The following is a 120646-nucleotide window of genomic DNA, read 5'->3' as shown; positions in this document are numbered from 1 at the left end:
TGTAATTGTCCTCGACTATTTAAAGCCACAGGCGGCATTTGTTCAAACATTGGAAAGTATTTAGATACCAATAACTTCATTCATTGCTACCAGGATGAACACAAGACGCTTACCATCCCGGAACGCAGAGTCGTATACAGTTCAACATGAAATGAAGACCACATACTATACCATAGTGTTAACACACAAGAGCGACCAGTAGCAGTGGAATGATGTGATCACAACCACGACATCCATTTATTGGAACATTTGTGATAAGGTAAAAAGAAAAGAAAAAAGAAAAAAACTTAATTTACATATTCTGGAACATTTTCTTCAGGTTGGTAAAGTAAATATGATAGAAGTTAACAGTACAGTACATCATACCATCTCGTACACTTGTTTGATTCTATTTTATTTTTACCATCTGGTCACACTAATTCGAACTTGGGTGTCAATAGGATCATGATGAAGACGAAACCTCCTTCAGAGTAGATAGAATCTTTTACCATCTCGGACACTACATAAGACAGTGCCCGTATGCTTCACATTGGGCATTAGTTTGATGAAGGTGACAGTGTAGTCATGGAAACGTCACACTCTTTAATATCATATTGGTAGTGTCATTAATTTCTATCAAACTTGTGTCAGTAATTTCTATCAAACTTAAAATTAGCTAACATGTTTTGTCTTCTAGCTGAAAATATGAGCTAAAATTCTTTGCCCAGACAACACTAAAATGCTAAAATATCATTAAATATCATTCCATTCCGATGGACTTTAGATGAACAATTGATATAGAGCCCTTGAGAGTCAATCGATATAGCTCCAGTAAAAAATCTAGTACACTTGTACAGAAATATCACTTTTAATGCGACAAACATACACGTTTTATTGAAACTGAGCTGGATACATAATCACAAATAAAAACAAGGACATCATCCGATTTTCGAAACAGAAATATTACTAAATATTATAATATTCCGATATGTGCAGCAATATTTTTCAAATCTCCGAGAAGATTGTTTTTCACGATTTAGTTACTATTTTCCAGTTATTATGTGACTGAATCATTTTCGAGAGGAGGTGGATCTCTATGATTTTACAAGTCATAGCCTGCTGCCTTCAATTCGCTGTAATTGACGAATACCGACCGTTTGGTAGATATGTTCTTTATCTTATAGATACATTCATACAGCGCATTATAGAGATCTTTCCAGCGCGAATCCTTAGTGGGGTCCAGATTCAAATGATTAGTTGCGTATGCAAAGCCGATCTTGTGAGTAGGATCTGCCATCGCGGATTGTCCTCCCAGTCCGCCATGTCCAAAGGAATACACAGGCTGAAAAGGTAAGGACATCGTTATTGAACAACATTATGAATTTCCTTAACTCTTGTTCGAATATTCACAATTACACACAAAAGTTCAACACAAGTTCACTTGTAGTTAAAAACAAAGTTTTGACATAACAGAAACATGTCGATTGAGTTTGCTTTTAAGTTGTACGGAAGATTATATACCAAATCATTTTTCAAACAACATCCTAAGTATTAAAAGCTAATAGCAGGTAAACTGATAAAAACATCGGCGAATCGAGAGGAATTACTTACTGGTTGACCATCGTCAGCAGCCGCTATAACCATGGTTCCAAGACTAAACATCAAATCTAGTCCATATACTGTTTCTTTGCCATAGGACTTGGGCACCAGTTGTCTTTGAATAGCCTCCTCTGACAACAGCCTCTTGCCGTTATGAACTCCCCCATTAGCTAGGATACCATGGAATTTAGCGAGGGAGGCAGCTGTCCCGTGTCCGAAGACTGACCCAACGGGCACTTCTCTTATATATGGATTGTTAATCATCTGTACGCATAAAACATAATCATTTTGTTCTGTTGGTGATTACGTATAATGATTGAAATGTAAGTATATCACAACCGGTATGAAGTAGGCTTTAATTCCTGACGTTTCGGTGATTAAAGACCATCAAATGCCCAATGAAGCGTAACTGTTAGTCATATACCTAGCGTTTTGTATGATATATATTTATGTTTTTGATATTTTTTTAAGGCTCTTATTGTTAACTTCCGACTGATAGAGCATGTTAAACAGATTTAAAAAGAACAATAAAGTCAACCTTTATGGACATGTGATAGGACCAATATCGTGTAACCCTAACTATATAATAAATACCTGTAACCCTAACTATATAATAAATACCTGTAACCCTAACTATATAATGTATACCTGTAACCCTGACTATATAATGTATACCTGTAACCCTGACTATATAATGTATACCTGTCTGTGACCCTAACTATATAATGTATACCTGTCTGTGACCCTAACTATATAATGTATACCTGTAACCCTAACTATATAATGTATACCTGTCTGTGACCCTAACTATATAATATATACCTGTCTGTGACCCTAACTATATAATATATACCTGTACATCTGTGACCCTAACTATATAATATATACATGTCTGTGACCCTAACTATATAATGTATACCTGTCTGTGACCCTAACTATATAATGTATACCTGTCTGTGACCCTAACTATATAATATATACCTGTACATCTGTGACCCTAACTATATAATATATACCTGTCTGTGACCCTAACTATATAATATATACCTGTACATCTGTGACCCTAACTATATAATATATACATGTCTGTGACCCTAACTATATAATGTATACCTGTCTGTGACCCTAACTATATAATGTATACCTGTACATCTGTGACCCTAACTATATAATGTATACCTGTCTGTGACCCTAACTATATAATGTATACCTGTCTGTGACCCTAACTATATAATATATACCTGTACATCTGTGACCCTAACTATATAATGTATACCTGTCTGTGACCCTAACTATATAATTATATACCTGTCTGTGACCCTAACTATATAATGTATACCTGTCTGTGACCCTAACTATATAATATATACCTGTCTGTGACCCTAGCTATATAATGTATACCTGTCTGTGACCCTAACTATATAATATATACCTGTCTGTGACCCTAACTATATAATGTATACCTGTCTGTGACCCTAACTATATAATATATATACCTGTCTGTGACCCTAACTATATAATATATACCTGTCTGTGACCCTAACTATATAATATATACCTGTACATCTGTGACGGTCGAATTGACAATCTTAAACAATTCCGGATCCCCTGTCATTTGCTTCATGACTTCTTGCATGTCAAACTTCATCATGGTGACACGAGGAGCCCTGTAATATAGTTCCTTGGGGAGTCCAATGTAAAATTCAACATCTGGAAAGCACGTACACATTTAAATATGATCATTTAAGTGAGATAATCTTGAATTATTCGTGGGTTTCCGTATGGATTTCCTTAAAAAATCATCCAAAATTAATGATGTTTAAGATTAATGAATGAATACTTGTTAAAACTTCAGAGTATACATTGTACATAGCTATTTGAAGTTTTGTCAGAACTCAGAAGTCAGAACCCCTCAATGTTATCGCTGTACTTTAATATTTGTTGCATTTCGTCATTTCTTACCAGTATGAGAGAAGTGTGTGGAGTTTTTAACTTTAAAATCAATACTGTCTGGTAAAAAATAAGAATTGAACAGTATTCTCTTGAAACCTCAAATACTTTCTTTCCTAACATGTAATCATTCACATTCAATAAAATCCTTCCCTAATTTCTACATCAAGGAAACATTCTATCAACATAAAAACCGCATGCTTACAAATGACATCAATCTTATTCACTTATAGTATTTTAGAACAAGAAAGACACGATGTACAAGTATCACTTAACGTTTTCACCCGGACACGTTTATGCGATTTCACTACTGTATATGAAAATTATGTTGGGCTCATCATGTTGCATCAAATTAAAGAACGGGATCAGTTAGATGATCATAATGCCTCAAAATATTTGTAAATTATGGTCATTGATGCAGATGTTTTAATAAAAAACAATGTCTTTCCCCTAAAAATCAACAGATAAGACAAAAATTAAAACGAAATCGCAATTCTAACTCAGGATAGATAAAAATGAGAGCTAAAATGAACGATATATATTATTGTAGCATAATCTACACATTTGCATGGAGACCATTGCATATTCCGGAAGGGGAAGCGTCTTCTACGTCATCCGTGACAGCCGCAATGCAAATCTAGGTCAAATCCGGTAAAGTCACATTCTCAAAATAACAAGTAGGATGGTTACAAGCATCGAACACTTCTGGCACAAGGAGCTAGAATCCCCGAATAGATCATACTATTATCCATTTAACTTCTCCATGGTTAGATCATACTATTATCTATTTAACTTCTCCATGGTTAGATCATACTATTATCCATTTAACTTCTCCATGGTCTTCATTAACATGTATCTCTCATTACCTTTTGTTGTTTTCGTCAGTGACATTTGATAAAAAAAAAATGTCATTGGAGAAAACATTGCTAATTCCAAACCTATTCTCCTAAAGTTTCGATCGATTTACTGTGCGTTATTAGGAAACCTGATTGGGGATGCTTCAAATGACCAGAAAGACGAGGTATACTGCTTCCAAGCAGTAGTAAGCTTTATCATAGGTATAACTACATATGAAAAAAAGACAGGCTAACAGGACGGAAAGTCGAACCAGTCGTCCCACGCCTGACAGGCAGAGCACTAACAAAGGGCAGTATTTCTCGGTCATGGGACAGAATCTAAAGCCTTCGTTAACTCAACTCCAAAAGTGAGGAAGTGTGAAGGGAAACTTTAGACAGAGGAACGTTGTGTAGAAAGAAGAGGAACAAATAAGATCCCCCTTAGTCGCCTCTTCATGCATTCAGGGCAGCAGACACCATTCTTACGCCCTAACAGTACGGCAACATAACATTTGTATTATGGACACTTCAGGAGACAGACATAGAGTTGTAATTTTACATTTTCTTTTTCATACTGAGGGCTATTTTAACCAAAAATGATCAAATGTCACTTTTCAAACGATTACAAGGTTATATTAAAGGCATGAAGAAATGTCGAAACCTCACCGAACGGTTTGGCCATCTCCTCATGGAAGTATTGGGAGAGACTACGTCCCTCCGGATCCACCCTCTTCACAATTTGGTCCAAATATAGGGCGAATGTAAACGGGTGGTAGCCATGCTTTGTTCCTGATAAAAAGACAATCCGAACAGTCTCCAATTGAAATCACGATTTAATTCATCTTCACTAATGTAGTTATAGATAATACATATTACTGTAGTGTTATTTTTTATATTTCATTAACCCGCTCTTTCAAATGTATAATGTGTGTTTTTTCTGACCTATTTTCGTTAAATGATATATTCTTCCAATTATTTCAAAATATGATTCTGGAGGAGTTTAGTAGAAACTAGTACGTACCTGGTTCCCACAAGGGTTTCTGTTTGGCTAAGATTTCTCCAAACTTCTTGGGGTCATCAAGCATCAGTCTTATAGGAAAAGGCTCTTCATTCCCGCTTAGACCAGCCTTCACCACACCAATACAGGATACAGACAACATGTTAGAATGAACCAACCAATAAAAAGTGTTGTCCAGGACAATATAATCAACAATATCAATACCACACACTTGTACAATTAACATGAATCGTATACAACTCTGCCTATTTATGTTAAAATATAGAATTGTCGTCTCAAATAATAACTAATTGCTATTTTTAATTAATTTTGTATCTCAATATCACTAATTTGATATTTTAAAAAGGCATGTTTTATTTTGCGTAATAATTGCCTCACAATTCTTACATTTAATGCATTATTGTCTTTAGGGAATCGTTTCTAACAATTTAAACCGCTATTCTGTAAACGTATATTTTATTAGATCTCTCATTTTCACGCTTTTGCACAGGATTGCAGCATTGTGCTATTTTCGCGCTAGTTACGCTTTCTAGGCCCGGTTGTTCAAAAGGTGATTAGCTTAATCACTTGATTAGTGAAAATCTCATTTCTCCTTTATTTCGAAACCATTGTGTGTGTGTATTCCTTAAATTGGGCAGGTAGGGAATAACTGAATATTGCTTCAGAATTTTCATAAAATGTTGTCAAGATCTTTGTGCCAGAAATTATTTATCTAGGATATAAACATTGTTTTAAAACTAATTAGCCTAATTGATATACGATCACCTTTCGATCAACTCTGCCCCATATACTACATATCTACATAACAAACAATGCGGGTATTCTCTATTTGATATTGAACTAAAAATGACACCAAAAGAAGTACGTGTTTCATTAAGTGGATGTTTTGTGTAATTCTAATATTGTAAGTTAATAAAAGACAATCTTAACCTTGTTGGTGATGTAAGTTTCCAGAGTTATATCCTCCTTGCCGTTCTGACCAAACTCTGGCCAATATGTGGCTATCTTTTCTTTGTAGTCTAGAAGTCCTCTATAAAACAAGACAGGTATATCTTATTGTGAAGGTCTCCAAATGTTCGAACATTAAAATTGTCGATAGAAGTCAGGCATCTTTAATTATCTAATTACAAATTAGGAGGTTTCAGTCAATGTTTTAAAATGCCTACTCTATTGTTGGAAATATTTAGTAACTGATTACATTGTGATACAGGTGCAAATATCCATCAACCATTGATGCAATCAAGATTTAACTTGACAAAAAGTTTTAGTATTATTGTTTCTGTTTTGAAAAAAAAATCGTTTTTCTGACTTTCAGTTGATCAATACATCAGTTGATCAATACATATAAAGAAGGGTTGCTCACTCACACTTTTAAAGCAAAGAAGCACAAAATCATATTGAAACAAAAAAATATATTTTCATTTCATTGAACAATGCTGGGAGTTAAGAGGTTAAAAAAACACCTGTCCACAGGCCGTGCTATATCGAGGACTGAAAGAATAGCTATAATACCTGTCAACAAGGTGTGCTATAACGATGTTTGAGGGAATAGCTATAATACCTGTCTACAAGGTGTGTTATAATGAGGACTGAAGGAGTAGCTATAATACCTGTCAAGAAGTTGTGTAATATAACTGTCCACAAGTTGTGCTATAACGATGGTTGAGGGAATAGCTATAATACCTGTCCACAAGGTGTGCTATAACGATGGTTGAGGGAATAGCTATGATACCTGTCAACAAGGTGTGCTATAACGATGGCTGAGGGAATAGCTATAATACCTGTCCACAAGTTGTGCTGTAACGATGGTTGAGGGAATAGCTATAATACCTATCAACAAGGTGTGTTATAACGATGGTTGAGGGAATAGCTATAATACCTGTCAACAAGGTGTGCTATAACGATGGCTGAGGGAATAGCTATAATACCTGTCCACAAGGTGTGCTGTAACGATGGTTGAGAGCATAGCTATAATACCTATCAACAAGGTGTGTTATAACGATGGTTGAGGGAATAGCTATAATACCTGTCAACAAGGTGTGCTATAACGACGGTTGAGGGAATAGCTATACTACCTGTCCACAAGTTGTGCTGTAACGATGGTTGAGGGAATAGCTATAATACCTGTCCACAAGGTGTGTTATAACGATGGTTGAGGGAATAGCTATAACACCTGTCAACAAGGTGTGCTATAACGATGGTTGAGGGAATAGCTATAATACCTGTCAACAAGGTGTGCTATTACGATGGTTGAGGGAATAGCTATAATACCTGTCAACAAGGTGTGCTATCACGATAGTTGAGGGAATAGCTATAATACCTGTCAACAAGGTGTGTTATAACGATGGTTGAGGGAATAGCTATAATACCTGTCCACAAGTTGTGCTATAACGATGGTTGAGGGAATAGCTATAATACCTGTCCACAAGGTGTGCTATAACGATGGTTGAGGGAATAGCTATAATACCTGTCAACAAGGTGTGCTATAACGATGGCTGAGGGAATAGCTATAATACCTGTCCACAAGTTGTGCTGTAACGATGGTTGAGGGCATAGCTATAATACCTGTCAACAAGGTGTGTTATAACGATGGTTGAGGGAATAGCTATAATACCTGTCAACAAGGTGTGCTATAACGATGGTTGAGGGAATAGCTATACTACCTGTCCACAAGTTGTGCTGTAACGATGGTTGAGGGAATAGCTATAATACCTGTCCACAAGGTGTGTTATAACGATGGTTGAGGGAATAGCTATAATACCTGTCAACAAGGTGTGCTATAATGAGGGCTAAAGGAATAGCTATAATACCTGTCAACAAGGTGTGCTATTACGATGGTTGAGGGAATAGCTATAATACCTGTCAACAAGGTGTGCTATCACGATGGTTGAGGGAATAGCTATAATACCTGTCAACAAGGTGTGTTATAACGATGGTTGAGGGAATAGCTATAATACCTGTCAACAAGGTGTGCTATAACGATGGTGAGGGATTAGCTATAATACCTGTCTACAAGGTGTGCTATAACGATGGCTGAAGGACTCTTTGTAGAAGAGTAGAAACACGGCATGGTATCCTCTCTCCATTTCCATCCTGATTCCTTGTCAACCCAGCCTCCCCACAAGTTTACCACCAACTCTCCTTCATAGTAAACAGCTACCGAACTTCCTTCATCAGAACCATTCTCTAAATTGGCTCTGAAAATATCTTATAGCTTCATTAGCATGTATTTTTCTATCCTTTAATAGGTGACGACAAATTGTTATCGATTTGAAACATAACTAGATAACTTCCCCGAAGACACTAATGAAAAATATATACAAACATTTCCTCGACGATTTAATATTGGTTTGAGTTTCTCAAATAGTTAGGGTATACATGTAAAACTATTCAAATAGTGTTTATTGCGTTGATATTTTGGTTTAAGGATCAAATCTGCATTAAGTTCAGGTTAAAATGACAAGATAGCCTCATTAACATGCATTGTTATCATTTATTTCCTCAAACAATCAACTACTGGATATGTGTTTAATTAATAAGCGAGTTTCGTTTCATTGGCTATTAAGAATGACTATCTCCAGCGTTCAATCTTACCACTCCAGGTAATGCGTCGTCAGACCTACGTGGTAGATAACAACAGTATCTTTCATTAACGTGCCCATGTTTCTAGACGGGGTTAGATTTATCGTTATTGATCTAACAGCTAGATGATATTTTTTATTTAAGGGCACTGATTATGTCCATCGACCTTCCGATGTGCTAGCACAGAAATGTTTATACAATTAAACAACTCCATAGGCGGTAGGTCTTAGTTGTTAACAAATGCAAATTCAGATCGAAAGGAGTAGGTCAATTATCGGAATGTTCACCACTTGGTGATTCAGTGTAGTGGAACCTCGTTACCTCGATCTCACTGGGGCCAGGAAAAACAACTTCGAGATATCACGAGCATTCGAGTTTACCTTATATACTTTATAAAATTATATGTTATAGGAGCTGAATTTTCGTTCGAGTTTAACAGGATCTTTGATATAACAAAATTCATTTAAGGTAAAAGAGTTGGATGTAGCTATATTCAAATATCCATAATAAAGTACCATAACTAGTCTAATATCAGGGGATTTTTACCAAGATTTTTCATTTCAAATGTGATTGATGAACAGGTATAGGATTCCTCCAAATACCTTGAATTCCTAATATGGAAGGCATTAGGTGACGTTTAGAGTCAAATGAGTGTTATTCACTGATTGACACATCTGCTATGCGATAATGAGGAAAGTGTGATGTTCAAAGAAAGTATATATACTGAATACTGAAATATTCCAAACAAACAGAATAGCAACTCTGTTTTATTTTCTTGAAATTTAATTATGTATTGCTAAATAAAATGAACACAATAGAACGAGTTAAACACATCAAAAGAAATCTACATTATATGTATATTTCACGTAAACATAGTTCAACATTTCAGTTACATTTATCAGAGCATATATGTTATCTGGGTATGCACACCGTCAAAAGTGTCTACATGAATTTCCTTATTCAAATTGTAAAATAGAGAACTTCATTATTTTTAAACATATCAAATTTTGTATACCTGAACACGTCTCTGACTTTCTCAAAACCATCTTTGACGAATCCGTCAACGTAAGGCGGTACTGATGTGACGTCAGTCATCTTTAGCCCTCGGTAGATAACTGATACGCCGAACACTAGTCGCGTGCATGTTTACTGATAATATGTATCAACTATGGACTATGAACATTTTATCAGGCAAATCCCTGATTATGCATTTAATGTCCATTTACCTTGGGCTGAAACAACACACCGGAGGAAATCGTCTTTAACCTCATTACTATGTTTTTGTTTTGAACAAACATCATGAATTAATAGTGCACATGCCACATGTATTATCGATAATACGAGTACAGCAAACTCCACATAATTATAACGAGGTCGAGTGAACTATTAAAATTTCTCTCGTTATAGCCGATTCTCGTTATAGACGATTGAACCCAACATTTCAGGGGAGACAACCCCCCAACTGACACGGTGTTGCAGAAATTACGCGTACACGTTAGTCGGGAAGCTATGCATAACTTATGTTTTAATTCACTCAAGCACATTCTAATACTGATAACTATATGTCAACCATAGAGACAGTAACATGTACGTCGTGTGGGACAGTCCGATGACATAGATTAGTGAAGCTGTCGACTTTTATACAGCATACAACTAAGCTGTATCATTCCATTTCTACATAGCCAAACCCCTGCATTCCCTTCCTTTTGTTTACATGTGTCAGCTGATTTGATATTTAAGGGTTTGTTCTCATTATCACGTTTTCTGTGTCAGATACCGACTACTGACGGCAACATTAACAATACAAGGTTCGAGCGATGCATGTTGATTGAGACCATGGGGACGTTTAATGGTCAACGCCATAATCTTATTCCACATGTGATATGAAGGCAAACGTGTTTGATGCTTGTTTGTATTCCAAGAGGTTTTGTTGTCAAAACCCTAACTCATATTTGAGATTTGATTTTTTTTTAAAATCTATTTTGGTTTAATCATGGATAAATTGATGTGTCGGTATTCTTTCTTGGTTTTGAAATCAAACTGCAGACGACTATTCTCAAACCATCTGTATGATGAATTTTATTTTTTATATGGGGTGTAATGAGAACATAAAAACATTCTGGTCTTAACCCTTGTAAGATGTTGATGCTTCCATGCTCAAATATACATATCCTTTTTTGTGTATTACATTGGTATGCATCTCATTGATAACGTTTGTACAGAGACGTATATATACCTGATATACAAGTTTGTATCAGTATATAGATCTGATTATTAAAATATTGAAAGTATGAGTCCATAAAGAGAAAATATACTGTAAATATAAAAACGAATATCCCGATGGTGCAGCATACAAAGGTTTGTTTGCCATGTGTCATCCGCTCACTATTCCAGGTAATTATACAACTTTACCTTATATTGTGTCTTATTTACTACACCACGGACAAATGTATACTTTCTGAAAAAGTTAATGCTTGCAAAAATACAAACCAGGTTACTTTCTTTGTTAAAATATTCAATGGATAAGTCGAAGGTTTATTATGGACATACACATAATGAATGGAAAATGACCTGTTTTACAATTTAAGGGATGGTAACATTGCTGTTTTATTAATGTAAACAGACAATATACACGTAGTTTACGATTAACTTACGTTGGTTAAGGATAATATAACAATGTGTTTAAATGATTAAGACTAAACATCAGTATTGAATTGAAACTTTATTATGTTTGCAAGTTCTGAGCTTCTTTCAATTGGCTGTAATTCTGTAAGAGTGTCCTTTTGGCTGATATATTCTTTATCTTGTAGACACATTCATACAGGACATCATAAAGGGTCTTCCATCGATTATCTTCCGTCAAATCTGGGTTTAGATGATTGGTCGCGTATGCAAAGCCGATCTTGTGGGTAGGATCTGCTATGGCCATTTGTCCTCCATGTCCGACATGTCCAAAGGAAAATACAGGCTGAAAAGTTAAGGAATGGTTATTAAACAAATAATGAACTAAATGAGTGTCGCATTGGTAAATATTTACGCATCCTATCTTATAAAAACGTGCATCGTGTGCATGTCCCCACCCAGTTGGTAAAGCAAAATTTACTTTAGTTTAAAATAGTTTGTTTTAAAGTATTATTATTATAGATAACTGATATAACTAACTTCTGTTAGGCGGACTTAACACTCCGACACTAGTGTTATTTTCATGTATTTAAGGAAAAAAATGCATTGCCTTAAGAGCCGTCACAACATTTAAAATATAAAATGGTTGATAAAACATTGCACCGAGAAAAAGAGACTACATAAACATGGTTGAATTATTACAGATAATGACAATACTTACTAGTTTATCATCGTCCGCCGAAGCTAGTACCATGGTACCAAGACTAAACATGAAGTCGAAGCCATAGACCACATCTTTTCCACAGGACTTGGGCACCAGCTGTCTTTGAATAGCCTCCTCTGACAACAGTCTCTTGCCGTTATGAACTCCCCCATTAGCTAGGATACCATGGAATTTAGCGAGGGAGGCAGCAGTCCCGTGTCCCAACGCTGACCCCAATGGAACCTCTCTTATATATGGGTTATTAGTATGCTGCCCATACACAACATAAAAACCAAATTACAATATTATATTTTGAACATTTTTTTCTTTTATGGTAGTTTTGGAGGGTGAATCATATGTAAACGAACATTTAACCATGTACAATGCGTTGACAAGGGATGAAATTGTATTTAAGTATATCAAATGATAATTTTTTTTCTGAATGTCTTTGCTATGCTTAAAATTTATTTTGGTCGTTTTAGATTTTAAAATTGATTCTGAAAAGTTTTTTTTATCAAATGTAAAGTTATAACTTGTGATTACAGTAATTCTCATAATTGGGCACATCAAGGCCGAGTATTGCCCAATATCAGGTTGACCTGGCCAAATTTATGATGTACGAGTGTATTTGACCAGCATTGCAATATTTTAAGGTCCACCGAATACTTACCGACATATCTGTGACAGTCATATTGACTATGTTTGTTAATTCCGGATCACCTCCATGCATCCGTTTTCTGATCTCTTCCTCATCTACGTTTCCTATCATGGCAACACGAGGAGCTCTGTAGAACAGCTCCTTGGGGAGCCCGATATAAAATTCGATATCTGTAATACATGTTTATACATTTGTTATGATTAAGTATGCAGATCGAATCGTCAATTTTATAATGTAGCGTTCTTCAGCACGGTGATCCTACCAGGTATTTCATTTGGTCATATCAAGTATTCTGCTAAGGTATAATAATTAGAGTGTAATTAACACCAACGTTACATTAACATGAACTGTCAATACCCCGATGTCCGATCAAGAGCGGCACACATCAACTTCATGTTTTATTATATATTTCATTCACAACTTATCTACAAAACACAATTCAACATTCCGATGACTCAATGAAATAACGTTGTTTTAAGGAGTTCTTATCGCTAGCAATTGGCGATAGTTGATAGTATTGATGTATTATGGAATGTTAAATTGGAAATGTCGAAACCTCACCGAACGGTTTGGCCATCTCCTCATGGAAGTATTGGGAGAGGCTACGCCCCTTCGGATCCACCCTCTTCACAATTTGGTCCAAATACATAGCGAATGTAAATGGGTGGTAGCCATGCTTTGTTCCTGTTGAAAAATATCAGTATTACATCGTAACAACTTCATAATAAATAAAGTATCTATTTCCATCGATACATACGTATCTTTTTAGTAGTATTGATTTCTTGATCAGTTAATTAATGTTTTATGTCTTATTTTTCTCTCTCTTAGTTTCTGTCTGTTATTAAGCTTTGGTTCTTCTAGTGTTAAGATTGCATCATTTATTTATGTAAAAGAACTCCTCGGAAACAAATGGATATTGTTTTTCATATATCTTTTTACAAATACTACCATAAAATACCTAAGATAAAAAAACTAAATTGTTCTTCTTTGCATTCGATAAACATAATGAACTTAGATTATAAATACTAGTATAACCCACACTGTTATATTATAAATGGAAAATCCAACAAAGACCGTGTTGACCTGCTAACACACCTGGTTCCCATAGCGGCCTCTGTTTAGCTAATATGTCTTCAAACTTCCGGGGATCATCCAGCATTAGCCGTAAAGAAAATGGTTCTTCATTTCCGCTTAGTCCAGCCTTCGTCAAATACAGGGAAAATGATAACAATAAAAAACGGTCTCCTGCAAATACATCGTCTCCAACAAACATTGTATTTGATTATATGTGTTACTTTATGTAAAAATTTAATTTAGCTGAATCATACCTTATTACTGATGTAAGTTTCCAGAGTTATGTCCCCCTTGCCGTTCTGTGCAAATTCTGGCCAATATTTTGATATCTTTTCCTTATAGTCTAGAAGTCCTCTGAACAAAACAGAAGATAATGGCCATATTGTAAATATTTTAAGTTTGAAAAAAATATTACATCGATAGTATCGTTAATATTAAATAACATATCATTTACATAACCTAATTTAAGTGTAGCAATTTGAAGCAGTAATGGGTATGCTATTATGCATTTCCATTGACCATTTCATATAAAACTTATAAAATCAGCATTGAATACAAATAAAGTCGGTATAAAAAGGTAGGCTCACTACATGCTTTGGCGCCAAATGGGTTGAGGAGACGTGTTTAAAAGCGAGGCTGATTTGTCAATGCTAAACTATTGATTATCTATTTACTGTGCTATTGAAACCGAATCTTGTTGTCCTTCGTAATAGTTATAATACCTGTCAACAAGGTGTGCTATCACGATGGTTGAGGGAGTAGCTATAATACCTGTCCACAAGGTGTGCTGTAACGATGGTTGAGGGAATAGCCATAATACCTGTCAACAAGTTGTGTTATAACGATGGTTGATGGAATAGCTATAATACCTGTCAACAAGGTGTGTTATAACGATGGTTGAGGGAATAGCTATACTACCTGTCAACAAGGTGTGCTATAACGATGGTTGAGGGAATAGCTATACTACCTGTCAACAAGGTGTGCTATCACGATGGTTGAGAGAGTAGCTATAATACCTGTTTACAAGGTGTGCTATCACGACGGTTGAGGGAATAGCCATAATACCTGTCAACAAGTTGTGTTATAACGATGGTTGATGGAATAGCTATAATACATGTCAACAAGGTGTGTTATAACGATGGTTGATGGAATAGCCATAATACCTGTCAACAAGGTGTGCTATCACGATGGTTGAGGGAATAGCTATACTACCTGTCAACAAGGTGTGCTATTACGATGGCTGAAGGACTCTTTGTAGAAGAGTAGAAACACGGCATGGTATCCTCTCTCCATTTCCATCCTGATTCCTTGTCAACCCAGCCTCCCCACAAGTTTACCACCAACTCTCCTTCATAGTAAACAGCTACCGAACTTCCTTCATCAGAACCATTCTCCAAATTGGATCTGAAAACAGTATAAAATGAAAAATCATTTCTCTTATCAATCAGTAGAAATTAAACCAAGAAGATTTTTTTTAAAGTGTTCTCCTGTAACGATCAAAATGTAAAAGAGACTATTTTACAAATGACATTTGTTGAAACTTCAACTGCTGTTTTATCGATACCGATGTATGGCACCGTCCTGAATCTGACTAGCTCAGATTTAGCATTAGTCAATATCAATATAAAGATTTATCATTTATGTTTTGTAATTATAGTATCAATTTAAATGACATGCATCAAATGCTCGAGTTAAATGGTTGAAGGCTTTTATGTTATATTAGCCACGAGAGCTACACATATGTATGTTCGTGTGTGGACGACATCCGTGTATAGGTATGGGTAATGAATAACTTATTCAGACGACTGTTACGTTGTATTTGTGTCACTAGACATTGTCATCTAAATGTCTTATAGCAAGTTATATAACGGTAGATCTATGTTTCCCAAGATTAACACGGACAAACATGTACCTATATTGAAATATGCCCCCGGATGTTTACCGTGTGGTTAAGTGGCAATGATGTAATCGCTTCATACTGAGAAGGTATAGATAACCACAGCGAAGATTTATATACAGACCCATCCTGAGATTGGACGTATAGGTCAATAAATCGTACTGTTCATCACACAGGAGATGATTGTGTTCAAAATTTTGATATTTAAAATGGATTGGACGGTTATATACAGAACACTTATCAACAAGATATGTTTTTGTTTAATACATAAAGGCACAGAATATCATTATTTATTCTCGTTTATGTATTATGTATTTTATATTAATTTTCTGGTGGTCGATGACATCGCATTATGATTTGGTGACGTCATAATTGATCAACTGTCTGGTCCGAAAAAATGGAGAGTATAATATATAACCATTTCCGGACCTTTCAAGATGCACCCTATATACATCTTAAATAAAATTAACTACGAATATCATTAAAAACTTTCGTCTGTTTATAAAGATACTCTTACTTTGAAGATTAAATAAGCTTTTTTTTTAAAATAGAGTTGCCTTAATGTAGGTGACGTTCCAGGGTGAGGAAATCCCACCTAAACTCAAACAACTTTTTCTGTAAGCATTAATTCACTGATGGAACTAAATTCAATAGTTCAATGATTAAATAGCTCACAACTTTTAAATAAGAAATAAGACTTAGTAAAACGTACGGCTTATTTTCAAGACTTTCGAGTTTGATAGATATATATGGTATTACTAATTCATACAGAACAGCGTTAAAACAATCGATTTGATAAGTTACGCTGAACCAAGCTAAACGCATTTTATCTTGATTGCACAAATATTTATATTAATCCTCCATAAAATTAATATACCCGTAACTGACTTCCCCAAAACCGTCGTTGACGAATCCGGCTCTGGTGAAACGTCAGTGATTTGGTGTCCTCGGTAGGTAAGGTAATCGACACATCGAATCCTAGCTGTGTGTATTCTTATCTTAAACTGATCATAATTACTCTTTGTCGGAAATGTTAAAGCTTTAATATCTACATACCTGAACGCGTCTCTGACTCTCTCAAAACCATCTTTGACGAATCCGTCTATGTAGGGCGTTTGTGGTGTAACGTCAGTCATTGTGTGTCTTCAGTAAGGTATTGATGTCACGCACTAGCTGTGCCTTTCTTAATCTATAGTCGCCTACAACTTTGGTTATACAACTTTTCCCCGCTAATGACTACGCTTACTTCGTGTGATTATGTACAAACACCCGACTGTGTTTAAATGACAGCTATCTATGCACTGACAAGTGTCTTTATATCTACATACAATCACATTATATAACAGGCATATTGCCTTAAATCTTTTTTTTTTTTTTTTTGATAAAAACACATTTTATTCATATTACACATAATACATGTATATACAATACGTGTCCTCTCGCAGGAGGGCTTTCACTCATTCATTCATATTTTTCTACTTTCACTCGTCATCCTTACAATCAGCATATTTTCACTTTTTCTCGTTTTATGGATATTTACATTTTGTTTATTTATTAATTTTTTTTATAACAATAATGAAATAGAAATCTATATAGATAACAATAATAATCAGTAAAGAAAGGAATTGGTAGATTAATCTCACTATCTCGGAACACCTTGGATGTGTTGTCATAGAATGAAATCCGAGGTGTTCCGACTGCTCAGCGTGATATCGTGGCCATGCACATGTGTTTCTCGAGGATGCCGTATCATGGCGAAGGCTAGAATTGGTATGTATTACTATTTTATTTTGTTTTTTTTATTTGTTATTGCGATAAATATGCCATATATTTTTTGAAACAAGAAGTTAAACTTCGTTACCTTTAATGTACCGTAGACTACGGCGTAGTGGTTTCGTCTGCTCAACCACGGACCAGAACACGTGTTTCATTTATCGACCTAATTACGTATGCTTTCGTTTAAAGAAATATATCAATGTATATATTTGGTTATATAGTATATACATAATTATACTTATTATTTTAGCTTTGTTTATTGCTATTACTTGTAAAATATTGTGGTTATTACTTGTAAAATATTGTGAGGAATGTTCCTCCAATATGATATACGGTTCAGGTTCCCCTTGAGGGCCCCTCTGTACTAGGTATAGGGTCAGAGGTCAGGTATCTGTGTATATTTCTGTGATGTTGTCTATTGAATGTCTTGTTAAATTTATGTGTATTGTTTTATAGATTTTGGGGCGGAGTATTTTGAAGAGGAATTTCCCTTTTAAGAAGAGGAAGTAACTAGATCCTTGGAGAAGTGGGGTATTTTTGAAGAGGAATATCTGTTTTGTGTGTCTTTCTATAGAAGGGGAAGTACATCTTGGAAGATTTTACAACTGATTTTTCTGTATTTGTTTTCTTCAATTGTCATTTGTATGTCTTGTTTAAGAATGTTAATAATATTAATTTGTTTTGTTTTTGCTTCACTGATGTAGTAACTTTTGTATATACTGTATCCAATTACTGTTAGCAGGTGGTTTATTTCATTATATTTGGGGTATTCTATTTTATATCCAATAACCAAGTTTTTTAATGTTAGCATATCTTTTTTATAACCAAGGGTTTCAAATATTTGTTTTAATCTGTTTGAGAGAACTTGTAAATATTCACATTTTATGAAGTAGTGTTCGTAGTCTTCCTTTACCTTGCAGTAGTTACAGTTCGGTGATTTACTAATTTTCCATTTATGTAATATTTCCCTCGTTGGTATAATTTTATTTAAGAATTTCCATTTAAATTCTTTCAGTTTATTATTTTGTAAATGTTTGAATATGAATTCATTTGAACATTTCACTGTAATACTTATGTCGCTCAAATTTAGCTTGTTTTCCCAGTATAAGTGAGCTATTGGTTTTTCTGACTTCATGCTGACAATATGTTTGTAAATTTTTTGATTTGTGCATTTTTCAATTTTGATAGGTTCTTGTTTTGGGAATTTCAACATAAGTTGATTTTTTATTCTGGCTGTAAAGTTCTGTAGATCTACATCACTCTCTTCTATTTTCCTTAGCCATATTTTTGGTATAGCTTTTTTAAACATCGATATCTCTGATAGCCAGTTGCATTTTCTAATGAGTTTTCGATATATATTGTTTTCATCTAAGTTGTTATTGTTTTGTAATAGGTCTTTTATTGTAATTATACCGGAGTCTATCCAGTTTTTGAATAGGAGGGTTTTGCCCTTAAACTTTATATATTTATTTCCCCATATAATTTGTGCAAGTATTTCATTGTATTTTTTGGGTTCATCTGATTTTTTAAATTTTATCCATGTTGATAAAATTTCATAATAGAATGGAGATATATTTTCGCTGTTAGGGAGATTTTTTAAATTGTCTAAATTCATTTTACATATGAGATAGTTTGAACCAAACTTATTTATCTCAAATTGTGGAATAACTTTCCATAGTGCTTTATCTTCGGTTTCCAGTTTTTTAAGCCAATTAATTCTCACTGTGTCAATATGTGATCTTATGTCTATGGAGTTCAGACCACCTTCTATGTATGGTTTAATCATTGTGTTTCTTTTTACTTTCTCTGTCTTTCCTTCCCAAATGTAATTATATATTATCTTTTCAACTTGTTTTATCGTGTTTTGGTCTATATGCAGCATAGATATTAAAAATGTTAGTTGAGGTAAGAGTAAGGATTTAACTATTTGTACCCTTCCGATCATGGTTAGCTTTCTCCTTTTCCAGTTATTTATAATTTTTTTCATTTTTTCTATTTTCTCATTCCAATTCATTTCTAACATTTTTTTGTGATTAAGGCAGAAGTGTACCCCTAGTGCTTTAATGATTTCATCTGTCCATGTGATGTCTTCAAATTCATCTTCAATCTTTGTTTGACTTCCTAGTCTTAAACCTTTAGTTTTTTCTCTGTTTAAAATTAATCCTGAGAGTGAACCAAATGTTTCTATTATGTTTAAGGCTTTTTTAATATCTTGTTTTGATTTTAGAAATAATGTAGTATCATCGGCTAGCTGCGATATCTTGAATGGACGTTGTTGATTGTTCTTTATGGATAAGCCTAATATATTTTGATCACTCCTAATTCTTGTAGCCATGATTTCTGCCACTATAACGAACAGTAATGCTGATGCTGGACATCCTTGTCGGATACCTCTAGATATTTTGACTGGTTCGGATATCCAACCATTATTACTGATTACACAGTTTATGTTATTATATAGTATTTTAATCCAGTTTATAAAGTGTTGGTTAAAGCCAAATTTGGAGAGTGTTTGGTAAAGAAATTCTAATTCAACTGTGTCAAACGCTTTCGCGAAGTCTAAAAATAATATTGCTGCATTTATTTTATGCTTTTCTGTGTAGTTGAGTATATCCTTGATTTGTCTAATGTTGTAACCTATATATCTTCCTTTAATGAATCCATTTTGATCTGAATTTATTATTTTTGGGAGAGTTGTCTTTAATCGCTGAGCTAAGCATTTTGCTAGAATTTTATAATCTATGTTTAGGAGCGCGATAGGTCGCCAGTTTTTTAAGTTTAGTGGATCGCCTTTTTTGTATAGTAGTGATAACACGCCTTGTCTTTGTGAAGCTGTTAGTTTCTTTTTCTGGTAGCTTTCGTTAAAACTTTTTAATAGCATGGTTTCTATGTACGGCCAGAATTCTTTGTAGAATTCAACAGTTAGACCATCAATACCCGGTGACTTATTTAACTTCATATGACTGATTGCTTCTTTAATTTCTTTATTAGTGATTAGTCCATCACATGATTGGCTTTCTTTTTCGTCTAATTCTTTTTCGATTTTTGTTTGTTGTATATAGGAAGATATTTGTTGTGGGTCAGCTTTGTTTGTTGTATATAACTTTTTGTAGTATTCTCGTATTCTATTGAGTATATCATCCTGTTTACTTAGCATGAGTCCTTCTTCATTGTTAATTTTTGTTATTGATTTTTTAATTTGTCTATTTTTTTCTAGAGAGAGGAAATATTTGGTATTCTTTTCTCCTTTTTCTAACCAATTGGCTCTTGATCTGACTTGCGCGCCGTATGCTTGTTTACTGTATATATTTTCTAATTTAGCCTCCATTTCATTTATTTCATCATTTTTTTCATTGCCTGATTGTTCATATAGATTTTTAAGTGAGTGCTCAATTTCTTGTATTGTACTTTTTGTTTCTTTGGCTTTTCTTTTACTGAAAGCTATTGATTCTTCTTTAATTTCTATTTTACACATTTCCCATGCTGTGTTAGCCTCTATGATTTTATTTTCTACTTTTTCATCGTACATTTTTATGACTTTTCTTATTAAATTTTTGTATTCTTCACAGTTCAGGAGACTTTTGTTGAATTTCCAGTAACCTGGTCCTCTGTCTGGATTAGAGTTATCTAGGATTAGCGATACAGCTAGGTGATCAGTAGATTTGATCATGGCAGGACGAATATCTGCTTTTATTAGTTTTGTAGTTATCTCCCTTGATACTAAAAAGTAATCAATTCTACTAGCTTCCTTTTTGGAGTGTTTTCTTCTCCATGTATATTGTTCTTTTTTAGGGTTTTTTATTCTCCATATATCTATTAGTTTTAATTCCTTTTTAAGTATTTTAAGACTATGTACACACTTTTCTATTTTTTTTACTGATTTTCTATCAATGTTTTCTTGAATATCATTCCAGTCACCTCCCATTATAATGGCACCTTGATGGAATCTATCTATTTCATTTCTTATTTTCTTGTAAAAACTATTTCTTTGATATTTGTCGTTTGGTGCATAAACATTGATAATGGTAAATATGTTTTCATGTATTTTAAGGTTGATCATTATACATCGCCCGTTTTCATCAGACCATGTATTAAGAATATCATGATTAGAATTTTTTTTTATTAAGATTGAAACGCCTCTGCTTTGGCTCGTGCCATAGTTATGTACCAAGTCTCCCTGCCATTCTGTGTTAATATATTTGATGATTTGTTTTGTAAAATGTGTTTCTTGTATGCAAATTATACTAGCTTTTTGTTCTTTTACCCATTGATAAAATCTGTTCCTTTTTTGTTTTTCCCTTAGACCCTGTGTGTTTAGGGTTATGCAGTGTATTGTGTTTGTCATGTTGCAGATTATTTTATTTGTTTTATTGTTTTTGTACTAAATATTGTGCAAGTATATAAAGTCATATCCAATTTCATATAAATATGATATTTGGGAGGTAAACTTATTATTTTGCATCTATATACATGTGTACATTTATACATATAATAGTATATCATATAATGTTGAATATTTCTTAACGTAATTATTACTACTTTGCGTATATATATTTGTGTACATTTATACATATAATTGTAAATCATACAATATTGGATGATTCTTAATATACATTCATACATATAATATAACTTGCCGTAATGTATATATCTATATATTGATAGGCATGTTTTCAGTGAATTATATTTATCTTTACATATATGGTTTAGGTTACCTAATATTTGGTTAAGTATTACACATATGCTATATGTATTCATAAAAGGGTAAATTACACATCTTTTTTCAAACATTTCTCTATAATATTGACTATATATTTGAAAATGTATCTTTGTTATAATATTACGCAATTGCAAGTGCATTACTTAGTAGTTCTGTTCAAGGAAATATAAACATATACATGTACAATGTATACACATCTATATTTACATCTTTTGAACATTTCATGCATTAATAAATGTTTTTTGAACTTACATTTTCGATGTCTTCGTTTTGTATTAATTACTTTGTATTTCATCGATATATTTGATACTTTTAGATCTGGGAAATAAAAGGATACAAGTTCCATAAAGTCACTAATTTCCACAGATCTACATATGTATTGCAAAATATTTTTACTAGTTTTGTTTATCGTCTTTGGATTTTTTCTTAGCTTTTCCTCCAGCCTCCAACATTTCGGTCGGAGTTGGTGGTGTACGTATTTCAGCAGTCATCTGACTGGATTTTCGAGACGGAGTTGTATTTCCGTTTCTTCCTTGTTTCAGAAACTTTTCTATGGTGTTTGTTATATTGTCAGTATCTCTCTTAGTGTCTCTTTTGTGCGCCTTCTGTTTATTTTTCTTTCTCTGTGTTTGTTTACTTGTGGTTTGTGACACTTCGGAATGCTCTTGTACAGCCGATGCTGAAGTTTTTAGCTCTGAAACTGTATCTTTAGTATCTTCATCGCATGAAGTTTCATCTGAACTTGAAGAGGCGTTTTCTGACAAGTCTTCATCTTCATTTAGAGTTGATGATTCTTCATCAGACCACCCTTGTTTGCATTCTGACCTAATATGGCCCGATTTGTTACATTGTCTACATCTAACGTCATTTGTACAGTTTTTAGCCATATGCCCTGGTTCAAGGCACTTTGTGCATTTGCTATTTGGATTTGGCTGGCCTCTGTAAAATAGCACTGCCTTGTATCTTCCTACTTCCATTAATGGAGGCAGGTGGGACACAAACTTTTTGACAACAGCTATTCTATCACCAGTCTCACAGTTTGTAAGTCTGCCTTCCACTCGAAGTTTCTCACGGTAGAAGCTCATTATCTCAATGTCTCTCCTAATTAGGGCACGTTTGATTTGCCCATCGTCCGCTGACAATGGGACGTTTTTTATTCTAATTACAACGTTATCTTCGTCATATGTGTTTCTAGGATTGGTATTGTAGACGGGTAACTTCTTACCTCTCAGTGAAAATCCTTCAGTGAGGATTGTCGATCGACTTTTCTCATTGTCTGTATATATCGTGTTATTCATTGGAAGATTTTGATACGTTAACATCAGATACTGAAAAAAGTTTTGCAACTGATACAAATATTTTGTATCTTGTATTTTTCAATTTGAATGTATGTATCTTCATGAACATTTTGAAACATGAAAGCATAGCTTATAAGTCTGCTACTTACGCTTTATTATCGGCGACGTTGGAGACCGTGATTTTGTCTACCAAATATTGAATCTACCAACTTGTACATTAAACTAAAACGTTCTACACAATACAGTATACCAATACAGTATACCATTACAGTATACCATTACAGTATACCATTACAGTATACCATTACAGTATACCAATACAGTATACCATTACAGTATACCATTACAGTATACCATTACAGTATACCATTACAGTATACCATTAAATTACAAATACTTAGTTACGATCCGTTGCTTTCGTTCAAGGATGTTTCGATACTAAAACAAACATGAAGTTACAATATCGGACATGAACATTAACATCGATCGCAATTTTTTCGAAAAGGCAAACTTGCAACCAAAATTAAGAAGAAGAAAAATGAATGAGACTTTGGAGAAAATCAAACCACTATTGTAGATTTCGCTGTGCACATGAAAGATTTCTGCGAAAGATCGGGTGAAAAGGTCGATTATAAAAATTGCCTTGCTGGGTTTATCCGAAGAGAAACGTTACAATCAATCATATGCAAAGAACCTTTCAATCAGATTTGGTTCCGTAGCCATTTTCTAGGGTACCAATTGGACTTGGTTCATGAATAGGATACTTTTTGTGCCAGTGCCACAAGCGGATGCGAATACAGATCACGTTGGTACTGACGTTGCAGTGAACCGTTGATGATTGATTACTTTAAAACAATGTCCGTATGCTCGCACAAAATTCACATCATACCGTCATGGCAGAATATACCAGAGAATGGGTAAAACGAAATCATTCCACATTTGATTCAGTCAGAGTGGATAAAAATCCATTAAGTTAATAATTCCTGCAATAATTAGCAGCTTAAAATCCAAAAGAAAACCAAAACATCAATCCTATAATTACTATTAAGTCAGGGCTTGTCGTATTTTTACGCCAGAAGTAATAAAATGGAATTTGAATTTTGGAGAATTCCAAAGTACTTATGATTATTATTAATGAATCTCGTCTGTCAGTACATCTAGCTTTTTTCACTCTTTACTATTCAGCATTCCAAAATTAAGGAACGACATTTTGTAAGGAGAGCTATCTTTTCCGAGAAAGGCGAACAACATTTTAAGTGCATGGTTATGGACTATGTCAGAGCATGTTTCGTTTATACGGGATTAAGGTACATACAAAGAAACATCAAGTATGAAACCTATTGCGTTTCTGGTCTTTGTCCTGTTGACAATATCGTCCAGATTTTTGGCAAACCAACGTAAATAAACTGGCCCTCTCCTGGTTCACTTTTGTTTTTGTTTTCATACGATTAAATTGTAGAGCTTAACAGTGCAGGTAAAAGTGACCTTGCGTTAACTTTCAATTTCACCTACAGGTATATCGATGAGGTGTTTAAATTCAAATAACAAAAGCTTAATTGACCATATCGATCGGACATACAATGTAGAATTTGGAATAGACAAAATGGTACTACAGACTCGTCAACATCGGCCGCTTACCTCAACCTTTATATTCCTGTAGCCAGCAGGGACAGTTACAACTAAGCTGTATAATATGCGTGATGATATGCATTTCCCCATTGTTAATTTATTATTTCTATTTGGTATCACGCCTGCTTACCCTACATTACATACAAGTTCTGGAGAGTTAGGTATTGAGGAATACCATGGAGAGGCTTTCGGACGATATTATGATGTCATTGGGGAATATTTTCCTTGTACGATATGAATTTAGATGAGGATTTAACTTAGGGCTGGTATCACTCTATCAGGTTCATATAACAACGTATTGACCCAGACAGAAGTTCATGTTTGATCAATTCTGATATGTTAGTATCCATATTTGTATATTATAAAGATGAGTGTCTTCTTAAAAAACTAGTCACGATTTGATTTACCTCGCTACCTCAAAAAAATTATATATATATATATATATTGATGATTTAAATAATAATTAGCCTTATATCGAAAGACTACTGATGGTTTAAATGATAATGAGTGACCTTGAGAAAATATTGACGATTAGAATTACAACGAGCGTGATCACGAGAAACTATTTAAATCATATCTTTATAGAGAAAGTTATTTTCCAAAAATTCCAGAAAAAATATCATGAGCATAAATTAAAATTGACATGAAATGTATATCACTTTGACGGTAATCAGTCAATAAGGCTGATGCTTTTAGTTTAATCAGTAAAGCAGCAATACTGAACTCTACGAAATAAGAACTTATCATTCACTCAGGTATAATTTTACCACGACAAATCACAAGAATACCGAATATAACTTGAAATTTATTAAACGAGAAAATAATTTGACGAGGAAGATATCATAATATATATTCGGAAGAATAAACGTCTTTATTAATAGAAATAAACACTTGATGTGTAGCTTTTCTTATCTTCATTTAGTTCAGAATGACATTTGATTTAATTAAATCTATATGTCTATACATTTGCATAGAATGGCAACATTATTGTTTTTGTGAGTCCTGTGCTGCTTTCAATTGGTCGTAGGATTCACAGAGTGTCCTTTTGGCGGAAATGTTCTTTATCTTATAGACACATTCGTACAGAGCGTTACTGAGATCATTCCAGCGAGATTCCTCCTTTATGTCCGGGTTCAAATAATTGGTTGTGTATGCAAAGCCGATCTTGTGGGTAGGATCTGCAATGGCCATTTGTCCTCCGAATCCGCCGTGTCCAAATGAATGCACAGGCTTAGAAAAATAAAACAATAACGATATTGAAGTAGGGGAATATGTTTTATCTTAAGCATGTTGTTTAATTAGAATTGTTTTGTGTGTGACATTTGTTTATTGAGTTTGAACTCGGAGTCTCTACATGGCTTTTCGCTTGTCATCCTTTCAACTACGCCAAAACAGACAGCTTTTCCTACCTCAATTTAAACAATATCTAAGCACTGTATAATTCATATTGCCAGTTAAACACGCCTGATTAAGGAAGATATCAACTAGCCAAGATTGTTTTTTCCTATGTATTTTATGATTGATTAATTAACTTACTGTCTTTCAAATAAATATGACCACAGTGTTTTCATTTAATACCGATATATACACTGTTCATCTTTCTTTGTGTAAAATATGAAGTTGACCATAATATCAAAGCCCTCATTCAATTGTACATGTATAAACCTGATTGATGTTTTTACTCTTGTTAATTTTTCATTATATTATGTTTACAAAGCAATCTTTGGACAAAAAAGAACATGATAAATTCATCCAACATCGATGAAAATATTTTCCCGGCGGATTGAATGGAATTTACTTACTGGTTGACCATCGTCCACTGACGCAAACACCATGGTTCCAAGACTAAACATAAACTCTATACCATACACTGCATCTTTTCCACAGGACTTGGGAACCAGTTGTCTTTGAATAGCCTCCTCTGACAACAGTCTCTTGCCGTTATGAACTCCCCCATTAGCTAGGATACCATGGAATTTAGCGAGGGAGGCAGCCGTCCCGTGCCCCATGGCTGATCCATTCGGAATTTCTCTTATATATGGATTGTTAATCATCTGTAAGTACAAAACAAGAAAAAATCGTTTATAACTTGATATAAATCATATAATCACTGTTATATGTTTATAAGACTATTTCATTATGTGTGTATGTAGGATAGGGCTATTCCACCCTATCGATCACAAAATGTGGCAAAACCCTCGGCACCACATTTTGTGACCTCTCGGGTGGAATATCCCTATCCTACATACACATATCCCTTACGTTTTCTCTCATATCACTACCAAATTTCTAGCAAAAGTGTCCCTCAGCCATCCATTTTCTTCATTTTTTTTTTAAATTTATTCATTTGACGTTTTTACAAAAAATACGCAATTTTGGCAAACTAAGTTTGCACACAAACTTCATTCCTTTTATGGTTAAGTGATGAACGAATGAATAATTCGCCGATAAAAATTGCCGTAACCTGGCCGACTTTTGACGTGGCCGTGATCAAATTGTCAACATTCGAGAAAAAGAAGTTCTATCAACAATACTTTGAAAAAACTAACGATGAAATGAGGTTTCCAATTTTACATATAATTTGATTTGCACCTCGACAGATATGATCATTTTACGGAACAGTAACGGAGTCACATTTCCGCTCAGATAAAATATCTCATCGTTTAACCGTGTAGCCCTATCGGTTTATTGCTGGTATGCTATATATTTATCTTCAGAATGTATGTATTTTCATAGTTAAGTCCAACATTTTAAACCCGACATCGACGATGAGGACTGTCAGATGCAAACACAAGCAGACGACATTGTAAGAGTTGTCCCCCTTGAACGCAATTATTCCGCGCGCGTTAAGATCCACTCATATGACAGATTATAACGATAGTCTGCTATACTCCTGAAATACCTGTATTCTACGGCAAACCATTCAATGTCCTCTATTTATTTACGTACACTGTATTACACAAAATTAATCCAGGGCGATACTCAACCGTTTCCAAACTTGGTCAATGCTGATCCTCTCGTTACAATAAGCTATCTCGGCTTGAAATTGCCTTCATTTACAGCTTTAATACTCTCGGCCCTAACTAAAAACAGTGAACGTTTTCTCCTCCTTGTTTGCCTGTTGCCCCATATCCATTGAATTTAATTCAATAAAATCTTTGTAAAATAAATAGAAATACACAAAATACTTACCCCAAAGTCTGTGAAGGTACCATTGACAAGCTTTGTTAAGTCTGGATCGTCCCCCTGCATCAAACTCATGACTTTCTCCATATCTACATCGTCCTTTATTGATACCGGGGGAGCTCTGTAGTACAACTCCTTAGGAAGTCCAATATAAAATTCTATATCTGGAACACGTATATATTGAAGTTTCAGTAGTTCTAGATAGGAATATATTTTCTACAAAAATAATATTTGTTTGTTTACTGAAGTGGAACGTGCTCCAGAGGAGAAATGGCGAGCCAACATACACATACCGTTATGTATAAAATGACACTATATCAGTTTTTATCTGTTATCTACTATATAAAATATATTACATCCTATGTTGACATTGAATCAATAAACAAAAGTATAATCTGACATAGTAATATCAACATTGAAGAACTTGAACATACACAATACAATGCTTTTAATACTGTTCATCCATTGGCAACAATCAAATGACGCTTACACCCATCGAATGAAATAAGTAAACTGAACTATGAAATATGAATTATGTATGTTTCTCCTCCTGTATCAAAATAACAAATTTCTGTATGTTTGGTATATGTTAATAAACGACAGCAGTAGCAAAGGAAAGCTTTTATGTGTCATAGTTATCAGAAAGGCAGACGAGCCTAGCGGATGCCTCACTGATTCGAACAAACACCAGACAGTTGGGATACAACAGACCGTTATGTTATTTAATTATATTTACATTTACACTGCAGCCCCACTATATAACTTTACCAAGCTTACTTGGAAGTTATGAGTCCATAACTTCCAAATCTTTATTATGACGTCATTATTATAGTGACGTCATAATTGTCACGTCGGCGATAACGAAAGATGGCTGTTGAAAAAGCTTTTCCGTCTTGACGATAATAATTTGTTCATTCATTATCATTAAATTTGCCTTTGTCCAGATGGCATTCATCAGCCCATAACTTCCATATGAAAGCAGTTCAGTGCTTCAATAGTAGCATCATTTTTGTATGCTTAGCGTAAACAAACGGCAGTGAAACTTATCTTCTCCTATTCAATGATAATCATCGATGCCATTCTTAATATAAATGTATCAATCAATATCATTAAGTATTGAGAATCCATAACTGGTTGTGACAAGCGGAAGTATATTCACAAACATCGTTCTCATTAGAGTTTTGATAATGTACACGCACGTTTAGATAATCTTATTTGCACACTTTTTTCCCCGGTAAAAGTAAATTTATAATTCGATGATTCTATGTCTATGTATATTTATGGCGATTATTTCGGTACGCCAATCAATCCTCTTTTATTTCAAAAATACGCTACTATTTGAGTGTTCACAAATATGTACAATAATCGAAGATTATTAGAAAAAGTCACAAATCTCACCGAACGGTTTGGCCATCTCCTCATGGAAGTATTGGGAGAGACTACGTCCCTCTGGATCTACTCTCTTCACAATTTGGTCCAAATATAGGGCGAATGTTAAGGGGTGGTAGCCATGTTTCGTTCCTGGTGAGAAGGGAAACGAGAAAAAAATGCAAAGGTGTTATTTCTTTGAATAAATTAACAAATTGTATATGAATGATTTTTGTTTTTTGTTTTTTGTTGGAATACCTGTAAATGTGTTTTTTCTGTGGATATATAAATATATATGTGTGTGTTTTTGGGTTGAGTGTCTGTAAAGGTGTTTTTTAGGGTTGAAGAACTGTAAATGTGTATGTGAATGTTGTCTTATGATATGTAAAAGTGTTTTCTATGGTTCAAGTTACGTTGTTTTACCAAACATTTGAAGCTAAAAGATGAATTTTCGTAGAATCTATAAAAACGGAATATAATTTCCTATACACCAAATGCGTTTTTTTTGACCTAGAGAAATAAAACTCATTACAGTTTTAACAAGTATATATGTCACTGTATGAGTAACGTGTATACCTGGTTCCCATAGTGGCTTCTGTTTAGCTAAAATTTCTCCAAACTTTTGTGGGTCTTCCAGCATTAGTCTCATGGAGATCGGCTCTTCATTCCCGCTTAGACCAGCCTTCAACAAATCAATACTTGATATCGAAAACACATTATGATTAGATTAAAACTAAAAATAATATATATATCTTTACACAGACTTATTGTCTCCATTATGATATACGATTACGAATTGTTTCTTATTTGGACGTATCATGTCTTATGATTAGCATATGAGTTATATTTATTATATTGTTCTACATAATTTACTTGTCATTGCATTTGCCTGTATTCCAACAGAATACCATAATCCTACCCGATTCGTGATGTAAGTTTCCAGAGTTATATCACCTTTGCCGTTCTGTGCAAACTCTGGCCAATATTTTGATATCTTTTCCTTGTAGTCTAGAAGACCTCTACAAAAACAACAGGTTACGGATTGGTAAACGAAACTTTAATTCTGACTCAGTATTTTAGACCAATGACTATATGTTAACAAAGGAGAAATGGACACACAGAAAATGAAAACAATATGAGATAAGAGAGCAGAAGGGTATTCGGAAATGAGATTTGTTTATAAACAATTGTTTTGCTATCGTCTGATATAATCATAATACCTGTCCACAAGGTGTGCTATAACGAGGGCTGAAGGACTCTTTGTAGAGGAAAAGAAACACGACATGGTATCCTCTCTCCATTTCCACACAGATGTCATGTCAACCCAGCCTCCCCACAAGTTTACCACCAACTCCCCTTCATAGTAGACAGCTACAGAGCCACCTTTGTCGGAACCATTCTCCAAATTGGCTCTGAAAATTGTGTACAATAATAGATGACTTGATGATTTGCAATAAAATACAACAATACATTAATTATGTGCCATAAAACAAATTGATTAGAAATTTAAAGGAAATGTATTTATCTTCTTTCATTATATCAAATAAAAAAATCTTTAAACTAAAACAGATATGGATATTTCAATGATTGATGGCTCATATACACTATCTAACATTTGGTTAATCCAGTATTTGCTGTAGCAAAACATCTCATTCATATCAATTGCTTAATTAATTTAAATTACATTAAAACAATTATAAGATATATCTAAAAAGTGATTAAAAAACAACATAAAGATTATGGAATATTATTGAATTATATTATCAAGCACTTGTGTTCGAATTTACTGGCTACATTTGTAGAAGCCTAAACCACGGTTGTGTTACCCCTGTCGTTCTGGACTACCAGTCTTCCACTCGTTGTCAAAAAGCTTGTATGTTGCAAGTATATAGGAGTTTAAGAAACGTTCTAAAGACCATGGATTTACAATAGGGGGCACAAGATTCCAAATTCGGAGTGTATAAAAGGAGTCGTTGGAAGCTAGCTAGCGGCTACTTCTTAAGAAGACACGGTAAGGTCAGACAATAAGACTATAAAGGTATAAATGTGTCTAAATAAAGGTTTCCATGTCTCCAATATTGTATTGTACTTTGTTACTGTTGAGTACGGAAGTAGACGTGCCTGAGTAAGACTTCATTTCTCCTTATGGACTCTAAGTAAGTCTATGTGATTGGTACATCACAGGAGTCGAAGTCTGAGAGCACAGTTTTTTTAGCTATATGCTAGTGATCGAATGCTCAGTTAGTGCGCGGTATTTTGAGTGTTCGGTAACAATTAATGTGTACTCTGTGAAGTGAGCGCTCGGTAAAAGTGAGCACTCAGTAGAAGTGAGTGCTCACTCGGTCAATTAGTATTGAACTATGAAGTGATTAGTTTAATACCGTGATTTTCCCAGGTAGGGAGCGCTCACTTATTGTAGGATAATATTCCGTTCTTTTATATACACTATGTAGTTTTCTGTAAACGTATATTTGCAGTTAGGATTACTCAGAAACTGAAAATCACCGTGTGATATTATTACTGTATGTGATAGTTAGTACTTATCGGACGATCACAGCTAACTATTTATATATATATAGGTCACCTGTTTATCTCTGGACCCGAGTAATACTGATCACGTGTCAGACAATATAGATCATCAGTTGTGACTGATACGATCGCTGTAAACGTCACACATTTTGAAGAATGTTGATAATTTTATTTTGTGTAAAGATTTAATTACAAAAAATAACAAAAGTAATAGAAATACAATGTACTAACATGAAAAATAATGTTTAAATATCAGTAGTTGGTAAGAACCTATGTTTGACTTGTCCGGTATATTTTTTAATAGTGCAGTGCATATTTTCTTTACATGTCTGAAGGTATGCATGCAAGCGCACGTATATGTAAATTATCAATTTTGACGAGATTCAAGCATATCCTGGTGTACGCTGACTTAATATGCATGGGCCTGATGGAATGCAGGATGTTTTAAATGCGTTGACATTATATTTGTACTTTAAAGTTTTCTTATGTTATACCATTTACACTATAATCGACCTTTGCACATAGTACCATATAAATCTGTACATACAGTAAAGCATGTTGATACGAGTTTACAAGATCAGACCACTATCGTGAAGGACAGGTTAATAAATGGAACGGGAAATCTGTAGGACTTGGTACAATAGTTATTTCTAAACATTACGTTGTAATTAAAAATACCGGGCTTCGCCGACATTTGAGAATTATCAATAAGGATGGCATTTGACTGGCCCGGTAGTTCTGTAGTCATGTGGTCGTGATTTTTATGCATTATGCATTATTTGTTGCAATGGTATAATCATGTTTGATTTTGATACATCAAATGTTTCCCCTCAGTATAACAAACATTATTTATACATGATCGAAACGGCTAATTACTTTTTTGTTTACCTGAATACATCTCTGACTTTTTCAAACCCGTCTTTGACAAATCCATCTACGTAGGGCGGTTCCGGTGTCGCTGTCACGTCTGCCATAGTTTAAATTCTCGATTGATTATCGTATTGTCAAACACTAGCGGTATGTACCTTCACCCTCCGCTCTAGGTATACTGAAAGGTTTGAACTACAATCACAGCTTATCAAGGTAAACCGTAGTGTCTCACATACACTGATCCCATGCCTACTTAGTATAGGATGCAAGATAAAGATATTTACTTCGAATAACAGATGCAAGATGTGATTAGGATATTTATTATAAATTATAGTTGTAAGATAGAGTTAACGAAAATAGAAAAAAAAAGTTGTCAGTGTTTTCTGGTTGCCTAGAACTAGAGTTTTTCTGGTTGCCTAAAAAATAGAGTTTTATGTTTGCCAGGTGATAGAGTTTTCTGGTTGCCTAGTAATAGAGTTTTCTGGTTGCTTAGTAATAAAGTTCTGGGGGGAACGAAGCCTCTTAATTCCGTAGCCGTATCCGACACGTAACGTCATGAGATAATTCATTATTGAAGTAGTATCGAAGACCTAAAATAAACATCAACAATATAAAAAAAAAAATAGTATAGCTCCTCAACGTCATAATTTTTCCTCTTTCTTACATGCATGTACAATGTAAACATAGTTTAGTGAAATCATATTAGGCGATGCATCTTACTGCAAACTGCGATGTAATTTAGAGTATATATATTTTACCTTACATCTATACAATTGGTTAATATTATAGTGTATTTCTGGTAATTGGTAGGAGAGTCTATTGATTTAGACATGGCCGATATGTGCGGGTACGTGCTTATACGTACGTATCTCGACGAGTGTTAAGAAAGGGAGTGTACACAAGTAGGGGTTTCTGGGTCCATACGTTTTGGTTTATGTGATGAAGGACCCCTGTGTCGTATTTAAATGCTTCAAACTCAATAGCGACAAGGACAGTCTGATTCAGTCTGATCCAGGCTCACAAAATTGGACATATCTCACGAGTTCATTATTTTCAATTTCTTTACGGCCCATAAGTACATATTAGCAACATCACAATACATAATATTGGTATAGAATAGCAATACAGATACAATGTGGAGTATGGGTTAAAGATATACAGATCGGATCTTATTGGCTTCGAAAATAAATTTGCCTAAACGACTAATTCTTTGATATTTATACTCTTAATAACAGTATTAATTTGAAAATTGAAGGTTTTTGACAAGATCATTTTCTATTGAGGCGCTTTCTTAAATTGTTCTACATATTACATATTGAGATGAAATGGTATTCATCTTCTTTCTCAGTTGTTGACATACATATTAAGCAATATCTCATATTTCGGTCAATATTTTTAAAACGGCCAGTTTCGATTGCTAACGAATGCGCATACATACACAGCTTTGAGGAACATATTCTGTATTTCATAGTTTTGTTAAATAAACTGAATGGAAAAAATGTCCACAATATGTTTATATAACAAACAAAAAAAAAACATTTCGAAGACTTCTCTACCTGAGCATCATGTTTAATGTTGCAAAGAAAATAAAGTTGTTACTTATACGATGCTTCCATGTCAGTGGATGTACACTTGATGTGACTGTATTGTACGTGTATTTGTATAGGAGTGGTATTTACTGCATAGATAGGCTCAGAACTAATAGTAGCAACGCTGAGTGAATATGAGGGAATATAGGGCATTGACAAATTGTCGAAAGAGTTGTCATCTCTATCATAAATGATAGTTTGCCTAAACATTAGAGTGCTAGCCATAAGATCCCTGATAAAACTAACATAATGCTGATCCCTGTCCGACAATCCATATTAAGAAACGAACGGAAGAACATCACCCTCTGACATGGGCCAGATGGGTCCTTACTCGCAGAACCCACACTGCACTGCTTATAACTGATGGGACGTGTTTTTAAACCTGTGGACCAACGTACCTGATTATCCCACGTCCAACACCTCACTGAGGGACAACATTATTGGTATTAAAAAATAGAATATGGAAAAATGATATTTGCAATCGCACTGCTGCTAACGGACTCATGAACATCATGGTCAGCCTTTTATAACCATTATCGGTACGTGTTCAGATTGCAAAAATATCCATTTATGTAGATACACATTGTATATTGTGTTAGTAGAACACAGTAAACACAGAAGGTTGGAAGGTTGGGTACAACGAGTACATAACCCGCTCTATATAAGCTAACGTAGAAAGCTGATAATAAGTGTCTATGATGATTCGGTTCTACCAATATAAAAGACAATATAACTGTTATAATTATAAAACGTCCCACCAAACAACATTGAGAGGACTTTTCCATACAACCGATCACTTCACACACTGACCAGCACTCACCATATTTCGATTCTGTAACAGTGGTTAGGAAGACCAGAAAGTTGAAAGGCGAAGCGTCTACATGATTTCATAAGAGGCATTTATTTATTGCCTGGAATAAAATAGGTACACGTGTGGCGGGTAATAATTCACATAGACAGACGGTGTCGGATATGTTTCTTCGACGGCGAAATCACCTGTGCTGTTACCTTACAAATATTCAGTATATTCTACATAAATATCACATAAGTATTTAACATAGTAACACAAATGACAAAAGAAAATATCATATGCATATATACATTCGCAAAAACAGGCATTCAACCCCACATTTTCAAAGATTTATTTTCATTTATGGATTTACTCTTTAGGGAGGATAGTTTGCATTCACAGGAAGTTGACATTATGAATGGTCACGTGTTGTTGTGGTTGCGTCCTCTCAACATGACATGTGACCTCATATATGCTTTTAAGTGGAAAGATGATTTCCCCCTCCCAAAATCCCCCCCCCCCCCCCCCCCCCCCCCCCCCCCCCCCCCCCCCCCCCCCCCCCCCCCCCCCCCCCCCCCCCCCCCCCCCCCCCCCCCCCCCCCCCCCCCCCCCCCCCCCCCCCCCCCCCCCCCCCCCCCCCCCCCCCCCCCCCCCCCCCCCCCCCCCCCCCCCCCCCCCCCCCCCCCCCCCCCCCCCCCCCCCCCCCCCCCCCCCCCCCCCCCCCCCCCCCCCCCCCCCCCCCCCCCCCCCCCCCCCCCCCCCCCCCCCCCCCCCCCCCCCCCCCCCCCCCCCCCCCCCCCCCCCCCCCCCCCCCCCCCCCCCGGGGGGGGGGGGGGGGGGGGGGGGGGGGGGGGGGGGGGGGGGGGGGGGGGGGGGGGGGGGGGGGGGGGGGGGGGGGGGGGGGGGGGGGGGGGGGGGGGGGGGGGGGGGGGGGGGGGGGGGGGGGGGGGGGGGGGGGGGGGGGGGGGGGGGGGGGGGGGGGGGGGGGGGGGGGGGGGGGGGGGGGGGGGGGGGGGGGGGGGGGGGGGGGCTCCCCGGGCTCAAAAACCGGTACTTTATTTCATTTTCGGAAATTTCATGGCCAAAAAAAACCCTTTATTAAAGCCAATTTTTATTGTGGTAGTAGAAAACAGTAAACACGAATAAAGGGTTGGGAAGGAATTATTTAACTCGTAAAAGCTGGTGTCTTTGTATTTTTTAAAAAAAACATTAAATTTAAATAAAATTCCCAACCAACAACCCCTTGTTTTTAAACCATCATTCATTAATTAAATTTCCCTGGGGCCGTCACCAAAACCGATGATCTTAAAAGGGAGGAAGACCAAAAAGTGGGCAGGTGATCCCATACCTTTTCACGTCCTATCAAGGAATCAAACCATGGCCGCCTAAGGTGAAAGGAAAGTGTGTTACCACTGTGCCATCCGACCACCCTAATCTAATATCAGTGTGATGTAGAGATATGAGTTTCCATTAAAACAGTCGATTGTTTTAATTTTTATGAAAACTTATATAATTTAAGTTAATTTACATTGAATATGAAATACAAAACAGGGATTTTTTTTTTTTATTTCTTGTTAATGACTACGTCATCGCAATTAACGGTCGTTCATATATACACAGGGACCAAAGCGTTTCTCAAGTTTGAAAAAAAGTACCTGGTATGTAGCAAAATAGGCTCACAGTACATTCCTGTAATTACTAGTTTTAGTATGGTATCGTATACTGCAGTGTTTCTAGGTAGATCTGGCATGTCAATTCGGCAGTGACTACGGAGAAACGCAGAATAAAGATAAACAAAAGTTTGTATACACTCACGGGACTGTATGTGTATCCTCCCGGGACTGTTTGTGTATGTTTCTACTTACAGATGTTTGTCAAAATGATCCACTTGTTTACTTTGTAACATCATAATTTCCCGACATGGTACGGTTATAAATCTTACATATATATTGAGAAATGTTTCCATTGTTCATTGAGGTGACTGAAAATTTGAGTTGGTTTTCGGAAAAAGTATTCAAGATTTTGATAATAATGAGCATTATCTTAAAAACTGTTGATGATTTAAGTAATAATGAGCGTGACCATGAGAAACTCTCGGCGATTAAAATGACGCCGAGCGTGACCATGGAAAACTGTTGGCGATTGAAATGACATCGAGCGTGACCATGAGAAACTCTCGGCGATTGAAATTACAACGAGTGTGACCATGAGAAATAAGTGATATCTTTATATAGAATGGTATTTTCCAAAAGTGCCCCAAAATCGAAATTCGGACTCCTTCCATGTATCATGACAATTATGGCCACCATGCATACATTAAAAATCGTTTGTATGTCATATATGTGATATGAGAAAAAGGGAAAAAATATAATAATAAAAATAAAATAAAACAAACAAAAACGAACAAAGGTGAAACAAAGATAAAACAATGACAAGAAAGACATTTTTTGCTGATGTGTAACTTTATTTCTTCTTACAAAAAAACATTTGATTTAATGAAGTATTTATGGCTAGACATTCGCATAGAAGGGCAACAATATGCATTTTGTGAGTCCAGTGCTGCTTTCATTTGGTGAGAGGATTCATAGATTGTCCGTTTGGCGGAAATGTTCTTTATCTTATAGACACATTCGTACAGAGCGTTACTGAGATCATTCCAGCGAGATTCCTCCTGTACATGTATGTCCGGGTTTAAATAGTTGGTCGTCTGTGCAAAGGAGATCTTGTGGGTAGGATCTGCAATGGCCGTTTGACCTCCGAATCTGTCATGTCCAAAGGAAAACACAGGTTAACAAATAAATAAATAAATAAAAATAACGATAATGAAGTTAATGAAAATAATAATTTGAAAAAAATAATTGAATAGACAAGATGTTCAATATTTGAAAACAAATGATTTAGTCAACATGCATGTTCATATTTACTCTTTCTACTCATGCGCAGCTGTCTTGAGAATAACACTGGTCAGTATCAACCTCAATAATGTACTTTGTACTCTTGAGAATAACACTGGTCAGTATCAACCTCAATAATGTACTTTGTACTCTTGAGAATAACACTGGTCAGTATCAACCTCAATAATGTACTTTGTACTCTTGAGAATAACACTGGTCAGTATCAACCTCAATAATGTACTTTGTACTCTTGAGAATAACACTGGTCAGTGTCAACCTCAATAATGTACAATAATGTACTTTGTACTCTGGAGAATAACACTGGTCAGTATCAACCTCAATAATGTACTTTGTACTCTTGAGAATAACACTGGTCAGTATCAACCTCAATAATGTACTTTGTACTCTGGAGAATAACACTGGTCAGTATCAACCTCAATAATGTACTTTGTACTCTTGAGAATAACACTGGTCAGTATCAACCTCAATAATGTACTTTGTACTCTTGAGAATAACACTGGTCAGTATCAACCTCAATAATGTACTTTGTACTCTTGCTACGGTACATGAACGATGTAAACGAACATATTTTCTTATGTATATATACATATAGAGCTATTATTAATATGCTGAACTTAAACGGCAGTAGCCAAGAATGAAATATCTAATTTCTTAAGAAACATCATTCCAACTGCATATATACCTGGTAAAGGTAAGTAATCAATACCATTTTAAAGTAAAATCAACCACACAACCGAACACGTGAAAGGGGCTGAATGGTAAGCTTTCTGTGTATGACAACCTTGTATCGATATTGAATATTGTATGCGTTTTGAACCCGGCGTGTGAACATTGGCATTCGTCTATTATTTCAATTTGAAAAACTATCAGAGAGCCAAAGATAATGTTGCTCATAGTGACCTTCCTACCTATCTATAGACACTATCTAAGGAAGATGTCGCCGAGCAAAACTATCTAATGTTTACATTGACTAACAAAAAGAATTTATATAAAAGGTACGGACAAATTTCTATATCAAAATAGCACAATCACTTAAAATAGAAAAGAGGATTCTGTTGAAAACTGAGTTTTTAATGTAAGTATTTTCTGTATTGAGACTTGATGTTTTATGTGCCCTACACTACATTTTCTCTCATTTGTAGTTTGGCAGTGTAGTGTCGGAAGATTAGTCATGGCGAAGAAAATACGTCAAATAAATTGCATATCAATCAATTTCTTGATTTTAAGACACGTTTATATCATTGATTAATAAATCTCATGATTTTTAAGTATATATAACAAAATAGTTTTCATCTAAATGTCTAAGATATAGAGGGTAGAAAATGTTAAGCTAGTTTACCATTGTGTCAGTCACTGCAACCACTCGTTCAATTGTATAAATCATAATATGTTTTCTAATTTAGTAATTTTCATTATACTTTTTAAAATATACATATCAGTCTAAGGAAAAAAGAACATTAATTATTTCATCCTAAATTGATGATCATCGCTTGTATAACTAAAACAGATAAAACTATGTATCTTTCCGGCGAATTGAAATGGCGATTACTTACTGGTTGACCTTCGTGCACTGACGCCAATACCATGGCTCCAAGATTAAACATCAACCCTACATACACTGCATCTTTGACGTAGGACTTGGGCACCAGTTGTCTTTGGATAGCCTTCTCTGACAACAGCCTCATGCCGTTATGAACTCCCCCATACTATGAAATTAAGTGAGGGAGGCAGCAGTCCCGTGCCCCATAGATATGCATTGTTAACCATCTGTACGTAAAACAAACTCTGTTTAGTAACAAATTGTTGATAGATTTCTGATAAATACTAAATCTTTTTTTCATTTCAATCTGTAAAATAAGATTGAAAAAGAATTGACTCAATCCATTTAAGGATAAAATAAATGTAATACTAGTACATATGTATTTTTCTACAGAGTGAGTTATTACGAGGGCTGATGGAATAGCTGTAAGGTGAGTTATAACGAGGACTGTGGAATAGTTGTAATACCTGTCTACAGAGTGAGTTATAACGAGGACTGGAATATATGTAATACTGGTCTACAGAGTGAGTTATTACGAGGACTGTGGAATAGTTGTAATGCTTGTCTACAGAGTGAGTTATAACGAGGACTGGAATATATGTAATACTGGTCTACAGAGTGAGTTATTACGAGGACTGTGGAATATATGTAATACTGGTCTACAGAGTGAGTTATTACGAGGGCTGATGGAATAGCTGTAAGGTGAGTTATAACGATGACTGTGGAATAGTTGTAATACTGGTCTACAAGGTGAGTTATAACGAGGACTGAAGGAATAGTTGTAATACTGGTCTACAGACTGAGTTATAACGAGGACTGAAGGAATAGTTGTAATACTTGTCTACAGACTGAGTTATAACGAGGACTGAAGGAATAGTTGTAATACTGGTCTACAGACTGAGTTATAACGAGGACTGAAGGAATAGTTGTAATACTGGTCTACAAGGTGAGTTATAACGAGGACTGAAGGAATAGTTGTAATACTGGTCTACAAGGTGAGTTATAACGAGGACTGAAGGAATAGCTGTAATACTTGTCTACAAGGTGTGTTATAACGAGGACTGAAGGAATAGTTGTAATGCTTGTCTACAAGGTGTGTTATAACGAGGACTGAAGGAATAGTTGTAATACTGGTCTACAAGGTGAGTTATAACGAGGACTGGAATAGTTGTAATACTGGTCTACAAGGTGAGTTATAACGAGGACTGATGGAATAGTTGTAATACTTGTCTACAAGGTGTATTATAACGAGGACTGAAGGAATAGTTGTAATACTTGTCTACAGACTGAGTTATAACGAGGACTGAAGGATAGTTGTAATACTGGTCTACAAGGTGTGTTATAACAAGGACTGTGGAATAGTTGTAATGCTTGTCTACAAGGTGAGTTATTACGAGGACTGGAATAGTTGTAATGCTTGTCTACAAGGTGAGTTATAACGAGGACTGAAGGAATAGTTGTAATACTGGTCTACAGACTGAGTTATAACGAGGACTGAAGGAATAGTTGTAATACTTGTCTACAAGGTGTGTTATAACGAGGACTGAAGGAATAGTTGTAATACTTGTCTACAGACTGAGTTATAACGAGGACTGAAGGATAGTTGTAATACTGGTCTACAAGGTGTGTTATAACGAGGACTGTGGAATAGTTGTAATGCTTGTCTACAAGGTGAGTTATTACGAGGACTGGAATAGTTGTAATGCTTGTCTACAAGGTGAGTTATAACGAGGACTGAAGGAATAGTTGTAATACTGGTCTACAAGGTGTGTTATAACGAGGACTGTGGAATAGTTGTAATGCTTGTCTACAAGGTGAGTTATTACGAGGACTGGAATAGTTGTAATACTTGTCTACAGGGTGAGTTATAACGAGGACTGAAGAATAGTTGTAATACTGGTCTACAAGGTGAGTTATAACGAGGACTGAAGAATAGTTGTAATACTGGTCTACAAGGTGTGTTATAACGAGGACTGAAGGAATAGTTGTAATACTGGTCTACAGACTGAGTTATAACGAGGACTGAAGGAATAGTTGTAATACTGGTCTACAAGGTGAGTTATAACGAGGACTAAAGGAATAGTTGTAATACTTGTCTACAGACTGAGTTATAACAAGGACTGAAGGAATAGTTGTAATACTTGTCTACAAGGTGTGTTATAACGAGGACTGAAGGAATAGTTGTAATACTTGTCTACAGACTGAGTTATTACGAAGGCTGAAGGATAGTTGTAATACTGGTCTACATAGTGAGTTATTACGAGGACTGAAGGAATAGTTGTAATACTGGTCTACAAGGTGAGTTATTACGAGGTCTGAAGGAATAGTTGTAATACTGGTCTACAAGGTGAGTTATAACGAGGACTGAAGGAATAGTTGTAATACTGGTCTACAAGGTGAGTTATTACGAGGACTGAAGGAATAGTTGTAATACTGGTCTACAAGGTGAGTTATTACGAGGTCTGAAGGAATAGTTGTAATACTGGTCTACAAGGTGAGTTATAACGAGGACTGAAGGAATAGTTGTAATACTGGTCTACAAGGTGAGTTATTACGAGGACTGAAGGAATAGTTGTAATACTTGTCTACAGAGTGAGTTATTACGAGGACTGATGGAATAGTTGTTATACTGGTCTACAAGGTGAGTTATTACGAGGTCTGAAGGAATAGTTGTAATACTGGTCTACAAGGTGAGTTATAACGAGGACTGATGGAATAGTTGTTATACTGGTCTACAAGGTGAGTTATTACGAGGACTAAAGGAATAGTTGTAATACTGGTCTACAAGGTGAGTTATTACGAGATCTGAAGGAATAGTTGTAATACTGGTCTACAAGGTGAGTTATATAACGAGGACTGGAATAGTTGTAATACTGGTCTACAGACTGAGTTATAACGAGGACTGAAGGAATAGTTGTAATACTTGTCTACAAGGTGAGTTATTACGAGGTCTGAAGGAATAGTTGTAATACTGGTCTACAAGGTGAGTTATAACGAGGACTGAAGGAATAGTTGTAATGCTTGTCTACAGACTGAGTTATAACGAGGACTGAAGGAATAGTTGTAATACTGGTCTACAAGGTGAGTTATAACGAGGACTGAAGAATAGTTGTAATACTGGTCTACAAGGTGAGTTATAACGAGGACTGAAGAATAGTTGTAATACTGGTCTACAAGGTGTGTTATAACGAGGACTGAAGGAATAGTTGTAATACTGGTCTACAGACTGAGTTATAACGAGGACTGAAGGAATAGTTGTAATACTGGTCTACAAGGTGAGTTATAACGAGGACTAAAGGAATAGTTGTAATACTTGTCTACAGACTGAGTTATAACAAGGACTGAAGGAATAGTTGTAATACTTGTCTACAAGGTGTGTTATAACGAGGACTGAAGGAATAGTTGTAATACTTGTCTACAGACTGAGTTATAACGAGGACTGAAGGAATAGTTGTAATACTGGTCTACATAGTGAGTTATTACGAGGTCTGAAGGAATAGTTGTAATACTGGTCTACAAGGTGTGTTATAACGAGGACTGAAGGAATAGTTGTAATACTGGTCTACAAGCTGAGTTATTACGAAGGCTGAAGGATAGTTGTAATACCTGTCTACAAGGTGTGTTATAACGAGGACTGAAGGAATAGTTGTAATACTGGTCTACAAGGTGAGTTATTACGAGGTCTGAAGGAATAGTTGTAATACTGGTCTACAAGGTGAGTTATAACGAGGACTGAAGGAATAGTTGTAATACTGGTCTACAAGGTGAGTTATTACGAGGACTGAAGGAATAGTTGTAATACTTGTCTACAGAGTGAGTTATTACGAGGACTGATGGAATAGTTGTTATACTGGTCTACAAGGTGAGTTATTACGAGGTCTGAAGGAATAGTTGTAATACTGGTCTACAAGGTGAGTTATAACGAGGACTGATGGAATAGTTGTTATACTGGTCTACAAGGTGAGTTATTACGAGGACTAAAGGAATAGTTGTAATACTGGTCTACAAGGTGAGTTATTACGAGATCTGAAGGAATAGTTGTAATACTGGTCTACAAGGTGAGTTATATAACGAGGACTGGAATAGTTGTAATACTGGTCTACAGACTGAGTTATAACGAGGACTGAAGGAATAGTTGTAATACTTGTCTACAAGGTGAGTTATTACGAGGTCTGAAGGAATAGTTGTAATACTGGTCTACAAGGTGAGTTATTACGAGGTCTGAAGGAATAGTTGTAATACTTGTCTACAAGGTGTGTTATAACGAGGACTGAAGGAATAGTTGTAATACTTGTCTACAGACTGAGTTATAACGAGGACTGAAGGAATAGTTGTAATACTGGTCTACATAGTGAGTTATTACGAGGTCTGAAGGAATAGTTGTAATACTGGTCTACAAGGTGTGTTATAACGAGGACTGAAGGAATAGTTGTAATACTGGTCTACAAGGTGTGTTATAACGAGGACTGAAGGAATAGTTGTAATACTGGTCTACAAGGTGAGTTATTACGAGGTCTGAAGGAATAGTTGTAATACTGGTCTACAAGGTGAGTTATAACGAGGACTGAAGGAATAGTTGTAATACTGGTCTACAAGGTGAGTTATTACGAGGACTGAAGGAATAGTTGTAATACTTGTCTACAGAGTGAGTTATTACGAGGACTGATGGAATAGTTGTTATACTGGTCTACAAGGTGAGTTATTACGAGGACTAAAGGAATAGTTGTAATACTGGTCTACAAGGTGAGTTATAACGAGGACTGATGGAATAGTTGTTATACTGGTCTACAAGGTGAGTTATTACGAGGACTAAAGGAATAGTTGTAATACTGGTCTACAAGGTGAGTTATTACGAGGTCTGAAGGAATAGTTGTAATACTGGTCTACAAGGTGAGTTATATAACGAGGACTGGAATAGTTGTAATACTTGTCTACAGACTGAGTTATAACGAGGACTGAAGGAATAGTTGTAATACTTGTCTACAAGGTGAGTTATTACGAGGTCTGAAGGAATAGTTGTAAAACTGGTCTACAAGGTGAGTTATAACGAGGACTGTGGAATAGCTGTAATACTGGTCTACAAGGTGAGTTATTACGAGGACTGAAGGAATAGTTGTAATACTGGTCTACAAGGTGAGTTATATAACGAGGACTGGAATAGTTGTAATACTTGTCTACAGACTGAGTTATAACGAGGACTGAAGGAATAGTTGTAATACTTGTCTACAAGGTGAGTTATTACGAGGTCTGAAGGAATAGTTGTAATACTGGTCTACAAGGTGTGTTATAACGAGGACTGAAGGAATAGTTGTAATGCTTGTCTACAGACTGAGTTATAACGAGGACTGGAATAGCTGTAATACTGGTCTACAAGGCGAGTTATTACGAGGACTGAAGGAATAGTTGTAATACTGGTCTACAAGGTGTGTTATAACGAGGACTGAAGGAATAGTTGTAATACTTGTCTACAGACTGAGTTATAACGAGGACTGAAGGAATAGTTGTAATACCTGTCTACAAGGTGTGTTATAACGAGGACTGAAGGAATAGTTGTAATACTGGTCTACAAGGTGAGTTATTACGAGGTCTGAAGGAATAGTTGTAATACTGGTCTACAAGGTGAGTTATAACGAGGACTGAAGGAATAGTTGTAATACTGGTCTACAAGGTGAGTTATTACGAGGACTGAAGGAATAGTTGTAATACTTGTCTACAGAGTGAGTTATTACGAGGACTGATGGAATAGTTGTTATACTGGTCTACAAGGTGAGTTATTACGAGGACTAAAGGAATAGTTGTAATACTGGTCTACAAGGTGAGTTATAACGAGGACTGATGGATAGTTGTATATGGTCCAAGGGGGTTATTCGGGATAAAAAATAGTTGAATCTGGGCTCAATGAATTACGAGCTGAAGGTAGTTGTAATACTGTCTACAAGGTGAGTTTTTAACGAGGCGGGGAAAAGTTTTAAACTTTTTCACAGTGATTATAAGAGGACTGGGAAAGGGGAATAGTTTTTAAACTTGGGCTCAAGGTGATTTTTAGAGGCTGAAGGAAAAGTTGTAAAATGGTCCCAAGGGGATTTAAAAACGAGGGGCTGGAATAGTGTAAATGGTCACAATGAGTTATTTCGAGGGTGAAGGAAAAAGTTTTTAATATGGGCTACAAGGGGAGTTTTAAAGAGGGGGAATAGTTGTAATATTTCTCCCCCCTGGTTTTTAACGAGGTGAAGGAATAGTTGTAATCTTGTCTACAATGATTTTAAGGGTGGAATGGAATATGGTCTACAAGGGTTTATAAAAGAGGATGAAGGAATAGTTGTAATCTGTCTCAAAGGGGTGTTATAACGAGGACTGAAGGAATAGTTGTAATACTTGTCTACAGACTGAGTTATAACGAGGACTGAAGGAATAGTTGTAATACTTGTCTACATAGTGAGTTATAGCGAGGACTGAAGGAATAGTTGTAATACTGGTCTACAAAGTGAGTTATAACGAGGACTGAAGGAATAGTTGTAATACTGGTCTACAAGGTGTGTTATAACGAGGACTGAAGGAATAGTTGTAATACTGGTCTACAAGGTGAGTTATAACGAGGACTGAAGAATAGTTGTAATACTGGTCTACATAGTGAGTTATTACGAGGGCTGAAGGAATAGTTGTAATACTGGTCTACAGAGTGAGTTATAACGAGGACTGATGGAATAGTTGTAATACTGGTCTACATAGTGAGTTATTACGAGGACTGAAGAATAGTTGTAATACTGGTCTACATAGTGAGTTATAACGAGGACTGAAGGAATAGTTGTAATACTGGTCTACATAGTGAGTTATTATGAGGGCTGAAGGAACAGCTGTTAAACTTGTCTACAGAGTGAGCTTTCAAGAGGGCTGAATGAATAGCTGTAATACCTGTCTACAAGTCATTGTTGTTGAAACAACCGGAATACCTGAAAACGTCTTTGACTTTTTCAAGCCCGTCTTTGACAAATCCGTCTACGTATGGCGGTTCAGGTGTAGCTGTCACGTCAGCCATCTTTCAAACTATCGATCTATTATCGTATTTTCAAACACTAGCGATGTCAAGGTAAGCCGTAGTGTGTTATATATCTTGACCTCACCTATAAGGCATATTATGTCCACTTAGTGTTGTATTGTAATATTTGTTTTAGATATTTGAACAACAGGACCCTGCGTAAATAAAACATTATGATAGGAGAAAAACAATCACACCTGCTTTAGGGACCAAACAGGGAAATATTCAACCCTCGAGGTAGGTAAAGAGTAATCAACTAATATCAGTATGATGTGGAAATATGAACTTTAATATCAGAACATTTCAATACAATTGAATACAGTAAAACTGAAATATGTTCATCATACAGTGTTTTCGTATTCCCTAAGACTCTAATATCACAGATGCTAGTTCAGTGTACCGAGGAGGTGACGAGAAGAAACCAAATGCAATATTGAAATCTAAATGGGCAGGTGCGATAGCCTCATAATTAATTTCATGACATTCAATGTTGAATTCAAAGGAATGTTAGTTATTGTTTTATTGTATTTGCAATGACCCTAGGTATGTATTGCGTTGGATGTACATCTTGACCTCAACACTCCATGGTTAAAAACGTCATAAATCAACCTCAAAACTTTTAGTATATGTGCCTTACGCTTTTGAAATGCAGTTTTATAAAAACAGCCAAACTATTTGATCAACAGAAGCAATTCAGCACATCCAATTAACGTTATTTTTGTTTTTATTCAATTACGTGATATTAACTCCATTTAATTCAGGATCTAATTCATCAAATTAGATGCAGCCAAAATACATGCTATCACTATAACTTTGGGGGGGGGGGGGGGGGGGGGGGGGGGGAGCAATTACAAAACAGAGAAGATGTCATAACTATTTCATAAACACATCCTATAATAGAGAAGAAAGAAACATATTTTTAAATTTAGGCCTAGTGTATTTCTCTCCTGTCCCCCGCTGCTCCCACAACATAAATACCCCCAACAATCATTAGTTAACTTTATTCCTCCGCCGCTTCGTCTCGAGTATACCTTAGTCACCACCTTTTTCATTTCTTATCAGACATAAGCTGTAAAAGATGGACTGTACATATTTTATGTAAACTATTGATAGACGTGTGTGGGTATGCCGTCAAAGTGCACATAAAATTTCGCGAGATAACCATTGATTCAAAAATGCTCAAAATGACTTATGATTTCCAAACGGTCATCGCGATAAAAATAAGCACACGGTCATATGGTTTTTTCCCCCTTTTCTTTTTAAGCAAAAAATCCCTGTTTCAAAAAATAATATTTAGTTCAATACAGGAATATTTTTACTTCTCCTTGCACCCTTTTTGAATCAGCACATTTTAAGAAATGTATTTCTGGAAAGTTACATCGTAGATGATACCATAATGCAGTTATTTCCTTTTATAATATTAAACACATACCCGATGTATTTTATTAGTTACACTAGACAGATCTCTTGGATTAAAATATGTATATATATCAGTTTCATTTTTATCTCTTTGACGGAGAGCTATAGCAATCGGTGACTTTTTATGCCGGATGTGAAATTATTGAGAGTTTGGGGAATCAGATTCTCAAAAACGGAACTTTTTTCAGAATAGAGATCAAGATAAATGCATTAGAACCTTTCGGAGAGTTTTGTTGTTTTGTTTGTCGGTTTTCGAGGATTTTATCAAAGCGCAGAATAACAGGGATTTGTCATATTAGCAAATTTTCTTTAAATGTTCGTTGTAATTTACAGCGACGTTTCCCTACATCAACAATTTGCTGTTACGTCGCTTAGTAAAAGTCATCTGAAGGGTGATTGTGGGAAAAACTTGTCCATAGAGCTACGAGTTCTTTGTTGTTGATGAGCACTAGCTAGTCTTATGTTAGATGTAATTCGTGCGACCTTTCCTTCACATTCTAGTCCACATTTTACACAAATCCCACAGCACCCATCATCACATCAGAGACACGTGCACGCACCATCTATAAATAGATGACATGCAGTGTTATGATACTCAACACTGCGAATCTACTGGGGCTTGTATACGTTACTAAGTAGGTCTGTACTAAGGCTGGTCTATGTCCACCTATAACCAAACGCTGGAGCATATCAATCACTGGTCTGGTCAAATCTCCATGGTAACAGGAATTTCGACCATTATCTTGTAAAACGGAAATTTTGGAACATAAGATAAGAATAATCTCTACAGGCTGTGAGTCATTCGTTACGTCATTTTGACACCGAACTGTAAGATAAATTAGGAAGGGACTCGGTTGCTGTATAGTCCAAGTGACTGTTGCAACTCAACTGTTGTTACGACGTGCAGATATGGACTAAAGGTAGGTTGTATCTTATTTACTGATATATCTCAGAAACTAGTCCATCGAAAACACGCGGATGTTCTTGTGAACTAATGAAAAGTATGTTTCCATATATATTCCATCGAACTCATTCTGTAGGAGGGCTCTCTAATGTTATTTTACATATGTTTGTACAATATATAAACACTTAAGCTCTCTATACAACTATATCTCTATTTTTCGCATCTGATTTTCTTTGAAACTATAATCGCGAAATTGTACAAAAAACCTCTTCATCATGATTAAATTCTATTACATACACACTGGAAAGTTGAAGACATGCATTTTGAGTACAATGTGCCGTAACTTCTGAATTGTTGTTTAGAAAATTCAATATTTTTGTTGGGATGATACCATAAGGTATATATAGGCATTTTCAGTTCCATAGGTCAATAGCTAGCCTTTGTGGTTTATTGTGGCTATGTACAATGTTGAGCATGGTGAGCTCTTGGATGGGTCACCACGCGGTGTTAATTACAGTAGTATTCATTATCATATATCAGGTACACACAGCAAGATGCACCTAATATTCTTTCACATACTCAGCTATGCATCCAACATAAATCTTGTAAAAATTAGCACCTTTCAGTACAAATTGAGTAAGATAAAGTAGCGCCCAAAAATCATTAAAATGCAGCATACAGCTGTTTTGTTCTAGAATATCAATCCTGTTACACACTGAGTTCTTCTTTAAAATCACAACAACACATTTTTTTAACACTTTTGTGATTTTAAAACTGACTGAAAGTCCTTGTTTTTTGTTTTTTTTTAAATAATCATTCGGCAATTGTGTCAATGCATTTGTTTAAACATAGTTAATCAATACCAGTATAATGTAGAATTGAGTAAGTCAGTTCTGCTATTAGGAAAAAGTTCCAGAAAGTCGTTAAGGGAATGTTATTCTAACTAGAGTATAACGAATTCTAGTTACTTGGTGGAGAAGTGGTAGAGCCTTTATGATTTGGCGCATTGCCATCGGATAGGCAATACGCCCCATTACCAAGACAGGAACTACAGAAATACGAGCTGAGATTAGTCAGAATGATCATTTAGTTTACATAGTAATCGATGTCGGGACGGGCGGAACTGCTCAAGACGGTCTAGTTAAAATAAACAAGAATTATCTTTGAACATTTTTAAAAACAGTGTTTTATCCTGCTTATGTGAAACGCTCATCGCTTTCAGAACTGGAACGTAGTGTAGCGGTAATAATAGCTAATTATAAGAGCACATGATAGTTATCAAATGTATGCGTGTTTTATTTGTTGATAATACGTAAATTAGAATGTCTCTATGTCGATGTGAAGCCTAGATAGCTACCCATAACATTTTCAAAGATTTGTTTTTGTTTGATAATTACAGTAGCACTGAGTACAAGGCCTGTAGCAGACTTGAAAGATGAGTCGTCCAAAACGCCAGCCCGTAAGTCTGTATACACGTGTAGTTTATATATAGAAAGACTTATGTTTGCACTTGAATAGTTGCCGGTATGTGTGTGTTTTTACAATATTATCGTAAGTTAAAATATCATAAGAACACAACTTAAACACAACTTTGCAGATGTACGTATTTCTCTAACGAACTGAATGAAACACAAAAAAAAACTATTCCTTTACCACCAGCCGTTTTCATAATTGATTTAGTGAAACCAACTTCTTCTGTTGACCCGGATTTTCTGATGATCTCTTAAAATGGAAAATATTCAAGCATATGAAAAACTTGTTTTGAAATCAATATCAGCTAGAAATATTTAAATCAGGCTGCTATCGCTATAAAGACTTTAGATACGAACAACGTTGGGCGTACTAATTGTGCATTAATTGTTCCACAATCGATACCTAAAGCGTTAAATAAGAGCCTCGTGTTCCTATACCTGGATACTCTGTTGTAACATCCTGCTGACTGTCATTTTGAGGACCTTTTATAACCTGTATTTCACCTAGATTTATATGGTAATATCGTCAATGAAGCCAAAAACGCTTACCACTCTTGAAAATCTTGAAAATGTTTTATTTTCCTTTATTTTTACACGTGGCTCTCATTTTACCGAGTTTGAGTTCCCTGGTGATGTTTATCATGCTAACCATTACAGCCAATCTCTTCTAAGTTCACGAAAACAATATTCAAGTAAACGTCTTCTAAGAAAAAAATGTTTTATTTTCGTCACAGGTACCGTTCGCGAAATCCTTTGAGAAGGCAGGAAAGAAATATGGATTTAATAGAGAAAAAGTGAGAGGTAAGAATAAATTCATGGCTTATTATGTCCTTAATATTTAAATGTCAAATGTCAGTGATTTTATGACTTAAGGTTGGGTAGGTTAAAGTGTTTTATTGTCTCGATAATTTGCTGCAATAAAATAGACACACTGACTTGTATTATTTTCAAAAAAGATATAGCTTGCATTTTAAATATAAATAGACAAAGTAAATTATTGATAGATGAAGCAAAATGATCTATTAATTGTAATAATTTGAAATGTTACAGAACTACACGATACATTTTGTGTATTCGACAAAAATGGTGATGGCCTTATCACGACAGATGAGTTGGGAACGGTCTTGTTTAAACTGGGACAAAGACCATCTTCGAAAGTCCTGAATGGACTGATGCGATCAGTTGATGTCGACAGTAAGTTGATTCGTTCTGTAAACGTGGAAATATGCGAGGGAGAAATTAACGCCAATTACGCGAAATCCTTTTGATCTCGAACATTTCCCCCACGCGTATTATTTTGATATCAGTTTGCTTACTTGAACTACAAAAGGTGGATCGTTCGCGAAAATTACTCTCACGCGTACTGTTTATATATCGAAATCGTGAAATTAACCCCAGCGAAAATAACCACGTTTACAATATCCAAAACGAAAAAAATATTCTTCACAGAGACTAACACATTACTCAGTAATGCATATACATGTTCCAATGAGTTTTCGCAGAAAATATAAGAAACGGACTATAATTTTCGGTGTACTTATTAATGTATCTATTTTGCATGCTCTTATTCTACCCTCGAATACAGCGAAAAGATAATACCTCGAAAATAAAATTTACACTACCATTTTAGTAAATAGACAATGATAAATACTGAGGAGTAAATATTGATATATTGGTTCTGAGCAGATATTCATGAATGTTGGACACATTGATTCATATCAGGCAGATCTTCGCGAGTCCCTTTTAATGCTTGACACACTAACATAAACAGTGCATTTGAAACACTGAATTCAACCCAAAAATAAATAATTATGAATTTATATAAGAAAAATTAAAACGTAAGAACAAAAATAAGCGAATAATAGACATTCAAATTCAATTCCTTTTGAAGAGTTGAATTCAAACCCAGATCTCCTAATCATTATTTCTTGTTTTTTTCCTCAGGAAGCGGAAGCATAGATTTTGAGGAATTCTTGGAGATTTTTACTCGAAAGCTATCTATTGATCCAGAAAAGGAATTACATGAGGTGTTCGAAGTGTTCGATAATGACAAAGATGGGGGCATATGTCCGGATGAACTTTATATAGTACTACAGAAGTTAGGAGAGAATATTACAAGGGTAGGTATATATAGCTAGGTCTAATGAACTGTATGTTGTAATACAGAATTTAGGAGAGAATATTACAAGGGTAGGTATATATAGCTAGGTCTAATGAACTGTATGTTGTAATACAGAAGTTAGGAGAGAATATTACAAGGGTAGGTATATATAGCTAGGTCTAATGAACTGTATATTGTAATACAGAAGTTAGGAGAGAATATTACAAGGGTAGGTATATATAGCTAAGTCTAATGAACCATATATTGTAATACAGAAGTTAGGAGAGAATATTACAAGGGTAGGTATATATAACTAAGTCTAATGAACTATATATTGTAATACAGAAGTTAGTGGAGAATATTACAAGGGTAGGTATATATAGCTAAGTCTAATGAACTGTATATTGTAATACAGAAGTTAGGGGAGATTATTACAAGGGTAGGTATGTATAGCTAGGTCTAATGAACTATATATTGTAATACAGAAGTTAGGGGAGAATATTACAGGGTAGGTATATATACCTAAGTCTAATGAACTGTATATTGTAATACAGAAGTTAGATGATGATATCACAATGGTAGGTATATATAGCTAAGTCTAATGAACTATATATTGTAATACAGAAGTTAGATGATGATATCACAATAGTCGGTATGTATAGCTAAGTCTAATGTGCTATCTCTTGAACAGCAGGCATGGGTTCTGGACCAACGGCCAATGTTTGATATACCCGTAATGTTATTACAGAAAATCACAGAAGATACCAACATTTTAATACAAAAGAGTTAGCTTTAGTAGAGCCATAATGAATTAATCTGCATAATCATACATCTGTTTCATCATTGTAGTACTGCCAGTGATGATTCTGGCCTAGAGCGTTGATGTATTTGTATGAGCACTTTCCTATCATCCATTTTAATTCTCGGACAAAATGAGAGATCAAACACTATGTAACGACAAACAGGAATAACGCCATCACCTTATGTTTCCTCTCTCCCCATAGGATGAAGCAGAAGCTATGATCAAGGAAGCAGACATTGACATGGATGGCAAGGTGGATTACAGAGGTAACAATGCACTAGGCTTTAGGTATCACAAATCACCGAACCAAGATTTTGGCAACACTATATCTCTGAAAGGTTCTTATCTGTTTAGTATTGATGCAACAGAAGATTCTTGCCATTAAATTCTGGAATTAAACCAATTGTTTTTATTATCCCTTTCCTTGTTCTCAATGGCCCCTCTTCCAGTGAATAAACCTTTAAATATGAATTTGTATATTACAAATCATTTAGATAAAACTGCATCCTTCATCTGTTCCGGAATAAAATTAGGGGTTCTGTATACATCTCAATATTATCTTTTTCTCTTTTGTTGTTTCAAAATGGTATCATTGGATCACATGACCTCCATATTCTTTTTTGCTGTTTCCAAACTTAATCAATGGATAACATGAAGTTAACTTACAAACAAAAAACCCTGTTTATTTCTGTACAATATCACCACATTTTAAATTGAATGTTAAACAAAAATATCGGTAAGCTAAAAAGGGTTAAAGGGAAATGATAAAATCCTACAGGTACCTTTGTACATAGAAATGCTACAAAAAGACAACGCATAAGTGTAATAGCTTTGGCGGCTTGTCTATAAGATTGATATATCTTTAATATCCTATTGCGAAGGTTAATTTTGTTTTGTCTAAAATTATACAGCTTTACTAGGGGCATGAAATTTGATTGTAAGTACTCTGTTTTATGTTGTTTTCAGAATTTAAAGCAATACTCAACGTGAGATAGCTACCACCTGACAGTGAAACAGACTCCCTTTACGCCATTTCCCTGTCTGGCAGGCAGTGTGAAATCCATTATATATATATTCCGGACAAAAGATTTTTACCGTATAAATTAGTAGGATCAGGATATTCTGGATATAAGGATTTATACTGCATAATCTATTGTGATCAGGATAAACTGGGCAAACAAATCGCGCTTTTATACAATTTTTGTATGGTATGTTCTTGCGATTTAGCGACGAAATGATAGTCTTAGTATGTGTTTTGCAAGGTACTGTCTCGTTTTATATATCTTAGTTAATAATGCTTATATTTCACTTCCATATTACCAATGGTATCATTTCTTCGTTTTTCTGTTAATATATGCTATATATATACACATTTGTACTTCTATATAACTTGATGTTGTTAAGCTTTACCAAATAACATGTTTATATTATATACATTTTGATTTGAAAACGTATGAAGAGTGCATGAATTCATTAATCATCTCTCATCGGTATACCCTTCATAGCTTTTAGGAGACAATTTGCCCTCTGATAACAATGTTAAAACAATCATCTTTATTTATTTCATGTTTAAAATTGAGAATTTTATATTATGTATAAATGGTATAAAATAAATATTAATGTTCGAAAATGTTGCTTTATTGATTTTGTTACACAGTGGATAAACTACTATAATAAAGCGTCCGATGCACAAATTAACACACAACTGATTTATGGACTAGTAACGCTATATAAACACACTGTACAGTAAAATCCACTCCGAAACTAGAATAACTGTAAAGCCAAAGCTAACGATACACCTGTTCTCACGGACAAATTGTAACTTATGTAAGGAAACAAATCAAGTGTAAGCTCAAACTACATTAAGTTATTTTCATGTGTACAAAAATTGTCAGTAACGTATGTTTTCTGTGAGTAGACATAAAAATACTCGAAAGCTAACAAGGCTCTTTGAATGTAAACAGACAGAAATTGCATATTTTGCCTGTAGGCTATGCAGGGAAGATAAGGTAGTGTATGTATGCTTCCTTGTGCACTCAAGTCTTGTTAGCTTCAATATTAGTTGTGATATTTCCAATGGAAACATGTCGTATTCGGGATATTTCAATGATTTCCTTGGTTTTGTTTCCCTTGCTACTGAGCAATTCATTGACACTTAATGAGGACAGGTTTAAAGTGGGTATTTTCTAATTTATAACAATATGGTCATTTTGTATAAACAATTAGAAATGAAATGGCGTATAGTTGCAGTGCAAGATGAAAACCAACAATATCATAATGACATACACTAAAAACAAAACACACTAGAGTTAACTCTAATAGGACAAAAATTATAAAGTGTTAAAAGAAAACTTTTAGAAATGTTGTGTCCTTTATCTTCATTTTCTGAAAATAATATTCTTAACACACTACTTCTTTGGAAAATCATATATCAATTAAAGAAAATAAAAAATACGGGAGACGATGTACAGTAAGGCTGAAGAGGTCAGAAAAACCTGAAATCAACACCACCTGGTCGTGCAATGAAATCAATGAGAGTAAACGCGTATACCAGGTTCGACAGAAATGAAAGCTATTTAGATTTCAACAGAACATTCACGCAGACTACTGTGTTCAGATGAACAAAATATCAAAAATTGGAAATTGACTAAAAAAAAAACAAAAAACAAAAAAATCGATTTAAGATACTACAGAAGATTATCATAAAGGACTTGCAATTCACACAATGCATTGTTTCTTGTAGGTAAACATTTTAAAAACATGAGTTGGTTATTTTACTATTTAGATAACATGATCAACGTTTGAAAAATGATATAACGGGAACTGATCATGAAACACTGTAATATTTGCTCAGAAATATAATTACTATACAAATATCAAAGATTGAACAATACCGTACATCTGTATTAGCAAAACACATACGTATGGTGGACATGCCGCACGTCTGTATAAGCAAAACACATACGAATGGTGGACATACCGCACATCTTTATAAACAACACACATACGGATGGTGGACATACCGCACATCTTTATAAACATAACACACATACGGATGGTGGACATACCGCACATCTTTATAAACAACACACATACGGATGGTGGACATGCCGCACGTCTGTATAAACAAAACACATACGTATGGTGGATATACCGCACATCTTTATAAACATATCATACATACGCATGGAGGAAATACCGCACATCTGTATAAGCAAAAAACATATGTATGGTGGACATACCGCACATTGGTATAAGCAAACAAATACTTTGTAGGCATGGAGGAAATTTCGCACATCTGTATAAGCAAAAACATACGTATGGAGGACAAACCACACAACTCTATAAACAAACCATGGTGGACATAACGCACATCTTTAAAACCATAACACAAATACGGATTGATGACATACCGCACATCTTTAAAACCATAACACAAATACGGATTGATGACATACCGCACATCTTTAAAAAACATAACACAAATACGGATTGATGACATACCCCACATCTTTAAAAACATAACACAAATACGGATTGATGACATACCGCACATCTTTAAAAACATAACACAAATACGGATTGATGAAATACCGCACATCTTTAAAAAACATAACACAAATACGGAATTATGACATACCGCACATCTTTAAAAAAAAACATAACACAAATACGGATTGATGACATACTGCACATCTTTAAAAACATAACACAAATACGGATTGATGACATACCGCACATCTTTAAAAAACATAACACAAATACGGATTGATGAAATACCGCACATCTTTAAAAAACATAACACAAATACGGAATTATGACATACCGCACATCTTTAAAAAAAACATAACACAAATACGGATTGATGACATACCGCACATCTTTAAAAACATAACACAAATACGGAATTATGACATACCGCACATCTTTAAAAAAAACCAACATAACACAAATACGATTGATGACATACCGCACATCTGTATAAACATAACACAAATACGGATTGATGAAATACCGCACATCTGTATAAACATAACACAAATACGATTGATGACATACCGCACATCTTTAAAAACATAACACAAATACGATTGATGACATACCGCACATCTGTATAAACATAACACAAATACGATTGATGACATACCGCACATCTTTAAAAAAAACATAACACAAATACGATTGATGACATACCGCACATCTGTATAAACATAACACAAATACGATTGATGACATACCGCACATCTGTATAAACATAACACAAATACGGATTGATGACATACCGCACATCTTTAAAAAAACCAACATAACACAAATACGATTGATGACATACCGCACATCTGTATAAACATAACACAAATACGATTGATGACATACCGCACATCTGTATAAACATAACACAAATACGGATTGATGACATACCGCACATCTGTATAAACATAACACAAATACGGATTGATGACATACCGCACATCTGTATAAACATAACACAAATACGATTGATGACATACCGCACATCTTTATAAACATAACACAAATACGGATTGATGACATACCGCACATCTGTATAAACATAACACAAATACGATTGATGACATACCGCACATCTGTATAAACATAACACAAATACGATTGATGACATACCGCACATCTGTATAAACATAACACACATACGTATGGCGGGTATACCGCACATCTGTATAAAAAAAAATACAGGAACATACACATATATGTATATGGACATATTGCGCATCTGCCTAAACATAACACACATATATATGACATACCGCTCACACTTAAAATAACAATTACAGCAGTTTCATACCCATTAGGGTAATATCATACGCTTGTTTTTACCTCGGGCCCACAGGTTCAATTTCTGGACAAGGTCCACATGGACTAAACTCGATATCGCTGTAACCGAACGCCCGAGGCCCAACAAACTCCAGAGCGCGTGGCGTCCTGAGCATGTCATGAGAGGGAATAGTAAGAACGCTAACCCTTTGTCCGTATCGGACATTTTCTGTGGGAATAGGTTCCCCTGAATCACTGTCCACAACAGTGATAAGGTCTGGGACACAGGACACTACCCCCATATCATCTGTACCGCTGAATCCAGCACCAATTTTCACAATCAGGTTCTCGTTCTGGAATTCAATCAAGCCTTTTTTATCGGTGAAATCACCAGTCCCAGCTATCTTTAAAAACCCTTTATTGAAACCACCAGTGAGCTCCCGGCAGACGTCAATGATCTTCCCAGTGATTGTCAAAATTCCGCCGGTTTCCTTTCGTATCGCATCTGTCGGCGAGGTGTTTTCGCGGCGACTTAGTAGGACAGCCCGTCCTAGCCTCCATGCATGGCTTATAGAGTAGTGGATCAATGTATCGAGTTCGTCCTCCACGCGCACACTTGAGATGGTGACGATAGCGCTACATCCCATGTCTACTACAGTTCTACGAAAGTGATCTTCAAGTGTTTTAGCAGTATCTACTTTTAAAACCACGTCCTTGCGTCCTTTGGCATCGGCCAGTGTAGATGGATATGGTTTCCCACCATATATTAGAGGAGAGTACATTTGGAGTTCTGGGAATGCCCGCCCCATACCGTCAGCATCCAGGACCGGAATCCCTAGTTCTGCAGATACCAGCAATGGCTCTATACAGTTCATACCTCCAACTTCTGCTGATACTAATGCGACAATTTCCTGGTCATTGAAAGCTATATTTGAGGGAGTCGATGTTTCTAATGATTGATAATTTTCTATGTATGTTTTACCACTATCGGACTGAATTGATTTGTTGAATCGGGAAGGCAATTTTCCATCGCGATAACCATCCATGTACAGTTGTTGAAGACACGACAGTGATTTAGCTGCCTCTCCACATACCAGCTTCTCTGTCACTATCAACGGGGCCCCCATTAAGGCAACGGGAACAACGACGCTCGATGTTTTCCCTTGTTTTGGTTGACATTTTGAACGCAGCTTTTCTTTCGTGATGACACGAATGACCTTGCCCTCTTTTATTGCCATTTTGGCCAAAAGACGCCCAAGGTAGGGGCTCCCACCACCACCACACCCAAGAATCCCTGCACCTAGTCCAATACATTCCACATCCCATGTAGATAGAATCCATTCGCCGGTTGTTTCGTCGATTTCTGTATCATATACTGTTTCTTTGAATATCCCGGTGTCTATCAATTTTCCAGTCGCTGTTGATATCTGTTTCCCTTGTAGATGTTCTTCATCAATGGCGATCGATTTAGGCATGGAAAACTCACAGATTTTGTTACCGGTCGCCTGTGACACGTTTAAATCCCCGACAACTTTAATCTGTATTCTTGTTGCGTTCCCAGGAAGATATGATAATGGGGTCTCATCTTTCTCAACAAGCTCTATATTTTCACGACTTGCGCCCGCGTCCACCAACAAATCAACCGCGATTGTTTGAGCTTCTTCTAATGCCCTTTCCCGCGCTTTTTGATAAAATGACTTCCTTATGTCTTTTTCTGCATTCTCTATTTCTTCCTTTGTGGCAGTAACGTCTAGATCATTCTTTTTTGTTTGAATGGCAGCAGAAAGTTCGTGTTGGTCTATAAAGTCAGACATGCTGTATACTTTATCAATAGAACCAGAAACTTGACTGAGAGCAGCACCGACAGCATTGGCTACGTCATAATACATCGGCTTGAGGACTTCACTTGCACCATGGAGATCTTTGCTTTGGTCGAGCAATATTGTCCCCCCTCCTACCAAAATCACAGGCAAATCGGCGGCAGATGTTTTCATTTGATCTGTGGCTTCCTCCACCATTTCGCGTATCTTATCAATAATCGGTGTCGGTTCGATGTGAGATACGTTTTCTGGTGACCCGATACAGCACAGTTTGGCTGCCACTGCCACGTCTGTAGCAGTTAATCGCCTGGTCGCCACGTCAGATTCAGTCCCGAATACTAATGCCTCATTGGTTAAATTGTAGCCAGCACTCCTGGGACCGACACAAACTGGATCAACGGAAACGTACGAACCACCTCCAAGACCGATACTCTTTACGTCTGGCATCCGGAAGTTAGTACGGATCCCGCCGACCATTATTTCCGAAGATGCCTCTCGTGGGAATCCCTTCTGTAGTATGCCAACATCCGTGGTAGTACCACCGATATCAACAACAATGGCGTTTTTAACTCCAGATAAAAACGCTGCTCCTCTCATACTGTTCGTGGGTCCGGACGCAAATGTTCGGACGGGCTGGCTACGAGCAACTTTTTCAGAAACAATTGTACCGTCATTTTGTGTCAAATAAAACGGACAGTTTAGTCCAAGATCAATTACTGCCAGTCGGAAGCCTTCTATGGTATTCCCGCTTAAAGGCTTAAGGCATTCGTTTAGAATGGATGCGTTTTCTCTTTCTAACAAGCCTATATGTCCGATTTCGTTTGACAGTGTAACACTAGCGCTTGGGTGCACTTCCTGAATGATTTCTTTAACGTCCTCTTCTTGTTTACTTTTTACCGGGGAAAACACTCCGCAAATGACGAAATTGTTAATTCCGTTTCTCACACATTTCTCCACACATGCTTGAATCTCTGAACGCGACACTTCAGTTATCACTTTCCCGTCAAACTCGTATCCACCGTTCACCATGAATACGCCGCCATTTATATAATCCCTCAAATCATCTTTGAAGTCACTGAACGGAGGGGCAGACTGTGACGCTGGGCCGCACAGTCTGATTACGGCAACTCTCGCGAGATTTTTCCTTTGAACTATAGCGTTGACAAAATGAGTTGTTCCAATGTTCAGTTGAGTAATGTTGAGAGGGTTTGTACTGGACGGTTGAGCTTCCAGGATAGATTTTGAAACAGCGCGTTTTATTCCTGTAGTGACGTCATTTGTAGTCAAACTCTTAGCAGACGACACTACTTTCGGCGGGGAAGCGTTGACCTGGACAAGCACAGCGTCAGTGTTAGTACCGCCCACATCTACACCCACAACGACTTTCCGCTCACTGTCGGCCATTTTTGTTTTATGTGTAAGCGACCTTCCCGTACATGTGTATAAGATGTATCTTCACTATTGAACTTTGTATCTTCACGATATTGTCGAAGTCAGTGTTCATTCATATCCAAATAATCACACTGATGTTTGACCTTCCTTCTTTTCACCCACAGTCGAGTAATTAGCTACGTTATCGCAGCATGTATGGTTGAGCGACCACCTTGCTAGACTACCGTATTAAGTTGGTTAGTAAGTAACCAACAACGCGTGACATCATATCTATTGTGGTCGTCTCAAAACCTATATTCTCAAGCTGTCTACGACTGTTACCACGGACACTGGATTACAATCAATGTCGGTGTCAAGAAGGATGCGTGGTCGTTCAATAGGGGCGATAAACCAAGCAAAAGATCATGATATAATATCTAATTAATATGACGGCCTCTGCACTTTAACATCACGTTCGTAATTTAAAGCAATGATAGGCTATTCTACAAAATACTCGAAGTTAAATACTTAAATTTGACCTTCTAACATTTTGAAACTTGTAGCAGTTATCTTTTATATCTAAAGTGGAAAAATACTTAAATGCACCCCAAAGAAATGCTCACTATGTTTCGATTTGAGCTATCATTATTAGGAAGCTTGTATTAGTATTTTCTTTTCTTTTTATTTCATTTTTCGGCATAGCCGTCTAATTTTGTTTTGGCCCCGGATATGACGCGACAGGTGGCGTTTCTGGTCAAGATGAAGTATGCGATTGGTCAATGTAGCGGTCAATGCAAAATGCAGATATGCAGTTAAAAACGAAACAAAGTTAAGATTGAATGCAAGCTAAATAAGTGGATGTATCTTTTCAAATGACACATTAATAAAATCATATTCCTGATTCAAATGCAGTCTTATTATTACCAAAAATGATTCAAACTGATCTTATTTCACCAGCAGTATAACTATTACATTATAACCATCAGCATTAAAACTATGCCGTTTGTCTTTTTTAAAGATATTTCTTGTTTATGTTAATTTATTAGACACAAGTATATTTCTATGCATGGGTGCCATTCGATGCATTTTGTGAGAACATTGTATATCTAAGTCCGCGGCGGTGTAACGTTACATGTACACGCTGTCAGCGACGTAGCATTTTAAGTAATGCAAAATGTAAATTTATGGATAATTTACTTAAAAGTCGATATTCCTTTTGATTTTGTTCCATAAATATGTATAGATTTGTAATTATACGTGAAGGAATATTTGTCCAAGTCCTCGTAAGATACTGTAGAAGGTGGAGCGCTCATACTCCTTAACTTTCTTTTGCTCTGTACCCCAAACATTTTAACTCTATCATAAACATCTTATCTTTTCAACTCCAGTTATACACTTCACTGCCATCCACAAAAACATTTACAATCTTACGACTCGTTGAAATATTGTAAGTGCATCACAAACTTTAACTTTTTTTTTTAAAGATTATGCTACTTTTTAAGCAGTGTTTTGATCGTTTCTCAAATTGTAAATCTTGCTCTTCAATAGTATGTCTGCATGTGAAATTAGTTTGAATTTTTGTGATTTTACTCCATTTAAAATGACACTGCTCGCTAAAGTTGTCAGCATGTATAAAATTAGATGCATCTCAAGATATTTGTCGCAAATCCCACGATATTGGTCAAACAAGTTTCGGATATGTGAACCGATCTAAACTTCTGAAACAATTATCTCGCTTTATGTCAAACCGATTAAACCTCCTGTCAAACCGATTAAACATCCTGTCAAAGTGATCTAGCTTTCTGTCAAACTGATCTAACCTTCAAATAAACTGATCTAACATCCTGTCAAACTGATCTACATCCTGTCAAACTGATCTACATCCTGTCAAACTGATCTACATCCTGTCAAACTGATCTACATCCTGTCAAACTGATCCAACATCCTGTCAAACTGATCTAACATCATGTCTAACTGATCTACATCCTGTCAAACTGATCCAACCTCCTGTCAAACTGATCTAACATCCTATCAAACTGATCTACATCCTGTCAAACTGATCTAACCTCCTGTCAAACTGATCCAACCTCCTGTCAAACTGATCTACATCCTGTCAAACCGATCTAACCTCCTGTCAAACTGATCTACATCCTGTCAAACTGATCTAACATTCAAATAAACTGATCTAACATCCTGTCAAACTGATCTACATCCTGTCAAACTGATCTACATCCTGTCAAACTGATCTACATCCTGTCAAACCGATCTTACATCCTGTCAAACTGATCTACATCCTATCAACTGATCTACATCCTGTCAAACTGATCTAACCTTCAAATAAACTGATCTAACATCCTGTCAAACTGATCTACATCCTGTCAAACTGATCTACATCCTGTCAAACTGATCTAACCTTCAAATAAACTGATCTAACATCCTGTCAAACTGATCTACATCCTGTCAAACTGATCTAACATCCTGTCAAACTGATCTACATCCTGTCAAACTGATCTACATCCTGTCAAACTGATCTACATCCTGTCAAACTGATCTAACATCCTGTCAAAATGATCCAACATCCTGATAAACTGATCTAACATCCTGTCAAAATGATCCAACATCCTGATAAACTGATCTAACATCCTGTCAAACTGATCTAACCTTCTAATAAACTGATCTAATATCCTGTCAAACTGATCCAACCTCCTGTCAAACTGATCTTACCTTAAAAAATGATCCAACATCCTGTCAAACCGTTTTAACCTCCTGTCAAACTGATCTAATATCCTGTCAAACTGATCTAACCTTCTAATAAACTGATCTAACATCCTATCAAACTGATCTAACCTTCTAATAAACTGATCTGCATCCTGTCAAACTGATCTTACATCATGTCAAACCGATCTAACATCCTGTCAAACTGATCCAACCTCCTGTCAAACTGATCTTACCTTAAAAATGATCTAACATCCTGTCAACCCGATTTAACCTCCTGTCAAACTGATCTAACATCCTGTCAAACTGATCTAACCTCCTGTCAAACCAATCTAACATCCTGTCAAACTAATCTAATCGATCTAACATCCTGTCAAACTGATCTAACCTCCTGCCAAACTGATCTAACCTTCTGTCAAACCGATCTAACATCCTGTCAAACCGATCTTACCTCCTGTCAAACCGATTTAACCTTCTGTCAAACTGATCTAACCTTCTGTCAAACCGATTATACCTCCTGTCAAACCGATCTAACATCCTGTCAAACCGATCTAACATCCTGTCAAACTGATCTAACTGATCTAACATCCTGTCAAACTGATCTAACATCCTGTCAAACCGATCTAACATCCAGTCAAACTGATCTAACCTCCTGTCAAACTGATCCAGCTGTCTGTCAAACTGATATAACCGTCTGTCAAACTGATCTAACATCCTGTCAAACTGATCTAACATCCTGTCAAACTGATCTAACCTCCTGCCAAACCGATCTAACATCCTGTCAAACCGATCTAACATCCTGTCAAACTGATCTAACCGATCTAACCTCCTGTCAAACTGATCTAACATCCTGTCAAACTGATCTAACCTCCTGTCAAACTGATCTTACCTTCTAATAAACTGATCTAACATCCTGTCAAACTGATCTAACCGATCTAACCTCCTGTCAAACTGATCTAACCGATCTAACCTCCTGTCAAACTGATCTAACCTCCTGTCAAACTGATCTAACATCCTGTCAAACTGATCTAACCTTCTAATAAACTGATCTAACATCCTGTCAAACTGATCTAACCGATCTAACCTCCTGCCAAACTGATCTAACATCCTGTCAAACCGATCTAACCTCCTGTCAAACTTATCTAACATCCTGTCAAACTGATCTAACATCCTGTCAAACCGATCTAACATCCTGTCAAACTGATCCAGCTGTCTGTCAAACTGATATAACCGTCTGTCAAACTGATATAACCGTTTGTCAAACTGATCTAACCTCCTGTCAAACTGATCCAGCTGTCTGTCAAACTGATCTAACATCCTGTCAAACTGATCTACATCCTGTCAAACTGATCTAACCTCCTGTCAAACTGATCTAACCGATCTAACCTCCAGTCAAACTGATCTAACCTCCTGCCAAACTGATCTAACCTCCTGTCAAACCAATCTAACATCCTGTCAAACTGATCTAACCGATCTAACCTCCAGTCAAACTGATCTAACCTCCTGTCAAACTGATCAAACCTTCTGTTAAACTGATCAAACCTGTCAAACTGATCAAACCTTCTGTCAAACTGATCTAACCTTATGTCAAACGGATCTAACCTTCTAATAAACTGATCCAGATGAAACATCCTGTCAAACTGATCTAACCTCGTCAAACCTTCTGTCAAACTGATCTACATTTTGTCAAACTTAACTGATCATCTGTCAAAACAATTTCACCTTCTTTCAAACTAATCTGATGATTATATTTGTGAACCCAACCTCATAGTCATCTCTGTAACCAATGTTAGGTAGTGCAGAGATATCAGCATAGTCCTGCATGAGTGAAGAATTATCATTTTAAAATATTATCAAAACATTTTTTGCTGTTGCACTATTTATTTCACTCTTAAAATTTTCAGCAAATGTATATTTGTGAAACATTTACAAGGTTATTGACTAGATTTCAGCTATATACAACAATCTTATACAACATGTATATGGTATTGCACTCTGCTTGGTAATTTAATATTCATAATATACAATAACAACCTCAATAAAATATTTACATTCAATATGCTTGAAAGTATTAACGAAAATTGAATTCATTTTTCATAACAACATAAGCCTCATCACAGTGTATAATAATGTCACGGACCGCTTTACCATGGTAGTATTCTCTGCTGTCAAGCCGTCAGATTTATTTTTTCCTCTCGTGTTCTTTCAAATAAAAAGGATCCGTGTAATAAATACATAAATCAAATGATGTTACAGTCTCCTAATTGTTCAAAACATAAAAATCACTACATTATTTCATTAAACGCACTTCTCTTATGTTTTTGTAAGTGCACACTGTGCTTATTAGGTTGAATACAGTATATGTCTTGGCAATGCAGCTCATATTTCTTCAAAAAGGTGAATGGATATACAAGTTTGGAGTGTGTATATCCATCAGATATATATGACAGTGGGTGGGAATCCAACCAAATATTTCTTCTTCAATTGAAGAAAGAAAATATATCTATCAATATTGCAAATAAATATTGCCTTCATAACATGCTGAAACTTTTGTCATCAAATATAAAGCACTTGAGCTAGATATTACACGGCTTTGTTTACTATGTTCTATGTTTGGATAGTATGTTGTTACTGAAGCCATGTAAGGATTCAGTTTGATCAGATTATCTATCTTCCATTACTCGGTCCCAATTATACTTTTTAAAATATAGTAAAAATGGTGACAGAAATGTGGATTTGGATTGGTCAACAACATTTCACACCAGAACACGTGAAAGATAACCCAAATTAATTTGCATTTAAAACCATTGGTCATCGCTTACATTTTTTAAAGGGAGATAACTCTGGCAATATCACAGGAACAATTTGTAATTCAGTGAAATATATCCTCTGGTCAATATCAAATAAAACAAACATGAATACTAGATTTTGTATGTACAATATACACTATAATAATTTATCTGGATATCACGATAGGGAAGTGTAGACACATAAACAGTTTAAAAGAAGAGGCCCAAGGATCCTGTATCATTCACCTGGTAAGAAGGACATTAAAGATATGAACAAAAGTTAGGAAATTTCTCAGAAACATTTAAGTAAGCCACTTAAACTTTTTGTTTTAATTCTGATACTCATTGTCTTTGGCAAGTACAACTGTAATTTTGTTGAATGCTGCTGAGTTCTTTCTGATGATAAGTTGTTCATTTGACCACATTCATCAGACTACAGAACGATCATATCCTTCATTTGAAGATAAAATTGATAATCTTTAGATAACATTGATACAACTACAACTTGGTTTAAAATGAGCCAAAAGTCTGAGAGAAGATTTCATTTAAGAAATAATTCAACACGATTCCATTTGACTCCTCTCCTCAAACACAGGAAGTATTATTGCAATAGAATTCTGTGAAGTAGTTTGAATTATGTATACATAGATATAATGAGGGACAATAGACAACGGATGAAGCACCAATGATAAGTTTTCCATGGAACTTACGTTCAGTAGGTACTCCAATGAAATGAAGAAATTGTAAAACATTGTATAGCACACAGGCACACACATTTGGAATGTTATGATCACAGAATGCCATTAAATGATATATAATATATGTGAATGTATCATTAACAATAAATAATGGATAATTATCAATGAATCACAAATGATTTCATTTCTTTCAAAACAACTAATGTTTGGGACATTTGAATTTAGACAATAATGATATCAAACATACACAATTTCATGCCACTAAATGCCCATCAGTTTTCCGAGTAATATCATTATAATTAGCCACTCTTCAATTCTCAGAACCATACAGGAAATGGAAGCTCTAAATGCGCGTAAAAATATGGGTAATGGGGTCCCTTCAGTCTTTTTTTAAGATTGGTCAATTGTGGTCAATATCATATACAGGTATGTGCCTCAATATACAACTAATTCCCTTCGGATGAATGAGCACACAATGAATGGAAGCATTAATGAATGTTATGTCTACTCATGATAATGAGATACATAGAGGCGACCAGTACATTCATATTAAGGTTTACCACTGATGAATCTAGTTTATCTGAGGGTCAAATCCAGGCTGATCAGGACTTGACATATGCATGGTATACCTGTAACACTACTGCAACATATTGTATGTCAGAGTGTCCACTCCAGGATGTCTGAGACTTGACCATTATATGGTGTACCTGTAATACAGTGTACAGGTTTGCACAATTGTTAACATTATTATAAGGTGAACCTGCAATATACTGCATGTCCAAGGTCCCTGTGACTTGACCAGTACATAGTTTACCCGCAGTATACAGTATGTCCCAGTTCTACTGTGACTTTACCAGCACCAAGGTCCCTGTGACTTGACCAGTACATGGTTTACCTGTAGTATACTGTATGTCCAGGTCCTCAATGACTTGACCAGTACATGGTTTACCTGTTGTATACTGTATGTCCAGGTCCGCAGTAACTTGACCAGTGCATGGTTTACCTGTAGTATGCTGTATGTCCAGGTCCACAGTGACTTGACCAGTACATGGTTTACCTGTAGTGTACTGTATGTCCAGGTCCAAAGTGACTTGACCAATACATGGTTTACCTGTAGTGTACTGTATGTCCAGGTCCACAGTGACTTGACCACTACATGGTTTACCTGTAGTATACTGTATGTCCAGGTCGACAGTTACTTGACCAGTACATGGTTTACCTGTAGTATACTGTATGTCCAGGTCGACAGTGACTTGACCAGTACATGGTTTACCTGTAGTATACTGTATGTCCAGGTCGACAGTGACTTGACCAGTACAAGGTGAACCTTTATTACAGTGTACAGTGTAAAGTATAAACTTTAAGCTACTGTGAATGTCCCATGTCCATTGTGACTTGACCAGCACTGTAATATGGACCTAGCTGGTATATGCACTAAGTAGATATTCAGTCCCACTCCTTAGACACTGTATCTGTGTTCACTACCGTCCACGGTCAGCATGATCACTGTTCTAGGATCAACCCAGACTAGGCGAACCAGCTTCAACAGATTGGTGAGGTTGGTCACTGGACAAGGAGGAGTCGGTGCTGATTTTACACATTTTGTCTGCTGAGACCCAATCCCAAATAAGGATGAGGATGCCGTCTACAAAAACATAAAATATAAACACATATAAATATATTGTTAGCATCAAGTGTAAACATCCAAAGTTTATTTGAATACGAGAAACAACATACTGTAAACGTACATATTTTAGCGGTAATTTTATTTTAGCACTTTTCGCGCTGGAAGCCTTGCGCTAAATCATGATTGCGCTAATTACTTTTTGTACGTTCTATTTCTATAGAAAGTTCTGTGGATGCGCTAATTCATCATTGCGCTAACTGGCTAAAATCTGCAAATGCGCTAAAATTTGATTGCGCTAAAATAAGTATGTTTACAGTAATCAGATAATATAAACAACCAATATATATATTATTTTGATAGGGATAGCAAATTAAGAGCAAATAAATACCAAATAATGGATCACATGCATTTTGAGTAAAGGTGTTAAATAAATCCTAAATGAGGGGTCAAATAAATACAAAACAAGGGGTCAAATAAATCCTAATAAAGTGGGTTAAATAAATCCTAAATAAGGAGTCAAAATGTCCTAAATAATGGGTCAAAATAGTCCTTATAAAGGGGTCTAATAAATCCTAAATTAGGGTTGAAATTAATGATAAATAGGGGGCAAATACATTCAAAATAAGGGGCAAAATAAATCATAAATAAGAGGATAAATAAATCATAAATAAATTCAAATAAAAAATCTTCCACCTGGAATGTAAGTCATATGTCTCCCACTACAGCTCTATAACAAGGAACAAACATATGAGAAAAATACCAGAATACTGATAGAGATACATGCTGAAGATGGTATACTTAGAGGTAAAATTGTAATCAGCTGTCCAGCCATATAAAAGTCTGAAGACAGTTCTTGACAATACTGGACCAGAATATAATTCAATATTATTCAGCATTGGTGACATGAACAGAATGTGTGCACTACTGGCCTCTATCTAAATAAGTTAATCCCCAAGATAAGTGTTTTGATGATCCTGAAAAGCAATCCAAAGGAAGAAAATAACAGATAAATCTGAGAGACCTTGGCCAAACAGAACTTAGGTATTGAGTGGAAAACACTTTTTAATTGATAGTAACACTGACCTTGACCTTAACCTTTGACCTACATGTAGACTGAAAAGCAATCTCAGCAAGCTCCTGTGAAGAAGCAATGGATGAAGTCTAGGCAGTGTCCTAACACATTTCAATTTGACACTGTGCAGAAACCATTATATATATATATACAATACTGACCTTGACATTTGACCTCCATAGCTGAAAAGCAATCCCAAACAAGCACATTTGCCCTACGAAACTTGAAATCTTTCACGGAAACTGATTTTTAATTAATAGTAACAGTGACCTTGACCTTTGATCTTCGGACCTGAAATTAAGCAATTCCAAAAAACCCTCTCTAGCAAAGAAACATGATCTGAAGGGAATCAGCCCACAGAACTAGAGGTATTAATCAAACAGAATCAGGAAGAAACTGTTGAAATGACTGACAGTATGAAATTTGATCTCTTATCAGAGGACAACATTTTGTAATTAGTCAAACTTGACTTTACAATATCAACTAAATTGACCAATGAACAGGACACAATCATGAAATTCTTGGTCCACATATGTAACAACCACGTCATTGATACTGTGTAGTCACTTATTCTAAAGTAAAGGGAACATCAATACATTATTATTATTATATGTATCTTGATTAGTTTATTGAAAAATTAAGACCAAATTGTTCAATTACCAACCTATACTCAATAATGTTTTATCAGCAATCTGTAAATTTTAGAATTTCTTGAATAAATTTCAGATACAAGAGGTGTAAATAAGTAGCTACACAGTTCACCTAGAATAAATAACATACAATAAAATAAAAAAATGTATCTTAGATACGTTTAGATAAAACCCTTATAGAGATAGTAGGGACAGGTCAACATTGTAGGTGACTGTCAGAGTACCAGGAAGAGAGCATGATAATACCAAATTATAAACAACAAAAAATCCAGACAAAATCTACAAATACTGCACCTTATGTATTACGTAACCATGACAACAATCAACACCAGCTCAATAAGTAACCATGACAACAGCTCATGAGTTGTATCCCCACTGTAAAATAATTACCAGCGGTAATGTAACTTTCAACCCACAAATAACATACCTTTCCTTTGGGAATAATTCTCTGAAAATCTCTTTCCTGGCAATGAAAATTTACAGTTTTGTTTTGAAGTAGTACTACAGTATTCAATAGTTTAAAGATTGAGATGTTCAGTGTGTCATCATTAGGAGTAATTGGAACCCCTCGTCATTAACTGCTAAATAAGACTCTACATTGGCAGATGGAGACGAGGTGTTCCAATTGCATCTGGAGTTTGGTCTGGTCTACCAAACATTTTACATCATGAGAATACATATCCAAAACATGCCTGGAAATCTCTGAGTTTTCCGTTTCATTCTGGAGAATTGTGGTAGATTTACTAGCACTGGAGACAAAAACCTATGTAAAAGGTGTTTTCTATGTATCTATACTTATTTTGATCAGATCCTGTTTTACTTCAGTAAATAATTACATGTACACAAAGAAACTGCATGAGATATTCCCCAGTTAATTAATGTCCTTTTCTTTTTCAAATGTACAATGTTCACCATGCTGACATTCTTTTCAATAAAAGTTAGAAGAGGTCTGTAACATCAAAACATGAGTCCCTCCCCTCTTTACCTTGTGTCATTGATTGACACACTTCTACAATGATAAACAGTGAACATGACATCTCGTTCCACAAATAAAATCTCATGTCAGATAATTCATATACTTAACCTCTACCAAAAGTTTGATAAAACATGATAACAAAGTTGTCAAAAGAATGTTAAGTTTTCATAAACAATAACAATCCATTGCCTTGAAATGTGAACTCTGAAATACAAACACCATTTAGGTTATCTAAAGACTAACTAAAATGGAGCTGAAAGAGAGTGAGTGATGACACTGACTACCAGCTTTTTATAAATAGTAATGATGACATTTTCTCCCACAGTTCATCGATTAATTGCCAGTTTTAGACTGAGAGATTTTTCTGTCAACCCCAGGAAGTACCGGTACTTACAGAACTACTCTTTGAGTGACGTCACTATAGTTCCCGCATTTTTATGTAATGTTGATTAAATACTGTATACATAAGAAACACAAAGTTTTATGAAATGACAAGATATACTGTTGTTAACATCATATAAGTATCACTGATACCTTATCTTAGTGTCTGTTTGAATAAATATAGTAAATTAATTTTACACCTATGTTTTCTTGTGCAATGGTATTACAAGCCTCGGGTAGGACTTTCATGAATTCCCCCTCTGGTTGAGATTTCTTTGTCACAACCTCCAAGGGCAGGAAAAGATTATATTATACTTTGTTATTGGTACTCTAAAATGTGAACCAATTCAAAGCAAAACACACTACCATTCATACTAAATCCTCTATACTGACCTGCCACCACCTATACTAAATCCTCTATACTGACCTGTCACCACCCATACTAAATCCTCTATACTGACCTGTCACCACCCATACTAAATCCTCTATACTGACCTGTCACCACCCATACTAAATCCTCTAAACTGACCTGTCACCACCCATACTAAATCCTCTATACTGACCTGTCACCACCCATACTAAATCCTCTATACTGACCTGTCACCATCCATACTAAATCCTCTATACTGACCTGTCACCACCCATCCCGAATCCTCTATACTGACCTATCGCCACCCATACTAAATCCTCTATACTGACCTGTCACCAATCATACTAAATCCTCTATACTGACCTGTCACCACCCATACTAAATCCTCTATACTGACCTGTCACCATTCATACTAAATCCTCTATACTGACCTGTCACCACCCATCCCAAATCCTCTATACTGACCTGTCACCACCCATACTAAATCCTCTAAACTGACCTGTCACCATCCATACTAAATCCTCTATACTGACCTGTCACAACCAATACTAAATCCTCTATACTGACCTGTCACCACCCATACTAAATCCTCTATACTGACCTGTCACTACCCATACTAAATCCTCTATACTGACCTGTCACCACCCATCCCAAATCCTCTATACTGACCTATCGCCACCCATACTAAATCCTCTATACTGACCTGTCACCACCCATACTAAATCCTCTATACTGACCTGTCACCACCAATACTAAATCCTCTATACTGACCTGTCACCACCCATACTAAATCCTCTATACTGACCTGTCACCACCCATACTAAATCCTCTATACTGACCTGTCACCACCCATACTAAATCCTCTATACTGACCTCTCACTACCCATACTAAATCCTCTATACTGACCTGTCACCACCCATACTAAATCCTCTATACTGACCTGTCACCACCCATACTAAATCCTCTATACTGACCTGTCACTACCCATACTAAATCCTCTATACTGACCTGTCACCATCCATACTAAATCCTCTATACTGACCTGTCACCACCCATACTAAATCCTCTATACTGACCTGTCACCACCCATAGTAAATCCTCTATACTGACCTGTCACTACCCATCCCAAATCCTCTATACTGACCTGTCACTACCCATACTAAATCCTCTATACTGACCTGTCACCACCCATACTAAATCCTCTATACTGACCTGTCACCACCCATACTAAATCCTCTATACTGACCTGTCACCACCCATACTAAATCCTCTATACTGACCTGTCACCACCCATACTAAATCCTCTATACTGACCAGTCACCACCCATACTAAACTCTATACTGACCAGTCCCCACCCATACTAAACCCTCTATACTGACCTGTCACCACCCATACTAAATCCTCTACTGACCTGTCACCACCCATACTAAATCCTCTATACTGACCTGTCACCACCCATACTAAATCCTCTATACTGACCTATCACCACCCATACTAAATCCTCTATACTGACCTGTCACCACCCATACTAAATCCTCTATACTGACCTGTCACCACCCATACTAAATCCTCTATACTGACCTGTCACCACCCATACTAAATCCTCTATACTGACCTGTCACCACCCATACTAAATCCTCTATACTGACCTGTCACCACCCATACTAAATCCTCTATACTGACCTGTCACCACCCATACTAAATCCTCTATACTGACCTATCACTACCCATACTAAATCCTCTATACTGACCTGTCACCACCCATACTAAATCCTCTATACTGACCCCTCACCACCCATACTAAATCCTCTATACTGACCTGTCACCACCAATACTAAATCCTCTATACTGACCTGTCACCACCCATACTAAATCCTCTATACTGACCTGTCACCACCCATACTAAATCCTCTATACTGACCTGTCATCACCCATACTAAATCCTCTATACTGACCTGTCACCACCCATACTAAATCCTCTATACTGACCTGTCACCACCCATACTAAATCTTCTATACTGACCCCTCACCAACCATACTAAATCCTCTATACTGACCTGTCACCACCCATACTAAATCCTCTACTGACCTGTCACCATCCATACTAAATCCTCTATACTGTCCTGTCACCACCCATACTAAATCCTCTATACTGACCTGTCACCACCCATACTAAATCCTCTATACTGACCCCTCACCACCCATACTAAATCCTCTATACTGACCTGTCACCACCCATACTAAATCCTCTACTGACCTGTCACCATCCATACTAAATCCTCTATACTGTCCTGTCACCACCCATACTAAATCCTCTATACTGACCTGTCACCACCCATACTAAATCCTCTAAACTGACCTGTCACCACCCATACTAAATCCTCTATACTGACCCCTCACCACCCATACTAAATCCTCTATACTGACCTGTCACCACCCATACTAAATCCTCTACTGACCTGTCACCATCCATACTAAATCCTCTATACTGTCCTGTCACCACCCATACTAAATCCTCTATACTGACCTGTCACCACCCATACTAAATCCTCTATACTGACCTGTCACCACCCATACTAAATCCTCTATACTGACCTGTCACCACCCATACTAAATCCTCTATACTGACCCCTCACCACCCATACTAAACCCTCTACTGACCTACCATCACCATTATTTATTTCTATTTTACTGACCGACCATCACCATTATTTATTTCTATTTTACTGACCGACCATCACCATTATTTATTTCTATTTTACTGACCTACCATCACCATTATTTATTTCTATTTTACTGACCTGCCAGAACTTGAGCCTGTTGTCTATGTGGGAGTATGTGGCCAGGTACTTGCCATCAGGAGATACACATGCTGCTACCACTGGACCAGAGTGGGCAGTTGTCATCTGTGGACGACAAAATAATCAGTTTTCAGAAGCTCATCAAACCAGCAAAGTATGATTATTTAGCACAAAATCTTAACCCAATACATTTGAGGTTGCAACAAGCAAACCCCTGCAGGCCTGTAATTTTGACATTTTGTCGATGAACACTCATAAATCATGCATCCTGACTATAATCCTTTGTTATCTGTTGTATATTACATCAACATTTCTTCCAAATAAAGAATTCTCACTAAACCAACAAAGTGTGATTATTAAGTACTATATACCTGACATTTTGAATGTTGTTTGAGGTCGTAGAAAGCCAATCCCCCATTTTTGGCTCCAACCCAGATTCTCTTACTGACTGGACACACTGTTACCATGCTGAAGCTGAAAAAGAAATTAATAAGATGATTAGACAGATAGTGGACCCCAACTGTATGTGAAACTATATGCCAAAATTTCTCTTCAATGTAGGTTAAATGTCAAAATGTAGGTCAGAGTGACCTATTTTTGGTACATGACATACCGGCAGATGGCAGGGAACAGATCCATCAGGCCTTTAGACTTGAGCTGGCTTGGATCAAGGCAGTGCATGGTGACATCCATCACCTATATCAACCAAAATAATTCAATATTCTATACAAAAATCATTTGATAATACCAAATTTGTATCTATATCTCTCCCTTTCTTCTCCCTTTCTCTCTAATTGTCTCACCTTTTCCTCTCCCTTTCTCTCTAATTATCTCACCTTCTCTCTCCCTTTCTCTAATTTTCTCACCTTTTCCTCTCCCTTTCTCTAACTGTCTCACCTTTTCCTCTCCCTTTCTCTAATTGTCTCACCTTTTCTTCTCCCTTTCTCTAATTATCTCACCTTTTCCTCTCCCTTTCTCTAATTTTCTCACCTTTTCCTCTCCCTTTCTCTAACTGTCTCACCTTTTCCTCTCCCTTTCTCTAACTGTCTGTACCTTTTCCTCTCCCTTTCTCTAATTGTCTCACCTTTTCCTCTCCCTTTCTCTAACTGTCTCACCTTTTCCTCTCCCTTTCTCTGATTGTCTCACCTTTTCCTTTCCCTTTCTCTAATTGTCTCACCTTTTCCTCTCCCTTTCTCTGATTGTCTCACCTTTTCCTCTCCCTTTCTCTGATTGTCTCACCTTTTCCTCTCCCTTTCTCTGATTGTCTCACCTTTTCCTCTCCCTTTCTCTAACTGTCTCACCTTTTCCTCTCCCTTTCTCTGATTGTCTCACCTTTTCCTCTCCCTTTCTCTAACTGTCTCACCTTTTCCTCTCCCTTTCTCTGATTGTCTCACCTTTTCCTCTCCCTTTCTCTAATTGTCTCACCTTTTCCTCTCCATTTCTCTAATTGTCTCACCTTTTCCTCTCCATTTCTCTAATTTTCTCACCTTTTCCTCTCTGGACTTAAATGTATAACATCAAAATCTAATAAGGTGTAGAATTGATGCTGATAGTTCTATAGTGTAGATCTGAACTCTGAAACCTGTTCAAGGATTTGTGAAACATCTTTCCATTTCAATCTAAATCTGTATTGACTAGATGTTATGATTAATCTTTATAAATTATGGACTTTTAGTGAGGTCAGTATGGTTTTTACCAGTTCATATAAAATACTGACTGAGGGTGAAGCCCAAGTTCAATATTTTAGATTCTACTAGGTCGGTATAACACAATATTGACCAAATCAAAGGTACATAATCTTAATATATGATTATGACGCCATAAACACAATATCAACTCTGTGTTTCCAAAAACAGAAATATCAGGTCAATATCTGAAAATACAAACATGTGACCATGCCAAACTGAACGAGAATTGAGGAAAGTTGGACCATATATCTAATAATACTTGGTATAGCGGAACACTGTTTTGCTATTTACCATTTGGTCCTAGTTGGCTGTAAAGAGACTATATCATAATTATCATGATAGGTGTGACCACGTACCTCCACCAGGTGTAGTCTATAATTATGATGATAGGTGTGACCACGTACCTCCACTAGGTGTAGAGTCTATATCATAATTGTCATGATAGGTGTGACAACATACCTCCACTAGGTGTAGAGTCTATATCATAATTATCATGATATGTGTGACCCGTACCTCCACTAGGTGTAGAGTCTATAATTATCATGATAGGTGTGACCACGGTGTAGAGTCTATAATTATCATGATAGGTGTAACCACGTACCTCCGCTAGGTGTAGAGTCTATAATTATCATGATAGGTGTGACCACGTACCTCCGCTAGGTGTAGAGTCTATAATTATCATGATAGGTGTGACCACGTACCTCCGCTAGGTGTAGAGTCTATAATTATCATGATAGGTGTGACCACGTACCTCCACTAGGTGTAGAGTCTATAATTATCATGATAGGTGTGATCACAGTGTAGAGTCTATAATTATCATGATAGGTGTGACCACATACCTCCACTAGATGATCAGCCACATCGTTTGGCATCTTCTCCACCAGGAGTTCTATCACCCTCAGTATTTCCTGTTTACTCTTCACCAACACATTATTGTGGATGTTGGAGTGTTGGGACTGAGCAGTCTGAGCCAATGCATTGTAGCGTGCCACCTCCTTTGCTATAGTGATAATAAAGGCTGGTGGTCTCGCTGTGGCGATGAGAGACAGGGCGTGGCGTGCGCTCCTACATGCATCGGCAGTTGGGGTCAAAGGTAAGCCATAAGTCATACTGCTGAAATTGTAAATGATACTTCTTGTTTTTTGAATTTGTTTCAATCAAAATCAAAATTTTGTTGAGGTAACTTTGTTGATTTCACAATAAATTCAAGACATGAAAAAAGTTCAATTCACTTTATAGTTCAAGGGGGAAAAGGAATAATATGAGAAAATGTTTACTATTGAGCAACCTACCTAAAACATCATCTATTTCATGCAACAATACTTTCCCTTCAAGCAGATTTCCAGAAGGGTATCTCTCCTTACTACTCTGCGTTATATAAATCAAATATTCCTCAAGGCTATGAGCAATATAAATATTGAAAGCAAGGAATCTCTTTACACATACAATACTCTACAACATTGTCAATAGTTAACAAGAGATCTGTAACAGTTTAATGTTTTAAGCCTGTGATGTGATTTGTAATTCATTTGTCTCAAGATACATGTAAAGGCATTAAAAATTTAACCATTCACTATAAATTATATTATTGAGTACCTGTATTTTCTTAATACATAATGTAGTCTTTCTTGGTTTTAATTAAGTTACAAGATATGAAGAAATCGGGTGGTGAAAATAGTCGCTCAAAACACACCTGCATACACATACATGTATAATGTCAACGTGTGTATGTAGCCTACAAGTCTACTTAACCTCTCAGTTCATCAGCAATTGCAACAATGTTACTTCATTGTCCCACAGTTCATCTACTATTTGAGTCATTTACCAGATAAGCATGGTAACCATATTTTACCTGTGAGTAAATATGTTAAATATTTGATAAACAAAATCTTCTATGAAACCTGTGGTTACTATGACTTACTGTGGCACCAGTCTCTCAGCATCTGAACACAGCTCCAACAGACCCATCAGTACTGCCGATACATCCAGATATGGCTCCCACACAGTGAAGCCCCGTCCTAGGAGGTCCACAGACGCACGTCTGATGGGCGTGTGTGCAGGCAATCGACGACTTGGGGGCTGCTGCAGCAGGAACATCAATGCCTTACCTGTAAATACATAAAAGCAAGAAAAAATATGACTTGTGCAGATGTGGGTCACAAAGAATGCTTTTGTGACGTCATAAATAATAACACTACAATATGATTTTAGTGAATAATCTAAAGCTCCTTCCTTGTAGAAAAGACAAAAATTATAAAACCATATTGTTTAGCTTTCAGTAATTGCATATTTGTTAAGAAGGATACTTTTTGCTATTGCTATATAAGCTCACATATCAACCAAACTTTACCAATATTGAGTCCCCGACTGATGGTCGTAATATTTTGAAACTTTGATATAATGCAAACATACATTATTTAGTTGCAATATTTTTTTAGTGCTTTTTCATCCTAAAAACATTTCACTAAATAATGATTGCAATTATGTACCTATTGTTGATGTGCCGATTTATCATTCTGCTAATCTGTATCAATTATTCTATGCACAAAACTCTGAGTATGCAAAAATAAAAATAAAGGTATTTACAGTAAGATTCAGATAAAGTATAGCTGTATAAACATACTTGTATGTCTGGACAAAGAATAGTTGGTTAGGGTGAAGCCATCCTGGTTGGTGGCTGACGATACTTTTCTAGATTTCTTGATATCTTCATTTTTACGTCGTGAAGGTTCCATCTCGTGTCCAAATTCAGCTCCCACCACGCCTAGCATAACAATAGCTGTGGCCTGCTTCCTGCGACTCTCAAATGAGGTTGATGTCTTATTGACAGGAAAGTCACCTGAAAATAATTTTAATTTCATTTTAGAATCTTAATGGTTTAAAACACATCTTATTTCAGAAATCCAAAGTGATCTGTTGCGTGTAAACAGGCATGACATATATGGTTGAATTTCCTTCAAGTGTACACATTACAAAAATAGCTGAACATGATTAGGAACTCCAGGAGTTAGGTAGTAAAACCTTTATAATTAGGAACTCCCTGAGTTAGGTAGTAAATCCTTTACAATTAGGAACTCCCTGAGTTAGGTAGTAAAACCTTTATAATTAGGAACAGCCTGAGTTAGGTAGTAAAACCTTTATAATTAGGAACTCCAGGAGTTAGGTAGTAAATCCTTTATAATTAGGAACTCTCTGAGTTAGGTAGTAAAAGCTTTATAATTAGGAACTCTCTGAGTTAGGTAGTAAAACCTTTACAATTAGGAACTCTCTGAGTTAGGTAGTAAAAGCTTTATAATTAGGAACTCTCTGAGTTAGGTAGTAAAACCTTTATAATTAGGAACTTCCTGAGTTAGGTAGTAAAACCTATATAATTAGGAACTCCCTGAGTTAGGTAGTAAATCCTTTATAATTAGGAACTCCCTGAGTTAGGTAGTAAAACCTTTATAATTAGGAACTCCCTAAGTTAGGTGGTAAAACCTTTATAATTAGGAACTCCCTGAGTTAGGTAGTAAAACCTTTACAATTAGGAACTCCCTGAGTTAGGTAGTAAAACCTTTATAATTAGGAACAGCCTTAGTTAGGTAGTAAAACCTTTATAATTAGGAACTCCCCGAGTTAGATGGTAAAACCTTTATAATTAGGAACTCCCTGAGTTAGGTAGTAAAACCTTTATAATCAGGAACTCCCTGAGTTAGGTAGTAAAGCCTTTATAATCAGGAACAGCCTTAGTTAGGTAGTTAAACCTTTATAATAAGGAACTTCCCGAGTTAGGTTGTTAAACCTTTATAATCAGGAACTTCCTGAGTTAGGTAGTTAAACCTTTACACATTTATGTTTTGTTTGGTCTTACCTGTAACCATTGGATCTTCATCATCAAAATCCTCTTCCTCTTCCTCTGCTCGTGAGCCGTCGCTGGACATGAGACTGACATTCTGGTCCACATAGGTAGGAAGGTAAGGAGACCATATATCCACCACCTCCTTCCTTCCTTCCGGCCCAATCCGACGCAGCTCTGCCAGTAACAGGGCCTGGGCTGCCTCACGAATCTGTATCAGAAATGATCAGTACAACAGATCATTATCGAATACAATTCATTATTACAACATCTCTTGATCAATTAAAATAAAACCATTAAATTTACCATCATAAATATATTTTTATAACATTTTATCATGATCATAACTTTAATTTTGTAAGCATTTCGGACTGTATTTGAGGAACAGTCTCGTCAGGCTATGCTCATACCTTTAAGGAGATCTACATAGTACATAAAGGTATATATTTTTTTTTTAATCTGTAGACAACTGTCCTGTCAGAGCTATGTCTGCATCAATTTTCAGGTGAGATATTGACAAAGGATTGTACACAAGATGTTAGTATGTGTGATGGACACATAAGAGACAAGTACTAACTGAATCATACAGCTGTTTCATCAGAGATGCTGAAGTCTCGATATGTTTGAGATGACAATGGAAACTTGGAATAGGTCTAAAGAAATGTTTTAAATCTGGACGGGGAGGTGCAAATGTCAAAAAATTCAATTTTCATAATTTTCATAATTGGATTTCAAAAGAATGTTAATCATAATATGTATGTGTATAATATCTCCAGACAACTGTCTTGTCAGGTGAGACAAATTTACCTACATCACCCTGTCAGGTGAGATATAAACTTACCTCTAAACACCTGTCCTGCCAGCGCCTTGCCAGCATCTCGAGCTGTGGAGGTTGTATACTGGAGGAACCGACCATCTCCGGGAGGAGAACACAGTGAAGTGCTGCGAGAAGACTCCAGCCCTGCTTGATTTGTGACTGCTGCATCATAGCCATGTCTGACTCATCCTCACTACCAGTTTCTGAACTATTGTCCTCCGCAACTAATAATCCTTTGTGGATCCCAAACTTGGTTCTGTCAATACCAGACGCAATACAGTGTTTTAAGAATTATTTCTTTTCAATAAGAATCAAATTTTACATAGCTTTACATAATTCCATCACAGGAAAACATTACTACCAGGATTGACTATTGAATATGCATTTGTTTACAAACGTATGCACTACAGACACATATTAGCATAAAAGCATGGTTATTTTGTGCAATATATGTGATCCACATGAGCTAAATGTGTTCTCCTGAAACATGCATTTAACAACTCTACAAAATAAATGTCAACAAAGGCCATGGTTAACAATGATACATACTAACAATCGATCAAGTTATTTCGGTTCAATTGCACTAGAGTAGTGATTTATAGCCTATGAAATATTTCTGGATTAGCTACTTAGATGACCCTTAAGTTGCCCAGGTTAATACATGTAACAGATAGATAAAATGAATGGATGAATGAAGTATTTCGAATGCTAGCCCTCATGTATGAGGACATTTTTGTATTTGTTGGTGTCTTTGAAAATAAAAATTTTGAAAAAAGAAAATAAAAAGAAAAGTTGCCCAGGTTGTTTAACTAAAATAGTAACTTAACTTGTGTTGTAGGATGAAGTTACACTGAAGTGTGCTACTCACCCTTTGGGATGTTTTTTGATGATGCGTTTTGTGGCAAATGTAGCATGACTCATACTCATCAGTGTGTTGGCAGTGGATATAACACTGAGAAGGTGCTGTGTGGTCACTCCGCTGGAAATCTGCCACCGAGCCTTACTGGAAAATATCTTCATCTCCTGATGTTGGAAACTCTCCTTCCCTAAAATGGCACCATCGGACGACCGCTTGGACAAGGGACCATGATCATTCTCAATGTCACTATCTGTTGTATAATCACCACTTAACAGATTACGTTCCATTTCACTATATGTAGCCGATCTTGCCTGCTGTTTCAATGTCACCTTACCCTTTCCTCTGATATGCCTGGCTGATTTTTGAGGTTCAGGGATGCCCATTTCTTCATGGCAGACTTTCTTATGCCAGCCTGGCAGCATAAGGGACATATGGCCACTTCGTGATATTAGTCCAAATGATATAGGACAACGAGGCTTCAATAGGCCCAGTTTGTTAATACACAACTTGTCAAGGTCGGGGTCAAGGCCCCAGGCATGGAGACACGACATAAATAACTGAGCTATCTCCATTGTCAGATTGGAGTCTGTTTGTCCTGAAATATTTATTTTTGGCGAGCCCCTTCGTCCCAGACTTGGCGATCCCCGGGCACTTCCTGTAGGAGAGGAACTCATTCCCGATGGGTCTACCTTGGCCTGAATCTTCTGTCCCACACTGTCTGCTTTCTCTTTGATCTTTGCCACCATACCTAACACAGGAGACACAATAACTCATTAGGTCATCAGAGAATCAAATCTTTAATGAGGGGTTACTGTAATGTTGAGTCAATTATTTCTGGTATTTTGAATTCCTTTATCAATATCTGATTTTTACACCTGTAAACTTATCACCACTACAGGTAAAGTAGCATGTTACAGATTCCTGTCAGTTCATACAAGTTTAAGTATCATAAGCATCTCGGCAATGTTTATATGTATGTTACATAACAGAATATCTTCAACATAATAAGTTTATCTTTAGATTAAAGCTACTAATGCAAGTAAAAACAAGGTACAGCACCATATAGATATTAAAGACTTATTGTTACATTGTGTGGATTCTCTATAAATTTGATAAGACAACAGTACATCAAGTCAATAGATTTACATTATAACAAAACTCAATATAAACAAACACTTTATCAACCTCATCACCCACACAGACACTTGGGGAATCGCTGAACATAGGCGATTTATCAGATTTCTTACATGTAGCACATTGACTACTGATAGTGTAATTTCTTCAATTTTTATAGTATTTTGAAGTTTCTCAATAATAAAAGAATTCATCATAGCTGACATTTTGGCACATATTGATAAGCCAGATTTATTGGGTAAGTTTTCCATGGTAACATTAAGAATTCAAAGCATACATCGCTATATCTAGTTTAAAACAAGACCTAGAGATGATTTATGGACTGGATTACCATGTATACACCTACAACAGGAATATACCATTAGCAAACAGCTGTTTGAAATACTGAAGAATTTATTTAGATTTAAAACTGATAAACCAGAATCAGCCAAGGCCTCAAGTCTCTGTGATCACCAGGACAACAGAAGGTGGGGATGGAGGGTCCCGACAAACCTGCTATTTTGGCCTGGGCTTCACTTATGTCCCCACTAGGGGCATCTGTCGGTCCAGTTGAGAAAAAACCTTTTGCCTCAAGCTCTCCTGGCGACATCAGGGCATATTCGTCAGTAAGCAGCTGGACTGTTTAGAAAGTAGGGGAGACAACCCATCACAAGGGAGGTAACAATACAAAACCTATAACCAACATGCACTATAGGTTGGGTAGCTGTTTAACTCACCAACATTTTATATTATATATTTTTTTATACACTACCACTATAATTGCATGTACATACTGTTAATTATTCAGATGTACAAATTACCTAATATGTGAGCCTTATTACCTCCTCTAATCAAAATGAAGATGAATAAAATCAAGGATCCTAAAATGTTATACTTGTATACCTGTTTGTCTAATTAACATAAAATTAAACGAAAACATACTTATAACACTAAATGATTTAAGATAATATGTTGTATCTGTTTGACACTAAGTTACACAAGTTTCTATACCTTTCTACAGACTTGCCTTTATATTTGATTCGATTGTTACCTTCTGAAATAAATCTAATACATGGTAAGGAGAGGAGGGAGGATGTCGTGCATGGTATCATGTACCCTAGGAACCAATCTGTATGTGTGGAACAATGTTATAACAAACATGCAATGTCTCAAAAAAGCATGCAAACTTCATGACTTCTTCATCAGAACATATAATCCCAGTATCAAAAGTCATAAAACATAAATTGCTCTGTTTGATAAAAGCAAAGAAAATGATACGTTATTTTAATACTGCTAATAAAGATGTTTGTAAACTACCAGACTTTAACATGAATACCCCACTGTGATCCATCAGAGAATCTCCCCAATTCTGTCAGACATACTGTTATAAAATCTAGAATTGTCTTGTGAAATAATGAACTATGTGTATTTGGATGTTTATAACCAATATTTCATTATCTTCTTAAACTGTTTTTTTATCCAACAAATGGTCAAGACACCTGTGACAGTGTTTAATTCAATAAAATGTCAAAATGTCTGCCCTTCCTCTCAGCTTCACCCTATCTACAAACAGGAACCTCTGTATCATCTAAGCCAATACCTTATACAAATGTATATCTGCTTTCCACTAAGATTATGATTTATTTTCTTCTAACTTTCATTAGTTTCTATGTCAATTAATTATATAACTACCTCTCAGTACTTATAACCCCCTCCCCTTTTCATGTAACCCACCAATGAGAGACTCTGTATCAAAGAAGATGATGTGGGCATCAGGATTACGGGTGTTGGTCCTCACGCCCTGTATATACATAGGGTAAGACTGGGGTTTGACCATGTCACAGCGGGCCCCTTGTGCCTGTTGTTGTTGAACCATCTGTTGTTGTAGTTTCTGTTGGGCAAGGTTTTTAAACGTTAAGAGATTACGACGTTTGATGGCCTGAGCTAAAGTAAGATTGGGGTTGATCAGTTGGTCTGTAGGAGCAGCATGTTCATCACAATTGTTGAGAATTTCCTCCGCTGTTATGCCATGTACTACTCTGTCCAGATGTCCTGAGGGATAAAGTAACCAGTGGTCAGCCTACAGTTTCAGTGAAACATTTTTGCATAAATATCTGCAGTCCTATGCTATATATAAACAAGAGGCCCAAGGGCTTTAACGGTCATCTGACTCTAAATTAAAGACACTTATACTATTGTAGTATGCATTCTCTGTAGCGAGTATAGTGGCACTGTTGGCCATCTTGGAATTTGGATCAACCCGAAAAAATAACAACACTTGATCAAGACTATCTCAGGATCCTTTCTGGTAAGTTAGAGCTGAATCCCACCAGTGGAATTTTAGAAGAAGTTTGAAATAGTGTTGTTCAGGAAAACTATGATTGCACAATCATGTTACAAAATGGCCACCATGGCTGCCATGTCAAAGTTTTTACGAGGCCGAAAAATAACAACACTTTGTTGGCTCTCCTTCCTTAACATCCTCACTAATTTCCAGCTCAATGGCACCAGTGGAACTGGAGAAGAAGTTTAAAACGTGTTTTTCAAGATGGCTGCCTTGGCGGCCATCTTGGATTTCTGACCGACCCAATAAATAACAACACTTGGTAAGGACCATCTCAGGATCATTTCTGGTAAGTTAGAGCTGAATCCCACTATTGGAATTTGAGAAGAAGTTTGAAATGTGAAAAGTTTATGCACGGCAGACAGCGCACGACGACGGACAAAGCATGATGACTATAGGTCATCCTAACCCTTTGGGTCAGATGACCTAAAAATATATGACTTTTAGCCAAGCTTTGATCTTTTGTGGTTTGATAGATTTTCCATGCATCTTAGATATAATATTTGTGATAGTTGTATATATTAGTTTTTTTCTTTTTTTTTTAAGATGTAAATGTTGAAATACTGTACCTGTTTCCATCTGCCAGACATACACAGTGCCATCTGAACAGCTCACAACCATAAAGTCATCCAGGGGGCGCCACTTTATGGTCTGTACAGGAAACAGGTGGCGACCAGCAAGCATGATACATTTTCCTCTCCTTCAAACTCAGGAGAGTTACGGAATGGTCACTTGCCACAGAGCATATAGACGACAAAATTCTTGTCTGAAAAAGTTGTTTCAAGTTTAATTGTCATAATGTTCCGACTTCACAAACCTTTTATAGATTAAGACAGTGGCTTTAGTATCACATGCAAATTATGGCTTAGGAAATTAATGTATAATTGATTTCAAAGTAAATACTTTTAATATTTAAGAAACCATCATGTATTTAGTTGTCACAGTAGATACAATATACAACTTACATTACAGGTACAAGGTGGAACAATGAGCTGAGTTATCTCCCCTCCATGTACTGTAAAAGTATGCAGCTTCAATCCAGAGTACATGTCCCACAGCATAACAGAGAAATCAGCCCCGCCTGACAGAAGGTGATTTGGTTCGTATCGTGAACTGTCGTTAAACGGGTATAACAGGCATGTCACACGGCCATCATGTCCCCTGAGTATACGAGTGGGAATGTCTGAAATGATGAAAGTTAAGTTCAGATATTTTACAAAAGTAAAAAAAAAAAGTTGAATATGAATCTAAAATATCATGATACATTATGGAAGGTTTTACACTTGAATCCTAGGCTGTATTTTATATCTCTTGTCTTTTTATAAAAGCACAAATAGTTCATGTTCTTCATCATGAACTTGAGCAGAACAGAAAAATGAGCACTTGTCCTTGGAAGAAGTTATTTCTTTTCATACTTAAATCAATTTTAACAGAAGTAATATGGTATGAAGTTGTCTGTCTGTTCGTCAGACGTAAACTTTGTTTGTCTGGAAATCTCCTACATTTCTCAACCTATCTCTTTCAGACTTAGTACAATATCATGATAATTATATTGTCCATTGTTTAATTCAGTATCCAATTTTTTTTTCCATCTGGAGATCTTTTCAACGGATATTAATCATGATATGAAGTTGTGTTTACTTGAAAGAATTTTCATTCAATCATTTTTGTGAAAATTGTTGCCCTTTGTTTATTTCAATATATGATTTATATCCGGCAGTCCCTCCTTTGTTTTTTAACCAATCTCTTTGAAAGCTGGAAAACATTATGATCCTGATATGAAGTTGTGTCTCCTTAAAAAGAATTCCAATTCAATTGTTTCTGCAAAATTTCCGGAGATCTCCTACATTTTCCAATTTATAATCATATGTTGGAGGTGTATTTTCCAGAAAAAAATATGATTGTCCTTTGTTTATATCAATATTTGATTTTTGTCTTGAGATTTCCTCCTTTATTTTCTACTGATTTCTTTAAAACTTAGAATGCATTATAGAGTCATGGTATAAAGTTTTCCAGAAGAAGTCTTATTCTACTATTGTTCTAAAAATTATTGCCGTCAATTTCAGATGTTACAGTCTTCAGTACCTAATTTCCTCGAAATGTCAGAAAATCAAATATTGACTTTGTAGCGAAAAGAGAGATTTATACCATGCCAGATAGCCATTCTTACGGTGATGCAAATTATATTTTAATACAAGATAGTATATAACAATATATGGCATTCGACGGGCATACATTGTTCCAACCTGCGATACTCTTAATTGTTACTCTTATTTGTAAAATAGCTATTTGTGTACTCATTATCATTTAAAGAACAATTACCATCTTTGTCAATCTTAAAGTCGAGAAGCTGGGTGATTATGCTTTGGGTAGCAGGTGCGATGACAATACTACCATCTTCCCTTCCACATGCTACCTTCCCTTGTGATGGTATGTAGATAGTCGATGTGATATGGAGTGGTCTCCCTTCCTCGTCACACTGCCGTTTTAAAATTAGATAGAATTTACATTAATTTCTAAATTATACCCTGTATTATCTTAAATAAAAATAAAACAAATGCATGACACTAATAGCCCTATTATTTGTGTACTCATTAAGTCACACAGGAAAAGATTACTACAAAAACAAGGATGTTGGATACAGCTACTATGGGTGGGGCCTCAATAGGGGTTGGAATGGAACTTCAATCTATTTTTTTTAATAAATTCAAATGAAAGGGGTACTGGTGAAGTAATGCATCAATCTATAGTAGAGTATTACTGAAATTAAACTCACTTTTGACAACCAATTCGTCAAGTTTCATTTCTTATGTGAGATAACTCTGAATCCGATGTTATATCGCTAAGGACTTACCAATCCATCTATGATACCAGAAGGAGGCTGGTAGAGACTGTCCCACACTTCCTGTAGTGTTGTGCTGCACCGTGGAGGCAAGGCTGTCAAAAAACAATAATGTCTAACTGTGATTTACTAACTAACAGATGATCAGGGTACACTGTACATGTATCAAGGTTATAGCTGATAAAAGTTATGGGAATTGGTTTGCACTTTCAGAATCGATATTCGGAATCTTGAAATTGATTGATTATCAATTATAATCGCTTTTCTAGATTTAGCACAGAATTGCACACTCTTTTGTAGATTATGTACATCTCAAGTACAATTTTTACACATGTTAGCCTTTGTTATGAATCAAAGCATTTATCAGTTGTTAATCTATTTAAATCTCCTTAAACGCTTGTAAATGACCAATTAATATTATATCGGTACAATACAAGATCAACTACATTTTGTACTTCTTGGTTTTACCTATACTTTCAGAAATTTTTGATTAATGGCCTTTTCAAAATCCTCATCGGATCAGTTTTATTTTGTTTATTTTTTAGTCAATTAATTTTTTTATTATTTTCCATCATCGGCCAACCACTGGCTGATAACATTTCAATTCAAAATGATCAAAGTAAAACAACAGATTTAACAAGTAGGGAATGTCTTACCAGGGAGACGGTCAAAACTCTCCTGTCTAACCAACGTCATTTGTCGTTCTGTCACTGTGGGCAGTGTCCAGGCAACCAGCTGACCTTCTGAGTCACCTCGGATGAGGAGTTGAGTGGGATTCTCCTCTTGGCCTTGGTGAAAAGTCATGGCAGGAGCACAAGCCATAGACTGTCAAACACAAAGAAAACAGTCTTACCATATATTTTATATATATACACAGGCCATAGACTGTCAAACACAAAGACAGCCTTACCATATATTTTATATGTATACAAAGGTCATAGACTGTCAAACACAAAGAAAACAGCCTTACCATCTATTTTATATATATACACAGGCCATAGACTGTCAAACACAAAGACAGTCTTACCATATATTTTATATATATACACAGGCCATAGACTGTCAAACATAAAGACAGTCTTACCATATATTTTATATATATACACAGGCCATAGACTGTCAAACACAAAGACAGCCTTACCATCTATTTTATATATATACACAGGTCATAGACTGTCAAACACAAAGACAGTCCTACCATCTATTTTATATGTATACACAGGTCATAGACTGTCAAACACAAAGACAGTCCTACCATCTATTTTATATGTATACACAGGTCATAGACTGTCAAACACAAAGAAAACAGTACTAGTCTTACCAAGACAATACTACTTGTAACCAAGACTTGTACAATATTTGTAAATTAACACATGTATTAACCAAACATTTTCAGGATTTTCAAGCAAACACAGATAAAAGGTTATCACATGATAATCTGCTTGTTATCCAATTTATATATTTTCCGAAACCTATATGACTATGAGAGAGCAGGCTTAACGACATTTTAATATGAGGATATGAAGGTTACCAGCTCCGAGTACATATCCAGTATATAGTAGGCGTGCGGCGATGACGGCTGGTGACTCTGACGGTGGTAGTCAGGGCTGTCAGGCGTGGCACTGTAAACAAACATTAAACATCTAATAACGGTCGAGTCTCATTACTGTAGTACCTTCATTATCTGTTCCCAGATCATGATGTGGCTGATTATTTTTAAATATTTAGATTTATACTTGAAAAGTTTAGCAGAGAAGGCCTTTGGGATTCTGAGGTAATCTCCAGAAACAAGAGTGCTGAACGACGGACGGATGGACGGATGGACACCGTGATTACAATACTACTGCCATGCTGCAGTGCCTTAACGAGGCTTTACAGAACATTTGAAAAATCAGCTACTTACTGAACCGAATATATGATCACCAAGGAAATACAATGATTAATACATCAACATGTTTATAACTGTGTCATTTAATATAGAGTTGTTTACTGCCAATCGGATAAATTGGGGCCGTGGCCAAATAGTGAATTATATCTACATGATACCTGGCCAGATTTATTTAAAAAATTAATTTAGAAAAAGCACCGCTATAAATGTAAACACACTGCTTCAATTTTAACACAATGTAATTGTATTCCAGAAAAATAGTCCCACAATTTGATATTCCAAGTTTTATCATTATTTTATATAAAGGTATACTAGTATACATGTATATTATATTTCAATCAAAATAGTTTACTGAATTGATTCAAACAACCTTAAAGAAAACATAAAAGCAGTATAATATACAGTATATATAATACAGAAAGCCAAGAATAAATAAAGCTACTTAAAGTCTGGCAAAATCAACAGAAAAATGAGGAAGCCAGATTCCAGTGAGAAGTGAAAACACATGTTTTACATGTAAGCAACTGACTAATATTTGGTGAATACATTGTTATCTTTATTTTTTGCATTTCTGTTACAATTGATCTTAGTAGGGGACTTGTGTTAGACTACTAATAAATCACAACAATCCAATTCCTTACACAAATCATAAATCACACGACTCAATGTCTGAATTAAGTTACTTCATTATATAACATAATCACAAACTACACGACTCAGTGTCTGAATTAAGTTACTTCATTATATAACATAACCACAAACTACACGACTCGGTGTCTGAATTAAGTTACTTCATTATATAACATAACCACAAACTACACGACTCGGTGTCTGAATTAAGTTACTTCATTATATAACATAATCACAACTACACGACTCGGTGTCTGAATTAAGTTACTTCATTATATAACATAACCACAAACTACACGACTCGGTGTCTGAATTAAGTTACTTCATTATATAACATAATCACAACTACACGACTCGGTGTCTGAATTAAGTTACTTCATTATATAACATAATCACAAACTACACGACTCAGTGTCTGAATTAAGTTACTTCATTATATAACATAATCACAAACTACACGACTCAATGTCTGAATTAAGTTACTTCATTATATAACATAATCACAAACTACACGACTCGGTGTCTGAATTAAGTTACTTCATTATATAACATAATCACAAACTACACGACTCAATGTCTGAATTAAGTTACTTCATTATATAACATAATCACAACTACACGACTCAATGTCTGAATTAAGTTACTTCATTATATAACATAATCACAAACTACACGACTCGGTGCCTGAATTAAGTTACTTCATTATATAACATAATCACATGACTAAGTATTGGAATTCACTCAATTAAGTGATATTATGTTAAGAATAAGCCAGGCAAAATAAGAAAACATTTATGTTGTCATGTAAGGAGAACATTTTAAATCATTGAGACAAACTATGTTTTTTAAATCTGCATTATAACTTTTGGTTTGTAGCTGAGAATGTCTTTCTGTGGGTATGTATAGTATCACAAATGCTGAATCAAGTTTCATCCCCATGTTTTTATAGTCTTACATTGAACGAACGAGTCAATTCGGCACTTGCTAATAATTAAAGGAAATTGTCACTTAGAGAGTAAATTCAGCTAAGGAAAAAAACAGTATCCTCGACAGTAATGGAATCCCTGAAAATTTGATTTCTGAGTAAAATTGAACTCTGATGGAAATTGATTTCTAATGGAAATTGAGTTCTGAGCGAAATTGAGTTCTGAGTGAAATTGAGTTCTAATGGATAATTGAGTTCTGATAGATACTGAGTTCCGATAGATACTGAGCTCTGATGCATGTTAAATTCTGATGGAAATTGAGTACTGATGGAAATTGAGTTCTAATAGGTAGTTTTGTATTACAATAAAAATCTTTATCTAGCTTTCAGAGGGATAAATGTTCATATTCAATCAATTTTCATATGCAACTCTTCTAGCACAAACATGTTGAATTGTTAATTTAAATACAAATTGTTACAGTAATTTGTGATAACATTTTGTAAGTAGAGTCAAAAATGATAAGTAGATTTAGATATGTAATATAGAAACATCTCTGCAGACTTCAGGCAACAATACATAAATGTCATCCATAGATTATATATATGTACATGTTTCACATACAAGTAAAGAGATTTTAATTACTGCTGATACATATACAAAAGTGTATACTTTTCATGAAGAATTTGCAATGGCTGTTAGTATTTCTAGTCAACATCAATCAAAACAAGCATCGTTCAGGCTGAGGGATCTGTGACCAGCGAGTACTTACATGGATTTGCTACAGATGTGTGTTACATCACAACTGTAAATTTACATGAAAAGAAATGCAAATGGAGTCATATTATTTTGTAAAACACTTCCTATACAACTTGAGGCTGAATCACCTTACCCATTAGGTAAGTATTGCTGTCATTTCCTGTATGTCAAAATACATACTGTACATTGTATATATGCAGTATAAAATTTGTATTGCTTGGCAGATTATTAAAAGTTGTAACAGTTTTTACATCATTTGACAGATTTTGTAACAGTTTTTACATCATTTGACAGATTTTGTAACAGTTTTATATTATTTGAAAGATTTTGTAACAGTTTTACGCCATTTGAAAGATTTTGTAACAGTTTTACACCATTTGAAAGATTTTGTAACAACAGTTTTTGCATGTGATTTTACTGGAAAGACAATAACAAATGTTTACATTAAGAAGTTTTTGGTTTACTCATAGGGTCAATTGGCCAATAACATAATAGTGCTTTTCTTACCATTTTCCTTATCCATTATTATTATATGATATTTAATCAAATTGGTGATTCACATATTGATGGAGTGATTCACATATTGATGGAATAATTTTTCTGGTTTCTCAGGCTAAACAAAGTAGAAGTTAAATGTTCTCCAAATTACCTCCCTTTGTTTTGTCAACATTAATACAGACATTCCGGACACGTAGGTATAATGTATCTCACCCTTAACTGTATGTGACATGTAGATGATCTCATACTACATTTCTCAACAAGCCTCAGTTAGCTCATGACAAACTGAAACCAGCTGAGAATGCTTCTATATTATTAAGATAAACTTTATATTTGTACAATGTACAACAATGGCGAAAAAAGCTATACCAACATATATTATTCACCCTTGTTGGCCAAGATGAAAGAGTGTTAGGGCTCTTACTGTGAACTGAAACCGGAGTGACTGGAGAAAATCCATGTGGTTGGGCAGGCGACCCCCATACATTTTCACATCCGATTGGGGAATCGACCTATTATATCATTATTATTATTTGATAACATATTAAATCTTTGGAAAGGCAGTCAGGTGACATGATGTAAACTCTCAAACCAGATATTGATAAGGCATATGTTTTGTAAATCTATCTACTTGTTATAAACATTGCACAAATCTATCTTATAAGGCAGATACATATGGACATTCTCTACTTTATATCTAACAGCCATTCCACTGATAACGGTTATCAATCAAAAAGACTTACTTGAACAAAGTATTATTATATATCTTTAAAGAAAACAACAACAAAAGAAAACTAGAAAATGTCTGTAAGACATAAATGCCCCCGCTGCCACTTGACACCACGAAACACAGTTTCGTGAGGATCACATCAGCAGTTCCTGAGATCAGCAATTTAACTTGCATCAGGACGGGATGGGATGCGACCCGACGGGTCTGGATGGGAGGGACATGGGTAACACTATATGCCCCCCATTTCAAGGTGGGTGCATACAAACTAAGAAATGAAAATTGTTACAACATAATATCTACACAGTTTAAATTCTAGACACATCAAGCCACATAATTACTCACTAAATCTACATGAAAGAATTTTTCTACTAAAACATAAAACCAATAGAAAAATACCCATGCACTAAAAAGCGAAGACTATCAAAAGTTATCAATATCATGTTGAAAATAAACACTCTAAGAATTGCCAAATCTTTGAATGGTTTAAAGAAATTGTCAATAATACCAAAAATTACATCCCTTATCTTTATAACCACAGTTCATCCTTAATCTTATAGGAGATTGTTTGTGTTTTGATTTGTTTGATTCTAATTTTAACTGATAGTCTACTTTCCTGGATTAATGTATCCTTAGTCTGTCTGGTTTCAGTTTTGTTTAAATATTTCATTCTAATTTTCAACTCAGTTGAAATAGCATGTAATTTTAAGTCTACTTTCCTGAATCAAAGGTTGAATATCCTTACGTCTGTCTGGAGTACCAACAGAGGAATTAAGCTACTTTAAATTTATCTTCACACTATCCACACAATGGCTATACTCAAGAAGAATGACCATTAAATGTATCATTTACATTCATTCTTGAATGACATGTGGGAAGTCAAGGATTTCAACATGGAAAAAACAGTAAACTAAATAGGATGATATTTTGAAAGTTAGAGTTCAACATGGAAAATACAGAGAACTAATAATTATAAATTCACTTGTAGATGACATTTTGGAAGTCAGAGATTAACATTTGAAGAGAATAAAGAAAACTAACCTAGATAATATTTTGGAATTGAAGAGTTCGACATTTGAAAATACAGAAAACTAAAATTAGATCATCTTTTTTAAAGTCAGAGTTAAAGTCTGAAAATACTAAAATTAAACTGAACTGCATTTACAATATTAAACTCAACTCAAGAAAAAGAAATTAAGACTGTGATGTTTGAATGTTAGAACTAAAATAATTTTGCAGCACAATTAACAACAACTATGCATGCAGGCAACTGTTAACGGCAGCCAACTGTATTTTCCTTTACCTGGTGAGCACCTTGCCCCTCAGTAGGCTTGTAAAGGAAAAACAGCGAGAATTATAACACCTATATATTGTTACTATTAGTCTTTTTATCCAAACATCTCAAAAAATTAAATATTTCTGATTTTTGTCATCATCTACAATTTTGGTTTGAAATTTAATTTTGATCCAAAGACTGAAATTGTCTACATGTATCCCAATACAGCTGATAGAGAAAACAAGTTTTATATATCTTTTTTTTCTGGACAAAAACAATCTTAAAAACTTTTAAAATATAATGAGTTGATCAATAATTTTTTTAAATCCTTTTTTGTTTGCAGAATCTGTTAAAATTGCACTTGTGTAATCAATTATTTTTCCAATACATGGTTACATTAGTAAAAGATTATTGCTGATAACAAAATTAAGCAGGTAATACAAAAGTATTGTAATACATTGTTTGTATTACATTGCTTGTAATGCAAAAGTTCCAAAGCCTTTTCTGAGTAATAATTCAATAGATAAACAGCTGATCAAGGAAAACAAAACTTTCAAAAAAATCTAATCAGAGAAAATTGACAAGAAAAAAGTGCCCTTAATCCATTGGCTTTGTATTCTATAGCGTTTGACTACATCTATCGTTCATTTGTGGAAAGGAAATTACGAGATTGACTGACATATAGTTATGTGCCCACATGTATAAAGTGTGTGACCAAAACAACAACGATTACAAAAACAAATCAACTTCCTTTTCTAAAAATAAAGCTGATTTCCTTCGATATATATAAGACACAAAAGATCAATTCCAATAGTTAGATCAGAAAGATGTATAGTACTGTTTGATATGATGAGATAAACTTTCAAGTCCCTTTCACATTTCTCTTATTAATTACTTGGCTGTTTAGGCAGTTAAAAGGAAAGATTCTTTATTTCTAAACACAATTTTATTTTCATACAAATTTTCTAGAATATACAATAAGCTTAGTTCTCTCCATCATCAGAAACCCAAGAGACTTTTGAAAAATCAACATGCAAAACACATAATGGTATATCTTCTAAAATGTTACTTGTGGAGGTATTTGTATTTTGTAGTTAATCATTCAGGTAAGTTTCAATTTGCTTGATAGGTCATTTGTACAGTTACCAGTATATATATCCTTACTTGGTAGGTAATTTGTACAGTTACCAGTATATATATCCTTACTTGGTAGGTAATTTGTACAGGTAATCTGTACAGGTATATATCTTCTTGCTTAATTGGCAGGTAATTTGCTCAGGCATATACATGTACTTACTTGGTAGGTAATGTATACAGGTGCATATAAACTTACTTGGCACATTATATGTATGTATACAATGTACATGTATTTTTACTTGATAGGTAATTTGTACAGGTATATATAAACTTACTTGGTAGGTAATTTTTACAGGTATATAATTATATACTTACTTGGTAGGTAATTTGTACAGGTATATATATACTTACTTGGTAGGTAATTTGTACAGGTATATATAAACTTACTTGGTAGGTAATTTGTACAGGTATATATATACTTACTTGGTAGCTGGGTAATTTGTACAGGTATATATGTACTTACTTGGTAGGTAATTTGTACAGGTATATATTTACTTACTTGGTAGGTAATTTGTACAGGTATCCTTTGCCTTCATTACTCCACACAATGACTTTGTCAACACTAACAAAGTCCCCTCCAGACCACCTCTCCCCACACCTGTTAGACTCGGAACACAGGTTTGTGAAGTCTCCTGCATCATATATCTGGGGAAACATCAAATGAAGCATTCTTATAGTTTATTTTGATACTGATACTGTTTACCAGTATATATACCATGATTCAGTAGTATTAAACCTAATTTGATGCAAGTCATGCAAATTATTTTTTCAGTTTTCTAGAACACCAAACCATTTCTGTGTCATGCTCTGTTTTTTTTTTATCTATTTCTGTGAGAATTGTTCATTTTCTTTTTCTTTATATTCAATTTTTTAGATTGAATTTTCAAATTTAAAGGTACATGTATAAGAAAAAATATTAACACATGTTTATTTACATATGATTTCAAAAATGTATGTGATTCAGATTTTGAAAATATTCCCAACAGATGGGAGATCTTACTTAGAATGTTTTGATTTTTTATGTGTGATTGGTTTGAAGTAAATGAGGATCTTGGGGAATCAAATATAAATCTTAGCGGCCTGCTAAACTGAAAAGCACTATTTATTTGTTAAAAATTCCTATAGGTCAGATCACTGATTTCCTACAATAGAGTTATTCCAGCTGATTCAAGCCCATAACCTGAGCTAACACTATTTTAGCCAGTATGTATTTTTTTTATTCTCTACCAAGAAATGCCACAGTTATCCAAATGTTTTACAACCCAGATTAGAAGATACCATACACAACTGGATTGTGTATATAAACTTTTTAGGCCAATCACTGTATATTTTATAAAATGTACTAAGGGAGATAACTCCATCTGACTCAGTTCCATGCCAGACTCATGACTTTTGTTTTTTTGTGATATATCAAATTTATAAAGGTTTTATACAGGTGTGCCTGTATATACATTGTACTGGTACATAGTCACATCAAAGGACTTGTGACTTCAACCTTTCTATGGAATTTCAATTTTTTATCTTGAGTGATAGAGCCGTTCATAATACTTCCTACATGTGCAGACGGGGTCTTCCCCGAACACCAACTCTGGTTAGGGTGGGGTGTTTACATAGGGGTTAAGGTGTGTTGATAGGGAGTTATAGTCTGTTACAGAAATATCATCAATGTAAGAACACAGGTAAATCATCACAGGTAAATCAACTCACCTGTTAGGTGATCAGAAAATCATTAGCTGTTAATGCTTGCCAAACTGTATCAGAAACTGAAGCACACTTTGGAAAATCATCATATTTTGCTGATCATCATCTTGACATACATATATATGTACTTGCTGAATCTTGAATTGTAAAACAATTGTATCGTTGAATACTTTTGAACATTTTATTAAAGGATGTGTCATATTGATTTAATTTGTAGTGTAGATATTTAAAAAATACTTTAATACGATTGTTTAATTTACATTATTTTATATTATTTCAGCAAATTAAGCCTGGTATCATTTTTCATTGATAATGTTAATATATATCTGATAATCAACATTTAAATTGGCATTTAAATTGGAATAATTACGGAATCTTAAATCCATACTTTTTCACTGTAAATCAACTGTATATTGATTAGACTTTGTATTTTTTTATATTGATTAACTTTGTACGTTTTTCTGATTTGCATAGATAATTAAATTATTGTAGATTTGCAATATTTTTCAAAATTTGTATCTGTTCCAGGTTTAGCTAGTAGTAATAATTTTTGTTTATATTTTATCTTAATTAGAATAGCTATGCACATATTGTATTGGATTTTTTCATAATTGTTATTATACAACACTATATAGATCAGTTACTGCAGAACTATTGTAATATTCTTATAAAGTTGTATCTAGCGAACACACATGTCAACGTTAAGTTCATCTTCAACAGATATTGCCATTATTAATAGTAATATATAATCAGTGCTTGGAATTTAGAAAACAATATCTAATTTTATTTACTTTTTATCTATTTATTTTAATCTGATATTGTCATTATTTATAGTAAAATATAAAGTTAGATATAGTGCTTTGAAAATTTGATATTTTATTTATTTTATATATATTTATTGACATTGTCATTTCATTATTACTAGTAAAAAAACTAAATGATAGTTCTTTGAATTTAGAAAACTTCATGTATATCTGATTCATATACCTGAGTTGACCCTATTTTTTTTACCTGAGTTGGTATTCAATATTGAAACAGACTATAACTAAACTTCAAAGAACTTCCTATGGAAACACCTTCCTTTGTCTTTACCAGAGTTGGTGTTCGGGGAATGAGCCGTGCAGACATGCTGCATAGGAAGGGAAAACAAGAGGCCCATGGGCCTTAACAGTCACCTGAGATTTGAAATATTTCAGTTAATTTTAATGACCCTTTTTGGCCCCACCCATCAGCCCCTAGGGGTCAGTCAGGACCAACATGTGCATACCATTAAGCTGTCATCCCATGCTGATTATGTTAACAAAGTTATAATGAATTCCAAAAGAAATCAAACAAGTTATAATCAAAAAATGTGATTTCCCTATATAAACTATAGTAAAATTTACCCCCTCCCCAGGGGCAAACTTGTGATCCCCAGGGTCATGAAATTCATACTTTTAGTAAAGCACCATAAGACCCTTCCATCTATGAAGAGTATTTGATTCCATCATATCTGAGAGTATAGAGAAGAAGATTTTTGAAATTTCAGTCAATTTGACCCTTTTTAGCCCCGCCCATCAGCCCCTGGGGGTCAGTCAGGGCCAACATGTGCATACCATTAATCTGTCAACCCATGCTGATAATGTTAACCAAATTAGATTGAATTCCATTGCAAATCCAACAAATAAAAGTTAAAAATGTGATTTCCCTATATAAACTATAGTAAAGTTAACCCCCTCCCCAGGGGCAAACTTGAGACCCCTGGGTCATGAAATTCACAATTTTGGTAAAGCACCTAAGACCCTTCCATCTATGAAGAGTGTTTGATTCCATAATATCTGAGAGTAGAGAAGAAGATTTTGAAATTTCAGTCAATTTGACCCTGTTTAGCCCCGCCCATCAGCCCCTGGGGGTCAGTCAGGGCCAACATGTGCATACCATCAAACTGCCATCACAAGCTGATAATGTTAACCAAAGTTAGAATTAATTCCAATAGGAATCAAACAAATTATAGTCAAAAGTGTGATTTCCCTATATAAACTATAGTAAAGTTTACCCCCTCCCCAGGGGCAAACGTGAGACCCCTGGGTCATGAAATCCACAATTTTGGTAAAGCGCCTTAAGACCCTTCCATCTATGAAGAGTGTTTGATTCCACCATATCTGAGAGTACAGAAGAATATTTTTTAAGTTTTAGTCAATTTGACCCTTTTTAGCCCCGCCCCTCAGGCCCCTGGGGGTTGGAGACCATATAATTCACAATTTTGGTTGACCTTTAGCCATAGAAGCTTCCTGCCAAATGTCCTTGAATTTAGTTTAGGGGTTTTGGAGAAGAAGTCGAAAATGTAAATTGTTTACGGACGGACGACGCACGACGCACGACAGACGACGCACGACGACGGACAAAAGGCGATTAGAATAGGTCACTTGAAACTTTGTCTCAGGTGACCTAAAAAGCTAAAAGGGTGGTCTTGGGGACCTCTCCCAGCGGGGTTACAAGGGGCAGAGGTGAATATAAAATTTCTACAAAAAGCGAAATTCCGCTTTAAAGCAGAAAATAATCATGTCTGTATATGAATACTGTTACAATTAAATTTAATGTACATGAATGGTCATTGTGATTTCAATATGGAGACATTTTGATCTTGATTGTTTCATATCTCCCTCACAAAAATGGAGAAAAATATAAGGCCATGTAGATCGTAGGACATGGTAATATCTATGGAATTTGGTGATTTTTTTTTTTCAATTCTTCTCGGGTTGGGCACTTGCTCTGTCCTGTTTTTTTAAAATATCAAACTGTTATCAGTACTGTATATACTTAAAGATTGATGTAGGGATATGCTGTTATTCTTAGTGAAGCTTAATTGGTGTTTGCAAATAATGTTAAAAGTATGCATGAATTGGATATATATAATCATTAATGTCAAGTGGTGAAATAGCTAGAGCAGCAGTAAATAACTACTCTAAATCAAAATGATACCTGGTATAAAGACATAATATGTAGGTATACGGTTTACTACTTGTATATTTATATCTAAACTTGTCTGTACTGTCGTTATTACTAATTGACAAATTATCTATTTCTAGTAATACGCATCCAGCGAACATGTTTGTTAGGATCCAGTACCTGTATTGGACCATAACATCGTTATTATTTACTAGACCCTATATATATATATACATGTATATGTAATTACATATAGTGCTCTGTTAGTTTAAACTGATAACAACTTAAACCAAAAAAAAAAGAAGATTTTGTTAGTATCAAAAATAGTTCATTACAGTAAGATGGCTGTGTGTGAACTGAAATAAAGACATCCAACTACTGTACTTCTATTGGACTCCATCATGAAGTATCCTCCACACTGTTTATAATGATAGTTTTGGGTACTAAGGAAAGAATAAGCGAGACACACTACCCATTCGACTCCACACAAAAGTTAAATCCTGATTTACCTATAGCTTTCACTATAACACCAACAAAAAATACATAAAAATGTTGATCTACATTAACAGCAGTAAGTACAAAAAGAAACTGGCATTTCATCGCCATTTATTGTAAAGACATGGATATATTATAATAGTGAGCAGTAGAAGTGGTAGAGACACCTCTAAACCCATATCTAATTAACCCATATCTAATTACAATGAAAATTAAAAAAAAAAAAAGAATCAGATTCATTTCTACAGGTATAATTATGACATACTATATATAGTTTTAGGCATCGATAGTAAACTGTATGTGGTCACAGCTTCTCAAGGCACATTTTAACATAAGCTCTCTATTGTGAATTTATATGTACCTGTTAGCGGTCAAAACACTTACGGCTTTATAAATACACTAAAATCTGGTGTGCCAGTCATTGTCACAGAGGTCAAAAGGACAGGCACAATTAGCATGCCAAATGGTCCATGGTGACCATTGTCAATAAAAGTCACATCAAGGGTGTCATTGTTTGTTTCTCTGGTAACTATGGAGACATTTTCCTCCTCACATTAGGCTTCCATCAATGAACACAGAGTCTAGTTTCATACCATGAGCAGCTATAGTACATTTATGTATATTAGGACAATTCCTTTGATCTTCCATATTGACCATAAATCTATGGGGAAAGATAATGAGTTTACATACATTGTATTCTTCAAAGTTTAATATAACAAAGATATTCCTGTGTGAATCTGCAGCTGATGTCCAGTCAGATATGATTTTATAACAAAGTTTGTTTACAGTATTTATTGTAATAAGTGCCCCAGGCTCTCTCCAGTGAGTGACCCTCTCCTTTTTTTCTTACTTAGAACAATCAATTGTAAAAACCCTGCTCCATCGTAAAAATATCTCCAAAGCGAAACAAAAGAAACCGCAGAAAAAAAAGAACAAGACAGAAATGCCTATTGAATGACCTAATGATTTCAACAAAATTGTGTGCTCTTTTAAAGACTGTCTCAACAATGTCAAGCCCAGAGGTATTTATTAGAATGAATACTGTAATGTATAAGTATATACATGTAGCACTTCCTGTACAAATGAAATTGAAACCTTCATTAGCTATTAACTGTGACAGCTACAGTTTTGAGTTAGTCTACATAGTATAACAGTGATATGTAAAAGTAAAATATAGCAGAACAATAAAAAATAATTCCACTAATGAAACAATAATAAAATTCTGTGTATTTTAATTATATAACTAAAGTAATGATTTCTAAGAGAAAGTAGGAGAACAAGATAGCCTAGAAAAGTAAGACAACTGAAAGTCTGTTGTGAAAGCTAATCCTCTAGAATAAACCAAACTGTGTTCAGCGCTAAGTATATACATGTATATAAATAACAACATTTATTTGTAAAATTGCTACAATGCCAGTCTATATACCACCGAAGGTCAAAGTACAAAATTTTACAAATCTGTATTTCTTTCAATATTTAGTAAACAAAATATTCTTTTTGGAATACAAATTTTACATTAAGATCTATCTACGAAACATCAAAATTTAGCTTCAATGATTCTAAGACTTATCTACGAATCATCAAAATTTAGCTTCAATGATTCATCATCTGAAGTTAATTACTTTTATTTATTTTATTTGCAATCTCTATCTAATCATTATGTTAAAAAAAAGTATGTACAAACTAATTTTTATCCAAAATACTTTGTTCTTCATTATAGGTAGACATTGTTCGCTGTTACACTTCCAGGGGAGGTAACTCAATAGGGGATGATTCTATTGTACATGCACGTTGAATCATCTAGCACCGGTCACCTTACCCCGCCATACTTTTGACTGCAACAAGTTCTCACATCGTAACTATAGACCTTGAAAACCAAACAGCAACACATCAGTTTGTCATTCCAACAAGCACAAATTCATATCAGCTTCAAAAGGAAGCCTTACTAGGTATATTATATATAAAACATCTCAGCCCCGAGGTATCAAACCAAACACTGCTAAAAATCTCAAACATCATACAAAACAAAAAAGTCCAAGACTAACACATCTTCGCATGTCACATCATTTTCAACCATAAATCAAAGAGAAAATTATATATCATACTATGAATCAAGGATAAAACAAGTATCAATGTAATACAAAATAAAAATGCAGTCACAAATAAATCATTCAACAAAACAAATCTAAAAGTCACGTACTGTTTCAAACCATAAAGAAATAGAAACAAGTCATTCCAAGTACTATTTACACTACAGTTCAGGACTTAAATGTAAAAAGAATACAGTTTGAATGTATCACATACCAAAATACGAGTAAAATAACGTTTTATGATCATAGTACACTAAAATTCATTGATCACAAAGCATTCTGATGTCCCTTGAGTCATCCATACCAAAACTGGCTACAGATAAACAAAATACATCTTCAAATACCTAAATGGAACAAACGTCGTATTGAATTATTTCAATGAAATGTTTTAGTCATAGATCATTGATGTAAGGCTATATACATGTATACTCTTCCATATTATAATCCAAGCTGGCGACCAAAATTTTCCCTCTTGTGTAGTGTCTGGGGATAAGCTCGCCCACACTTTTGCCCATTTTCAGCGCACTAGCCCCCTGGGCTTATCCCCAGTAAAATACAGTAAAAAAGAAGTGAACTGTCAAATCATGAAATGGGTCTATACCTTATCTTGCTAAAAATGATAGCTTTTATATTGAACTTTGACCACTAGCTAACTCGACTACCCTGTACAATGTTAGTGTGTTCTCATTGCTTGCTTAAAATTTTTAATTTTAACAAAGTAGATTTTCTGATCTGAATCTATTATAGATATAGGATATGAATGAACAGCGACATATATTATACATCCTTGGAATTAATTATCTTAAAAATGTTTTACATATATATCCCCATAAAATGGAATCTCAGAAGACAACGACTGTATCATCCCCAGTAAAAATAAACTTCAATAAAACCATATAGATAAGAAAGGAATAAAGTTGCAATAAACATTTTAAGAATGGTTCAGATTATAAACAAACTATGATGAACAGAATGAGACAATGGATGATACACCATGGAGGTCCACATGGTCTAGTTATTCCTGGCAAAATAAAGTCATAAAGGAAAATCTGTATTGCAAGCATGATTAAGGCTACTAAAATATGTTTTCTATATATGCCAGTGTACAAAGTATGATTTTAAATTACAATATTGTGTTATCAGAAATGAACTAAATGAGCAAAGTCAAGGTTCTCTCTACAGTATACTTACCTATAGAACAATGACCAGCAGGAAAATCAAAGTAAGACAGTAGGATTTTTTCTATGCTGATTTTTAAATAAATATATATTTAACCGTGTGATATTCAAATATCTACAGTACTTTCCAAACACTTCAAATGGAATAAATATGTTTAGCTCTCTATAAAAAAAGAATATACAGTAATGCCTACTTCTAAATGGTACATGAAGTTCTTCTTACCTTATAATGGTTAAATAAATTGAAAATTTGTTTTCAACATAAAGTCATACACTTTATTTAAGGAATAAAAATAAAATTGAATCTAGACAGTATTATAATTTTGTTATATTAAACTAAATGTGAAAAAATTTTTTTATTTGTGATTAAAAACTGTGTTAACTGTGTGTCGGCATTGAGTGAGAGTGTATTACCTGCCAGTACTTAGAGCAGACTATCAGAACTGTCCTCTGGTTGAATGGACAACAAGCTAGAGTCTGGGCATTCAGACATTTGATCTGTTTAGATTCATCCTCATATACAGGCTGGGTCTAAAAAAGAAAATTTCCAGATTACAACGATACAAGGGTACTTAAACTTAAAGACACAAATATCATGTACATATATCATACTACAAACATTTTATGTACAAGCATTCTGTCAAAAAGCAAAATCCAATTAAAAGTAGAGTGAAACAAATCAGCGTATTTTGTTGTACATCTTCCGACCCATAATTATTTGACTACATTAATAGGACTAGATACTGCATTGAGTTTAGTATCACTTGTGGACAATTACTTCAAATTTCATTGGTGGGTAAGGAATTTGAAAAAATATGTAATATTTTAAAGCTGACTTACCCTACTCTCAGTTCCCATCAGACTCCAAACCTTGACTGCTCCAGAGTTAGATATCGCAACAATGACATCATCTATGGGCACAATATACAGATAACTGTTTGTTATATTTTAAATTGATGAAATGAAGTTTGATAAATGTAGAGCTTCCAGCATATTACAGTAATTGAGCTTCATGTAAAAGCTTACTGAAATGTTGTGCAGATATTAATACAACAGATCAGACTGAAAAATTATTTCATGTGTGTATGAAGGATAAAATTTATACTCTACATGAATATGGTAAAACCAAAGGTTCTGTTGAGAGTTTTACCATGTTTTGAAACACTCAAAAGTGGAATATCCAAAACAATCACACCCATATATGAAAATTCTTCTTCTCATGCCTGACAACTTAATTTTGGCTTTTCATCAGCACAAGACATTCAGCCATTTTCCAGTAAATCTTTTTCAGATTACACCTCAGGTACTAGAGGTTAAAATGGTATTACCTTGTCTCTTCACTGGTCTAAGGACACAACAGGCACTGATCCAGTCAGGAGCAACTTTGGAAGACAGTGAGTAGATCTTCTCAAACGTTAAAGGGTCGATAATCAAAATCTCTGGGTAGTAGCCATTACACACAAGTCGAACATCCTTTCTAAATTGATAAGCCTGCACAAGACACAATTTAAAGGTCTTTGATTTCAGTATGATATTCTCTTCAAAAACCAGTAAAGCAACAAGAACGTGATTTATTACATTTTTACCAGTGAAATATCAAAGATTATTCATTCTATAGAAGTGATATTTTCACTATTGAACTCGTAACCAGTGAGCTGAGCTAAAAATGCGATCATGCATAGAAAATAGCACAAAAGAAATGCTCTGATATTTTTTACTTAGTCAGAAATTATTTTGACTTAGTTTAAGAACAAAATGCTCAGTTTTTCCAGTACATGTATAAATATCCAAGTTTGATGATCTTAAATGAAATGGTAAAGGAGAAGTGATCTACCCACTTTATTTGATCTGGATTACAGCCACTGTGAAAGTTTAAACATAGTCTGATTAAAAATAGCCATATTTACCTGCATGTTGGAATGAATAAAAGACATCTTTGTACATTCTACACATCGACCATCAGTGATGTCCCACAGACACATCTCCCTGTTAACAGAAATAATACAGCTCAGTAGAAGTGTAATGACCATCAGTGATGTCCCACAGACACATCTCCCTGTTAACAAAAATAATACAGATCGAAGTGTAATGACCATACACAGTAAGACCATTTGGCAGCTTTCATATGTTTAGCTATATGCTTCTAAAATTTGTGTGTGAAAAATCATTCAGAGACAAAAAAACTAAACCTATCTCTTATGTGATCACAGTCTACAAAGGGATGTAAGCGACTGATGAAGTAAAAATCATGTCCATTCAGAAAACCAAGGAATTACTTTGATTTTTTTTTTGTATGATTAAAAGTGAGTTTGATTATTTAACTTTGGTAAGGAAACATTTTGGTGGTACATTGGGGACATGTAAGAACATCGCTAAGAACATGTGAGGTCAGACAATAGCTGGTAACTTTTGATACAGCAGGGCTCTTGTACAACTGCATTTACATGAAATTTGTATCTTTTTCATTTAACCATACAATTCCTTTCAGTTTACCAAATACAATAATGTATTGACACATGTGTACGATTGTAATATAAATACCAGTTAATAATTGTAGGCTTATCACTATGTAGCAGCAAGTGCACATGAATAACTATAATTTTAATCATCGCCTCTGCTAGGGGTCGAACCCGGGACATCTGGCTTACTATATATCTAGTCCTATGCTCTACTGATCAAGCTAAAGAGAAAATCTCTCTAGCCAAGCAGTATATTGCAGCTAGTGTTTTCAAGGGTTACAACAAAAATATATGTATAAATTCTGGAACACTGTCAATTTGAGACAATTTTCTATAGTATATATGTTAAAAGCGTTGCCCGCCATAGAGGCGACCAAGTGAATACCTTATCTCAGGTATAACGACAATATAAACCAAGTGAATGTCTATTCATCATCTCAAGTATAACGACAATATAAAGCAGGATTATACATCTATGTATTACAGCAAGGTAATTACCCATTCTCTGAAGCACTGACAATATAAGGTAGATTTGGACGAGAGCTACCGAGGGCTAAACAGCTGATGGCTGACGTGTGTCCAAACAGCATACTACGGGGGTAGATCTGAAAAAGCAATAATACTATAATGGTAAAATGAACCAGTTTAATTAAAGCATCTGGTATATCTCTTTACCTATATATCTCTATCTGCTAGCAGTAATTTCTAAAGATTATCAATAACCATATTTGACCTAATAAGCGCATAGCTGCGATAACGTAGCTCTGGACGACGGACGGACAATTTCTGACAGACGGTCGTCGTCCTGCCGGAGAGCAGTGTAGGCAGGGTATGAATATTCGTTCTAATAAGCGCAATGTGCACTTAAACAAGAGATCCCAGAGGGATCTTGGCGCCCACCATTGAATGATCTTTATAGGTTCCATGTCAGATTGATCTTTTCTCTACTTTTCCCTTCCTCTAAGTCTTACTAATCTGTGTAAATTCAGAAACAGCCCTCTAGTACTTTTCAAACAAGGGGAACCTATATATAAAATTTAAGATTTAGCGATAACGGCTGTCTGTTGTTTTCGGATTGGTCCCAAAATGCAACACCAGGGACCAAGGGGAACCTACATATGAAATTTGAGAAAGATCCCTTCAGTACCTTCTGTAAAATAGCGATAACAAACTTCAATTGTCAAAATCCAAGATGGCTGCCTGTCGGCCATGTTGTTTTCCTATTGGTCCCAAGATGCAATATGCAGAACTACAGACCAAGGGGAACTTATAAAAATGTTTGAGAAAGATCCCTTCAGTACTTTCTGAGAAATAGCGATAACAAACTTCAATTGTCAAAATCTAAGATGGCTGCCTGTCGGCCATGTTGTTTTCTGATAGGTCTCAAAATGTAATATACATAACTAGGCACCAAGGGGAACCTATATATGAAATTTGAGAAAGATCCCTTCAGTACTTTCTCAGAAATAGCGATAACAAACTTCAATTGTCAAAATCCAAGATGGCTGCCTGTTTTCTGATAGGTCTCAAAATGCAATATGCATAACTAGGCACCAAGGGGAATCTACATATGAAATTTGAGAAAGATCCCTTCAGTACTTTCTCAGAAATAGCGATAACAAACTTCAATTGTCAAAATCCAAGATGGCTGCCTGTCGGCCATGTTGTTTTCCGATTGGTCTCAAAATGCAATATGCATAACTAGGGACCAAGGGGAACCTACATATGAAATTTGAGAAAGATCCCTTTAGTGCTTTCTCAGAAATAGCGATAACAAACTTCAATTATCAAAATCCAAGATGGCTGCCTGTCGGCCATGTTGTTTTCCGATTGGTCTCAAAATGCAATATGCATAAATAGGCACCAAGGGGAGCCTACATATGAAATTTGAGAAAGATCCCTTTCAGTACCTTCTCAGAAATAGCGATAACAAACTTCAATTGTCAAAATCCAAGATGGCTGCCTGTCGGCCATGTTGTTTTCCGATAGGTCTCAAAATGCAATATGCATAACTAGGCACCAAGGGAATCCTACATATGAAATTTGAGAAAGATCCCTTCAGTACCTTCTCAGAAATAGCGATAACAAACTTCAATTGTCAAAATCCAAGATGGCTGCCTGTCGGCCATGTTGTTTTCCGATTGGTCTCAAAATGCAATATGCATAACTAGGCACCAAGGGGAACCTACATATGAAATTTGAGAAAGATCCCTTCAGTACTTTCTCAGAAATAGCGATAACAAACTTCAATTATCAAAATCCAAGATGGCTGCCTGTCGGCCATGTTGTTTTCAAATTGGTCTCAAAATGCAATATGCATAACTAGGCACCAAGGGGAGCCTACATATGAAATTTGAGAAAGATCCCTTCAGCACTTTCTCAGAAATAGCGATAACAAACTTCAATTATCAAAATCCAAGATGGCTCCCTGTCGGCCATGTTGTTTTCCGATTGGTCTCAAAATGCAATATGCATAACTAGGCACCAAGGGGAGCCTACATATGAAATTTGAGAAAGATCCCTTCAGTACTTTCTCAGAAATAGCGATAACAAACTTCAATTGTCAAAATCCAAGATGGCTGCCTGTCGGCCATGTTGTTTTCCGATTGGTCTCAAAATGCAATATGCATAACTAGGCACCAAGGGGAACCCACATATGAAATTTGAGAAAGATCCCTTCAGTACTTTCTGAGGATTAGCGATAACAAGAATTGTTTACGGACGGACGGAGGGACAGACGGACGGACGGAGGGACGGACGGACGGACGGACGACGGACCACGGACGCAGGGCGATTTGAATAGCCCACCATCTGATGATGGTGGGCTAAAAACCCAAAAGGGCTGCGCGTAATAAAACAATGAACAGGGAAAAATTTCCACATGAAATTTGGGTGATTTTTTTTCTTCTTATTTACATATTTGTATACAGCAAAAACATTTCAGAGTCTTAAGCTACAAGAACTGAAGATTATATTTTCAAATCATTGAGGTAAGAAGCTTTTTATATGTTTCAATGTAGCACATCCATCTTTTTTTCTGAAAAAAAGAAGTGATTCACTTATTGGGGCAGATATGCTTATTAGGTCAAATACAATATTTCTTTGATGATTACCATCATCTTAATAAGGCAAGTTTATAACCATAGTGATCTTATAGATCTGGTGCAGGATCAAATAACCTCATGTGCATTAAGTGTCCAGCCAATAATATGAGTGATTGTATATCTTAGCAATTTTCAATCTCACCTCCCATGTTTTTGTGACATCCCAGATAGCAATCTGTCCATCATTGCAGCCAGTGACAATGTTTCTCTGGTCAGGTGTCATGAGTATTGTAGAAATGCAGTGGGTCGGGGCATTCCTTCCCCATAGCACCATCGGCACCACCAAGTTACTTCCACCAGTCATTTTTACCACCTGAAAGTAACACACAACAAACTTGATAAAAAATTATTGCCCCCAGAATTTCTATTTTCTAATTCTTTTCTTTTAAATATTAGATATTTTAAAGAAATTATCTTAGTACATGTATGTATGTTTAATATCATTAATATCAAATTTACCTGACAACCACTAACCACAAACTTAAAATTATAAAAGGTCCGATATTTATGGATTGTTGTGCAATTTTTTTTTTTTTACATTTGCAAGGCATACAAAATATACAACAATTACTCTCTCATGTAATGCTTCAAAAGTTCCCCTATAAAGAGTTTTTTAATAATACACTAACAGTCACAGAAATGTATCGGACGCAATTAATGAAACAACCATGAAGTACCCATTCAAGCCTGAACTAGACTTCCAATGATACAAAGACAGTTATTCAGTGAAATCGGTTATAAGAATGCAGCTCTTTTCCGATAACATGTACGTACAATTGTAGTCATATATATATGGCAACATCAAAATACTATCTAAAATCCTTCGTCACGAAAGTAGCGGGCGTATAGAGTTACCATGGTCCTACTTTTACAATGCTAAACAAGAGGCCCATGGGGCCTGTATCGCTCACCTGGTTGGATTAGACCAAATGTCGAAATAATGTTCATATTCAATTTGTTTTATTTGTAAAACTCTAACAATGCTATATATGGTTATAGTGTGGGAATCCGAACTGCTTTAAAGATTAATGAAGTCCAGATTCTCTAAGGTCTGAAAGAACTCAAGAATTGTTTATAGAACATGCATTCATCACTTTATGACTATATATAGCTAGTAGCGATTTAAAGGAATTACCTCTATTTCCCCTATTGGGCCCAGCCCCTTTGGCCCTTCGGGGGTCAGAGTCACCATTTATGCAAAATCTGTTCCCCTGTTTCTGACCAAATTGGGTTCAAATCCATTCATAACTTTATGACTAGTAGCGATTCAAATTAATTACCTCTATTTCCCCCACTGGGCCCCGCCCTTTTGGCCCCTTTAGGATCAGTCACCATTTATGCACAATCTGTTCCCCTTCCCCCAAGGATGTTTCGGACCATATTGCGTTCAAATCCATTCATAACTTAATAACTAGTAGTAATTTAAAGGAATTGCCTCTATTTCACCTATTGGGCCCCGTCCCTTTGGCCCCTCGGGGGTCAGAGTCACCGTTTATGCAAAATCTGTTCCCCTTCCCCCAAGGATGTTTCGGACCAAATTGGGTTCAAATCCATTCATAACTTTATGACTAGTAGCGATTTAGAGGAATTACCTCTATTTCCCCTATTGGGCCCCGCCCCTTTGGCCCCTCGGGGGTCAGAGTCACCATTTATGCAAAATCTATTCCCCTTCCCCCAAGGATGTTTCTGGCCAAATTTGGTCAAAATCCAATAAGAACTTTTTGACTAGTAGCGATTTGAAGCAAATGTTGACGGACGGACGGACGGACGACGGACGACGGACGGACGGACGACGGACGCCGCGCCATGGCATAAGCTCACCGGACCTTCGGTCCAGGTGAGCTAAAAAACCTACCTCACTTCACAAAATGTCTAAAGTAGATGAATTGTTTTACTGATTATATGTAAAATTTAAACAAGAGGCCCATGGGCCTTAACGGTCACCTGAGATTTGAAATATTTCAGTTTATTTAATTGACCCTTTTTGCCCCCCCCCCCCCCCCCCCCCCTATCAGCCCCTAGGGGTCAGTCAGGGCCAACATATGCATATTATTAAACTTTCATTCCATGCTGAAAATGTTAACCAGAATGAATTCCAATAGAAATCAAAACAAATCAGTCAAAAATGTGACTTCCCTATATAAACTATAGTAAAATTTACCCCCTCCCCAGGGGTAAACTTGTGACCCCAGGGTCATGAAATTTAAAATTTCAATAAAGCATCATAAGACCCTTCAAACTATAAAGAGTATTTGATTCCACCTTATTTCAGTCTTGAGAAGAAGATTTTTGAAATTTCAGTCAATTTGGCCCTTTTTAGCCCTGCCCATCAGCCCCGGGGGGTCAGTCAGGGCCAACATGTGCATGCCATCAAACTGTCATCCCATGCTGACGATGTGTACAAAATTAGAATGAATTCCAAAACAAATAAAACAAATAAAAGTCAAAAATGTGATTTCCCAATATAAACTATAGTAAAGTTTACCCCCGCCCCAGGGGCAAACTTGAGACCCCAGGGTCATGAAATTCACAATTTTGGTAAAGCACCTTCAGACCCTGCCATCTATGAAGTGTATTTGATTCTATCATAGCTGAGAGTAGGGAAGAAGATTTGTGAAATTTCAGTCAATTTGGCCCTTTTTAGCCCCGCCCATCAGCCCCTGGGGGTCAGTCAGGGCCAACATGTGCATGCCATCAAACTGTCATCCCATGCTGACAATGTTTACAAAATTAGAATGAATTCCAATAGAAATAAAATAAATTAAAGTCAAAAAAGTGATATCCCTATATAAACTATAGTAAAGTTTAGCCCCTCCCCAGGGGCAAACGTGAAACCCCTGGGTCATGAAATTTACAATTTTGGTAAAACACCTTAAGACCCTTCCATCTATAAAGAGTGTTTGATTCCAGCATATCTGAGAGTAGAGAAGAAGATTTTTGAAGTTTTAGTCAATTTGGCCCTTTTTAGCCCCGCCCATCAGCCCCTGGAGGTCAGTCAGGGCCAACATGTGCATGCCATCAAACTGTCATCCCATGCTGACAATGTTTACAAAATTAGAATGAATTCCAATAGAAATAAAATCAATTAAAGTCAAAAATGTGATTTCCCTATATAAACTATAGTAAAGTTTAGCCCCTCCCCAGGGACAAACGTGAAACCTCTGGGTCATGAAATTTACAATTTTGGTAAAGCACCTTAAGACCCTTCCATCTATGAAGAATGTTTGATTCCAGCATATCTGAGAGTAGAGAAGAAGATTTTTGAAGTTTTAGTCAATTTGACCCTTTTTGGCCCCGCCCCTCAGGCCCCTGGGGGGTGGGGACCATATAATTTACAATTTTGGTTGACCTTTAGCCATAGAAGCTTCCTGCCAAATTTCATAGAATTTGGTTGGTGGGTTTTGGAGAAGAAGTTGAAAATGTAAATTGTTTACGGACGCACGACGGACGACGCATGACGGACAACGGACGACGCACGACGACGGACAAAAGGGGATTAGAATAGGTCACTTGAGACTTTGTCTCAGGTGACCTAAAAACAGAAACCGAAGCTTGCCTGAACCCGAAGATAAAACTAACCACAAAATCCTATTGAAATCTGGATATGTTTCGGCTACTGTTTTCCTTTTTTTACACAGTTGAGAGAGGTACATCAAAGTAATAGTACATTATGTTGGGATAAATAACTGGAAGATAATGTATATATGAAGTTACTTTGCTGTACAATTTGTATGTGCCTTACTTTTCCAGCAACGATAACATTGCAGAGTTGAGGCCACAAAAGAACTTGTATTTCTTTTGAACTGCATAATTCATTTTATTGCGTTTACTTTAATTCCTATTTATTTTACATAGATCTGTTTTATGGACCAGTATGAATTGTATGGTAAAACAAATAAGATAGAAAAATGATAGTTTAACAGTATCATTATTTTCAAAAAAGACCTTCACTACATGTGTTCTGTACAGCGAGTAGATGCTGTGCTCGCTTTAGGCAATGCCAGCTGTTTTTATATGATAAATACTGTTTATAATTATAATACATTGTACATGTACTTCAGTGCTATGAAGCATATATATAACCTGTTGGTATGAATGATTCGAAAGTGGTTAGTTATTGAATTAATTGCAGTGTTGTGATGCCATGTGTTTATAAAAATGTTCAGCAGACCATGAAAATGACAGCCGTTCCAGAGTACATTTGTAGCGAATATGCTGTTGGAGCCTTGCCTCAGGCAAGGCTACATGTACATTACTAGTCTCGGACCGAACAGGAAGTGCACTTGTCATGACAATCTAAAAGACTCGTTATACGATATGTATGTATATAAAATAACTAATGCAATTATATACAAAATTCAAAAACTCAAGTCTTTTTTTTCCTCATTACAATCTCGAGGCAAATGTACTGGTCTGTCCATTTGACATTTTGTGGACTTAACTACTAAGTGTCAAAATCATGGGATCAACGATGCGACATTATACGGCACGTACCAAATCAACAAATATTGCAAATGGATCAGAACGTGGAAGTCTGGTAAAAACACTCACCTTAACAAATACCAGACAGAATAGAATGTATTTCTTTCAGTTTCGCATCGTAAATCAATACTGTATTGCTAAGCAGGTGATTGTCATAATCAGGAGTATTGCCTAACAACACTTCCGGGTAAAAACTAATCCGAAGAGGACAAGAAGTCCACTGAATAAATAATGAAAGTTGTGTATATTAGACAATATTAATAGCCACTTAAACGTGGTATGAATAGATATAAAGTGTAATATTCTTTAAGCTCCATTTGAATGCAGAAATTATTGTTGTTACGTTAGTGAAAATGCCACGAAATATGCGCATTGATATAAAGGGAGGTAATTTTCTACTTTCATTTTAAAACGTTAGGTAACATAACACTAATATACGTGTATAACAAATATTGTTAATAACGCCGACTCTTGCGTCAACGATGTGGTCAGGATCTCTGTCCGATCAATGCAAATATTCAATTACTAGCTTATCACTTTAGCACAAACAGGAAACACGTGGATTTTTGTCTCATTTTTTAACAAAACAACAAAAAACAGACTTGAGACTGGCGATCGAGTGCCCCGAAAAGAGTCGAATATCTGAAGCCTTAAAAAAATCGGGATAACCCCGATTTTTATAAGGTTTCAGGATGTATCTCGATAACTCCAATTTTATAAGGTTTCGGAAACATGAATACTTAATAAATAGTGTTGTGGATTATTTCATATCTAGACTATATGTACTCGTACCCAAATTTTGGCGAACTCGTACCCAAGTGTGGCGAATCCGTACCCTTCTATTTCAATTAAAATAATAAAGAATATTAAAGATTTTTGGGTAGTAAAAATTGTTTTTATTGTTATCTATTTATCTATTCCAGCATGTATCTCGTTACTTTGGGTACACACATTCTATGTAGAAACATGCACTACACCTACACTTTGTATCAGAGACATATATGTCTCTGTTTGTATGTACATGAATTAAGCCAGTCAGCTTGTATTTTTTCAATACTATTTCAATCAGACAAAATGAACAACGACCAATTCTTGTTTACTTTTTTGTCCTTTTTTATGGATACCGGCAAAAAATAAATGATGTGTGTGTAACAGAGACATATATAGATGTATCTGGTGTGTAATGAACACACGAACGTGTCGTAGAGGCCAGTGCAGTGTAAACTAATATAGCGTACTAGGAAGCCATTTTCCGTAAAATGAACACAGGTAACACGTATGTACGGCCAGAGACATATATTCTATATATGTCTCTGGTACGGCGGAACAGAGGTGACATGAAATTTTTTTTTTTTATGAACGGCCATTTTTTTTTTTTTTTTTTTATGTAGGCCAGAGACCTATATACTATAGTATATAGGTCTCTGTGTAGGCTGACTTTTTTTTTTTTCTTCATGTGCTCACGTAAAACAATACAATAAAATACAATACAATTCTTTATTAACGAATTCCGGCCCACATGGAGCAATATAGGAAATACAATCACAAAGAGGTAGAGTGGCCAAAAGACAGATGAATGGACATACATTTATACTAATATAAATTACAAACACATAAACAAAATTGCTTGTAACATGCTCATGTTGTAACCTATGACTTGGAAGTCAGCTAGATTGGCTATTACAAAATCATTACACAATGGATACAGAAATATTTTGTATTATTTTAAATTTGACATAATGAAATTAGACAACAACTTTAAAATATCTTCATTATTCATCAACCAGATGTATTTTTGTTCTTGATCTAAACTTGAAAAATTGAGAGCTTTCATACAACATAAATTAAATAGCTCCTTCCTATCAGCATTGTATTTAGTACATGATACTAGAAAGTGAGTTTCATCCTCGATACAGCGAGTTTCACAGTGTGTACATAAACGTTCATTCCGGGGGAAATTTTTATAGCGACCCTGTTTATGTACGGTAAAAAAACATTTATGTAGCGTAAAAAAAATTGTACAGGGGAGTCCGCGTGTTGAAAATAACGACTTAACAACTTTCAAAACTAATTTATTATATTAATTATTTCTTAGACCCTTTTTTGTCCAATACAAATATAATCTGTCAAAATGTATTGCAGTATTTCAAAGATAGAGCCTAGCTGCAACCAAATTGTGAATCATGACACGAGATCCGTATCAAATGATAAAAAGGTCGATTAATATTTACTGAAATAAATATGATGATAATTCGTGCCATTTCAGGAAGATAAATGTGTACACGTTTGTACATGCAGGGACATACCATACTCCTACATTTGTGCAGAGACATATATAATCTGTATATATGTCTCTGATTTGTGTAACCACGGACAGATCTCTAACATAAAAAGGCCGCTGTTTTTATTTTGTATCCGACCTTATTGGGCTGATACCAGTGTGATTAGAACCATCTTCTTGGGATCTAGATAAACCCTACCCTACCGCATTGTTCCAACGGTAAATGATCAGTACCTCTCAAAACGGCCCTTTTCAGGGCCGACCTCTTTTCACGAAAAAAGTCGAAAATGCACAACTCGAATCTATAGAACTAATATTTCAAAAAGCCAATCGTACGCATTACGTAGTTTCACTCGGGCAACAAAAGGTCATTTTTGTACACATGTTGTTGCAGCAGTACAAGATGGAGAATATTACATTTGGTATTAATCTGACTTTATTTTTTATGTTTCTGGTAGCAACAGGATATTCTTTTTATATTGGAATAGAAATAAGCAAACTGATGATGTGGGACAAACAGCACGACCCCTTATTTGTTAGTTACGTGACTCCGCCTATTGATAGATTTCGTCACCTGTCATCATCTTCCTTTGAACACAAGTAGGCAGAGACGCGGGTTAATTGACAGCTAGGCAGGCGCCAAAGTTATCTAAACTAATCCAATTAGACAACACCGCAGGTGGGCGGAGTCACGGATAGATGATCTTCATGTCAGAGATGATCACTTGTCTCAATGATTGTTATATCAGAGACATATATACATCTCTGGTTATATTCAATATTAATTCATTTATTGATCACTTCGAAATTGTATGTATGTATTCATGGTCATAATGAACTATTTTTTGTACGTATTTTATTTCAGGTTTCAGATTTGAAATTCTGTAATTAACATATCCTAGGGATGGTAGACATAAAATGGCCTGGACAGTGAAGTGATCACCGAAGGCTGGATTCAGTATCAAAATACATCGATATACACTCGTCCGATTGCAGTAAAATGTTGCACGATGTTAGATATAAGTACAACTTGTATGTTACAGAAAAAAATAATTAAAACATATCAATTAACGAATTCCTGGTCGTGCAAAAGTCCCTGGACACTCCCTGGTTACTCATTAGGTACACCGATATATATAGATTATTCTATGTAGTTTTTCATTAAAAGGACGTCAATTTCATTTGAATTATGTTTGTAAGATGGGTACGAGTTCGCCAATTTCTTTGGGTACTAGTCCGCCACTTTTAGGTACGACTCCGCCAACGTTGGGTACGAGTTGGCCAATTTTGGGTACGAGTTTGTTTGGGTACGGGTTGGAAAGGGTACGAGTTAGCCATAATTCGTTACTCAACATCCCCAAAACTTCAAATTCTTGATATCAAAAATATTTCAATATAAAAAAAGTTAATAAATAGTAAAACGGTGCCTCATATATACCCTTTCATTACTACTAATTCTAAAGTAATTCGATCGTATTAATTTGTTATGACAATTTAACAATTCAATTAAAATAATTTATATATATCTAGATCTATCTGGTACGTATACATAAAACGATAACTACATGTACAGTGCAGTTAGATATATATACATGTATCCGATATACTAGGTACTGGTACAGTCTGGTACAGTGGAGCTATATAGTTTGTCTATCGGAGAAGGCGTTTATAGGAAGGTGATCATGATGTGACAGGCATGTGTACATTTTATAGTAACTACGGGCACTCATACATGCGTATTAGGCTAACGATACGAAATTGGAAATCATATAAATTCCGATCTGTCTTCCCTGCACTTCCTTAATTGTCTTTCTGTTTCTCTGTTCCTTCTGAAGTCGTTCTCATCTGTTGTTTGGCCAAATAACGTGTATTAATATAGAAGTATTGACGAGGCCACATTGTTGATACATGTATAGGTTGAGGAGAAGGTTTCAAATTAACATAACTTGTGCCCAATCCTCTTGCTTAAATCAAAAATAAAATATGTTTAAAAAAGAAAAAAAGAAAAATGCTGGTCAGAAGCAAAACACATTTGTATGATGATAATAGTTAACTACATATATATTTTTTTTAAATCATAAGAATATTAATTAATACTTGAAGCATTTTGGTTTTCCCTTGAGAGTAAAAATGCCGTATTAATTCAAAGATTATAGCATTTACTACTTGGAAAAATACACATATTTTGGAGACATACAATTTATTCAAACGAAGGAATGTCCCTTCAGATTTGAATGAGAATAAAAGACTATTTCTCGACAGATGGAATTTCGGCTTTGTCGAAACAATACAACACATATAAGACGTTGACGTATTTGTTACACTAGCTGTAATTGTGTTGATTCGTAGAGCTTTGTTTGTCCATTATTTAATAAAACTGAAAAATAGTCCTTACATATTTCATAATTTTATGAAATATCATCTCTGGTATAAATCATGACATAAAACGTCTGATATATATATATATATATATATATATATATATTATATCTTTAATTATCATTATTGATTCATGAAGAAATATAGACAACTTGGCTGGTAATAATTATAAGCATGCACGTTTTAGATAGTTTTTAAAGTGGTTTAAAAGGCAAAAATAATCCCTACTGTACTTGACCGCGATTGAAACCAAGTCAAATGATTAATCGTGTCAGTGCGTGCGTC

General features: G+C 35.6%; 6 protein-coding genes and 1 long non-coding RNA gene across 8 annotated transcripts; 1 reads left to right on the top strand and 6 right to left on the bottom strand.

The window, feature by feature from the left end:
* Positions 1-828: 828 nt before the first annotated feature.
* LOC117338300 (beta-lactamase domain-containing protein 2-like) lies at positions 829-10735 on the bottom strand. The gene is made up of 8 exons (XM_033899588.1): positions 9980-10735; positions 8388-8579; positions 6313-6412; positions 5386-5491; positions 5031-5153; positions 3137-3288; positions 1591-1842; positions 829-1321 (listed from the first exon to the last, which is right to left on the bottom strand). The coding sequence occupies exons 1-8, from the start codon at positions 10057-10059 to the stop codon at positions 1082-1084; spliced, it is 1245 nt and encodes a 414-aa protein (XP_033755479.1). The 5' UTR covers positions 10060-10735; the 3' UTR covers positions 829-1081.
* Positions 10736-11017: 282 nt separating this feature from the next.
* Positions 11018-17222, bottom strand: LOC117338299 (beta-lactamase domain-containing protein 2-like). Its single transcript, XM_033899587.1, has 8 exons — positions 16975-17222; positions 15234-15425; positions 14276-14375; positions 14043-14148; positions 13509-13631; positions 12960-13117; positions 12308-12559; positions 11018-11932 (listed from the first exon to the last, which is right to left on the bottom strand). Exons 1-8 carry the CDS (start codon positions 17052-17054, stop codon positions 11690-11692), a joined length of 1254 nt encoding a protein of 417 aa, XP_033755478.1. The 5' UTR covers positions 17055-17222; the 3' UTR covers positions 11018-11689.
* Positions 17223-26179: 8957 nt separating this feature from the next.
* LOC117337985 (beta-lactamase domain-containing protein 2-like) lies at positions 26180-33480 on the bottom strand. The gene is made up of 8 exons (XM_033899146.1): positions 33313-33480; positions 31116-31307; positions 30815-30914; positions 30472-30577; positions 29926-30048; positions 28534-28691; positions 27144-27395; positions 26180-26571 (listed from the first exon to the last, which is right to left on the bottom strand). The coding sequence occupies exons 1-8, from the start codon at positions 33396-33398 to the stop codon at positions 26326-26328; spliced, it is 1263 nt and encodes a 420-aa protein (XP_033755037.1). The 5' UTR covers positions 33399-33480; the 3' UTR covers positions 26180-26325.
* A 4646-nt stretch (positions 33481-38126) lies between these two features.
* On the bottom strand, positions 38127-47287 carry LOC117337523. Its single transcript, XR_004534851.1, has 3 exons — positions 47041-47287; positions 40142-40355; positions 38127-38435 (listed from the first exon to the last, which is right to left on the bottom strand). It is a non-coding gene; the product is annotated as an uncharacterized LOC117337523 (long non-coding RNA).
* Positions 47288-47379: 92 nt separating this feature from the next.
* Positions 47380-55402, top strand: LOC117337522 (neo-calmodulin-like). 2 transcript variants are annotated; one of them, XM_033898536.1, is made up of 7 exons: positions 47380-47401; positions 50887-50946; positions 51694-51760; positions 52010-52153; positions 52904-53079; positions 54065-54128; positions 54829-55402. In XM_033898536.1, the coding sequence occupies exons 2-7, from the start codon at positions 50923-50925 to the stop codon at positions 54855-54857; spliced, it is 504 nt and encodes a 167-aa protein (XP_033754427.1). In that variant the 5' UTR covers positions 47380-47401; positions 50887-50922; the 3' UTR covers positions 54858-55402. The 2 variants fall into 2 exon arrangements, with proteins under 2 accessions (XP_033754427.1, XP_033754426.1); XM_033898535.1 differs by lacking the exon at positions 47380-47401 and adding an exon at positions 49162-49503.
* Positions 55403-55478: 76 nt separating this feature from the next.
* Positions 55479-62019, bottom strand: LOC117337521. Its single transcript, XM_033898534.1, has one exon. It carries the CDS (start codon positions 61878-61880, stop codon positions 58716-58718), a length of 3165 nt encoding a protein of 1054 aa, XP_033754425.1. The 5' UTR covers positions 61881-62019; the 3' UTR covers positions 55479-58715.
* A 4404-nt stretch (positions 62020-66423) lies between these two features.
* Positions 66424-115875, bottom strand: LOC117337229 (WD repeat-containing protein 7-like). The gene is given in 29 exon segments (XM_033898103.1): positions 66424-69694; positions 75929-76033; positions 76300-76402; positions 76542-76624; positions 78456-78729; positions 79538-79724; positions 80240-80455; positions 81467-81662; positions 82293-82524; positions 83137-83875; positions 84754-84879; positions 85975-86292; positions 87154-87277; positions 87279-87350; positions 87550-87767; positions 88907-89063; positions 89439-89521; positions 90083-90251; positions 90958-91048; positions 96155-96181; positions 97764-97909; positions 104208-104255; positions 106071-106187; positions 106497-106567; positions 106985-107147; positions 107564-107642; positions 108614-108720; positions 111362-111532; positions 115771-115875. Coding segments are annotated over 28 exon segments (4599 nt in total). The 5' UTR covers positions 111524-111532; positions 115771-115875; the 3' UTR covers positions 66424-69508.
* Between the last annotated feature and the right edge of the window lie 4771 nt (positions 115876-120646).

The sequence above is a fragment of the Pecten maximus genome, chromosome 11 (genome assembly GCF_902652985.1).
Source record: "Pecten maximus chromosome 11, xPecMax1.1, whole genome shotgun sequence".
NCBI lineage: Eukaryota > Metazoa > Mollusca > Bivalvia > Pectinida > Pectinidae > Pecten > Pecten maximus.
This window is presented reverse-complemented; position numbering and strand designations above follow the sequence as displayed.

What these genes read in the sequence shown, in the direction of transcription:
- LOC117337985 (XM_033899146.1), bottom strand. Translation starts at nt 33,398, where the DNA reads ATGGCAGACGTGACAGCGACACCGGAACCGCCCTACGTAGATGGATTT. An exon ending in AAACTTACATCACGAATCGG is followed by an intron (nt 30,578 to 30,814) that starts GTAGGATTATGG and finishes GATTTGTTGAAG; the next exon opens with GCTGGTCTAAGCGGGAATGA. An exon ending in GAAGCCACTATGGGAACCAG is followed by an intron (nt 30,049 to 30,471) that starts GTATACACGTTA and finishes CCTTCTCACCAG; the next exon opens with GAACGAAACATGGCTACCAC.
- LOC117337521 (XM_033898534.1), bottom strand. Translation starts at nt 61,880, where the DNA reads ATGGCCGACAGTGAGCGGAAAGTCGTTGTGGGTGTAGATGTGGGCGGT.
- LOC117337522 (XM_033898536.1), top strand. Translation starts at nt 50,923, where the DNA reads ATGAGTCGTCCAAAACGCCAGCCC. An exon ending in TAATAGAGAAAAAGTGAGAG is followed by an intron (nt 51,761 to 52,009) that starts GTAAGAATAAAT and finishes GAAATGTTACAG; the next exon opens with AACTACACGATACATTTTGT. An exon ending in GCGATCAGTTGATGTCGACA is followed by an intron (nt 52,154 to 52,903) that starts GTAAGTTGATTC and finishes TTTTTTCCTCAG; the next exon opens with GAAGCGGAAGCATAGATTTT.
- LOC117338300 (XM_033899588.1), bottom strand. Translation starts at nt 10,059, where the DNA reads ATGACTGACGTCACATCAGTACCGCCTTACGTTGACGGATTCGTCAAA. An exon ending in GAAACCCTTGTGGGAACCAG is followed by an intron (nt 5,154 to 5,385) that starts GTACGTACTAGT and finishes TCTTTTTATCAG; the next exon opens with GAACAAAGCATGGCTACCAC. An exon ending in CTGCTGACGATGGTCAACCA is followed by an intron (nt 1,322 to 1,590) that starts GTAAGTAATTCC and finishes TTACCTTTTCAG; the next exon opens with CCTGTGTATTCCTTTGGACA.
- LOC117338299 (XM_033899587.1), bottom strand. Translation starts at nt 17,054, where the DNA reads ATGACTGACGTTACACCACAAACGCCCTACATAGACGGATTCGTCAAA. An exon ending in GAGGCCGCTATGGGAACCAG is followed by an intron (nt 13,632 to 14,042) that starts GTGTGTTAGCAG and finishes ATTTTTCAACAG; the next exon opens with GAACAAAGCATGGCTACCAC. An exon ending in CGGCGGACGATGATAAACTA is followed by an intron (nt 11,933 to 12,307) that starts GTAAGTATTGTC and finishes TTAACTTTTCAG; the next exon opens with CCTGTATTTTCCTTTGGACA.